We start from the raw sequence: 130,052 nt of genomic DNA on the forward strand, positions 1-130,052 counted from the left end.
ACAATAAAACAGTAGTATTATTACAATTTCAAATATTTTTGTGGAAACCATGCTACACAGCATTGAAAATAAACAACCTTTATTTAACCTTTAGAAATCTAGGGGTTCCAGTATGTGTTTGTGATGAACGTAGCAAAATAAGTGTGGCGTTTTCAGGTTTATGACGACGTTCATATTCCTGAAAACTGTAGTAAATGCTGCTGAATGTCAGGGCAAAAGCATCACTTCAAGCATTGGTGAATGAGAGCAGCATTTGAGAGGGGCTTGTTTTACAACCACTCTTGGGGCTATAAATAAGGGAGAGAGAGATCCAAAACAGACCTGAGAAAAGTGAGTCCATATGGGTGCTGGTGGAATGGACCGTGATGAGCCAAGATCAAAGCCTCCTGCTCTGACTGAGTGCAGCGCAGCATATACCCCGTACTGCACTAAATTCTAGGGAAGAGAGATTCTAGCTGTGTTCTGCTATTGCTTGATTCTGTCCCACGTACTTTATTAGAAAGGAATCGGTTATATTCATATTTCTAGCTTAGTTTAGCAGTCCTAAAATTATGCAAGCATTGCTATAACAATTGCTAATTTACTATTTGAACAATTTTCAAATCTTTTCACCTGAAGGACAATATAACAGGCATAGTTTGTGGGCAAAAAGGACCATTTATGCCAATAGTGTAGATTTGTGACCCTGGACCACAAAACTGGTCATAGTACAGGTATATTTGTAGCAATAGCCAAAAATACATTGTATGGGTCAAAATTATAGATTTTTCTTTTATGCCAAAAATCATTAGGATATTAAGTAAAGATCATGTTCCATTAAGATATTTAGTACATTTTCTACCGTAAATATATCAAAACGTAATTTTTGATTACTAATATGCATAGCTAAAAACTTCATCTGGACAAATTTAAGGGCGATTTTCTCAATATTTTGAAGTGTTGCACCCTTAGATTCTAGATTTTCAAATAGTTGTATCTCAGCCAAATATTGTCCTATTCTAAAAAAAAAAAACATACATCATCAGAAAGCTTATTTTTCAGCTTTCAGATGATGTGTAAACCTCAATTTTAAAAAATGGACCCTTATGACTGGTTCTGTGGTCTAGGTTCACATTTATGAAGTCACTTTCAAACCAAGCAAGTTTCTGTTGTTCAGCACGGTGAACTGAAGTGACCAACTTGAATCTGTACGAAATCTACGTGGGAAAATAATTTGTGCAGAATTCCCGATCACATGGATCATATCCACCTTATTTTTTCAGTAAGCGTGGGCGTGGCCATTTGCTCATTTAATCAGTCTGCCAGTGTCGGTCTGTACAAAACGGTTTGTTTTGCTGCTTATTGCAAAGTGGTGTGTTTTACCATATTTTAATGTATTATTTTAATTAAGCACTGGTTTGTGGTGCAAACAGTTTTACCGTTTACTGCACTTTATTATTATTCGTCTCCTTATATTCCTACAGCAGCTTATGGACCTGATGTCTTGCAGTCTTAACAGAAAATGGCTTACCTCCACGTTGAAAAATAAGGTGGACTGAAATGACAGGATTTTTCCCGCGAAAATTTTTAGAACAACGGTAAATGCACCTTCACACCAAAACAGAGTGTTTTCACGTCACATCTTCAGTCTTCCATATTGGCTGCAATGAATGTCAACAATCCTTGGTGAAAAAACCAGCATATGCTGGTAGGTATGTTTTGATGCTGGAATGCTGGTTAGGTAGGTTTTGATGCTGGTTTAAGCTGGTCCTTTGCTGGTTTTTGCTGGTGATGTTGCTGGTCAAGGACCAGCATGAACCAGCAAAGGACCAGCATAAACCATCAAAGGACCAGCTTAAACCAGCCCCAAAACATACCTAACCAGCATCCCAGCATCAAAACATGCCTACCAGCATATGCTGGTTTTTTCACCAGGGGTGCTACTGAACCCAACAAAACTCGCATATTTTGCTAATTCTTGTCATATTTTGTTCTGTACTAGTTGGTCGGACTGGAAAAAACATTTAAAAGACCGCCAAAAGTTATAACAAATCAAGGAGAAGAGTGCAAAAAACTGTCTGAGGAACAAAAGGCATTTTGATGATTGATTGGCCAGACTTATCCAGGATTTCCAGGGCAAGAATCTTGACAACATTTTGTGTTTGATCTTGTTATTTCCAGTCAGGTAGGTGAAATATTAGGATAATATCTTAATTAATACTGCTCGTATGCATCTTTTCCACCTATTAACTTCAGTCTGTCAAAATATTGCACCCTTTTCTGCTTACTAAGTCCTTCTCTATATGATTAGCAGCTTCCACACATTTTTTCCATGGTTTAGACAGCATAAATTAGCAGAATGTATTCAGTAGTACATTAACCATGCAATCCATGCTATTGTTTACATCCGAGTATCGCATCCGGGTAATTGACCAAATCATGACGTGAGTGCAAACCCTCTGTGTATAGGGACCAGAATACCTTAATTAATAAAATAAAAACAAACACCAAATGACTAAATAGCAGTGCCCTGTTATGGTTTGTAGCAAATCACAACTGATGTTTTGTTTTGAAGATGTATTTTTACTGATTGCTGATTTTAGAACCACATACTAGCATACTCTGAGTATTTCTGCGATAAAAAGATGCTAAAATAGTAAGAGGCCTATACTAGTATGTTCTGCTTGTGAATTAATACACGTTTTGAACAAATCATGTGAATGAATAATTGATTCACTTGTATAGAGGGTTTGCACTTACATCACGATTTGGTCAGTTATCCTAATATTTCACCTACTGTACCTGACCAGAAATGATAAGAACAAATACAAAAGGTGTCAAGATTCTTGCCCTGGAAATCTCGGTTCAGTTTGGCCAACCACAGACAGTTTTTTGCACTCTTCTCTTTGAGTTGTTATAACTTTTGGCGGCCCATAGTACTCCAAATGTTTTTCCCGGTCTGACCAATTAGTATGGTTGAAAACAAAAGAAATCTATCATTATCAGCAGCAATAATCAGCCGAATAAGTTTAGTTTGGTTCAGTGCCATTGTTTATGTTCAGTGCCGCCAATATGGCCAAATGATGACACATCGTGAAAACACGCTATAAAGACAGAGACTTTTCGGTACTTATTGGTGCATTGGTGAAAAATCCCCTCGGAGTGACAGTTTAAATGCAATTATCTATCTATTTATCTATCTATCATCTATCTATCTGCTTTGTTAACATATATTAGTCTGACACATATTTCACATAAAATGGGACAAAATACACATCTGTTGAGCAGAAAATAACCAGCCACTATTAATCAACTTTCATAGCCTTATACTGATTTGCTGGGTGTGAAATGTTCCAGCCATTAGCACATTGCTGTTTGTTTGCATTACAGCCACTTCCCAGAACTGATATAATTTATTCCCTTACATGCTGGATCGGTTCCAGGAGCGCTCTGACTCTGACTCTGACTTCAGATAAAACGAATGACATGTGCCTGACATGTGCTGTGCTCTGTTACATCCACCGAATGTCACTGGATGAAAAGTCTTTGCTGTTGTAGTGAAACATCAGACCACCAAATCTGTGACATGGAACATTAGGAAAACAGGAACACAAGCCACATTTAACATCTGATGTAAAGAGAGCCTGAGCAATGGTGCGTCATTGCTAATTCATCACCAATTAGCTTTGAAAAGGCTCGATTCAAATATGATTTGAGGGAACTGCCTGCTGGTGGACATCTGCATGGTGGCATAAAGCACATTACTAATTCAACACATTACTAATTCAGAGGGAACCAGGGCTAAATGGACATGGAAATGCAGCCAAACATATGCAGACCACATTGAAGTCCTTGGAAAAGATGAGGAATCATCAGCAGATGTGTAGACCGTCGAGGGAAAGTGAGTAAAGGGAAAACAGTGGGGTTAATTGCATCAAGATTCGTAGTATGTCATAATGAACGTCTGATTCAAGCTAAACTTTTGATGTTTATCATTCTAATGTTTAGATAATACATAGACTGATGTTTTAAAATGACGTTCCTTAATTGGGCCTCCCACCTGCCTGGGAGACATTTTTCTTAGTGGTGCATTAGCCAGCTCATGAAAGAGGAGCTACTGTATGTGTAAAGACGGCACAGGCACAGGTTCGCTGCTAGTGCCTGGTGGTTAACGGCGTGTTTGCTCTTCCAGACCAACAGGAATCCCAGATTTCCTTAGTGCTTCCTGCAGGGGAGCCACAAATGCCCGTGAGCAGTCTATACTGGCCACCAGGTCTCTGTCTCTTACAAAAAGAGCAGTGTACATGCATATTTGTGCTTGTGCTTTATGTCCAAAAATCCTCACAAAAACAGGCTTATATGGCTGATACACACATATGAAAAGCCTTTGTGTGGCCAGATTGCTGGATTAAAACCAACAATGTCTTTAAAGCATGTAGAAAGCTATATGCATGTCCTTTTATAATGTGATTTAATATTCCATCTTTGCTTATGGACACAGTGTTTATTTTTGTTTTATGTATTTTATTAAATAAATAGGATGTGAAGGCAGCAGATGAAAAAAAAATGATTAAAAAAAAATTGTGTATTTATTTATTTTTATCATGGGCAAAATAATTAATTTTATTTTCATCACTTGCACAGTAGGTGGGTTGAAAAATAAAAATTAAAAATTAAAAAATATGTATGCATTTAAGAGACCACCAGTGAAATTGTAGCCTAACTGGCTAAACATTTTTATTTTTTTTTTGTGGATTTTTTGCCTTTATTGTGATAGGACAGGAAGCAAAGTGGGAGTGAGAGAGAGGGGTGTGGGATCGGGAAATGTCCTCGAGTCAGGATTTGAACACAGGACACCTGAAGCGCAAACGCGCTGTATGTTGGTGCACTGCCCACAAGGCTATCAGTGCCAACACATTTTTTTATTAATGTTTAGGAAAAAAAATTCTGTGAATATACATTGATAAATGTAAAGCAAATAAATAAATAAATAAATAAAATGGTGTAATTGCAAAAGAATTTTGGCTCAGCAACACAATATGCAGAAAAAAACTGACAATTATTGTAATTTTGTCTCTCTGCGGATGTGTTTGATATAGCATGTGTATTTTAGCCATGACCCTGCTGGCCTGTTCACAGCTGAGGCTGATTTGGGCTTTATCGGTTTGGGATTTCAGCTCAGGTTCATTCTTCCACAGGCACAAATAAAACGAATAACAGACGGACCAGTGATGTCAGCCTTGATTATCTGCAATTGTTCCTTTACACTAGTTTCTGCTCCGCTGTTGTCATTTCCTACTCATTATTAAATGTCATTCTGTCAAATAAAAAACACAGGATGTGACCCCAAGAGCTCAAGTATGAATTTAGATGTACTTATGATAGATTGGTATATTGGCCAGACCAGTTAATCAAAAACATTCTTCGGTCTTGCATCAGTTCTAAAATCCACTGACAGCCTTGTCAACATGTTCTTAATGGTTTTAAATATATATTATGAAAAACTATGTTTTGCTTGAGCTATTTAATTTAATCTAATTTTTATATCTTATTTTAGAGCTAAATATAGGTTTGGAACATCAAAAATGATAGAATATTAATTTTGTTTATTTATTTACATTTTTTTCATTTTATATCTCATTCTCAAAATGCAATTCAAAGGTTTAAAAAGATTGACCTCTCTTCAATCAGCACATTTCACCACTCACAAACTAACCAATATAACCGAATTTTCTAATTTATAATGGCAGGCCTTTCTATTCTAAACCCACAGTAACTGCTGGCCACCCAGACTTTTGTAAGCACCTCTTGTTTTCAGACCAGATCCTGAGGTTTTCGGACAAAATCCTAGTGACCCATCGGAGCGGCTGGAACTCAACCTCTCGGGGTCAGTCTATTGTCTGCTGCACATTTGGTTCTTCATAAAACCTCCACCAGGAGATGTTATCACTCACTTGGGGAGGGTATGTCAGCTATTCCCATTCATAGAGCACAATAGCAGAAGATAACTCACCTGACCGTGCAGACAATGCTACGATTGCTACGGATGGCCGTAAAGCCAGATCTTTCATTGTTCAATAGGAGAGTTAACCAAATGTTTGCTGCCCGGCTTCCTATGCACGGCGCCACATCTGCTGAGCTCCAAGGTCCTCATGAGTGTTTATTTTCTTTACGGATGCTTTCTAGTCCTGTGTTTAGCAAGCTTTTACAGCCTCCAAAGGGCAACCCTTGATCCATGGTGTTTGAGACATGAATGACCACTCAAAAAAGTGTGTGGAGCTCTTGAGAACTGGGAAGAGGGCTTTTTCAATCAACCAGAAAGCTTACTCATGCCAAACAATATTGTGCTGAGTGTGTTTTTGTGCTGGAGACTCTGCTGGTTTAGGCCTGTCATGGATACATAAATATGACAATAAAACCACCAGTAGGTGGCGGCAAGTTCCTGTGAGTGATTCATTTTTGTGCTTTTGCACTGTATAGTTTTAAGAATTCAGTTCTAGGAACTAGCCAGCATGGTGGTTTCTAGAGAACCGATTTCCCTCTCTGGCCATTTTCCTGCTTGCATTTGCAGCAGCAGCAAGAAATCTGAAGCGGCCGACAGTAGCTGCGTTTCCATTACCCTTCAAATTGCGCAAATTCAAATAGCGAATTGAAAATACGCCTAATGGAAACATGTCAATTTTTCAAAAACTCCCATATATCGCATAGAAGTTTTTATGCTTGCATGAGGTGGTTTTTCAGACAATACAAAATACGAGTATTTCGCAAATCTACAAGGGAAGCAGCTTTTTTCATTCAAACTGAAAATTGAAAATAAGCCAAATGGAAACACGTCAATTTCTCAAGAACTCGCATCTATCCCATTAAAGTTTTTACGCTTGCATGAGGTGGTTTTTCAGACAATACAAAATACGAATATTTTCACATTTACAGGTCATCTGTAATATACAGAAGTCACATGATCATTCATTAATGTACTATTACCTCAAAAAAACACCTCATATGTGGCTGCTTACACAAGCATTGATCAAAGCTGTTTTTGTTGTGTGTCGTGGCTTTCGTGTTAACGAAGACAGAATGTAAATGTACAATTTACATGATTAAAAGAGCAAGAAAATCTGACTAAATCTCATATAACAGCTTGCATATAACAGTGTTACATATCATCAAGGTTAAAATAAGAACACAATGCTCGCTGTTTTCCATATTCGTGGAGGAAATATTTTTTACATGACTTTTTTAAAATCCTGGGTAGCCGATGTTTTATATTCGTTTGGCCAATCAGCATACATTTGCATCACTGGTAGTTCCTGTAGAACTGTTTTAGAGTCTACTCTGAAGCAAATTTGGTTCCCCCAAACCGAGTTCCTAGAACTAAATACGTTCCTAATTCCTGCAGTGCGAACATGGCAAAAAGCTATGAACTATGGCCCTGTCCCAAATGAAACACTTAATGTGCACTTTCAGTCTTGCGGATGTGCAATGGCTACCGCAGCACATGTGTGTCTATTAAGTCCACAAGTCCGCAGGGTATCCCATTCGTAATTTTAGCGTTCAAAAGGTTGCACGCAAATGCCCCCTTTGCGGCCACTATGCCCCCTTGATACACACTTCTGTCAAGCCCGCCCCGGGGTGAACTCCACCGCAGACTTGTACCTGACAGTCAAAGCGGCATGATATCATGAAAGTGGAAGAACTAATAGGAAGACCGTGAAGGTTTATGGTGCCATTTGGGACAGGGCCTGTGAAAAGGTTCTTCTGGTGTGAAAGCCCCTACTGAATCATTCATTTAAATGATTCAGTCAGAACAGCTGATTCATTCAGAAATGAACCAAGTGACATGCTGTTCAAAATTGCCCCTGAGAAGTACAAATATTCTGCTCCAGCTTTAAGTGCTATTTTTGTTGGTGGAAAAAAAAAACCTTTGTTTCTAAAACATTACTCAGTCAATATTAACTTGTTTGTTGAACTGTGTATAAAATTTACTTATTTGCGATTGTACTCATGCACTAATATAATATTCAGGAAAATGGCACCCTTGCTTGTATGATGTTACTTAAATATTCACCTTCTTTTTTCCTGTAAGAGCAGCTATTTTTAGCTATACAAAACAGCTTGTTTTGCTGCTTGATATTGCAGTTTGGTGTGTTTTACCTTATTAGTTTAATGTATTGTCTTAAATGAACACACTGATTTATAGTGCTCACAGTTTTACCGTTTACAGCACGTTGTGTATTCTTGTTATTTCCCTGTAGCGGCTAATGAACCGGAAGTCTCGCCTATATGCATCCTTTCGCGTTGAAGAATGTACAGTAAAGGACATTTCCGGGTTTCTCATAAACTCAAAAACTCCACGTTAGTGTTTTTTTTCACAACTTTCAATCAAAGGAAAAAAGTGAGAGAGACTAATATCGGCAGTCAGAAGAGAAAGATGTCAAATTTACCGTCCCTCCCATCAACGCTCCATTAGAAACGCCCTAGATTTCCGGCTTTCTCATAGCGGAAGTCCTCATAGTTGGGTAAAATTCGAGAGCAGTGAATGGGAGTGTACCACAAATATATTGTTTGCATTCCCATTTGCTCAAATAGCAAAAGAAAATGTACACGATAGTGTTTTCACGACTTTCAATAAAAGGAAAAAACTGAGCTAGACTGATATCGGCAGTCAGAAGAGAGAACAATGTCAAATTTACCGTCCCTCCCATAGATACAGCATTAGAAACACCCTCGCATAGTGTTAACTAGTTTTTTGTAACTTGATGGGGGGGTGGGGTTTGGGTCCAAGCCCTAGATTGAGTGTTGGGGCAGTAGCCGCGTTGTCCTCCAGGTCTCTGGAGGGGGCAGGTCCTCAGGAAGGCCCCAAGCTGTGAGTAAACAGCTGTATGTAGGATCGCCTGGCGGTCTGGAGCCAGCCACAGACCCCTACTCCCACTCACTGACCCGTTCGTGTCAGTCACCCCCATCCTAATAATAGACATAACCTGCAGCTATTCACACACACTTCTGAATGGAAAAACGTTAGGCATGACAACAATGGACATTCAACAGATTTGTGTTTCAGTGCTATTCAAAATAGCAGGTAGTGAATGGTAGTGTGAATATATAAAATATATTTTCAGAACATTTGTAGACATGGCCTGATGAATGAATGATGTACAAAGTGATGTGTCACTGTGATGAGCAGTGACACATGTGAGAGAGTAATGCTCCAGTGCCTCTCTAGAACTGCAGGATCTGGGTCTGTGGGGCGGAGATGATCAACCTTTTGATAAGAGAAACGTGACAGGAAATGGGATTTGTTCAGGTTCAGCGCTCCACTTAAAGCTTGCTAGAGGAGAGCACTCACTAGTGTCCCATTAATTGACCATAATTACCAGGAAGACAGGGAGATATGAAATGGGTTCATGCTGGGGTGACGTGGTTGTTCTGATTTGAAATGGCTTGAAACAGCCTACATCCTACAGCCACATGGTCCATCCTTTATAAGGAGGGCAGTAGTCAAACCTTTCAACATTTGCTGATTTTACATCATATGTAATAATCATTGTGTCATCATCTGGAAAATGTATTTCGTACAGAAGGGGGCTCAGTTTTCAGTCATGAAGTTTTCAGCTTCAGATCCCGTTTGATCCAGTGTAATTCATAAGGAAAATAAATTACATTTTAAACGTGACGACAGGATTTTTTTGGAAATGTTCATTCTTAATCTTGATAAAGAGAAGGATGAGCAAAAGCACCATATGGGTGGCAGACTATTATTAATATTTAATTCCCATGAACATTAATGGCATACTCCAATGATATATATTAAATGTATGTACCCAATCAATTTCTTTAGTAAGGGGCAGATCATTCATCTGTACAAATCGCAGTCTAATACATAGTAACTAACTAGGAGTTATATTAAATTAAAATTATTTAAGTGTTATAAGTTAATAACAATTTATAATCATTATATAATATGAATTATATGATAATTATTAGTAAATTATCTTAAATTAGCTTGTATTAAAACCATTCATTGCGGGACTGTTAATTTAATTAATATTATTTTTTTAAATATTTATTATTTAAGGGTTATACATACATTATACAGTTGTTTATTTGCAAACATTAAACAATATACAGTTAAGTTTGTATAATCCATAAATCAAAGAGAAATAGAAGTAGGGTGAAAAAGAAAATTAACTACATTATAAATGAATAAATAAAAGTAAGTATTAAATAATGAAAAATAATTATTGTAGTGCAACACTGCCATCTAATGGCACTAAATGGTTACACTCACTACAAGTCTCTTTTCTTAAATTAATTCACTTATAATGCCAGTAGGTGTCACTATAACACCACATTTAATTCATTTGAAATAAACTGCAGGCCTAGCACTTTTTGGCTAACTTTTCAATAAAAAGCCTTCTCTCTCTTTCTCTCTCTCTATATATTTATGATGACACACCTTTGTTATAATTACCATGATTATATAGTGACTACTTCAGACACTTGCATGTCTAGAGACTAAAATCTAGTAAAATGATATTCATCTCTCCATTGCTTTGTTTAACAGGGAGACCTGCTCTCTAAATGATGTGTTTTGTAGGCGGAGAGCTAAATTACTTTTCAGAGGGATGCCAACTTTGTAAAGGAAGTTGGCAGAGATTAGCTGGCACTACCTACGTGATTGAATGCTCAGCATATCAATGACCTTGTTCAAAGCAGAGCTGGAATTCAGCACACAAAGACACCATTATTGCAATGGGAACAATGTCATCTACCCACATTTGGATAACATCTTATTTAGCTCCTGTTTGGATGTGGATTTCAAGAAGAATACATTAACTACAAGCAAATGCTGTTTTTAAAGACAAAACGTTGATTAAACAACTATTATACTATTAACTATTAAACAAGCTAAAAATATGCTTAAATATCACTTATGAATAGAAAAAAAAAACACTTTGCATCACTATTTTACTTAACATTTCCATAATGTAAAATACACACTGTTGATAGCTTACAGGCTGCTTTAAAATAGTCATATTTTAGCATTCTGCTTTGACCACTTGTATTATTCTGTTGTGTTACTTTGCTGTAAAATTATCTGGTGATTGTAAAGGTGTGGGAAAAGATGAGGCCCCAGCGAGGATCGAACTCGCGACCCCTGGTTTACAAGACCAGTGCTCTAACCACTGAGCTATGGAGCCAAGTTGTTAGCAGCTACCTAGCTAATGGCTAATATATGTAAACATACGTGTCGTCACATACACATCATTAAGAAAGAAGAGATGCTATATTATTCCAGTACGATAAAATATACTATTATTCCAAGATATTTTCCTTGTATTTCATTTTAATGTCGTATTTAGCTACACATGTTTAGCAAAACAAACGAACCCCACGTTACTCGACAAAATGAAACAAAAATATCTAACAACTAACGTTACAGAAAAAAGGTTTTTAAAAGTAAAAGTACAGCAAAACAACTAGAATAGCCAGTTGTTGTGTGCCCTATCACAACACCAGCTAGTTAAGTTGGCTTGAGAAAGCCAACTTACTGATATGCTATTTTCTTCTGAGACTAAATCTGTCGACACTAACTCGTCTTAGAGCTTTAACTCTACAAACTCAGCCCAGATCTTCACACTGATCCGACCGAGTGTGCTATATCTTTTTTTTTTTAACTGATCGGACTTACAGTTTTCCTAAAAATGACGATTAAAATTGGGAAAAATCCCACAGACTTACATTGACGGAATGTTCACATGAGCCAACACTTTTCAAATTCCAACTGTCAAAACTCCCAGAATCCTTTGGGACTCAATCAAGCTTCCCTTCTATGTACTGTATTTCTAATCCATTTAAACTCATTCAAACTCTATCTATGCCTAGCAACCAGAATCATGCTAGTAACTTGCTAATCATGCTAGTAACTTGTTAATCATGCTAGTAACATACTTGTAACATGCTAATCATGCAAACAATATGCTAATAACTTGCTAATCACGCTAGAAACATGCTAGTAACTTGCTAGTCATGCTAGAAACATGCTAGCAACATGCTAGTAACTTGCTAATCGTGCTAGTAACATGCTAGTAACTTGCTAATCATGCTCATAACATGCTAACAACATGCTAATCATGCTACAATCATGCTAGCAACATGCTACTAATTTGCTAATCTTGTTAGAAACATGCTAGTAACTTGCTAATCATGCTAGTAACATGCAAGTAACTTGCTAATCATGCTAATAACATGCTAACGACATGCTAATCATGCTACAATCATGCTAGCAACATACAACTAACTTGCTAATCTTGCTAGAAACATGCTAACAACTTGCTAATCATGCTAGAAACATGCTAGCAACTTGATAATCATGCTAGTAACTTGCTAATCATGGTAACATGATAGTAACTTGTTAGTCATGCTAGAAACATGCTACCAACATGCTAGTAACTTGCTAATCATGCTAGTAACATGCTAGTAACTTGCTAATCATGCTAATAACATGCTAACGACATGCTAATCATGCTACAATCATGCTAGCAACATGCTACTAACTTGCTAATCTTGCTAGAAACATGCTAGCAACTTGCTAATCATGCTAGTAACTTGCTAATCATGCTAACAACATGCTAGTAACTTGCTAATTATGTTAGCACCATGCTAGTAAAATGCTACTAACTTGCTAATAATCCTATAAGCATGCTAACATGCTAGTACCTTGCTAATCATTATAACATCATGCTAGTCACATGTTAATCATGTTAAAAACATGCTAACAACATTCTATCTATCTATGCATCTATCTCTGACAGACTGTATTGCCTTCAAAACATCCAAACGTTAAACTTTTAAAACTACTTTAGAATTCAAACTATTTCAGACTGAAAACCATCAAACTTAAAACTTTTTAAAACTTCTTAAACTTTTAAACTTTAAAAAACTTTATAAACTTTTCAAACTTTTTAAAACTTTCTGTTCCGGCTTTCTCAAGCCAACTTAAAGTTTGTCTTGACAAACTTATTTATCTAGTTGAATTTTTAGTTTTAGTTTTAAAGTGATTGCATAAGACGGTAATACCATGGTACTTTGACAGATCATTTATATACATAATATATGAATACCACATGTGACCCTGGACCACAAAACCAGTTGTAAGTAGCACGGAAATATCTGTAGCAATAGCCAAAAATAAATTGTATTGGTCAAAATGATCGATTTTTCTTTCATGAAAAATCATTACGATATTTAGTAAAGATCATGTTCCATTAAGATAATTTGTAAATTTCCTACTGGAAATATATCAAAATGTAATTTTTGATTAGTAATATGCATTGCTAAGAACTTCATTTGGACAACTTTAACTTTATATTTTGATTTTTTTTTTTTTTTTTTTTTGCACACTCAAATAGATTTTCAAATAGTTGTATCTCGGTCAAATATTGTCCTATTCTAACAAACCATACATCCAAACAATTTCAAATAATTTACCCTTATGACTGGTTTTGCCTGCCGAAACAAACAGCTAAAACCAGCCTAGGCTGGCCTGAGCTGGTTAAAGCTGGAAGTAGCTGGTTTTAGCTGGTCTTCCGGCCCAGCTGAGCTGGTTTTAGTTGGTTGTTCCAGCTGGTTTCCCAGTCTGACCAGCTAAGGAAGTGGCCAAAACCCCTCTAAAACTAGCCTGCTGACCAGCTATGACAAGCCTGGTTTTAGCTGCTTTTTTTTTTGGCAGCGTTGTGATCCATGGTCACATATATATATATGTAATTTATTGTACTCCAAAGTACTTCAAAATATACAAAGTAACCTATCTAATACATATTTTAAGAGATCGTTCACCCAAACATGAAATCTTTGTCATCATTTACTCACCCTCAAGTTGTTCCAAACCTGTATGAGAATGTGGGTAACCAAACAGTTGACGGTAGCCATTTACTTATTTTAATTTTTGGGTGAACTATCGCTTTTGTTGTAAGTGATACATGCTGTTCTTCTCATGATGTTTGAGTTGGTGTAAAACAAATCACAAAAATGTCATCATTCCAAATTTATTTGTGAATGAATGATGGTAAATGAACTAAAAGTTATGCAATGACGTCATTTATTGGATAACAAAACATCATTGACTGAAACAAAATTAAACACCCACATAGGTCTATGAATCTGAGCATCAAACCATGAACATGAATGCTTTGTTATGACAAAAATTAAACTCAAGATCACATTTTATTATAGTCCATATGTCATCTGTATTGCAGTTGGTAAAGATGAGGTAGACCTATGTGCTACAACTAATAACAAAAAGGTTGTTTCGGAACTTTTCCAAATTATTCCAGGCCTGAAACTGAATTTCCACATATTACTCCTGCATCTTCATAGTGAGCGCAGTTGTGTGTGCCAATCCCAGCGTGCTGACAGTCCAAAAGAGTTTCCTCTGTCCCCTCACACTGCACATCATCCAGAATAATCTTCAGGCTTGTCCCCTCTCCAAACTCAGCATGCTTGGCAGCCTTAAGTGCATGGCGGAACCCGAGCTGCCGGCAAACCACTATGGCGTTCTTGGTGTTCCAGAGATCGTCACAAACGGTCCCCCATTCCCCATTAGCATATACTTCCACCCTTCCCCGATCCCTCAGACCCTCTTGATCCCCGACCAATCTCACGGCTCCGTTCTTGTGCTTGCCCTTCCTGCGTCTACCCTTCCTCTGCCTGGATGTCCGGAGGGGCTTGGGTGTAGTTGGGGTGAATGGCGTAGGGGTGACCTGCTCATCCTGCTCTCTGAAGATGTCCAACAGCTCTTGAAGCCAGTCTTTTGAGCCAGTGTCAGGAGGTTCCTCTGGAATTGAGAGTCTGGGATGCTTTGTTGGAACATGGACTCCGATCAGTGCTGTGAAAAAAGGGATTTACTCAAAACTCAATTGCTCAATCAAGTTGTTATAGAATGCCACCCAGAAAAGAGATAGCATTTTTGAAGAATTCATCATCCCTATGGCATTCTATTGCATATTTGGCAAAAAATGAAATATTTTGAGCACGTAGGCACATAGCTTAATAGCAAAAACACCATTTTGGATGTACAGATTTACTAGAACTCTTAAAAAGGCAGCCAACTTACTTTCCATTGGCTCGAATGGTATAAGATTGCTCCTAACACGTACTGAAAGTGGCTCATATTGACATTTTCCTGGGGGTGCACGTCTGTAATAAAGCATGGAATTTTAAATGAATACTCTGGGTTCGGTCGACAGAATTTGTGGCCTAATAATGTTGATTACCACAGAATGTATTTCAGCAATGTCTCTTGTTTTGTTTAACAGAAGGAGCAATCCAGGTTACCTTGAAACTCTTACAGTGGAAGTAAATGGGAGCCAATTTTTGGTAGTTTTATAAACAATTGTGAAGCTTCGCATTTTATAAAAGCACTTGTTCTTTTAAAACTTTGGATTATTTGAGCTGTAAATCAGTTCTTGACATTTTTATAGTTGTTTTAGGGTCTTATGGTCTTAGGTATTATGTTGTCACAATGTAATTGTAAAAGTTTTACACAGAAAAGGTTAGCAAGTACAGTTTCAGACTTAAATCATGTTACTTTGCATATTGTTTATGTCTTGTGGGTATACTTTTAAAATATTTATGGATTGGCCCCTTTCACATTTGTAAGTGTTTCAAGTTACCCAGATGCTTTTTTTTTAAAGAAAGGGAGGGACGAGTTAAAATGCATGCAGTACTTCGCCAGTTTTGATTTAATCTGCGTCAGAGAGAGAGAGAGAGATTACAGCAGAACGTATTGGTGCCAACACAGCTTTTTCAGCTTTTGAGAGTAAAGTCTGTTAAGAGACAACACAAGCTGATCTTTGCACACCATGAAACTACCTCATGAATGATAAAAAATGAATACCTTGAGGGATCAACAATTTTGTATACAACACCTGTGGGAGATGTCGCACTTGGTATTTCAGTAGACATGAAATAGAGTTCACCTGGTCACAGAAAAAAAATAAAGTTACATTAAGTATAGATAAAATTACCATAAAAAGAGGTGCTAGTGACTCATTTTTGCAGGATATAAAGCATAAAAAGCAACATATAGCCTTTTTGCGTACATACCTGCTTCATCCTCTGCAAACGAAATGATGTACGGATAGTAATTGTTGATGAGCCCTGGAAATGAACAAGTCAGACCCACACCCATGCAAATCTCATTGTATTCCCAATTGCGTGTGTTTCTGTTTTCTTTTAAACTCATCAGGCGTCTGCGGAAATTCATATAGTCCACATTAAAAAAAAAAGTTTATCATGAAAAAATGAAATTAGCATCACAACAAAAATTCAGTAAACACAGTAAAACAATAATATTGTGAAATATTACTACAATATAAAATAACTTTTAAACATATTTGACCCTGGACCACAAAACCAATCACAAGTAGCACGAGTATATTTGTAGCAACAGCTAACAATACACTAAATGGTTCAAAATTATCGATTTTTCTTTTATGCAAAAAATTATTAGGATATTAAGTAAAAATCATGTTCCATGAAGATATTTTGTAAATTTCCTACTGTAAATATAAGCATCTGCATTGCTAAGAACTTAATTTGGACAACTTTAAAGGCGATTTTCTCAGTCTTTCCCTCAGATTCAGATTTTCAAATAGTTGTATCTTGGCCAAATATTGTCCTATCCTAACAAACCATACATCAATGGAAAGCCTATTTATTCAGCTTATTCAGATGATGTATAAATCTCAATTTCAAAAAATTGACCCTCATGACTGGTTTTGTGACTGGTTTTCATTTTTTAAAATGTAGTTTATTCCTGTGATGGCAAAGCTGAAATTTAAGCAGCCATTACTTCAGTCTTCAGTGTCACTTGATCCAAAAATCAATCTAATGTTCCTGATTTGATCATAATGACCTTAAACTTTTGAACGTTAGTGCACATACATATATACATATTCTTCATTACTTACCCACTCATGAAGTCTCCAAATATGTACATGCCATTTAAATTTGGATTTTCACAGCCTCTGTAAACATATCCACCTGTGACAGATTTACCCATTTTGTGTGGATATGCATAAATCGGAAGAACATCATCTAGAAGTAAAAAAAAATACATAGTGTAAAAGACTTCATGGGTTGAAAAAGAAACACACTCATACATCCATCCAATCAAAATGAATAAATTCCATTTATTCCAAACATTAAGAATTTGAAGGACTGACGTTAGAAGTAACCGAATTCCCACCTAAAGAGCTGTTGGCGCAGAGTTTTTTTGTCATAACAAGAGAAGCCCTCTTTTGCTCTCCAGCCATAATTCCGTCCCTTCTCCACAATGTCTACTTCCTCATACTTATTCTGGCCCACATCCCCACAGAATATTCGTCCTTTTCCTTCCTTGGTGTTCGGATCTCCTCTGTCTACCGAGCACCTCCACATGTTCCTCACCCCGTAGGCAAACACCTCCGGACGAGCGTTGGGTTCATGCACAAACGGATTGTCTGGTGGGATTCTATACAGCGGCCCCCTCTCGTTGTCATCTACATCAATGCGAAGAACCTTTCCCAAAAGGGCAGATCTAGAAGCAACATCCAGATTAGAGATGGAAAATATAAGCATACCTGTCTTTGTACCAAACTGAATTTAGACTAATCATCTTAACCTACTTGTTCTGTGCATTTCCGAATTTCCCAAACGGATCTCCTGCCATTCCACCATCTCCAGTGAAGATGTATAAGTATCCATCATCAGCAAAGAGAAGCTGCCCACCATTATGATTAGAAGCAGGTTCATCAATCTCCAAAATTATTCTGAAGGGACATGAAGATATGAAGTGTTGGACACTCTGAACTCATTATAAAAGAAAGAAGAAAAACTGCTCACCTCTCCGAACCATGGTCAACCACGTTCATATCCGCAGAAGAGATGCGGAACTCACTGATACGGATTCTCTCGTCAATGCCCACCTCAACCGAGTAGTACACATACAGCTTCCCATTGTATTTAAAGTCAGGGTGAAAGGCGAGTCCCAAAAAGCCTCTTTCATCACCTTCCCATGGAGATGTCAATACAGCCTTTGTGATGTTTAAAAATGGCTTTTCAAGCTTTGATCGATCTGGAAGGTATACCCAGACCAGGCCAACTTGTTCGGCAACGAAAAACCTATGTGTGCCATCATTGGCGTGAACCATGGCAAGAGGATTTCGGAGTCCATTGGCAACCTCCTCCAAACACAGCTGCAAGCAGCCATCAGAATCCTCAACGGTGCGGCCCAGATTTTTGGTCAACCGTTCATTGCTCAGCAGATGAGGATAGCAGTAATCTGGGTCATCCAACTCGAGGTACTGACAAAGCCTGCTTTGGTCATGTTCGAGTTCTGAAAGACGTGGATCGTCAGACAACAAGGTAAGAAAGGATCTGCACTTGGAATGGAATTGAGAGCAGTAGTCCGGGCAAAGTCCGGGTATGGTGCGTAAAGGTGTGCTTGGGTCTTCGGCATCAAAAAGGTGAGCAGCATATGGAGAGCATTCCTAAAGAAGCGAAACAAGAAAAGTGGAGACTGTAACTGAATTTCGATGGCCTCAAGTAATGGATAGGACTAGACATGTATGCTTTCCCACATTCAAAACCACAACCACTTAACCACCTCAGAAGTCCCTACGTGACCCGTGGTTGCCAGAGAGTTTTGATTAGGGTGTTAACCAGTTTGTATGTGGAAAGGTGAGGTATGGTTACATAAAGTTTTAAAATAAAATAAAAATATATATACTTTTATTGATAATGGACGCATTAAATTACTCAACAGTAAAGACATTTTTGTTCATTTTGGCTAAAAGCTATTCTTCGTGATTACTAGTGACGTCATTTGGCCTCTCACCAAAAAAAACGTGTTTTAAGTCAATGGCAACGCTGGCAGACAGACTGCTGGACATGATCGCTTACATTTTATGGCTGCAGACTGCGGTACGTGTTGAGAGGCGAACAAATAATGGTTCGAGTACATTTACAAGCAACAAGCAGAACAAAAAAATCAAATTTGTTCCAAAAAATGTTTCACATTTGTGCATTTAACCAACTTACCTGACAGATCAGATCTTGAACATACGATGCACAGTTGGAATATCCATAATAATCGAAGTTATCCATTACCCGATAGTATTTTGCCATCAGCTCTCGGTCTCTGGCATAGTCACAGCAGCCGAAGTATTTATACATCTGACAGAACTGAAGTTCTTGTTGAGGCTGAAAGGGAGGTTTAAAATCCAAACATTGCGGATGCAGGAACGCAGGTGCGATCCAAAAAGCCAACAAATAAAACAAAATAAACGGCGATTGCCATATACGGCCGAAAACATCGCAGAAATACCACATAGCGCTCAAACCCTGGCGCCCAACTTCAGATACATGGAAGTAGAAGTTATGCAATGGCGAGGATACTCTGCGTGTGTCCTCATTGACTTATGTAGTCGTGCACTTTGCCCTGATTTTAATCATCAACCATTTCCAAACAAATTCGCGTCTTGTTTACTGTGTAGCGACTAAATACGGATCGCAGAAATGTTGGACCCTTATCATACTAAACTATCTCCTCCATATTTGAATTACGAGACGTCTGACATCCTGAGCAGATGTGAGACACACACAGGTCCAAACCGCAATTCTCCGACAGTAACTCATGTCTACCAACAAACGTCTGTTATGCTGGAGTTTACCACAGAAACTCTAAAAACCCTTTAACTCATACTTAACATTTAAGTTAACTCTTGGCTTTTACTGGTTTTAACACAACGTCGGCATATTTCACATGTGTTCTTGCTAGAGTGAAATACAAATAACCTTTCTGAAAATTGTTTGCATATATTTGAATTCTATTTGTCTAATGAGTTTTCATGTCAGGTCATATTAAAACAAGGATAAAAGTGGATTAAAGTGTGAGGTCTATCTTTGAATGTACGGAAACTAAACAATAATCTTTGTTCCATCTGTTCTTGCTGTTACGCAATCGTAATTTACCAGAAATATTTGGATACCCTCACTTTGTACTCTTGTTTTGTTGAAATAAGCTCTACTTCCTTACTGTTTGGTGTATGAAAGTCTCCTATTGTTGTATGTGTAAAAACAAAATAGTAATATCAAAATAAACATGTTAATCTCCCTGCAATTGTTAATTGTTAAAAAAAGATTTTTGTCTGACCTTATTAAAACCCAGTATAGTGAATCTGTATGACTAGTTTTGACCTTTTCAGAAAGGTGATTATTGTTCAGGATAGTAATATTTTTTTTCTGTTTTGAGTCAGTGTGACCCCAAGTATGCAGAGAATATATGAAGAGTTCAGATGCAAAACCAGCTAAATCCATCTGACGTTTTTCTTTAAAATGAGCATTTCTTTCTGGCTACTTTGTATAGGTTTCTATGTAAGTACTGGGAGTTCTGATTGGGCTGAGGCTGGAATTTAGCGAGTTTGAAGTAAAATATTTGATGGACGTATAACTCAGTATCATTATCTCATTTTTGACCAAGATGGCTTTTAGCTGGTTTTGCATCTGAACTCTTCATATAAAGCAAATCCATATAAACAACTGGTATATGTAAATGTGAAACGTAATTTTAATCTTTAATATTTTATATATATATATATATATATATATATATATACATATTTGAATAAACATGCAAACATGAAGCTTTGGTCTTGCTTATAATCAGTTTATGTCATGATGAAAGGTTAGGTTCCTGAATGATTTTCACACCTGTATTGGAAACATTTCAGAAACAAAAATAGCAGTTCAGAAGCTGCATGCTGGTGGCTGTTAATGTGCAGTGTGCCTTTTTCTAGTTTATTTTTGTGATGAGATAATAGATCCAGATTATGTAATTATTATTATTCTCATTTCTAAAGAATAGAGATAGATGGTGACATTATGTGATGGTGTCTACAGTTTATTTGTTGTATAGAATTGTAATCTGTAGGTTTTTGAAATGTTTTATCCAAGCTCCAGCCATTATATTTGTTTTGAGTCTTTCAGCAGTTCTTCTAGCTGATTAATGAATGGCTATAAGTTGACATTCAACAATTACAGATGTGAGCAACGTTGAGTCATTTTAGCCACTAGATGGCGATGTGCTCACACCATAACCAAGTTCATTACCCAAGTGGGATCTGCTTTTTAAAGGCTTGAGTGATCATTTGATATTTAAATTTCCTTATGCCTTCATTCACATGATGTATTAACATATGAATAGGTCATTATCTGATGTTGCTTTAGTCTTTAATATCCATTGGAATGTTCCTGCTATAATGCTTCATTGTTTAAAAATAGGTCAAAAAATGAACAGAAAGTTATTATGAACGAAATTAAGCCTCAATTGAATGCTCACAGAAAGCTTGGTGGCTATTTTTGGCACTACATTCACATGAAAATTATGAAGTACTTATGAACTACTTTTGGGAGCAGACTTTTAATGATTCCCTATTGGCTGAAACATGGCCACCACTCTTTTGCTCGTTTTCAACCCTATCATTTGTCGTTCACACATCTCAAGTGCTGCAATCAAGCACTTGGTAGTGCTATAAATACCACTACATTATTGGTTTTTATACTACTTAATGTGTCACTGATGTTGCCAATGAATAGTGCAATTCTTTTAAGATTACTCAAGTTTTTGTAATCTTATCTGGTAAGTATCTGAGGTAATGTCTATTTATCTTATCTTCAGAAACACCCAAGCATTACGTTCCTCAATGTCAGCTATTTTAGTGCAGTCTTTGTCTGTTATCCCAATGTTTGTGTTCCCTTTCTTTTCACTGTATTTTAAACTAGTCTTTTATAAAATATGTTTAAATATAAAGACTACATATGCCGTATCTAGCAGGACAAAAACGTGACATTTGAATTGGACTGAGTCGTGACGCGCCCCCTACAGGAACAGCTAGTAACGTCAGCAGGTAATGCAGCGAACGCGTCGCGTACAGCACTGACGTCACAGAACGCTGAGCTGAAGCGCAACTACGGGCGCATTTTCTCACCATTCATCTGCCTCAGCGGTTGGATGCGCGACCGGAGAGTCACATCACTGGGCACAGTGTCAGAAAGAGGAGATTCCAGCTGAAATAAATATGAAATAACGACAGAAAGGGAGTTTATATCAAACGCGGCTTAGTGTTTCTTTATCTGGGTCAGTTACGTGAGTTTTTTTCCTTGCGGAGTTCTCCTTTCATCCCTCGAGTAACTGGATTAATTTTAATTATGAGTTTAATATTGCTCGATGCGTTTTCGCAAAGGAATGAGTAAAAAATCGTGACCAGATTTTTCGCATCAGACCACTTTTAACAACAGGAATATGGCAAAAAATATTATAGACGTTCCAAGGGATGATTTAAGTAAGATATCGGATGAAGAACTGCTTAAATGTAGCAAAGAGGAGCTGCTGAGGAGACTCCGAAAAGTGGATAGTGAAAAGATTAACTTAATGGTGGAACATGGGAACATGATGAAGGACGTCAACCGGAGATTACAAGTGCATCTCCATGAAATACGGAGCTTGAAGGAAGTCAACCAGAAACTGCAAGAAGACAACCAGGAGCTTAGAGAACTGTGCTGTTTCTTGGATGATGATCGGCAGAAAGGGAAGAAGCTGTCCAGGGAATGGCAGAGATTTGGGAGGTACACTGCCAGTGTTATGTGGAAGGAAGTTGGTGTATTCCAGCAAAAACTGAAAGACCTAGAGACCAACCAGGAGAGTGTGATGAGAGAAAATGTGGAGCTCAAGGAGATCATCCTCATGTTAGATGATGAGAGGAATGGAGCCGGATCCAGGAGTTCCATAGACAGCCAATCCAGTTTGACCAATCTGAATGGAGGTTCTGCTACTGTTAGGGATGTTGGAGACGGGAGCAGTACTTCCAGCACGGGCAGTGCTGGAAGCCCTGATCACCACCACAATCATATGCACAAACCTTCAGAGGGAAAGATGGTGTCTATCAGGAGGTCTATGGATGATCTATCAGCCAACCATCTTCTCAGAAGCATACCGAATGGGCTCAATGGTGAGTTGGGGCTCTCGGATTAACAGTTTAGTGAAAAGCATCCCACATTTCTCCAAAATTTTGGTGTTTTAGCGGCTCTTGTGTGTTGGGTTGAGTTTTGATAGAGTATGCCATGAACCTGAAATAGTTTAAAGAATGCAGAAGTGTTTTTCCCTGAAAGTAATAACTCTCAAGAATTGAAAATCATGTTAGTAATTCATAGTATTTGATGACTAATTTAAAGCATTTACACATCTTAATATATCTTCTTTCAGTGATCACGTTTGATAGGTGACCAACAAAACATGCCTAAAATATTTTTTTGGTGCATTTTTAACATTGAAAGTTTAATGCAGTTGTGTGCATTGGCGTCCAAATATAGAAAAGGATGCTCACTATTTTATGCCAGTGAGTAATATGCAGTGATTAAGACAGTCATGGTTTTTCAGGGAAACACTTATACAGCCAATTGTGGCTTTAGGTTTACTTTGTATATGCGATGGTGTTAACACATGGCCAGCAACTTATATCGAACAGGCTGGAGCTACAGATGCTATTGCACTAATTGCTTCAGCCCGAGAAGTCTGGTCTAATGAGGATTTAATACTCTCTTGGCCTTGTGACGTTGGTGCATGCTGTCAGTTCTGTCAGTAAGACATCAGGTACTTCATTCAGACAACAGGGATTTCATTCTTACAAATGGCTGAAATGTGCTGATTTGGTGTTTGAGAAATAATATTATCAATGAATACAGTGCTGCTTAGTGTTTTTGGGGAAGCCGTGATTTTTCAGAATTCTTTGATAAAGAAAGTTCTAAAGAGCAGCATTTATTTGAAACGGAAGTCTTGTAGTATAAATGTCCTTTGTGTCACTTACAAACAATTTGATGGATAATTTTTACTGACCCCAGACGGTAGTGTGTAAATCAAATAATATGTAACTTTTTATGGACAAGAAATTCATGCATTGCTATCATTGTCCGGAGATTTTTTTTCTATTTTTTTCTTTCTGTTTTTTATTGCCACTAACCTGTGACCCCATAGAGGGTGTGTATCTATCGTCAGTGCCTGAAGTTGTTATTACATCTTGTACTTTGTGTATTTACTTTTGATTTGCATGGATACCAGATGATCTGACGTCACAGTATAACATTTGGCTGTACGGTTATATAGCTGCTTGTACTGGTTACGTTGTTTTTAGTTCCATTCTTAGATTCACATGTCACTGTGCAGCTTGTTTTACTCCTTTTATTTCACAGCTACTTGTATATTAGCTTCCCCTGTTGTAGACAGAGGAAACAGAAGCTTTAATATTGTTATTTGTGTTACATTTTTTAATTTTGGAAGATGCTTATATCTTAAATGACTTTCTAAAGTGGAATGCTACTGTGCAGTTTAATACAAAGTTTCAAAAACTCTCTAACAGGTGCAAGCTGTGTGTATATTTTTGGGATAAAGGAAGAGTAGAATCTGTGCACTTTGGTGAAGTGCATCTGCTAAGAACATGAATGTATTGTAATAAAAGTGCACATTAGATGCATTCACTCAGCAGGCCAGGCCTATTCCATCAGTAAGATCACTCAAGACTAACAGTAGGGTTCTTAACTTGTTCTCGCCACATGACAGGAGATTGATGACAAGCTTACCTCTAGCACGGCACGTAGCTGTAGCAGAAAAATTTGTGTTATTTACTGCTGATAGTGTCAGCTGGAGGCACCTGGCATTGATAAGAATGTTTATTTTTTGTGTTTTAGACATTCTCAAAAGTGCTTTTGATGCGAGTAGATATTCAGAATGGTTTTTAAAAGTATATAAATGTGATATTTTTATTATTTAGTGTTACAAAACATTGGCTTCCTTGCTTCTGCTGTTTATTTCAGACTTTCAAATACTGTTATATAGACCTTTGCTTGCACTTGTCTTCAGATGCCCATCATCATGACCAACGCCTGCCAGGCTGCTTTCATTTGATTGTTCAGTGATCCTTATTTTGTCTGCTGCGCCACAACTCCACCCCCACCTTTTCCCATCACGACATGCCATAGCATCCATGCTGCCAATCACGTTTATGGTGCACAAGTCATTAAACGAAAACCCAAAAGGCTAATCTGTCTAGCTTTGTACATTGTTTACTTAAGAATTTATGGAAGTCTGTTTCCACCTCAAAAATGCAGCAATTGCATGTGAAAATCAGTCTTCCGTAAGAATGAATTCTTTTTTTCTTGTTTATTTTGGAAAAAATATTTTACCTCTATTATGTTTCGTAGTCATGACTTGCTTTTCCATATAATTTGAGTTTTCATTATTTTTGATTGATTTATGTTATGATTGCACATGCATTCCATAGCTGAGTTTGAAAAGAAAATGTTGGAATCCTGTGTTCTTTTGTAATATTGTCAATGGGAAACTGCAGTGCATTCTCAGAACTATAGTAGCGTTGTGTTTAAGCTTGTGTTCAGTCAGGGAGGGAGATTAGGCTGGCCGGCATTCTCATTCCCAGGCCTCACCCCCTGATGAGTTAATCTGAGCCACAGGTTGCATCTCTCCTTGTTTACAAAACTCAAAACAACCAACTTGGACTACCAACCAACCAGAAGAACATTACTGCTCCCCATACCACATAGACAGAACACGAAGAGTTCCCATTCCTTCTTACGTTACTTAAGAAGGTCTTTTTAAAGTCTTCTTTAAGTCTTTTTTCTTGTCCAATATCTGAGATAATTTACCCAAAAACGAAAATTCTGTCATAATTTACTCACCCTCATGTCGTTCCAAACTTGTATGACTTACTATTTTTAAGTTCACTTCCAGAACAAAAATTTACATATTATTTACTCACCCCCTTGTCATCCAAGATATTCATGTCTTTCTTTCTTCAGTCCTAAAGAAATTATGTTTTTTGATGAAAACATTTCAGGATTTCTCCCCATATAATGGACTTCTATGGTGCCCATGAGTTTGAACTTCCAAAATGCAGTTTAAATGCAGCTTCAAAAGGCTATAAACAATCCCAGCCGAGGAAGAAGGGTCGTATCTAGCGAAACGATCAGTTATTCCTCGTCTTTTGGGTAACACTTTATTTTACGGTTTCTTAACTAGTTGCTTATTAGCATGCATATTACTAGAAAATTAGCCATTTATTAGTACTAACTAAGCATATATTAATGCCTTATTCTACATGACGTTACTCTACATCCCTAATCCTACCCAATACCTAAACTTAACAGCTACCTTACTAACTAATAATAAGGAGCAAATTAGGAATTTATTGAGGGAAAAGTCATAGTTAATAGTGAATTAGTGTTACCTAAAGTGTTACCCATTTTCTTCTCCAACTTCAAAATCATCCTACATTGCCGTTTTAACTTTTTTTGTGTAAAGGACGTTTGATCTTCTTTGCATGTTCACTTTGTAAACACTGGGTCGGTACTTCTGCAGCAATGTAGGATGATTTTGAAGTTGGTGGAGAAATGGGAGTTTTTTGGATAGGAGTTTTTCGACCTACCCTAACTGTCTTGAACCGGAATACATCTAGTTTAAGCAGAGCTAGACAAGATGAGCATTTAAGGGTTAAAAAGTATATAAATTGTCTTTTTAGAAAATAACTGATCATTTCGCTAGTTAATACCATTCATCCTCATCTGGGATCGTTTAGAGCCCTTTGAAGCTGCATTTAGACTGCATTTTGGAAGTTCAGACTTGTGGGAACCATAAAAGTCCACTATATGGAAAGAAATCCCGAAATGTTTTCCTCAAAAAACAAAATTTCTTGGATGACATTTCTCAAATTATCTTTTTTTTATGCTCCATAAAAGAATAAAAGTTACACTGGAGCAACATGAGAGCGAGTAAACTGCACTATTTTAGTGTTATCCACTGTGTTATTTTACTTTTATGTAGGTTAGAATCATTTTATGGTTGCACCATCCTGAGACCTGACTTTGAGGTCATGTATCTGTCTCTTTGAGGGGTAAAAGTGATTCTCTCCTGCTTTGAAAAGCCTCTGGCCCCCCAGCAAGCCACCAATGAACTGAAGGTTTAGTGGATGGGGTCGAGATTCTGTTTCAGAGTTCAGATAACACTCCTCCCTGACTCTTCCCACGGCTAGAGTGAAAAGGCCTTCAGTTGCCCCCATTCAAGACCCTCCGTCAGGCCTTTAGAGCCCTTCTGCGCCACTCAAAGGTACAGATGTCTGGCTTGTCATAAAACAGATCCCAATTTACGAGTGAAGCTTTCAGTGTGGAGGTCACCCTTTTGAAAAAAAGCCCCTGGTTTTCTTGTGTTTGATTAAACTTGAACTAATTAAGTATTTATTGACAATACAAATAAATTCAGTTAGGTGGATAGCTCACAGTTCTTCACCAATGATGGGAACTCATGAATTCCTTCAAGTAATCCGTGAGATAATTAAATTGTTCTCCTGGGAATTCCCAAATTCTGGATTACAAGGCTGCGCCTTTTAATTCGCCGTCAGTTCTTGTTTAGTCATGCTTTCAGGTTGTAACCAAACAGTATAGATCAAAGCCATACTAGTTAAAAGGTGTTTTTGCATCAGACCCAGCGGAAAGTCGAGTGACGCTGCAAGTGTGCATCCTGGTTGGTGTTGTTGCAAGGCATTGTTCTTTTAAAAACAAACAGCGATGGAGAGCACCTCCCCAACTGCTCAGACTTGTCGTAGGGGGTCTTTGGTTGTGCTGAATCTGACGTTTACCGTGTTATTGCTTGTTCCCTGCTGCTTGTCTTTGCCTCATAAAGAAAATAATAATCTTACGAAGCATGCGAGTCCCTCAGAGGCGGTTTTGCCAGAGCAAGCTTTAAGTGGGCTTGTAATTGGGCTGTCCCACTTCAGTCCGCTGACATTTACAAAATGGTCTCCTGGGACCAGCAACTCTGAAGTGCTAGTGATGATTATGGCTGAGGGGAAGATGGTGTTTAGTGCTGTGTTTTAAAAAAATACACTAAGACTGTAGTAAATAAGATTTTTAGTAAACGTTTCGTATTCAGTGTTAATGTGATGGAATTTGCATCCTTTGTCTTGATGGGTTTATTATAGTTTTGACTATTTGTGTTGTTATGATAATGATTTGAAAACCAGGTCTAAGTGTGAATTAGGAGGGTGCATGGTGGAAATGTAAAAATAAGCCTTGTTTTCTCGTTCATTAATGATTTTACGTGTAGAGAATCCTCTCAATAAACTTCTTAATCAGATTCACAAGCTAATGAACATAATCACACCTAACTTCCTGCGGCACTTCAGTCTTTAGCACGTTGCCAATGGTTAAAGCTGACCTGGTCATTCCTGGAAAGAGCCGTCTGCTCTGACTTAAACTGAAAGGGTTATCGATTCATTTTTAAAGACTCTTTTTGTTAACAATCTTTATGCGAAAATAAATCTGAATTTCATAACAGTGGAAGGGCCCAAGACAGAACCTTGAGGGACACCATGCAGTATTGATAGATTTGGTGGATGATTTGTTTCTGGGTAAAGTTTAAGTACTAAATAAAATTAATAAAATAAAAATAAAAATAAATTAAATATAATAAATATTTAAAAACGAATAAAAACTACAAAGCACATAACAATGAAATAAAAATACATTACATTTAAATCACAAATTTAAAAAAAATGAAAAAAACTCACATAACAAAATTACTAAAATAATAATGTTAATAATAGTATATGTGACCCTGGACCACAAAACCTTAGGGAGCACGGGTATGTTTGTAGCAGTAGCCAAAAATACACTGTATGGGTCAAAATTATCGATTTTTCTTTTATGCCAAAAATCATTAGGATATTACGTAAAGATCATGTTCCATTAAGATATTTTGTAAATTTCCTACTGTAAATATATCAAAACGCAATTTTTTTTATTAGTAATATGCATTGCTAAGAACTACATTTAGGCAACTTTAATTGCGATTTTCTCAATATTTTAGATTTTTTTTTACACTCTCAGGTTCCAGATTTTCAGATAGTTGTATCTCCTATCCTAACAAACCATTGAAACCATTACCCAAAAATGGAAAGCTTATTTATTCAGCTTTGACCCTTATGGTTTTGTGGTCCAGGGTCACATATAAATAATACATTTCATACCGTTTCTCATGCAAAGCTATCATATAGCTTTGTAAGAATTAAAATATAGCAAATGAGTCACATGGACTACTTTAATGGTGCTTTTTAATATAATTTTTGTAGCTTAGTGTATTTACTTTTATTGTATGGAAAAAAATATCCCGGGCACCCTGTAAAATATCCCATTTTGTATTCGATGGGGAAAAAACACTAGTTTAAAACATGTAAATCTGAGAGAACTAAATCTTTAATGTTGATTTTTGTTGTTGTTCTTTCATAATGCTTTTGAATGTTTAGCTATTGCGCCCATCCTATAGATGCTTTGCTGTATAAGAATGCAACGTCCCAAATGAGTTTTCTTTCCTGAGATATCTCCACTTGTGTATTTAAAAAGTTGGCTGTCCAGAGTTTCTACATTCCATGACAACAATAGTGGAAGTTTCACATTGTTACTGAGTGAATACTGCTGAAGGGGTGGGGGATCCACGTTTAAACTGTTGGATTCTGTTGTACTCTGGATGCGTGGAAAGCAGAAATGCCGTCAACTGTGGTCGGTGAACTGGTTAACCCTGTCAGAGAGCTGAACAGATGTAAGGTAATGAAGTCACCACTGAATAAATAAATTTACACATGCCTACACGAGCCTGAAATTTCTGCCCACTGAAGCCGAAGAACGTCCAGATTTAATTAATTAACCAGTCAGATGAAAAAAATAGGTTTTGTTTTGTGTAACACTCTACCTCAGTTTCTTCTTTTTTGCTTTCCCTCACTTTCCTGTCCCCTCCTCTTTTTTACCCTGTGGAAAATATGAAAGCAGTAGATGGAAAGGGGGTCACGGGGCGGGTGGCAGCACTGGGTAGGTGGTGAGTTCCATAGCAACAGTAATTATCAGCTGGTTGATTGATCCTGTGGAGCTGGATGGGGGCAGCACTGTTTGTATTCAGAGATAGTGGGTCAGGAGACTGGAGGGCACCTGGGGTGAGATGACTGAGAGGAAGTATGTTTGGGTTTCTGGACCACATGAAGGGAATGTAATCAGCATGTGATGTTTGTGGAGGATTTAGGGAGCTGTTTTCTTATATCTATTGGATTTAGAGGGATAGTTCATGAAAATTTGCTAATCATCTACTTGCCCTCAATCCAGGATGCTCTTTTCCATACAAAAAAGGGTTTTGGCTTGAAGTTAGCTGTCAAGTGTAATTTAAGATGTTTTTATTCATGTTCTGGTGCATGAACTTCTGCTAGATACAAACTTCTGCTAGATTTGTGTTCCACTATAAAAATAATGTGTGATTTGATTGTATTGGGCCGACTGATTATCAGCACCGATATTAAAGGAAAAGTCCAATTCCACAACCAAATTTTACAGATACCGTACTCACCCCCTTTGTCATTCAAGATGTTGATGTCTTTCTTTCTTCAGACGTAAAGAAATTATGTTTTTTTGAGGAAAACATTTCGGGATTTTTCTCCATATAATGGACTATGGTGCCCCGATTTTGAACTTTCAAAATGCAGTTTAAATGCGGCTTCAAACAATCCCAAATGCGGTTGTAAATGATCCCAGCCAAGGAAGAAGGGTCTTATCTAGCGAAACAATCGGTTATTTTAATTTAAAAAATACAATTTAAATACTTTTTGCTCTCAAACGCTTGCCTTGCTATGTCGAAAATCTCCAATCCTATTTTCTCACTCAATTTCAGAAATCATTTCAAAATCATCCTACATTGCTGCAGAAGTACCGACCCAGTCTTTGCAAAGTGAACATGCGAAGAAGATCAAACTCTCTTAACAAAAAAGGTAAAACAGCAATATAGAAAGTTGAGGGAGAACATGAGATTAGAGTTTTTCGACATACCTTAACTGTCATGAACTGGGAAAAAAGTTCAGGCAGAGTAAGACAAGATGAGCGTTTGACATTAAAAAGTATATAAGTTGTATTGTTTTATTTATGAAAATAACCGATCGTTTCGCTAGATAAGACCCTTTTTCCTCGTCTGGGATCGTTTACAACCGCATTTGGGATCGTTTGAAGCCGCATTTAAACTGCATTTTGGAAGTTCAAACTCGGGGCACCATAGCAGTCCATTATATGGAGAAAAATACTGAAATGTTTTCCTCAAAAAACATTATTTCTTTATGACTTAAGAAAGAAAGACATGAACATCTTGGATGACAAGGGGGTGAGCACATTATTAGTAAATGTTTGTTCTGGAAGTGGACTTCTCCTTTAAGCATTTTTAAAGTTATCGGTACCAGTCATTTTCAATTTGCCAATTTGCCGACAAAATAATTTAAAGAGCAGATCATATGGTATTTTAAAGTATCCTAATACTGGGTTGGAGCATAATTCAGTCTATTAAAATGCATTTAGAATGATCACAAAATTCAAGATTTGGGTGCAGAATTGTATATTTTGTATAATTTCATATAGTTAATCAATATCACACATAGAGTTTTAGACAGCATATTTCCTGTTTTTGCTGAATTTTGCCAACAAAAATCATTCCAAACACAGCCACAGCACTATTTTGCATCTCTGAGCAACATGACAGCGTTTTGTTCCTGAATGAATCAACCGTTTAAATGATTCGGTTCAATCGCAATGACTACTGGAGGTTGTAATTTCACTTTAAAAGTATCTTTTCACTTTTAAAATAATTACAAATTATTATTATTTAATGAAGAATATCAAAAACTTTAGGAGTCAGCACAGTAGTCCTTAAGCACAATAACACACACAGCAAAATATGTGACCCTGGACCACAAAACCAGTCTTAAGTCACTGGGGTTTATTTGTAGCAATAACCAAAAATACATTGTATGGGTCAAAATTATTGATTTTTCTTTTATGGCAAAAATCATTAGGAAATTAAGTAAAGATCATGTTCCATTAAGATATTTTGTAAAATTCCTACTGTAAATGTATGAAAACTTAATTTTTGATTAGTAATATACATTGTTAAGAACATTATTTGAAGAACTTTAAAGGTGATTTTCTCAATACTATGATTTTTTTGCACCCTCAGATTCCTGATTTTTAAATTGTTGTATCTCAGCCAAATATTGTCCTATCCTAACAAACTGTACATCAATGAAAAGCTTATTTATTCAGCTTTTATATGATGTATAAATCTCAATTTTGAAAAAATGACCCTTGCGACTGGTTTTGTGATCCAGGGTCACATATAGTCTAATTATAGTTATCGATAAAATCCCAGAAAATATTGAGATATTATTTTTTGTCAATATCGCACACCCTATCTTTGACTCTCTTGCAGCCCTCTAGAACAGTAATTATGTCTTACTTTTACTTTACTTTATTTTATTGTCTTCTACTTTTCATTATCTTTAATTACCTTTTTAATATTTTTTAGTTTTTCTCTGTTTCACTTGCAGGATTTGAAAATCTCTGCATGGTATAAGTACTATTTAGTGCTCGTCTTTGTTAAATTGATGTTTCTTTAATGGGAGCACTTTTTCATGCCAACTCTGAAATGGGTCAGTGTTTTCCAGAGTGCAGCCCTGGTCCTAAAGTATTCGTTGATGTCAAAGGGAAGGTCAGATTTCAGCTCCATTGCACAGATCTTGTTGACTCAGGTTCCTTGTCTTGGCATGCTACCTCTGGAGGAAACTAGCCAAGCATGAATGATTCCGGTCGGATGAGTCTTTTATTGCTGAATTATTTTTCTTTGGATAATGGCCTCCCAATAATTTGATATTCCGATGACTTATGTGGAGTTTCCTTCAAATTGTGTCTCATTGTAGAATACAGGGCTGCAGATGTATTAGCTGTGCTTCATTTATTTTTGACATTCGATAACTTTGTTTGTGCAGAAAAGCAGATGTTTGGCTTTATAGTTGGTCTATACACTCGTAGTTTCTTTCCTGTTTGTTTTAATATCAATATCCGTTACCCTTTCTTTGCTAATACTTTAATTACAGTTGATATCCAGACAGTTTTGCAGATCACGTCACCACTCTGGAAGTGTTTGGATGGATCTTTCTCATTATTGTCCTTCTATGTTGTTCCTTCATTTTAGACTGGGGGAGTGGGGCTGGCGGACCCCTGCCTCTGTCTAGAGGGGGTGTGAGGTTGTGCGCCCTCAGTTCGCTTGAGCCATCTGTCCGACGGTATTGTTTAGCGCACAAAGGCAAAAGAGTCCTTCAAAGACTACAAGTGAATAGAGCCATAACGTCATTCTGCTCAGGCATGAGAGCGTCTTCTAGTTCTGGAGCATCTCTGTTTCCTGTTCTTTACTTCCTACTTTATTTTTTATTCCATTGACATGCTTGCGGTCAACTATCTAAACTGATTCTCAACCCTCTCTGATAGAAGACCTTAGAGACACCGTGTAATCTTTCCTTCCGCTCTTCTGTAAAAACAAACTTGTGAGAACATGAAATCGGGTGATATCAGTGTTATCACTGTATTTGCACTAAGAAGGTTTGTTCATGAATTGTCAAATGGGTTTAATGTGCCATTGTTGTGCAACAAGTGAAGCGAATCTGTACTCAATACTTAATTTCCTGGATTTTGTGAGTCATGCACTTGTCATTAACACTGCATTTGTGGTATTACTTACACTTCAGCGTGTGAACATTATTCCAGAAACTACATTTTTTTAAAGAAAGTCAGAGTGCTGCTTGACTCTGCACAACTTGCCAACATCGTAGTGTGAATAAGTCACACTATTTGAGATTTATTTGATGGAACGAGTTGCATGCTGAAGTTTATTTCTAAGTTTTTATGGTTAGAAAGCACTGTTAAATATGAACTGTAGCTTGAAAAGTCTACTTAATGTACTTTTTTAAAGACTGGGTTTTTTTCGGTGCCCTCAAACTGTCAGGTCTGTCTTGTGAGATGTCTTTGTAGTTTTCCAGGTGAAGTGTATTTGCAAATCATTGTCATCAGCACATTTGTCCTTGAAGAAGCTTTAACAAATGTTGATTTCCATGACTGAACATGGAACAACAGAGTTAAAATAGTGTGAGTTTTTAAAGATTCCTCTATTGGTGAAGAAACTGATTTCTCACATGCCAGCTTAAATTACAGATCATCACCTTGAGGGTGAAACTTTACACTTCATGAGAGAGGAAATAGAACATGTTTACATTGCCTGTATGACATACTTGTCCTTGTTATACATAAACGGGTCATTCTTGTCTCAATAATGTGCAATAGTTTTCCTCTCAAAATATGGTTTAAAATCCTTGATGCCACAGTCAAGCTTTCATCTCAACTGCTTCCTGTATCATTGACCAATTAGATTGAATTTAAAAAGTGTTGCTTGTACTTCTTAAATGAAATGTAAAGGCCCACATTTAGAGATGACTTATATGAATAGTTCATGAAAAATGAACATTTTCTGAACATTTTCCCATTCCATCCGATATGTAGGCCTATATGAGTTTTTTTCTTCATCAGAACAGATTTGGAGAAATTTATCATTACATCACTGCTCTCCAATGGACCATCTGTAGTGAATGGGTGCCGTCAGAGGTAGAGTTCAAACAGCTGGTAAAAACATCACAATAGCCCACAAGTAATCCACACAACTCAAGTCTATCAATTAATGTCTTGTGGAGCGAAAAGTGATGTTTGTAAGAAACAAATCCATCATTTTTTAATCTTTAAACCATTGCATCTGGCCAAAATGCTTCCATAATCCATAATAATGCTTCCTCCGATGAAAAAGTCCATCACTCCTAACATATTTGTTTAGAACTGTTTTGGACCGTTTATGCTTGTAAACAGTGCTTGATCTGTACATATTTCTTTTTTTTTTGATTCAGATAAAACAAATTTTCACTGGAGGTAGCAATATTATGGATAGATGACTTTTATTTTAGCTGCAATAATTTGAAGTGAAATGTGACCCTGGACCACAAAACCAGATATAAGTAGCTTGGGTATATTGTAGCAATAGCCAGCAATACACTGTATGGGTTAAAATGATCAATTTTTCTTTTGTGCCAAAAATCATTAGGATATTAAGTAAAGATCATGTTACGTGAAGATATTTTGTAAATTTTCTACCATAAATATGTCAAAACTTGATTTTTGATTAGTAATATGCATTGCTAAGAACTTAATTCTGACAACTTTAAAGGCGATTTTCTTAGTATTTCGATTTTTTGCACCCTCAGACAGTGTTGCCAAGTCCGCGGTTTTCTTATGGAATTGGGCTACTTTAGAATTGTTGCTGCAGGTTGAAGCAACCCCAAAAAATGTGATATTTATCCCCGCCAAATGCACCCCTCGGAACGCGACTCGTCTAGTTTTGGGCTAGTTTTGAGTAGTAATTGGGCGGGTTGTGTTGTGAAAACCTGGCAACCCTGCCCTCAGATTCCAGATTTTCAAATAGTTATATCTCAGCCAAATATTGTCCTATCCTAACAAACCATACATCAATGGAAAGCTTATTTATTCATGATGTATAAATCTCAATTTCAGAAAATTGACCCTTATGACTGGTTTTGTGGTCCAGGGTCACAAATGGTAACTGATCGACTGGAATCTTGCGGGTTACTTGTGAAATATTGTGATGTTTTTATCAGCTGTTTGAACTCTCATTATGACAGCACCCATTCACTGCAGAGGATCCATCGGTAAGCATGTGACATAATGTCTAAATCTGTTCTGATGAAGAAAAAAAGTACATTTTCAGCAAATTCCATTTTTAGGAACTATTCCTTTAAACATCTTCTCCCAAATTATTCCTTTTCCCATTTAGGATTTTTATAAACACACACCCTACTTCCAATACATTAAATGCTTAATGACATAGAAGTAGGGCAATAAAATCCATATTGTGCAATCTGCAATAGTGTTTTGAGATTCGTCCTTTATTATGGGTGTGATCTGTTTGCCCACTAATCATGTGATTGCTCAGGATAAGATGTGCAATCAAAGAATGAGTCATGTGCGCAGCAAATAGATCATGCATAAAACTGGGAATATTTGAATAAGAAAATACTGGAATAATGCTGTTTCCTCTTCTGGTATGAGTTGCACTGCAGTCTGTGCATGCTGAATTCATGTGTGTGCACTGAGAAAAGCAGAGGGAGAGTGAAAGGAGGAAAGAGAAAGCTCATTTGGCAGAGGCTGGAGGTGTAATACTAAAGCACTGGCAGGCCCTTTAGTCAAACACTGGGGCTTGTTGCTAGGATACATTCTTATCAATACCTTGGTATGCCGTCTATCTTCCCCACACGTTTCTCGGAGCTGCGCTCCGCCACCCGCTTATTCACTGCTCTATTTTTGAATCAAGCCAAGTCTGCAGCAAGCTGGGAGACCCCAAAACCCCCGTGTTGACTTAATGTTGATGATACGCCATGTGCATTCTGAAGAAATGTCCTTGGATCATTCTGGAATGTGTAGTTAATTCAGTTTTTTCTGTTGTTTGTTGCAACAGCTTTTTAGTCTCTCATAATGTGTTTGTAAAATCCTTTTCTCTCTCATTCATGTTTCTTTTTTTTCTGCACTGTAGAGCAGAAACAAAACAGAGTTTCAGTAATTCATTGTTAGTTGGACTGAACTTTGCTCATGTCTGCATATTTTCATAGGGTGTGTGTTCAGTCATTTCAGTCTGTATTAAGATTGTTCTTTTGTCAGACATGAAGTGGATAATAACAGGTTATTCATCAAGTCATTGAATGCACATTTCAAGGTGTGCAGACAAAACAATTGCATAGATGCTTAACTGCACAGCTTCGATATTGCATAGCTATATATGCAAACAAATGGGTTCCTTTATCTTTACCTTTGTGTTGCTTTGCCTTAGTGTGATGATGGACAAGACGAATGAGAACAATGCAATGTTACTGTAAGCAGAAAGCCGATGACATACTACCTCACAAACTCCTTAAGGAATGCAGTGTGCAAATTCTGTATGCATAGAATATCTGCATGACAAACTGCACATGCCAAAATGTGCATCCCATAATGTACAATCCCTCAATGCACTGTTAAAGGAGAAGTCCACTTCCAGAACAAAAATTTACAGATAATGTACTCACCCCCTTGTCATCCAAGATGTTTATGTCTTTCTTCGGTCGTAAAGAAATTGTTTTTTGATGGAAACATTTCAGGATTTTTCTCCATATAATGGACTGGTATGGTGCCCCTAAATCATCCTACATCGCTGCAGAAATACCGACCCAGTCTTTGCAAAGCGAACATGCAAAGAAGATCAAACACTCCTAACAAAAAGGTGAAACAGCGATATAAGATGATTTTGAAGTTGAGGGAGAACATGAGATGGGAATTTTTCGACAACAGCTCAGGCAGAACAAGACAAGATGGGTGTTTGACATTACAAAGTATATACATTTTATTATTTTTATGAAAATAACTGATCGTTTCGCTAGATAAGACCCTTCTTTCTCAGCTGGGATCGTTTACAACTGCATTTGGGATCGTTTGAAGCTGCATTTAAACTGCATTTTGGAAGTTCAAAATCGGGGCACCATAGCATATGGAGAAAAATCCTGAAATGTTTCCCTCAAAAGGCATAATTTCTTTACGGCTGAAGAAAGAAAGACATGAACATGGATGACAAGGGGTGAGTACATTATCTGTCAGTTTTTGTTCTGGAATTGGACTTCTCCTTTAAATTTGACCTTCGGTTTTCAGAGAGACAGATGAACCAAAAGTGTCTTTCACTGACAAAAAGTCAAAAGTATTTTTGTACAAATTTAGGTTAGGTTTTTTTTTAGAGTTTTTTATTGTTAAATAATGGTTATTTAATTGTATGTAGCTGGAAATATATACATTTGTTTACTTTTTATTAGATTTATTATTAGATTAGTATTTTGAAGAACTGTTAAGAAGAAATTGTGAAAAATGTCTGTTAAAGGATTAGTTCACTTCCAGAATAAAAATTTCCTGATAATTTACTCACCCCCATGTCATCCAAGATGTTCATGTCTTTCTTTCATCAGTCGATAAGAAATTAAAGTTTTCAGGAAAAACATTCCAAGATTTTTCTCCATATAGTGGACTTCAATGGTGGTCAGTGGGTTGCAAGTCCAAATTGCAGTTTCAGTGCAGCTTCAAAGGGCTTTACACAGTCCCTGGTAAATAAGGGTCTTATTTAGTGAAATGATCAGTCATTTTCTTAAAAAAAGAAACATTTATATAGTTTTTAACCACAAATGCTCATCTTGCACCAGCTCTGCGATGCACGTCTGTGGACTTCACGCATTACATAATCATGTTGGAAAAGTCGGTTAGTTCTTCATCTGCCTACTTTAGTTCAAAGAGGTAGGGCATGGCAAAAAATCCATCTCATTTTCTTCAACTTCAAAATGGTCCGACATCGTTGTTTTATCTTTTTCTGTAAAGGCCATTTGACTTTCTTTGTATTTTCATTAGTGCATGCTTAAATAATGCGTGAGGTCGAGCTAGTGCGAGATGAGCATTTGTGGTTAAAGTATAGAATTTTTTATACATAGAAAATGCAAATTGTTTTGCTAGATGAGACCCTTATTCTTCAGCTGGGATTGTGTTGAGCCTGTTGAAGCTGCATTGAAACTGCAATTTGGACCTTCAACCCGCTGATCCCGATTAAAGTCCACTATATTGATAAAAATCCTGGAATGTTTTCCTCAAAAACCTTGGCATAAAGAAGAAATGGCATAAAGAAAGACATGAACATCTTGGATGACATGGGCGAGTAAATTATCAGGAAATTTTTATTCTGGAAGTGAACTAAACCTTTAAACCAATTATTCATCTGTCTAACAATGCAGCATACTGCTATTTAAAATACTGTTTCACGTTCTATTTTTAAAACCACTAGGCAGTAAGCAATGCATTAGGTTTGCATTCTGAGCATGGCAGTTGTGATCTTCTCCATTCACATTCATGGTAAGTGAGGTGTCAGCAGATCCTCTGATAGCTCCTCCCCAGAGTGCTGTCTGGAGACATGCTTTGCTTTTCCTTCACCGCCATTAAGTGCTTTACTCCCCGGTGTCGTTTTAAACCCTGTAGATAAGCGATAAAATAACCATATGACCAGATAAGCCCATAATATGGCATTGCCGTGGGCACATTCATTGCTGTGTATTTTTCAAAATCACTCACAAAACTCATGGTGACAATTACCTCGCGGTAAACGCACACTGTGCAATCATTCTTCGCTGAGAGAACACACAGCGTGATTCACTCTTATGAGTTCAGTAAAGCAAACAGATGACCCCTGGGCAATTTACACCTCTTTAAGAAGACAAACATCGAGTTCAAAATGGAGAGAGGGCAAGGGGGGGAAATGCAGTGGGAGAGCGAGCATATGCCCTTCTGCTAATCTACAGATTTCTGCTGTAAGATGATTACAGCTTTCAGAGCCTGCTTGAAAAAACCCAGTCGGCAAAATGGCTATAGTCCTTCCAGAATGACTTAGTAACTGCATTTTAAGCGAATTCTGCATCCCGGCAAAGTGAAACTCATTAATTAGACACTCAGCAGTGGGTTGTTCTGCAGCAAAGGAATCTTTAAAAGGCTATTTTTTATTGTTCCTTGCCTTAATTGTGTTGCTTGCTGTTTTTCATCTGCCTTCTTAATAGACTGTGCAGATTGATTTGCATTTTCTAAAAGTGGGATGCATAAAATACATGCAAATATGAGCATTTTGTTATTATTTACTCACCCATATGCTGTCTTTTTTTTCTAGTCAAAGGAAGTATTTTATGCAGTGATTTCCTAAATAACTGCGTTTTGTGGTGACTAATAAAAGTCATTTGAAGAGAATCGTGACTGATGTGAAGTATATTTTGTACATTTCCTACTGTAAATGTATTAAAACTTGTTTGAATAGTAATATACATTGCTAAAAAATTAATTTGGACAACTTTAAAGGTGATTTTTTGCACCCTCAGATTACAGATTTTCAAATAGCTGTATCTCAGCCAAATATTGTCCTATCCTAACAAACCATACATCAATGGAAAGTTCAGGGTCACATTTCACACAAACTGTCATATGGTTTCTGTAGACTTCCTTAGACACATGGGCTAATCTTATAAGTCTTATAAGGTGTTTTGTCCCTTTTGGAGCTTGATTGCTTTTTAAACTGTTGTTGTATAAAAAATAGCCTCACAAGATTATTAAAATGTAATTTTTTTTGTGTTCAACAGAAACATGAAAACGCATTAGGGCTGCCTTTGACTAAAGATTTTACTGGTCGATTAGTAGTCGAGCATTACTATTAGCCACATGTTTATTAATAAACCATATAAATCATAATGATGAGCCTTTAATTGCCTACATAGCTTAATAAGCAATCAAGCGCATGCAAAAAAAGCTTGCCACAGCAAAGGAAAAACAGCAAGGAGTCTGCACTAATGTTTTAATAATTTATTGATAAACTAGTGCTTTCTTTGTTTTTGGCTTAAGAGATGAAGTTGGTGACACTGACTCATCATCTCCACAGTAGTGATGCACCCGTATGCAAGTTTCATATGAATTCCATTATCTGGGAATGTTTGGTTTCTATTTGAATTGGTTCATTTAAAAGTAGACACTTCATTCTCTATGGATATATTTTTCAAGTCATACATGGAGTTTCGAAGTTTCGCACTCAAGTTCACAGAGACTGAGACGACAAAAAATCGCATCCTGTTTACTTTCATTATTTTACAAAAGCGCAATGTTTTGTTGTTATTCCGAGTGCATATTCGAAAGATGTATTCCTTTAATCTGTATGACAAAAAATGACGGAGTATTTTAAGAGCAAATGATCGCACCGGTGCATCCATCTGTCATGCAGTGGGCACGATAGACACTTGAATAGCACACATTAAGATTAACGTTAGATTGAGCATGTAAAGTTGCTACTACTTACATATTTCAGATGAAAAGCCATATTTGAGGTTGATGAATGATCGGTGAGTGTTTGGATGTCCAGCCTGATGTACTATATTACTATATAGACCAGCCGTTAATGAACTGTCCGTCACAGACTGCATGACTTTGCCACTTTCTGTGGAATTTTTTTTTCTGTGGCTAAGCGACTAATAAAATTTTGGTCGACCAAGCCTCTTCTTGTTGACTAACAGTTAGTCAACTATTAGGGGGCAGCCCTAAAATGCATACAAATGCAAAATGACATAAGAAAAAATGAATAATGACTATATTAATGATAAAACTCTATCTTTAAAGGGACAGTTCACCCAAAAATGAAAATTCTGTCATTAATTACTCATCCTCATGTCGTTCCAAACCCTTAAGACCTTCCTTCGTCTTACATACAAAATACAAATTAAGTTATTTTTGATGAAATCCGAGAGCTTTCTGACCCTGCATAGACAGCGACACAACTGACACATTCAAGGCCCAGAAAGGTAGTAAGAACATTCTTAAAATAGTCCATGTGACATCAATGGTTCAACCTTAATTTTATAAAGCTATGAGAATACTTTTTGTGCGCAAGAATGTAAAAATAATGACTTTATTTTAACAATTTTTTCTCTTCTTCATGCATGAAATTTTTGTTTTCTTTGTGCACAAAAAGTATTCTTGTAGCTTCCTAAAATTACAGTTAAACCACTGATGTTGCATAGACTATTTTAACAATGTCCTTACTACCTTTCTGGGCCTTGAACGTGGTGGTTGCGTTGCTGTCTATGCAGGACAGGGTTGCCAGGTTTTCATAGCAAAACCCATCCACTTGCTACTCAAAAGTAGCCCAATGGCATTTCGGGGGGTCCCCTTGGTAAAAAAACACGTTCTGGGAAGATAAAATACACATTTTTGGTGGGGTTCCCCTGGTAAAATTCACATTCCAGGGGCTAAATATCACGTTATTGGGATCGCTTCAACCCATAGACATGAAACACAACCTGCGGCGACAGTGTTTAAGTAGCCCAGATCCATAGATTCAGGGTCAGAAAGCTCTTGGACTTCATCAAAAATATTTTAATTTGTGCTCCGAAGATGAATGAAGGTCTTACAGGTTTGGAACGGTGTGAGAGTATGTAATTAATGACAGAAATCTTTAAAGTACTAAAATGCACCTTTTAAGGGTAAATATGGCTTTTGTACCTTTCGTTCTAAGAGTGAATGTAGGCTACTTGTACTCGTTCATTAAGAATGCGTGGGCCGTCGTGTGGCACTGGTGCATTCTGGGTCTCAACTGAGCATCGAGGGATGTGTGTTGCTCATGAGGGTCGTGGTGTGGTTGCCAAGCAGCGTGCATGATGTTTGTGTAAGTGGCGGGGGGCACGACTGACTCACGTCCTTGCCGCCTTATTACACCCCTGCTCTCAGTGCCGCAGACAGAGATTGATAGTGACAGTGGCGTTTCTGCACGAGGCTGCGTGCACAAGGGCACATGCACACTCTTCCTCTTTTTCTCTCCCCACTCTTCCTCGGTCTGTCTCCTTCTCTCGCTCTTTTTCTTTTCCTCCCTCTGTCTTTTCTCCGCCTCTGGCTGTTTAGGCTGCAGACCCCGTTGAGGATACAGGAAAAGCATTTGTTGACATTCAGATACGCCCGTGGGCTGCGTCATATAAGCACACGCTCTGTCACTGACACATGCTGCGCTCTGGAGCACATGAAGCCTTCTGGTGTTTCCTTCAGCATGATATGTCATTGTCTGAATGGTATTTTTATATTTGTGGCTTGACATAGAGCTATTGTTTTGAAGACGGTTTATGTGAATGAAGAAAGTATGAATGAATCACAATGGTTTTGTAGTTTACCTTTCCCATTAGTTATTTCCTTCTTCCTGGAATTGTCTTGATAGTGATATGCAACCTGAAATCTTCAGTTACATCGGATTTACTGTTCAGAATCTACTCTGTGGGAATTTTACAAGGAAGAACACTGTTCAAAAACCTAGTAAGCTGCCTAGATAGGCCAAAGAGAGGAAGGTAGTTCAACTAAAGTGAAGTGTTACAAGATAAATATTGTAATATAAAACTGTGAATATAGATAAATAATAGTGATCTTCACATTAAGCAGACTATTAATCCAATAGAAGCTAATGTTAGGATGTTGCCAGGCTAATGTTGTGACACTGATATAGCTAAAGTGTAAAAATGACAGAATATACATAAAAACTGGGTAGAATATGGTCAAATCAAATTTTTTATTAATGTTTTCAATGTAAAAATATGTGTGTATATATATATATATATATATATATAGTAAAATAAAAAAATATTTTTAATTTAAAAACATTAAAAACATTAATAAAAAAATATGTTTTACCATATTTGACCTAGTTTTTATGATATCATAAAAACTGTCAAATGTGGTAAAATATAATTTTTTATTAATGTTTTTAAATTTAAAATATGTTATCATTTTTTAGATCAACTATATATATATATATGTATGTGTGATCGTTTTTTTTTTTATTAAAATGTTTATTAAGTCAGCATTTATTTGATAAAAAATACTATGATATACAATATAATACAAAATAATATATATTTACATTATTTATATAAAAATAATAATAATAATAATTTTAAATAATATATATATATATATAATATTAAATTTTGTAAAATATTTTGATTTCTATTTTTATATAATTTACAATGTAAATATTTTCGTACTGCAAAGCTGTGTATATATATATATATATATATATATATATATATATAGGATTTCTGAAGAATCACAATTAAAAAAAAAATTTAAACAATGTTTAAAACAAATATTGTTTTATAGCTAAACTATATAATGCAAATATACTTATTTAACAATATATATATATATATATATTTAAAAAAATGTAATTTTGTTTTGATTAATTAAAAGTTTAGAAGATCAGCATTTATTTGAAATGGAAAACTTTTGCAACATTATAAATGTCTTTACTGTCACATTTGATCAATTTAATGCATCCTTGCTTAATACATTTATCATTTCTTGAAATAGACAAACATAGTCAAAACCACAGACTATGTTATCATCCGATTATTTGAATATTTATTATCTGCTATTTTAGATGATTTTGTTTTCCCACTTAAACTGAATTTGCCATAATAAGAATTACACCTGTAAATGCTTCTGTCGGCATCTTTGGAACAGATTATTTTAACAACCAGGAAAATGACAGTCTGCATGAGAACTTACATAATATTTGTCTGTGAGTGAGTGATAGGATGTGCTTTGACATTAGTATTAGTCTGGACATGCCTCTACTGTGCATTTAATGCCCTGTAGTTTCATCTCTGTCATTGCAGCTCACATCAGAAGGGTCTCTGTATTTGCCCTGACAGCAGCGCTGCAGACGTGCCCACGGGGCCAGCACAGGAGCCTGTTTCATAACACAGTTAATGAGTGAAATCAGCACATCTCGTGATTGTTAATGTGTGAGCCGCATTCCCTGCTGAGCTTGCGCAATCTGAACTGGATACCTGCGCCAGAGCTTCCTGCCTGTGCCTCTCGGTGCCAAGGTTGTTTTACAGGAAGCAGACTGTTTAATTCTATACTTGTCATTGGCAATTGCTCTGAAGAGGGAGTCGGTCTTGACTTTGGTGTAATTTGGTCTCCCTCATTGATGAGAGGAAGGTTATATTTTCTATTATGAGCTCTTTGAAAGTGTTTTTGCAGAATCTTGTGTCATTTATGGTTGGATAACATCTGATGGAGTGGACATGAGTCATCAGCAGTTTGTAGGACCTGCAGGGAGACTGTATCTCTGAATAATGCTGAACTCTTATCTAGCCACTGTAGGGAACACAAGACAGCAAGATAATGTTATGTAACTGATTCTGAGATGTCTGTAAAGTGTCGATTGCTATCAAAAGTATTTGCACACTCACCTGCAAATCACACTTTAAAATATCTGAATGTCATTGCATATGAAGTTACATTTAGACATTTAATGTTTAAAATATTATATATATTATATATTATGTAATATTTAATATATATATATATATATATATATATATATTTACATATTTTTATTTAAGATTTCTTTTAGTTATTTAAAAATATTCAACAGCATTGATTTTTCTTAGCGCTGCCTACCCTTATTGCTATTTAGAGACATTTTCCTTGTAGCATAAACTAAAACTATAATAATTTTATTCACATTTTAATTTGTTCATTTTTGAGTTATATAAATTATTATGTGTTATTTTTAAATTTCATATTTATAAGTTATTTAAAATACTGTTATATATATATATATATATATATATATATATATATACTATATTTATATTATGATTTTGTACGTATTGTTACTTAAAATAGTGTTATATATATGTGACAAATTCAGAAATAAGAAATAAAATACAAATTCAGAAATAAAAATATTATACATTTATATATATATATATATATAATACATTTATATATATATATATATATATATATAATACATTTATATATATATATATATATATAGTATAACTTTCTGTATATATATATATATATATATATATATATATGTAAACATATATATAGAGAGAGAAATTTATGTATTTAGTTTTACATAAAATTTTATATTTAGAAATATTTATTTATTCATTTTAATTTATAATATTTATTATTTATGAATTTGTTCTTTTATTTTTTTATTTTATATTTAGAAATTGTTACTCAAAATTAATTTTCAAATACATAATTAAATAAACTCAACTTACTGTTCACAATGAAGACAAAAAAAGTGTCTTCATACGTTTGTGCGACTTTAATGTCTAAATATTTAGCTTTTCACTTAACACCTTTTATGCTACAACAACAGTTTTATCATAGAAAATGTAATGATTTTCATCTTCGTAATTATGTCGAATCATCTCTCATGGATCATTTCATATTTTCCATGCTTAACATTGTTATGAGAAGCCTATCTATGAATTGTAGCAATTGTTACCTGAGAAACGTATTTAGTTCCTGGTAACTCTTGCTAGAGGGGATCGATGTTCTAGTTACAGGGTGGACTGTATCCAGTCCCCTTTGAATATCAACCGGCTTCAGGTTTCATGGGGAAATGCTTAACACCAGCGAGACGGACCACAGCGGTGTGGAACAATGCCTCACTGTTTGGCTAGCCCCACTTCCACATCTTGCAGTAATTGAAATCATTCCTGGGCCTCCGTCCTACCAAAGCTTATTTCCCCGTGCTGCACGGGGACTTGTACACCCATGCAAGGTGGGAGGGGTGCAGAGTTGTTTTTGTAGAGTGTTACTTTATGTATGAATCGAATGTGGGGTCAACTGGAAAAGCTAATGAGCTTTTTATTGATTCCAGCAGTCAACCTGCCTGGGTGGCTGTGTGCAAATCAAGAACTGCAAAAGCTGGCACTAAAAACGTCTCGTCCACACCCGTACTGTAATTTCTTCAGTCTTTCCAGACATCACAAGGCAAAGATTACGTAAGTTATGTAACCAATGTGTGGGAGATCAAAGTCCTCAGAGTTATTCGCCTCTGAGGTCCATTCGGTCATTGCATGCTAATGTTTGTCCACCTGTAAAGAACATATGCTGCTTTTGCTTTGTTTGGTATTTTTTATTTCTTGGCCATATAGTAACATTCATTCTGTGGAAACTTGTGTAAGAATATATATTTTGCTAACAAATGAATAGTGTGAGCGTTTGGGCCAAACTGCAAAAGAGTTACTACAGTATCTAACTGTTTTTGGACTGTTATCTTGATTTATTTTTAATTATTTTGATAGGAAGGTGGAGTGTAGACAGGAATGTGACCGAAGTTGGACTTTAACCTGCAGGTTCCTTGACCTGAGCCACAGCTGTTACCATTTTTGTCACTTTTATTGATTTATAGTTGGGAGAGAACAGGAAATTATAGATAAATATTAGGGTTACAGATATATTTCAAGCAAAATTCAAACTCAGATTTTCCATATGTGCATTGGAACGGCTAACCAATATTCCTTGACCTTTTTGTCACATTAATGTGACTCTAGCTGAAACCCGTAACATGGCCAGGGTTATTATTTTTTAATATTAATTTTTAGGGCTGTCACTAATGATTATTTTGGTAATTGAGTAATCTGTTGATTATTCTGATGATTAATCTAGTAATCTGATAATTATATATATATATTTTTTGTAAACAAAATCCTTTAAAATGACTTAAAATACATATATAATAGCAATGAGGGAATAATTATTAGTTCAAATAAAGTATCAAAAGCAAGTAATCCCATGGTTTTACTGAACGAAACTGTTAAAATACGTAATGTATTATAAACAATAGAGCTAACGTACATTACACGTTATAACAAATGACTGCAGAGGGTGATAGTTTTTATGCTTTACTGCACAATCTAATCCTGTTTAATATTGACTCAGTAACATTTCATTCAAATGTACATTTAATCTTTAATATGTGGCAATTTCTTAATGACAGAAATGCTACAGCCGCTGTAATTTCTTGAATATGTGGACATCAAAACGTGTAAACTCAGAGTGAGGGTTTAAACTTTTTTGAACTTTTAGCATATTGAGAAAGATACAGATGTATTCTCCTGTGTTTGTGCAGGTTTATGAATGATTTATCTTACAAATCTGATTAAACAGCGTACGTTGCGTTCCCAGATGAACGTTATGATAAACCCAAACTCACAACAACATGCAGAGATGAAGTTTGAGACGCTCCACACATGTAAATGATAACAGTTTGTGTGGAGCAGCATTTACTGTGAACGGAGCCACTCTGACAAGCACATACATAACCTACATGCATGTAAATATTGAAAGCGCATATATTAAACCTGTATCGCATTTATTTATTTAATTGAATCATAGCGTTTGTGAATTCTTAATAGCATTATGCTTTATTATGATTTTTAAATGGGTTTAATATGTGGAATGTGCCACTTCCGGTATTTTGCCGATTACACAACATGGGCAAAATGCAATTTGATTTTTTAAATCAAATACTCGAATAGAATCAAGGAATCATTGCAGCCTTATTAATTTTTTTTTTGACATTTTTATTTTATTTTATTAGTTTTCATTCTTTCATTTTTCATTGTTAGCTTTAGGTTAGTTTTCCATAGTTTTTTGTTTCAGTGTATATTTCAGTTATTTTAATTAGTATTTTAGGGCTGTGAAAAAAGGAACAAATGACAGATTTTTTTTAAAATTTCAGTTACTATACTATATTTTAGTTCGATGTTTTTTTTTAAATTATTTAATGTTTTTATTTCTAGGGGGCTAGCCAAAAGTAAAAGTAAAAAAGTTATATAAGTTTATGGTTATAAAAAATGCACAAAAATAATATTTTAAAATGTGTTGTGAAATATAGTTATATTTTCCAAAACAAGTTTTGTGAAAAATTGTGTAAAACTGTGAAAAATCACAAAAAAATCACAAAAATTTTGACAAGCTGTGTTTTTTTATTTGTTTGTGTCAAAAAAGTGGCAAAACTATTACCAAGTTTCAAAAAAAAAATATATATATATATATATTATATATTATCAATTATTTCTGAGTTAAGAAAATGTTTTAGTTTGGTTTTTGGATTTCTTTCCCAGCTGTTTACCTTCACAGACATAACTCATGTGTTTTTAACATAAACATGTGTGTAATTGACAGTTTAAGCACAATAAGACATGAAAGAGAACTTAGTTTACTCACATGCCATGTGACAGCCGCTTTCTGTGCGTGTGCTGCGGATATGTGCGGTCAGAAAACCGTATATTAGAATTTTAAACTAATATTGCTTTAAAACACATTATTTCAGTGAGATAGACATGATAATCAAAACCAAACAGTTTTTCAGTATCTGAGGTATGAGCTGTAAAGGCACAGCCCTGTTCTGGAAAAGGGGGCGGTGCTCATTTGCATTTAAAGAGACATGCATGAAAACAGCACGCTTCTGCTTCCACTCAGGCATTTTCAAAATAATATAATAGACTTCACAGACACATTCTGGAGACACCTGAGACTTATATTACATCTTGTAAAAAGGGCATAATGTCATCTTTAACTGAAAATATTTTAATTTACGTAAACGCTAAAAACACTGACCACAGAAACATTCGACAGAAAGAGTAAAAACATGGCACCACAAGTGGGTCACTACTATGACAGGATCAGATAAGACAGAGGGAGACTTTCTCCGAGGCTATTCCACATCACAGTGTCTCTCCAATTAAGTCAAGCGCACCCTGAGATGTTGCCAGCACGATAGCGCATAGATCTGGCATTACCACGAACACGTGTTTCTCTCCGTTTCTGTAAAGACACAGTAGGACAGCTTGTTAGAGTTGAATGTTAAGTTGCGTGCTCAGTTGGAGAGCCTACAGCGCTTGTGCGCATAGAGGCGGACGCTGTGCGGCAGAGAATGTCTAATTGAGCAGAGGTGGGCGACGTTCTCTCACGACAGTCCCTTAAAGCTTACTTCACCGAGGTTGTCTTGTGTCGCCCGTCAAACTCTGTGTGATAACCCGGGGGCGTTTGTTTTTGTCTATTTTGAATGTGTATGTGTGTAAGTTTCATAATACCCTTCGTTTTTTCCACTGTCAACAATTGAAAGCTTGTACAATTGTCCATTATGGTTGTATTCAAATCTGGGCGTATGCCTCATTTCTGTGGGCTACCCAACAAAACATTACGGAGGGGTGTAGAAAACTATTTTCTCGCATGTTCAAAGAGTTCCTGCTGCATTGCAGCCATGCGGAGATAAAAGACTCTCCGGCTGTGAATGGAGCGGGAGGGAGTGGAGCGTTCCGCTCCGTCTTTCTCCGGTCAGAGGTGGGGAACGCCATGGGGTTATGTACGTGGCAGAACCGGTCAGGCTATGTAGACAGCCTCGCTAATCAGCTTGGCTGTGCGTCAGGTGATCAGATGTACTGTAGTTAGATTATAGGGTCACAAGGATTGGCAAAGAGGATTAACGAAGCACTTACCACTACGGTTCTGGTGGGCCCATAAACATGTGTCCATCCCAGAGTTATTTAAATTAAATTACCAATCAAATTGCAAATTTCATGCATGTATTGTTGTCAGAAAGAAAAGATGAATAAAAAACAAACAGTGAATCATTTGGTGCTCCTCATTAGAGGATCATCAGATACTGTATGCAAGTAAGAGGCTGCAGTGACACCTAGTGGTGATAACAGTCTTGATTATTGATTTCACCGTTATGAAATATACAAAATGGCGAGGGAATGCTTAAGATGATTGATTGGAGAATAAGGATTGGCCATGGTTTATTAGTTCTGGGTTTAAAGGGCACAGGAGACAAGCCTTTGAATCTCATTTCAAAGGGTTGGACGGCCCATCCTTGACTGATGTTGTTACCATCTTTCATCTTTCTGAAGAGTGATAGTGTGAAACTAATTTTCAGGAAATGAATTGCTGTTTAGAAGTCTTTACGATCACTTTTGATCAATTTAATGCATCCTTGTTAATTTCTTTAAAATGTCAGACTTCAAACGTTTAATATGTATTGTATGAAATATAAACAAATATAAACTTTAACAAATAGTACATTAGTACATTTTATTATTTTAATTCTTGTGCAATGTAAATAATTTAATATGGTACTATATAAAATATAATTTTAAGGTTCAGTCATTAAAGAGGCACTTGGTCTTTAAGAGAGAAAGAAAGCAAGAAATCCTAATGATGATGACTCATTCTGCTGTCATTGAAGGCCTCTGTTACCTTTATCTGTATAATCACAAAATCCTTACTCAGTTCCTGTGTGACACACACACTCTGTTTGTGTATGTGAGCGTGTGCATACTCTTAAACTAAGTTAATCTCTTCAGTCTTTGCTCCTGAATGATGCCAATGCATGGCACCCACATCACCCTCATGATGATATCTGTCTTCTGGAATTTGCAATACTTATTTTTGTGGTTAAAAAACAGAAGCTGCATTGTTGACATTGTATTATGTAATTCAAATAGAAAGAAACTAGGAATTATAATTATGTAATAAATGACTCTTTGGAACACTTGATTCTGATTGGTCAACTGCTGCATTCGGCAAGCAAATATATTTGCATAATGAGAGCTGAATAAAATTGTTTTGTTTTGTTATTCCCCCATCTGTCTTGTTTTTTTCTACATAAAATATTTGTTTTATTTTATTTTATTTTATTTAGTTATTTTATTTTTTTTTTTTTAAATATTGTTTTATTTAGATTTTATTTTATTTCATTTCATTTTTATTTTATATTTTATTTTGTTTTTTATTTTATTTCATTTTACGTTGTTACTTTATTTGATATTTTATTTTATTATCAGTTATTTTTGTTTATTTTTAATTAAATTTTATTTTCATTTATTTTTATTTAATTTAATTGTATTTTTATTTTATTATTTTATTTTGTTTTAGATTTTTTTTTTCATTTTATTTTATTTTTTTATTTATTTTATTTTATTTATTACACTTTATTTTGTTTCATTTAATTTTTATTTCATTTAATTTTTATTTTATTTTAGAATTAATTTTTTTTTTTCATTTTATTTCATTTTTTTATTTAATTAAATTTTATTTTGGTATTTCGTTTTTTATTTTTGTTTATTTTTTATTGTATTTCATTAAATTTTATTCCATTTAATTTCATTTTTATTTTATTATTTTATTTGACATTTTGTTTTTTGTTTTTTTCCATTTCCATTTCATTTTGTTATTTTATTTCATTTATTACATTTTTTTCATTTTATTTCATTCACTTTTTATTTTATTTTATTATTTCATTTCATTTTTATTATTTTTTTTTTTATATTTTATTGTTTTATTATTGTATTATTATTGTTGTATTTTATTTTATTTTTATTTATTTATTTATTTATTTTTAATAATTTTTTTATTTTATTTTATACCTTAGTATTTTGTGTCTGGGTCTGGATCACCCTGTTTGGGTTTATTTTGCGATTTTGGCCAGATGACTGTATGTATACATTTTAGTATGTTTAGTATATTTAGTATGTTTAAATAACTAAGTACCTCTTAGTCTCTTTTAGGAGGGTTTTGAGTATGTAATACAAATTTAGGGATTTTCAACATAAAATTACGAGACAGACATGCTCCTTTTTGCATCTCCTCAGGCCGGCAGGCCCTCCATCACCGAAAGGTCATAAAAGGCATGCTGGGAATGCAGCATACACGCAAGACCAAACACTTCAAGATCCTCCTCTACCACTACTCCAAATCTGTTTTTTTAAAATCCTGATTCATTGGCTTTCACTTCACAGACATGAGATCAGTTTGTTTACCCTTGCTTCTAGTTTCTTCGACGTCTGATTCGGTTCGAGACGAACGTCAGATGGCTTAAATGAAAGCAGCAGCGTGTGTCAAAGGCTGTGTAGATTTCCTGATTTGAGATTTCTTTGTTGTCTAAATGAGCTCTTGAAAGTATAAGCCTTTATGTGATCATGTAGGATGTGAACTGTGCAAAGCGTTCGTCTTTCAGCATCTTTCTTTTGCTTTGACAGATGTCTTCTATTTAACTCATGTAGCCGCAGTGCATTCTGGGATATGGTATTGTATGTCAGTGCCTAATAGAAAGCAGCACTATTTCAAAATGACTCCGATTCCGGGATGACTAAATCGCTTTTAGGGAGTTTTCACAGTAAAACGGTTTTCATAACATAAGAAATTATGTTTGGAGAAACTCGAGGAGGGCCAAAACAATCACACTGGCTGAAAAATCACGGACCACACAGGACTGCTGATCATCTTGACTCTATTAACTGTCCTGAGCTGAAAGGATTGAACTGCAAATAAGAGGAATCAGGGCTCTATGCTTACTTTTATTTTTAGGAACACTTGCGCTCCTAATTTAGAAAATTCAGGAGTGCATTCTGATCAAAAATTCAGATAAAATTTCAGGATTCAGGTGATATTTGACTCCCTAAAGTGATTTACAGGAGCTTTAACCATTGTAATGTTATTTTTCTAATTTTATTAAAAGTATGTCATCTTTTATGTCAAATTCAAACAGTTATATTTATAAGCTTTTCAAAAATTCAAATTCAGATAACAGAATAAGAACAAGTAGATTAAGAAAGAATAAGTTAATAATCATATGAAATCAGTATTAACAAAATTAATTTGTACTACAGAGGTGGCACAGAAGAAGTGTCTTGTAGGTGTATTTTAAGACGTTTAATGATTCTCAGAGGTGGCATGAGTCCAATTAAAATCATAAATTCATGTTGAGATTAATGTTTTAAAGTCCCCATGAAATCAAAATTCAAGTTTTTTGGCATTTAGTATGAATATGTTAGCCTTAAGGTTATCTGTAAGCTAGTATACTCCAAAACAATGACAGAACACGCATTTAGAAGGAATAAGCATTCAAAACTTACAGTCTCTAACTTCCGCCAATATGGATCAACGATTTTGATGACATCATCCTGCACTTCAGTTTCTCATCAAGCATTCTGTCCAATCAAATGCTCTCTAGAATCCAAAGTGTCCCGCCCCCCCTACACTATAAATAGATGGTCAAGCTGCAGCTGACATCAGTCACTTGTTTACAGAATTTGTATTTTCTGTACAGTAAATGGTTATAGGGGATAGGGAACGATTCAGACAGTGTAAATATGCATTCCGTTGGGGAAAATGAAGTCTGGTTTCGCATTGTGTACCACAGCGCACACACGATAGCACAAAGAGGATCATGTGCGTGAGTTGGCGCAGTCCACAAAATGTATCGGACACATTTGATTTCCACACAAAATGCTATTTTTTATACAGATAATGTGATATAGATGTGATTGTGGCTGTCATATGCTGTCAAATGCAGCTTTACCCAGCCGCTCTGACCAAAGCTGTGATATAAACAAAACACTACTGGCTATTTAAAAAAGGGGGCAGGACTGCTGGATATGTCCCGCCCTGTCTTCCTGTTTCAGTTGAAATTACATCAACACATAGAATAACGCTTCGTGTTTCAAAGCACTCATTTAAATTATATTTTAATTATAGTTTTAAAATGAAATTAAAACTGCCAGTAGGTGGCTGCAAGTCACTGATTTTATCACTGAATCATTCATTCATTTGATTCGCTCAAACAGCTGATTCATTCAGGAATGAAGCAAGTCTTTATGAATGGGTAATTGAATCAGTGACTCGCTAGATTCGTTTAAAAATGCACGTTCATTCATAAATGAAACAGGGCTGTTTTTGCTTGGAGATGTTCATCGGCTTAGCTGTGACTTTGTTTGAAACTATTTCCGTTGACGAAATAGAACAAAATCAGGCAATAGTGTTATAGTCAGACAATTTAAGTCACTTAATATTAACTTCTTGTTTATTGAGCTGTCGTATCAATATCATATTTGCAAACTCCCTTAATATTCATTAAAGTGGTCATCGGATGCCCACTTTCCACAAGTTGATATGATTCTTTAGGGTCTTGATGAAGTCTATAACATACTTTGGTTAAAATTTCTCAATGGTAGTGTTCAACACCTTTTTTACCTTGTCAAAATCAGCTCTTTTTACAGCAGCCCATTTTGTTGCATGTCCCTTTAAATGCTAATGAGCTCTGCCCACCCCTCTCTTTTGTGGGGTGACGAGCTGCCCTGTTTACTTCAGCTGCATTTAACCGTGAAACTTGCTAACTAGCACATTATTAGTTCAGGCGATTTGCAAAGATTCATACAAAACCCTTATACTCACTTCTTCTGTAGGTAAGGCTGGATCACAAATGATTTGCGTGAACATAGACGCATTTATGTAGATCGTGGGGCGCATTCCCTTCAAAAACGAAAGTAATCCTCAGCGTCTTCAACAGCTCAGATGTCAGGAGTAAATGACAACTGCTATGATCATTATTACATCCAACAACAAAACACCTTAATAGTTTAGGAACCATTCTTGTCTACGTCCCTGTTCTGGTGTCGAAACAATGGTGGTCGCACTGTTAACAGCTCACTCAGGGCAGGTCTAAGGTAAAACGTCAGTGTCAATCAACTATTGTGGGAGCGGCCTGTGTTTTTGTGACGTCACACAGCCAAGAAGCGGATATTATTTATAAGGACTAAAACATACCGCTGGGTGGATTTTTATCATTATTGGATGATTGTGTACACACACTACCAACACACATTTATGATCAAACAACATGTAAAAGTGAGTTTTGCATCCGATGACCCCTTTAAAAGCTGTTTGTTATAATGAGAGGATTTGTGAGTTCATGTACTGTAATGTATAAAATTGCCAGTTTCTGAATTTTCTAATTTTCTCTATTTTTTTCCATTTTGTTCTTTGTACAGATTCATCTTCAAACTACATCCGCCAACTTGAGACTAAAGTCCGGATTTTAGAGGATGACAACAAACAATTGTTATCCCAGGTAAGAGTCTAGTCTGTAAATTCTACCGGGAATGTGATAGTAAGGTACGTCATGAAAACGCAAAGCTTCATTCCCAGTTTAGATTCCAAACAGTTAATCAATCATTAAAAGGCTATTTTTTAGTACAGAAACATGTATATTTGACTAATCTGCCAGTATAATTCTAAGGTCAGAGAGAGTGAAAAATGGTCTTGTAGATCTAAATTCAACTGCGAAAAAGCTGACTCATCTGAATCAGGAGAGAAATATGCACAGATCAAGCACTACTTACAAGCAAAAAAAAAAAAAAACAGCCCAAAACTGTTTAAGCAAATATTAATTGTTAGACTAGAGTCGAGTGGATTACTTGTAGATTATTATGATGCTTTTATCAGCTGTTTGAACTTTCATTCTGACGGTACCCATTCACTGCAGAGGATCCATTGGCAAGCAAGTGATGTGATGCTTAATTTAAACTCATTTGCATCTTGGCCTGAGTAAATTTTCAGGAAATTTTCATTTTGTGGGTGAACTGTTTCTTTAATGCATGTCATTGCACTAAGACTTACATGTATAACTGGCTGAATCTCAAAGCTTTGATGCTGAAAGGACTCTACTTTCATATTATGAGCTTTGAACAAAAAGCCCTGGAGCACCGACAGTTATATGAGACAAAGATACAGATCTGTCACTAACAATTTTCTCTTTCAGATGGTCTTCATCTCCCATTTTCCGAGCCCAGATTTATAGTAAAAGATAGCACATCCATCTCAATATATTTAGACGGCACAGGTGACTAGTTGCTGTCAGTTTAATTGCATACGCTCATCTCTGATATTCTAATGCTACTTCTTCATATTTTTCATTCTCTGATGATGGATGAAGCCTCACTTTTCCTTTTATTGCCTCCGTTGATAACTCAATTCTTTGAGGAGAGATATCTCAGAATATGCAAGTATTGTGAACTTTGTGCTGGGTATTATATTGTGCCTGGTACCCTTTAAGAATGGATGATCAAAGGCATTCCTGCTGGTGCTTTAGGAAATATTAGCATTTTATTGCATGATATTTAGCTGACGGAACTCGCAAGTCACTGTATTCCTCAAGCAGGTAGTAAAACACATAGCGAGTTGTGTTTAGCTGTGTAATGTAGGGCTTAAGAGGAGAAGAATGTTGTTACCTGCAGGGTCATCAGTCCATGCCAAAGATCTCATTCATGGGGTCAAACCTGTGTTCAATTATGCATGCTCAGTAAAACACTGTGAGCAGAAGGGAATTCATTTCACTCCAGTGTTTTTTGTCTTTGTTGAATCTAAGTTGTTGAGAAGATTGAGAAGATGCCTTTTATTATTACTTGCGTATGAACAGTTGAGGTCAAAAGTTTGCATATATCTTGCAGAATCTGAAAAATGTTATTTTACCAAAATAAAAGCGATCATGTAAATTACATGTTATTTTTTATTTAGTACTGACTTGAAAAAGATATTTCGCAAAAAAGATGTTTACATAATAGTCCACAAAAGAAAATAATAGTTACATTTATAAAAATTACCCTGTTCAAAAGTTTACATACACTTGATTCTTAATACTGTGTTGATGCCTGAATGATCCACAGCTGTTTTTTTTTTGTTTAGTGGTAGTTGTTCATGAGTCCAATGTTTGTCCTGAACAGTTAAACTGCCTGCTATTATTCAGAAAAATCCTTCAGTTCCCACAAATTCTTTGTTTTTTCAGCATCTTTTGTGTATTTGAACCCTTTCCAACAATGACTGTATGATTTTTAGATTCATCTTTTCACACTGAGGACAACTGAAGGACTCATATGCAACTTTTACAGAAGGTTTAAATACTCACTGATGCTCCAGAAGTAAAAACGATGCATTAATAGCTGGGGGGTGAAAACTTTTGAACAGAATGAAGAATGTGTACATTTTTCTTATTTTGCCTAAATATAATATTTTTTTCATTTAGTACTGCCCTTCAGAAGCTACAGAAGATACTTACATGTTTCCCAGAAGACAAAATAAGTTAAATTTACCCTGATCTTCGAATTCAAAAAGTTTTTACCCCCCGGTTCTTAATGCATCGTGTTTCCTTTTGGAGCATCAGTGAGCATTTGAACCTTCTGTAATAGTTGCATATGAGTCCCTCAGTTGTCCTCAGTGTGAAAAGACAAGGGACTACAAATGTCACTAAAAAAAAAAGATGTGGATCGTTCAGGTAACAACACAATATTAAGAATCAAGCGTATGTAAACTTTTGAACAGGGTAATTTTTATAAATTCAACTTATTTTCTCTTGTGGACTATATGTAAACATCATTTATGTGAAATATCTTATTCGGGTCAGTGCTAAATAAAAAATTCTAACATGCATTTTGCATGATCCCTCTTATTTTGATAAAATAATTAACATTTTGCAGATTCTGTAAGACCTTAACTGTATATGTATTGATTGGGTATAAAGTTTTGAGTTCTTAAAGATGCCTTAGAGTTACATTTTTACACAACATTTATGTAAAAAAAAAAAAAAAATCACAGAAAATGAGATTTCTCATCAAATGAGACCCTTTCAGTAGAAACTCTTTTCTTAGCTTCGTTCATTAGCACATGTAGGACAATTATGCAACTTATACATGTAGACATAGCAGCAAACTTTTGTAACAACCCCTTTTTCCCTGAAAAAGTTCATAACCTCTATTAAGCTCCAGTAATCCCTTTGTGAGCTGTTTGCACACAACAGCCATCAACATACTGGACAAGCCAAAATGGGGATAATCACACACAGATGCTTTTACTATGGAGGAAGTTCATTCATTCTTTACTGTGTAGAGAGATTTTCATTTTTTTGTCTGTTTTACAAAAGAAAGGTCATGACCTTTTACAAGGTTTCTCTTGTTTAGGAGGTATTTCACGGCTGTGACACTCAAATATGCAGCAGTAAGAGTTTTCAGACAGGTGCCTTTAGGCTAAATTTCTCAGGTCGTTATTTATGAAGCGTGACTGACATTACCTCTCAGTTCCAGAGCTTTCTGCTTTGCTTTCTTCTACCTTTTACCCTCTTCTCAGATCACCACTCAGGAAATCATCTCACGTGCCATCCGCTATCCATTTTTCATTCGCAAACATTTTTGCAGGGGTTGTGTTATCATTCTGAAGTCCGATACATTGAAGACAGCACATTCTGTTCTATTATGAATCATAAACATTGTTTTTCTAGTTTTATGCCCGTAGTGATAAAAGAAGTGGAGGTGGTTTCTTTGTGCTTGGATTGCTAGATCTTAATCGTTAAGTCATACTGAGCACATTTTGCAAGCATTTAGATGCTCGATTATTGTTTTGGTTTATGTTCTTCCGATTAAAAACAATGAGATTTGCAGCACTGTCACTTTAAAGTGTTTAAATGTTTTCTTGATCAGTACTGAAGGCCAGAGGAGATGGTAAGACGAGGTCAGGCAGCAGCTGTATTTATAAACACTCTGGCTGTGTTAATGCTGTCTGGGTCCCTCAGCGACCGTCCGGCTCATGCCAAAAATCTGGAGTAAAGCAAGTGGAAGTAAATCTGTCTGGACGCGTTCTGCGTTGGCAGTGTATGACCACTCATTATTACAAATTAAGTCATATTAACAACTCAGAGGCTTATAATAACTAGCTGATGTTTGATGAAGCATCAGCATCAGCAACTGATTATTGATGAGACCACATACTAGGCCATATTGGTTAACCACTAGACATTAATGAGGAACTAACTAGTGGTCAGAGAGACGAGAGCGTTAAACAGTTTGATACTATCTTGTAATCACACACACAGTCTTGGATCTTTCTAGTTGCACGAATGGATTTCTACACTTTTTCCACATGAAGAGACGAACAGATTAAAAAAAACTAATTGCAATGCTCTTTTCCGTTTATATTTTAGTGGATAAATAATCAGTGCTTGTATGCATGATTTATACATCATAGACATTTTTGTTTGCTATGCACATACAAATTCTAATAGGTTTATGACATTTTAGAAAAACACATTCTGGTATTTAATGACATTTCCTTTGGCAATCATCCACACGTCTTTGAAAATACATTTTCTCTGAAGTTTGTCTCTTGTGCTTACATAGGCTGTATTTATTTATCAAAAATACAGTAAAACCAGTAATATTGTGAAATATTATTTTAATTTAAAATAACTGTTTTCTATTTGAATATATTTTAAAATGTAATTTATTCCTGTGATGCAAAACTGAATTTTCAGCATCATCAGTCACATGATCCTTCAGAAATCATTCTAATATGCTGATTTGGTGCTCAAGAAAAGTTTTTAATTATTATTAATGTTGAAAAAAGTTGTACTGCTTAATTTTTTTTAAACATTATTAATTTTATTTTTAGTATTCATTAAAATACAGTTGAGGTCAAAAGTTTACATACACCTTGCAGAATCTGCAAAATGTTAATACTTTTACCAAAATAAGAGGGATCATAAAAAATGCATGTTATTTTTTATTTAGTACTGACCTGAATAAGATATTTCACATAAACAACGTTTTTTAATACGTTGTTGTTACCTGAATGATCCACAGCTGTGTTGATTTTGAGATCCATCTTTTCACACTGAGGACATCTGAGGAGGTCATATGCAACTATTACAGAAGGTTCAAACGCTCACTGATGCTCCGGAAGGAAAAACGATGCATTAAGAGCTGGTGGGTGAAAACTTTTTGAATTTGAAGATCAGGGTAAATTTAACTTACTTTGTCTTTTGGGGACCTTCTGTAACTTCTGAAGGTCAGTATTAAATGAAAACAATATTGTATTTAGGCAGAATAAGAAAAATGTACACATATTCAATCTTCAGCTTCATTCAAAAGTTTTCACCCCCCGGCTCTTAATGCATTGCTTTTCCTTCTGAAGCATCAGTGAGTGTTAGAACCTTCTGTAATAGTTGCATATGAATCCCTCCCCTGCTGAAAGAAACCAGCTAAAACCAGCCTAGGCTGGTCTTAGCTGGTTTAAACTGGAAATAGCTGGTTTTAGCTGGTCTTCCAGCCTGATGATCAGCTAAGACCAGCTAAGACCAGCCTGGCCAGCTAAGGAAGTAGCCAAAGCCCCTCTAAAACTAGCCTGCTGACCAGCTATGACCAGCGAAGACCAGGCTGGATGACCAGCTAAAACCAGCCAACCAGCTTAGGCTGGTTTTAGCTGTTTTTTTTTCCAGCAGGGTCAGCTGTCCTCAGTGTGAAAAGATAGATCTCAAAATCATACAGTCAAGAATTTGTGGGACCTAACGGATTTTTCTGAAGAACAGTGGGCAGTTCAACTGTTCAGGACAAACAAGGGACTCATGAACAACTATCACTAAATAAAAAAAAACAGCTGTGGATCATTCAGGTAACAACACAGTATTAATAATCAAGTGTATGTAAACTTTTGAACAGGATTATTTTTTTTAAATTCAACTATTATTTTCTCTTGTGGATTATATGTGAACGCCTTTTATGTGAAATCTTATTCAGGTCAGTACTAAATAAAAATAACATGCATTTTGTATGATCCCTCTTGTTTTGGTAAAGTGATTAGCATTTTGCAGATTCTACAAGGTGTATGTAAACTTTTGACCTCAAAAATTTGAACGGTAGTATACAGTTACTGTACATTTGGACCCTTTTAGTTCCCACTTTGATTTATCTAGGGAACCAGACCATTTTTTGTGTCTGATATTTCTGTTAATCCTTCTAATTATCTAAAATAATCTGTGTTTGACACATTTCTGCTTCTCTCCACAGCAGGGGAACATGGGGGATCTGAAGACACTTCGGAAGGGGCTGTCCCTGTATCACTCAGAGTCCCAGCTCTCCTCGCTATCCCAGTTTCAGGACACCTTACAGAATGTATGTATCCCGCTGATTAAATCTGACTTGACCCCGTTATTTTGCATCATAGCCAAAACCTAAATCACAGTTGAGCTTAAAAAGATTTGTCGTGTTGAGCCGATTTGGAGATTTGACAACAATTAGCTGTTGCAATTCCAGCTGGTTTAAGGATTCTGCATTGCTCTTTGTTGAAGCAGATGAGAGCTGACCCATGCCAAGGAGCTTAAAACATCAGCCTGAGTGACAGAGTAAAGTCCCGTTGACAACAGTGCCTCATGTTTTTTTTTTTTTTTTTTTTTTTTTTGAAAGAATATGAGCTACTTGTTCAGTGGTTCTTAAACATTTTTAGATAGTGGACAATTCAACATTAAAGGGATAGTTCGCCCAAAAACGGTTCATTCTCATGTCGTTCCCAACCCGCAAGATCTTCGTTCATCTTCGGAGCACAAATTAAGATATTTTTGATGAAATCCGGGAGCTTTCTTTTTGTACTTGGATGACTGTTTGTATTTTAATATGTAGCACAGAAGACAAACAAAAGATGTTGTGCTCATAGATCATTTCCTGTGGATTGCAGGAGGTTTGTTGTGCTCTGATCTCTGCTGGAGACTGTCTCAGTACTGATCCGCTCCTTGTTTTAGATATCCTTTCCAACCTAAAAATGACCTTATAGGAACAATTTAACCAGCTGTGGTTTAATATTTCCAATGACAAAGCTCACAATGCTGCACAGGATGGAACTGAATGCTGTTGCATAAGTTCTGTCCTTAAAGGTTATTTTACTATTCCTCTCTTCTCCTGAGATATCATCATCATCATCGTCATCATTATTCCCCTCCACTCATGTCCTCGAAAAAGGTCATCTGCGAACCTGGTGCTTTAACTAATCAGTGCACTCATCAGCTATGACAGGCCAAAACCGCACAGCTGCTCCACTTTAATATGAGGGACAGCTTCCACAGGAAGGAGAAATCAATTAGAGAGTGGCGTGGGTCTCGTCCTCAGAGGCTGCTGGGCTTATTTTATCCCAGCCCTGTCTACGAGCTCATGGCTTCATTAGCATGGCTTTGAACTTTCGCTTTAATCAGGGGGGGAGATGGCACTAAATAATGCAGCGGTGAGCTGCTGAAACAATAATCAGGTTCGTAGAAGGGAACAGATCAGTTGCTGTTGTTAGCAGTTACCTGAGGAGAGGTAATCAGAGCAGATTGGTGCTTTAGCTGTTTTAGAGATGATTAACACTACTAAAATGTAGTGTGGAAATACTATCAGGGCTGGTTCTTATTTTTACAAAACAATACTGATTCTTAAATCCCAAGAATTGATTAGTCTAGCCTGTTTTCATTTAATTAATGGAACATTGTATTGCACCTCCCATCCAATAAATAGCAATAAGCTTTGTGCTTTGATACTTTTGACACTATATATTTATGTGTGTGGATTTATATTTACATAATACATGCAGTACACACACATATTATGTACGCAAAAACTTTTACTTTGGATGCGCTTAATCACGATTAATCGTTGCTCAGCACTATAAAATTAATAAAACACCTTATATAAACATTTTTCTTACATATATACATGTATGCGTGTGTATTTATATTTATATAATAAATATACACAGTACACACATATATTATGTATGCAAAAACTTTTATTTTGGATGTGATTAATTACGATTAATCGTTACTCAGCACTACAAAATTAATATAACAGCTTATATAAACATTTTTCTTAAATATATACATGCATGTATGTATTTATATTTACATAGTAAATATACACAGTACACACATATATATTATGTATGCAAAAACTTTTATTTTTGGATGTGATTAATCATGATTAATCATTGCTCAGCACTACAAAATTAATATAACAGCTTGTAAACATGTTTTTCTTACATATATACATGCATGTGTGTGTATTTATATTTACATAATAAATATACACAGTACACACATATATTATGTACGCAAAAACTTTTATTTTGGATGAGATTAATCACGATAAATCGTTCCTCAGCACTATAAAATTAATATAACAGCTTATATAAACATTTTTCTTAAATATATACATGCATGTATGTATTTATATTTACATAGTAAATATACACAGTACACGCATATATATTATGTACGCAAAAACTTTTATTTTGGATGAAAATTAATATAATATCTTGTAAACAATATGTCACATAATGTTACATTTACCTCAAAAAAAAAAAAGAAAAAACATTAAAAAACATTTAGCCATATAACTTTATTATAAAAACTTAATTGAGTGTAATTTAAGTGTTTGTTTACAAATCAGCCAATTTTAACCTTCAATATTATGGTGATATAGGACCAAATGACTCTTGAGTATATTTTACAGCATTAGTTGAGAGATTTTTTTTCCTTGAACAAATTTAACATGTACTATACCTGATATATATTCAAAATAATCAATATTGAATCAAATCGAAATTGGAATCGAATCAAATCGCAAGCTTGTGAAGCATAATTGAATCGAATTGTGAAATTTGTGTTAAAACCCAGCCCTAGTTTATATACAATACAGTTTAAAAGTTTGGGGTCAGTACGTGTACAAAAATACAATAAAAACAGTAATTTTAATATATTTTAAAATATATTTTATTCTTTGGATGGTAAAGCTGAATTTTCAGTAGCCCTCATTTTTCAGTGGCTCATGATCCTTCAGAAATGATGTTATTATACGGACTTGGTGCTCAAAAATGTATTATCATCAATGTTGAAAAAATTTGCTGCTTTATATTTTATATGCTTTGATGAATAGTAAGTATGTAGCAAAAGAACAGCAGATATTTGAAATAGCAATCATTTGTAAAATTATAAGTCTTGACTGTCACTTTTGATCAATTTAATGCATTCATGCTGAATAAAAAGATTAACTTATTTCCAAAAAAAAACCCTGATCCCAAACTTTTACACTTTTAAGTGTCTTTTTGATGTCACAAACTTCTTCAAATACTGTTATTTGTAATTCACAAGTGCTTTTTTTTAATCTGCACATATAAACACATTTTTGTTTCCAGAAGGATTGAGAAAAAAGACAGACTGTTTCCAGATTTTGCTAGTTTTTTAATGGCTGGTGGACCTATATCATTAAACCTAAAACATCTGCATTTTCCTGTCTTCTTTAATGAATTGCACTGCACACATCAGAGTAAGTTTGTATGCCCCAGCTGTATTCATGTGCTCTAATTGTTGGATTTGTTTAATCCAGGCTATGGCCTGTTATCTGATTGTGATTTCTAAGTGGTGTTTATGATCAATGCGTTTTGCGGATTAAACAGATGATAGATTAGCAGTGGGAGTTTATAGAGGTATTAGTAAGGCTCTTCAGAATTTCTAATATTGTTGGTCTTGGATTTAATAGGCCTATAGAAATATCTTAATGACTGAATTTGGCTGCATCTGTAGTCAGACCTGCTCTGTTTGTGACAGCACTGGGAACACTAGCCAATCACACAGATGTTCCTCATGGCGGGGTTTCAAAACTGGGCTCCAAACAAATGCGATGATCACTTGTTTTATATTAATGCCTGGAGATGCCACTCGCTTCTTAATGGATTATTTTGAATAATCGATAATCTGATGAAATTGTGTTTTTAGGTCAATATTGTTTATTTTCACGTCAATCTACAGTCTACACAACCAAAATAACTGTGAATTCATTTAATATGTAATAGAATCATATGTTTAAATTATCTAATAATATGTATATATATATATATATTAACATTTTTGTTAGTGCTGGGCAACAATTAATCACAATTAATCCAAAACAAAAGTTTTTGTGTGCATATATGTGTGTGTACTGTGTTTATTTATTATATATATAGAAATATAAATAATATGCATATATTTAAGAAAAATAAGGTATGTTTATATATTAAATATATTTATATATTATCTAAATTATATGAATATAAATATATACATGTAAATATATATATATATATATATATATACACACACACACAATAAATAATAAATATAATAATAAATAATAATAATAATAATAATTTTATGTTATTTAACAATAATAATAAATATACACAGTACACACATATATTACATAAACAAAAACGTTTATTTTGGATGTGATTAATCGCAATTATTTGTTGCCCAGCACTCATTTTTATATTTAATTTATATTACATTTTTTCCATTTAGTTTTTTATACATTTTTGTTTTAATTTAAGTAATTTAGCTATTTTTATATATATACATATATATTTATATTTAGCTTTAATTCAATTTTAAGTTTATTAGGTTTAAATGTTTCATCTAATATTTATACATTTTACGTTTTTTTTTTCAGCTTTATTACAATTAGCGAAAATGAAAGTTGTAGTTTTTAGTGAGAGTTGCATTAAATATTATATATATATATGGGTCTAAAAAATATTTAGACTTTTTTTTTTTACCACACTTTATGTCAGAGCCTTATGCTAATATGCTTTTCAATTATTGTTTATTTTCATATCAATCTACAGTCTACACAAGCAAAATAACTGTGTATAATTTGTAATAACTGTGAATTTATTTATTATGTAATAGAATCATATGTTTGTGTTATTATTATATGTATATCTATATTAACATTTTAATATATTAAATATATTAAACAATTATATTATCGTGACATCTCAGTATGTAGTTGTGCAATTGCATAGAATATTTTTCTTTATCAAAAATTATTACATTTTGAAAATAATTATTTCTATTTTTATATTAATTACATTTTATATATGAATAACAGAATTGTATATATTTACAATAAAATCAAATCAAAATAGTATTCATTAATATATTTCTTTTTCTTACTATTTAATCTTATTAATTTGCATTCTTTTTTATTTTTTTATTGGTATTAAATCGCTTACATTTAATCTTATGTAATTCAATTACAATATAGTTTGTACAACTTTATCATATGAGATTGAATTGTAAAGCCTTAAATAGATACTGGCATTTGCTATTAAAAAATCCATATAAATCGAGTGCTGCTTGGTTTTTACTGGCAAATGAATCCATGCAGAATGAATTGTGGGACTCCTGGGCTTCTCTAATCAGGCTGCAGGGCGATGCATGACAGCGAGCATTGGTTCGGGATGTACTCGGGTCAGTCCGGGGTAAAGTCCCCACGGCTCTAGCCCTTAATAAACCTGCTGGCAACTGCAAGTGAACATCACAGTCCTGTTCTCCCAGGCCAAAAGCGAATCGCAGTTTCCATCCAGGGGTCCTCTCCCGACCCCGGTGCTGAAATGCCAGCTCAATTGTTGTGGATTTAACGCTAGAATGAGACTCAAAGGACTGTGTCTAAACAGGGGCTCACCAGACCCCGTGCACTGAAAGAGTTCTTTGTTGATGTGTACCCATGAAGGGGGTCCAAGCAGAGATGAGTTATAATGAGATGCTTTAACCCATTTCGAGCCTGAGTTGACTCAGAGAAACAGCCATGGGCTCGAATCTCTTCTGGTAATCTGAGAGTGATTTTTGATCGTGACGAATGTGTGTCCATCTGTTTACAGGGGTCTCCGCGGATGCCAGGAGGTGATCTGCCGCCCCCCGTCACAGGATACCTGCCGGCAGCACAGAAACCAGAAGCTGTTGTACATGCCATGAAAGTAAGATTCTGATGCATAAATTGCAAAATCGAGCAATGCTTACAAGCTGTGTTTGAATTTCAGAACTAACCGATGATAAAAATATTATCCTGAGTTATGTTATGCTATATTATTAGGCTTGTTTCATTTCACAGTTCTGTTACCTCATCTCAGTTTCTTGTCCTCTCTTTGTTTTCCCTCAGTGTCTATGAGTAAAAAGTAGAAAAATCATCAAAAAGTTTTAAAATCATTAAAAAGTTTTAAGTTTTAAGATTGTTTTTTATGAGTGTTTCTGTTACTTACTGCCACCTAGAGGATTTTCTGTGATTTGTTGGATCTCTGTTCTTTAAAAGACAACCTACATTTTTGGTAAAAGGAATTAGAGAGAACTTTTCTCACTGCCACAGTGCTTTATATATTTATATTTTAAATAAGCTTTTTTGTAATTTTTGAAATACCTTTTCATTTTAATTTGAGTGATTTAGCTATTTTTATTTAGCTTCAGGTACTGAAATAAGTTGAAATACTAACATTTGTAAAACTGATAAACAAATTAAGATTAGATATTAGATATTTTTTTAAGATATATATTTATATATATGTATATATATATATATATATATATATATATATATATATATATATATATATATCTTTAAAAAATAGCTAAATAACTCAAATTAAAATGAAAATGTATATCTTAATTTGTTTTTTTTTAAAGATATTTTTTATAGATATAAGATTTCTATTTAGCTTTCTTATCTTATTTTAGTTTGTTGCAAAGTTCATTTTTATATATTAAAATGAACTTTGCAAATAACTGAAATAAGATATACATTTTATAGATTTTTTGGAGTAATTTAACTATTTTTATTTTTTAAATATATATTTCCTCTTTGGCCTCAATCCAATTTTATTTCAGTTATTTCAGAAATTTTAGTACATTTACATTTACATTTACATTTATTCATTTAGCAGACGCTTTTATCCAAAGCGACTTACAGTTCAGTTTATCTTAGTTCAGTTCATCTTAGTTATCTTAGTAGTTCAGTTTATTTTCATACTTACTATTCATTTATTTAAAAATATTCTAGTTAGTTGCCAAGTTTTTCATAATTATGTATATATATATATATATATATATATATATATATATATATAATAAATTGAACTAAAATTGAAATTTTACATATACATTTCAATTTTAATTTGAGTAATTTAGCTATTTTAAAAAAATATATATATTTATATTTAGCTTCAATCCCATTTTATTTCAGTAAAAATTTTAGTTTAAGTTTAAATATATTTATTTTAATAATTATTGGCAATTTATTTTACACTTATTTTAGTTAGTTGCCAAGTTTAAACATTTTAATATATATACTTTTTATATTTTAATAAAATATACTGAAGTTATATATATATATATATATATATATATGTGTGTGTGTGTGTACATTTTCATTTTAATTTGAGTAATTTAGGTTTTTTTTTAATATATAGCTTTCTATTCAATCCAATTTCATTTCAATTTTTTTAGCATACAAAAATTTATAAAATTATAGGTTGCACTTTTTTTTATTATTTAAATTGGTGTTCATGTACATGAATGGTCATTCTTATGAGAACTATCTATTTTTTTTAATAATTTAACAATATTTTAACATTTTTAGAAATGTTTTTTTACAATTTGAATTTAATATATACAGTAATAAACAGGCCAATATTCAAAAATTATAAATTTAAAAAAAGAAGCACCATTAATCAAACCTCTGTTCATTTGCCTTGTAGGTATTAGAAGTCCACGAGAACCTAGACAGGAAGATCCCGGAGGACTACGAGGAGGATCTCAGTGAGAAAGAGAAAGCCATTGTCAGAGAGATGTGTAATGTGAGTACCTAGAAACATCTCCCATCTGCTTCCCCCTACCCTGAACCCCAGCTTACTTGCCTCTTGTCCATTAATAAAACCCTGTTAACAGAAAGGGGCTGTAAGTTTGTGCTCCCTTTCCCATGTGTTTGTTGTCCTGTCACTGTGTATAATTACATCGCCTTTGATTGAGGACACTGTTGCAATGTTGCACAACAGAGACCCACTTTCAGACCACTTTAATGAGAGGGCTTGGCAAAAGTCCTCAGAGTGTTTACTGCACAGTTGTCTGTGCAATTAAAATAACTTGATCACTGAAACAATGCAGGTTTATCAGCTCCCTGAAGGGCCCCTGGTATGTAGGACCTGTGCTCTGTTCCTGCACGGAGAACCTCAGCCTGTCAAAAGCAAAATCTCAGATAGCACAAGGGCTTCTTTCTTTTCTGATCGTAATTAGTCCCTAGTCCCACGCAACCAACCAACCAACCAACTCCCCTTTTAGAAGCTCATTCTGCATGATGAGTCATTGCTTAACTCGGGAATTCTTCACTTTATAATATATTAATATAATAGATTATTAAAGAATATATTAATATATATTTGTGGCTTATGTAACTTCCCCTAAGCATGTAAAAAAAAAAATCTTCCAGAATTTTTCATTTTTGTTCTTGTCTCAACTTCCACTCTGATAAATACTATACATAAAAATGGTTAGAAACAGGAAAATCTTTTTTATTATTTAAATTGGTGTTTATGTACATGAATTGTCATTCTTGCAACAACAAAAAATCATTTTAAATTATTTTTAAATATTATATATTTTTTTACAATTTTAATTTAATTTATACATAATTTGATTTTTTCATATAATTTGAGTTGGTTTCTTAGGTGTCATTACTAAACAAGAATTATAGAATTCAAGAATTATACATTTTGGAAAAAAAAAAAAAAAAAAAAAAATAATAATAATAATAATCTAAAAAATGCCATTTGCCAGAATTGTTGTCTTGGGAAATAATACTTTTTTAATTTAAATTGGTGTTTATGTACATGAATGGTCATTTTTATAATAACAATTTTATTATTATTATTATTATTATTTTGAAAATATTTTTACATTTACCAATTTGAGTTGGTTTATTATGTGCCATTACTAGTAGGCCATTATTTAAGGATTATAAATCTTGAAATAAAAAATTACAAATTAAAATAAATAATAATAATAATGATGCCAGAATGATTTGCCAGAATTGTTGTATTTTGGGCTGGTCTCAATTTCCCCTCTAATTAATACACAAAAAGTGTTAAAATCAGGAAAATTATACTTTGCACTTTTGGCTAAGAAGTCTTTTTATTATTTAAATAAATAAATAAATAAATAAATACATAAAATCTAAAAAAAGACATCTGCCAGAATTGTTGTTACAATGTTTACTTAATTTATACATTCATTACATTTATTACGTTTTTATATAATTTAAGTTGGTTTATTAGGCGTCATTGCTAAACAAACCAGTATTTAAGAATTATTAAAAAAATCTATATATAAAATCTATATAAAAAATCTACCAGAATTGTTCTTTTTGTGTTTGTCTTAATTTTCCCCTCTTATAAAAACATAAAAGTGTTACATTCAGGAAAAGTATACTTTGCACCTTTCTGTAAAACTTAAATTTGCATTTATGTGTTTAGATTATAATTTCTATATCAGATCTTTTAAATAGTTTTTAAAAATGTAATTTAAACACATATTTAATTTTAATTAACTTTAAGTATTTAGGAATTTTTCATAATGATTTTAGCTGTTTTTAGGTGTCATAACTAAACAGGTATGTAGAATAAAAAAAACATAATAAATGCTAAATAAATATGAGAGAGAGAAAGAGAGATCATTACATCATCATTATCATCACACACAATATCAAAAATCCACACCATCACACATTTATAATATGACCAGATCTTCATTCCAGGACATACTGTATGCTGAAAAATGAGTTTGAAGGCATTTTTCATTTAACAAGATTTCATATACCCAAAAGATTCACCCAACTGTGTGTTTGTTCTGTGTGTTCAGGTGGTGTGGCGTAAGCTCGGTGATGCAGCAGGATCCAAACCCTCCATCCGCCAGCATCTCTCTGGGAACCAGTTCAAAGGCCCTTTGTAGCTTCCATGTCAATGACCAGCAGGGCCTTGAACAAACAAACAAATCTGTGAATATGACAGGAGGAACAGACAGTCTCAGAACTGGGCAACTTCTGGAAACGACACAAAGATCTTCGCTTCTACTGCCAGCTTCTTTCAGCCCATGGCATTCAGCTGAGACATCTCAAACCTATTGCCTACGACGCCAGGTGGTAGCTTAATATATAATGGACTCACAATTAGCACAAGCTAAATCATAGCTCTATTTATGTGCACACCATCCAAGTATTCACACAAGGCAGCTTAATGGATTCATTTCTTGTTCCAGATAAGAAATGAAAGCGCACAGCTCTTACGCAGATAAATACTCCACAGAGATACTCCTACAAGATCCTTTCTACTCCTAAAAGCTTTTTGATTTTGGCATAAGACCACTCCATATTATTCAACTACTCAAGGATTTTTTGTTGACCTTTTACACTGCAGTTCAAAAGTTTGGGTTGTTTTTGAAAGAAGTCTCTTATGCTCAGCAAGGCTGTGTTTATTTGCTAAAAAATACAGTAATATAGTGAAATATTATTAGAATTGAAAGTAATTAATACCTGTGATGCAAAGCTAATTTTTAGCATCATTACTCCAGTCTTTATTGTCACATGATTCTTCAGAAATCATTTTAATGAGCTGATTTGATGCTATTATCAATGTTGAAACCTTGCTTAATAATTTAATAAAAACCATGATATTTTTTTTTCAGGATTGACTGATGAATAGAAAGTTCCCAAGGACAGTATTTATTTAAAATATACATTATTATTGCATTTTTTTTTGCTAAATTTCATGCATCCTTGCTGAGTAAAAGTCAACTTTCAAACTATATATATATATATATATATTTTTTTTTTTTTTTTTTTTTTTTTTTTTTGAGCCACTCCAATCATGATATGACAGACTGTTATCATTACAATTAAACTTAAACCAAGATTCATGTTACTTATAAAGTTACCAGCTATTGACTATTAATTACCAAGTTATATTCATTCATCAGTGTTAATTTTGGACCGTTAATGTAGCTGAAAAACAAAACATAACAGTAAACTTATTAATTAAAAAGTCTTATTTCAGGTAGTTCATGAATAACACATTTGCTCAGGTTCCCAGAAATACATACTCTAAAATAATACTGTATACTATATGTGAATAAATTCTATAACCTGGAAATATTCAGAGGATATATGCAGGCCAGCTCATGAGTTTAAGCATTTAATTATATTTTTTTCCTTTTCAAACAGTACTTATAAATGCCAGCTCAACTCAAAGTGTATTACCTTAAGTTCCAAATTGACAATCGTGATTAATGAAGCTGCTTTCTATGCCTTCATTTGTGTCTTTGTAATTAAACAAATAAAATCAGATGGAGTCAAAATTCAATTTCAATATATGTCCTAATGCAGTGCTTTTGATTGCATACGAGATCTTAGGGATTTGTGGGGTCATAATAGAATAAAAAGTACTGTTAAAGAAATAGTTCGCTCAAAAATGAAAATTTGTTTAGAATGTACTCACCCTCAAGCTTTCCAAGACGTCTTCATCAGAACAGATTTGGAGAAAAGTAGCATTACGTCATTGCTCACCAATGCATCTTCTGCAGTGAATGGGTGCCGTCAGGTTATTTTCTTACAAACATGCAGCTTTTCATTTCACAAGATTTGAATTGATGCAGTCGTGTGGAATATTATGATGTTTTTATCAGCTGTTTGGACTCTCATTCTGACGGCACCCATTCACTGCAGAGGATCCATTGGTGAGCAAGTGATGTAATGCTAAATTTTTCCAAATCTGTTCTGATGAAGAAACAAACTCATTCACTGTCACCTTGTATGGTCTGAGGGTTAGTTAATTTTCAGGAAATTTTCAGTTATGGGTAAACTATTTATTTTAATCTGTTTTTAGAGTCCTATATGACAAGAACTAGAACTCAGAACCCAAGATTTTAAGAATACTGATATCTAGATACTGAATAGGTGCAATAGAGAAAATTTTTGGTGGATGAATGCAAATATTGAAGTGGTGTGTGCTTTCTGTTTAGTCTGAAATAGCATAACTGAGGTTTCATCAATCAGCTATTTCGAAAAGCATTTAGTATGTGATGAAACTTCAGCATTTTAATGGCGTAATCTGCAGTTGGAGCATGTAAAGTACCTCAGCCAGTCACACTTTCCATTATTCCTTTTACTTTTACAAAGCTTTTAACATTTCTGAGTGTACTAAATCAGTCCATGCAGCATGTGCTGATAAAAACTGGATACGTTTTGCATTATTAATAATAATAAGCTTCTTTTGCTGAATTTTGTGTAAAGCTCCTAATTCTGCTCCATAGGCACAGGCTACATCTTTTATGTGTGTACTATACGATATATAGCGAAGTCTTACGAATGAAAGTAAATGAGAACGCAGTAAATGAGGTGTCTTTTGAGTTTTATGTGTTATAATTGAGATCCATTATCTGTGTACAGAAGAACTGTCTCAAAAGATGCTTGCTGCATTCACACAAAGTTCTTTTTTTTAAAACCAGTGACCCGATAAGCCATAATTTTGTATTGTTTGTTTAAATCGAAGCTATTTTGAGCATTGCCGAAACCCTCTGCCGATCTAGTTATTTTTGTATTAAAGCTGTGTGGATATTTCATTGAATTTGTATATTTATGAAAGCACTTTTACAGTGCTAGACTGAAATCACATTCGTATTGGATGTTTTTTTTTTTTCACACTGGATGCAGCAGGTGGCTTTTTGGCAGTGTGTTACTATTTGTTCGTCTGTGTTTATGAGAACAAAATGAGCAGGAAACATTTGAATAAGCGAAGAAAATAGTTGCATATTTTTCCAAAAGGATACTTTATGAATTTGGGTCAGTAAAGCAGTGCACAGTAAATATTGTCTTGGTTATGCTGTGAAGTGTTTTGTGCAAACACAAGACCTAAATCATTGGTGTTGGGGTACACGCATACATAAAAACTATTTTTGAAATCCGATTAAAAGTGTCCTTTATAAACAGATCTAGAATACACAACTACTGACTCTTTTGTATTTAAGTTTGAAGCACAAAAGAATCTGAAATGCTGATATTTTCCTATTTTCTTTTCAAATGCACTGCTTCTTTTGTGAATCTGTCATGAAATTCAATGTTCTGTGTAGCTCATCTGTATGTGAAACATGAAACACATTAAGTTGTATTCTAGGACATACAATTCAGCGCAATGTAAATAACTACTATTACTGTAGAATACCTGTAACTAGCATGCGTTTATATATTTTTAATAAGCTGTATGTAGCTGAGAATGGACCTGTATTTTAGCTAATAAAAAATTCTAAATAAATTGCAAATAACCCTCTTGTAGATTTGAAATAAAACAGAATCCTTCTCTTTGTATGAAGTCTGATCTCCTTTTTGAATTGTATGAAATGCACAACAGAAAAAGAAAAGGCAGAGTCTGCCATCTACTGGAGATTTGCTGGAGTTGCAGTATGTTAACAGATTGAATGGCTGATTTTTTTGCCCTTGTCAACAAATGATTAGAGAAATGAGGTGTTTAACTTGTGGAATATGTTGTTTCCCAACCTCAGAAGGTCAAAGGTCATATTACATGAGCTGTTTTATTCTTTATTCATTCTGTTTGAGGTTGCTTACAATACCAGTCAAAAGTTTTTGAACAGTAAGATTTATATATATATATTTTTTTATAAAAGTCTCTTTTGCTCACCAAGCCTGCGTTTATTTAATCAAAAGTACACCAAAAACAGTACAATTTTACAATATTTTGACTATATAAAATAACTGTTTTCTATTTTAATATATTTTAAAATCTAATTTATTCCTGTGATTACAAAGCTGAATTTTTAGCATCACTTCTTCCTTCAGAAATCATTCTAATATTCTGATTTGGTGCGCAAAAAACATCTATTATTATTATTATTATTTATTTATTTATTATTATTTTTTTAAAACAGCTGAGTAGAAATTTTTCAGGTTTCCTTGATGAATAGAAAGTTCAGAAGAACAGCATTTATCTGAAATAGAAATCTTTTGTAACATTATAAATGTCTTTATCATCACTTTTGATCAATTTAAAGCATCCTTGCTAAATAATATTAATTTCTATAATTAATCTCTAATGTATAATCTATAATTTCTAAACAAATGTATAAAAAATGTTTCTTGAGCAGCAAAACAGCATATTAGAATGATTTCTACAGGATCACGTGACACTGAAGACTGGAGTAATGATCCATAAAATGTAGCTTTGATCACAGGAATAAATGACATCTTAAAATGTATTAAAATAAAAAGCAGTTATTATAAATAGTAAAACTATTTCAGAATTTTACTGTTTTTGCTGTACTTTGCAATGCAGTGCAATGCAATAAATTACTGTTCAAAAACTTTTGACTGGTAGTGTATATGCTCACAATTTGTAAATAATATATAAAAAATATAAATGTAGGAAGTAAAAAAGAAATAATTATACATTATAAAGTATAAAGTGGTAATATTAAAAAGTCATTGTAATTAAACGCTACTGAAAACACGTTATAAATTATTATGATTTTACTTGGTTATTATAAATGGGTTATAGCTATGTGTTACGTTTTATATGTTGTACCTGTGATTGACGGTTTCCTCCGCGAATCACGTTGCGCAGACTTTATCCTTTTATGGTCACTTTATGAACCCAAAGTAAACTTCCAATCACAAGACACACAAGCCTTTTCTGTTTGTGTAGTCAAACCAACCTTGTAAGTCCGACAGCACAGATCGACTCCTCTCACGACCAGTAAACTCACTGCTAACGGGTACCACCTTAACGCAAACCAATAGTTTATCGACGTGAAATATACTTACGCTTTAACCAATTATCTCAGGCGTATTCAGTTGCGTATGAAACATCCGCCAATTAAAATACGCTTATGCACAAGTTTAGGGCGGGACAGACGCGTCAATGAGCCAATCCGCTTTTTGAAAATCTTATTAGGGCGTGGCTTTGCCACTGAAGAAGTTAGGTTTTACCAGCAGACCGAGCAGAAGAGGATTGAATTCCAGGTTGACAGGAGGATCCCTGCAGTCAATTGGAAGGTAGTTTTGGCGTTCAATACGGTTATATAATCGTTGCAAATGTGCACTAGTTGTTTATGATAGTTCGACAACATATAATAAGCCACAAGCCTGCAAATGCGTCAAAAATGTACGCTATAAAGGGTGTCTAATTCAGCAAATTGCGAAATACAAGCATGCTGGTTATTAACACACTGAATGTGTCTCAAAATATTGTGAGCTGCCTACCTAGGCAGCATATTTGGGCGTCGTAGGCGTGCTTAAAGCGTTTAATACGCTCCCCAAACGTTGTAAATACTGTTTAAACGTTTCAAACGTTTCAAACGTACCTTAAAATAATGTCAACTAACCAGATTTTGAGACTCTTGGGCCATGGACTGACAGATAGCTAACGTTAGGTGAATAGACATAATTATGAATGAATATGTGGGTGATATGTTTCTTGAGGTTTTAATTCATTCATTCATTTGGCTTGTTCATGATCACTGGACCACCCAGTGTTTAAAATGAAGGCTGACATGCAGTGCAATAGTATATAATGTGAAGCAGGTGATCTACTAGTGGGTTTGAATGGATGCATTGGGCCAGGCTGAGTTATTTTAAGGCATCAAGCTGCTTAGGTCATTATCTTGTATTTTGAATTTTGATATGTAGAGTTTATGTTGTTTGTTGCATGTCTTTGCTGTCCAATGCTGTCAGCCAGTGTAGTTGGGTTCTCTTGTGGTTTCAGTCTTAAGTAGCTTACTTTTAAGTATTTCAATCCAATTTGCTGCTCAGTATTGCAATTGGGCCTGTCAATATTTAGTAAACAGTTGGCTTGGGATATTTGATGTATACATGGTTGAAATGTTTGGTTCATGCTTCTTGTATGTTTTTGATTTATGCATGAGTGATTGCTATCATAACAAAAGGAAAAAAAACGTAGAGCACTGAAGATTTAAAGACTTATGGTTTATTATAAAAATGGCCTTGAAGTGGTGTTTTTGTGCTGGTGACCAAATATGTGCTGGTGAAGTGGCTAGATTGTTTTTGAAATATGGGAACAGCTGCCATAGGAGTAATTTATTGAATTTACAACATGGAAGTTTTATGTTAGTGACACATGTTTGTTGTATTTGATGAGTTTCATGTAAGCCACATGTTCAGTGTTTACAATGAAGTACCTGATAAGTGCTGTTTGACTAACTGTAGCCAACCGTAAAATCCCTTACAGAGACCATTAACCTTTCTTGGCATAAATTCTTGGTTTAGAGATTATTTGGATGTGAAACATTCACATGTTTCTACCATTTATTTATGAATATACTGTACCTAGTCCACTGGACCTAAATATTTATAAGAGGTGTAAAGTCAGTACTTCTCAGACTATTGGTGCATTTGTTGTACAGCCTTCTAGGCTGCATGAAGGAGGTATGAAACCTGGTTGTGTTTTACCTTTATGTTTTTACATATATTTTTACTATAATTGAATATAATCCTATTTAATTAGTTTTTATTTACTTTGTTGCTTTCAACTTGCAATTATTACAGCCATCCTCTCTCCCAGACCAGCAAGATGGGTAAAAAGAGCCGAGTGAAGACCCAGAAATCGGGGACCGGGGCCACAGCTGCGGTTTCTCCGAAAGAGATGATGAATTTAATTTCTGAACTGCTGCAGAGTGAGTATAAAGCATTCTTTATGGCTGCATTCCTGTTCTGATATACTGTTGCAATGAATTACTCTCATGAGGAACAACACTGCATGTATGGATCTCTAGTACACAAGAAACTTTTGTGATTATGCTGTAATCGCATTACATGATTGTTATAATATTTATGGCAAAAAAAGATGCAGCTGGATACTGAAAATTCAGTCTCTTTAGTTAGAATAGTTTCTTTATGTTGATGTAAATCTGTTTAGTATTAATTTATCTGAAGCTTTTATCCAAAGGGTGCCACCTGAGGTTAAGTGCTTAACTTTCATGGAATCCTTTGGTTATCAGTCCAAATTTGTAACCAACTTCGGAATTGCCCATTTTGGGGAGAACATGACTTTGTTCATTGTTCATATTAAAGACAATTTGCAGGCTGTGCTTTTGTGTAAGGACTTTTACCAAGCCAGTGAATGCAATGCAGTTTTCACAAAAACAGCTAGTTAAAAACATTAATCAGCAGAATTGGAGAAATTTAGCATTATGCCACTTGCTCACCAATGGATCCTCTGCAGTGAATGGGTGCCGTAAGAATCAAAGTCCAGACAGCTGATAAAACATTATGGTAATCCACAAGTAATCCACACAACTCCAGTCCATTAATTAAAGGAGAAGTCCACTTCCAGAACAACAATTTACAAATAATTTACCCCCTTGTCATGTTTGTCTTTCTTTCTTCAGTCGTAAAGAAACGATGTTTTTCAGGAAAACATTTCAGCTTTTCTCTTCATATAATGGACAGATATGGTGCCCCGATGTTGAACTTCCAAAATGCAGTTTAAATGCGGCTTCAAACGATCCCAAATGCGGTTGTAAACGATCCCAGCCGAGGAACAAGGGTCTTATCTAGCGTAACGATCAGTTATTTTAATAAAAATAATACAATTTATATACTCTTTAATGCCAAACGCTCGTCTTGTCTTACTCTGCTTGGACTGTTATATCGCTGTTTTACCTTTTTTGTTAAGGGTGTTTGATCTTCTTTGCATGTTCACTTTGCAAAGACTGGGTCGGTACTTCTGCAGCGATGTAGGATGATTTTAAAATGATTTTTGAAGTTGGGGGAGAAAATATGATTTGAGTTTTTCGACATACCCTAACTGTTTTGAATCAGAATACACAGTTCAGGCAGAGAAAAAGAAGGCAAGCATTTGAGATTAAAAAGTATTTAAAATGTATTTTTTTATTTTATTTTTTTAAATGAAAATAACCCATCGTTTCGCTAGATAAGACCCTTCTTCCTCGGCTGGGATTGTTTACAACTGCATTTTGGATCGTTTGAAGCCACATTTAAACTGCCTTTTGAAACTTCAAAATTGGGGCAACCTACCAGTCAATTATATGGAGAAAAAATGCAGAAATGTTTTCCTCAAAAAGCATAATTTCTTTATGACTGAAAAAAGAAAAACATATAAACATCTTGGATAACAAGGGGGTGAGTACATCATATGTGAGTCTTTGTTTTGGAAGTGGACTTCTCCTTTAACATCAAAGCACAAAGATGTGTGTTTGTGATATGTAAATCCATCTATGTAATCCATCTATGATATGTAAATCCATAACTGACAGATTGGAGTTATGTGGATTACTTGTGCGTTGTCTTGTTTTTAGCTGTGATGTTTTTTAGCAAGATGTAACTAATCTACATCTCGGATGGCCTGAGGTTGAGTAACTTTTCACCAAATTTTCCATTTTTTTTGAGAACTATTTAATATGGAGCACTAAGCTATTTCCCCTACAGTCACCTGGTGGGTTTTGTTGATCTAAGCATAAGTGATTGTTAAATATAAACTTATTGGAATTTTTTTATTTTCTCTCCTCCATTCAGAGTGTAGCAGCGCTGCTCCCTCTCCTGGGAAGGAGTGGGAGGAATATGTTCAGATCCGAGCTCTGGTGGAAAAGATCCGTAAGAAACAGAAAGGTACACGGTTGTTTCAAATTAATATGATTTAACAGTTCTAAAGCTTTAATGTTTTTGCCTTGTAATTTGCCAATGGCCATTTTTAAACTGTTCTAATTGCAAGAAAACAAATTGCAAGAAAAAAGAGGTCGAAAAACAGATTTTAAGGGAATAGTTCACCAAGATATGAAATGAATTTTGTCGTTTTCATGTGCTTATGACTTCCTTTTTCTGTGTAATTAAGAAATTTTACAGAAGATGTTTTTTTCACACAATGCAAGTAGAGTTGGGTCCTGTAAAGCAGGGGTGCCCAAATTCGGTCCTGGAGGGCCAGTGTCCTGCAGAGTTTAGCTCCAAACCCAATTAGACACACCTGAACCAGCTAACCAAGCTCTTACTAGGCATGCTAGAAACTTCTAGACAGGTGTGTTGAGGAAAGTTAGAGCTAAACTCTGCTAAAACCCTGCTGTAAAGAATAAAAGCTGTCCATATGGCTCATGCACTATTTTTAGACTCCTTTCAAGCCAAATGATAGCTTAGCAATTTGTTTTTGGCCTGTTCCTTGGATTTTGCTATAAAAAAGTTTTGGAACAACATGGGTGAATAATGTCTTCTTTTTGGCTCCATTAAGAAAAATATAAGAGTATGAGAAGTCTCAGTACCGTAAAAGATCTGATTGAGTGACTTCTATAACAATACGCACACATGCAATAAGTTGATGTTGATGTACACATGCAATAAGTTGATGGCAAATGCAGAAATATCTTCTGTTACAGTGATGTGAAGACTTGAGTAGGGTCCTATCACATTACTTAACTCAGTACTCAGTGGGAACCTTAGAAATGTACATTATAACACATAAATATCCATTAGAATAAATGTTAGACAGAAGGATACACAAGAGTAATAGGTAGCACCCTTTAGGTTCCCTTATGTGGTGTTACAGCAACATAATACAGTAGAGTGCCGTAGAATAATGGAAATCATTATGGAGAAAACTTCTCTTGCTGATGTTCAATATACATACAAAAGCTAAATCAGCTTGTGATTGGATTGTATTATTTCCTTAGGGATGTCAGTATTTTTCGAGGGAACTAGGGAGGACTTTTTCTCTGAGCTGATGACCTGGGCTGCAGAATGCGGGGCTTCTTGTGATGGTTTTGAGATTTCCAACTTTGCAGATGAAGGATATGGACTGAAGGCCACCAAAGATATCAAGGTTGGTCTATTTCAGTTTTTATGTTTTTTTTGTAATCTTGGTTTATTGTTTTTACAAATTTAGGTCTTGCAGTGCATTCATCTTTAAATGGGCTGTAAATATAGCCAAAATAAGCTGCTATATGAGCCAAACATGATGCTGGTAGTCTTTTTGGCATCACACACTTGTGTATTATCGAGATTCAGTGCATTGCAAATTGTATGTGTGCAATGTGTTGGCCTTTTCTGCCACCTACAGAGCGTCATATATTGAGTGTTGAAGGCTGAAACGAGTCACTCATTTTATATATTGGTTGTAGATGCAGTAGTTGATAATTATTTGTGTGGTCCTTTTTGGTGGTCAGTGACCAAGTGGTAATTACAAATGTGTATGTATTGATCACAGCTGCTTTCTGCTGTCGTCCTTGTTAATGCTTAGAAGTGAATACTGTATATAGAGGTTATTGATTGTTGCAGATCATATTTGACCTCCAGACTTGACTGAGTTTGATTGAGATGGTTTTAAATGGCTGCTACAGTTAGGCTTATTGATGTTTTTGGTTGCTTTTGTTAATTGCTAGTTGTAAAATGCAGTTTTACGTAATATTTTAGTTTCTATTTAAAAATGGAATTTGAATGTGTCACGACTAGCCTTGTAATTAAACTAAAATTGTATGCAACAGTACATTAGAACAACTGGTGCTTCTGCATGTGTTTTTGAAAATGACTATTTAAATTGTTCTGTGGGTCCATTTTAGGCAGAGGAGCTGTTCCTGTGGATCCCTAGAAAAATGCTGATGACTGTGGAATCTGCCAAGAACTCTGTCCTTGGTGAGTTTGCATAGTTGTAGCAATGTCAATCTTTGACCTCAAACTCTGACAATGACATGTCACATAGAAATGTGCAGATGTTTCTCTCCCCACAGAGAAAATGGAGACCACATTTATATAAATATTACTTTATTCTTTCAACAGCATCTGTGACATGCTGTTGATTACCACAGAAAATCTGAGCAAGTCATGGCAAAACATGCAAGTTTTAGATTTAGGTAACAATAACAACACTGGGTTAGAACACAAATGATGGAGCTATCTGCACAATGGTATATTTTGAAAACGTTACCAACCGTACTATGGTTTACATGACCTCAAATGAACTCCTGAGTGTGGTTCCTTGTTGCGAGTTCTTTTAAACATATCAAGCTTTCTGCTAAATTGCATGGGTCCAAATCAAAACCTAGTGTCAAAGCATAAGTGAAAAGAACCTTAGTGGAGTTTTAAAGGGATAGTTCACCAAAAAATGAATTCGGTTATTAATTACTCACATTTTGGTGCTTCAAACCCGTAAGACCTTTCATCTTCAGAACACAAATTAAGATATTTTTTAAATAATCTTGAGAGCTTTCTGACCCTGCATAGAAAGCAGCGCAACTGACATGTTCAAGGCCTAGAAAGGTAGTTAGGACATAGTTAAAATTGTTCATGTGACATCATGAACAAATTTTATGAAGCTACGAGATTACTTTTTGTGTGCAAAGAACTTTATTCAACAGTTTCTTCTTTTCAGTACTCTCGTGAATGTGCGTCGCCTGACACAGAAGAGAAGAAATTGTTAGATAAAGTTATTTTTGTTTTCTTTGCACACAAAGTATTCTTGTCTTCATAAAATTTCAGTTGAACCACTGATGTCACATGGACTATTTTAATGATGTCCTTACTACTTTCTGGGCCTTCAACGTGTCGGTTGCATTGCCGTCTATGCAGAGTCAGAAAGCTCTTGGGTTTCATCAAAAATATGTTAATTTGTGTTCCGAAGATGAAGGAAGGGCTTTTGGGTTTAAAAAATGTCTTTTTAGGGCAAACTATCTTCTTAATGTCTAGAAAATATTTGCAGAAAGACCCATAAATTCACCTTTATTCACAGGGCCGCTGTATAGTCAGGACCGGATCCTTCAGGCCATGGGCAATGTGACACTGGCTCTACACTTGCTGTGTGAACGGGCCAGTCCCAGCTCGCCCTGGCTGCCCTACATCAAGACCCTGCCTTCTGACTACGACACACCCCTATATTTTGAAGAGGATGAAGTGCGCCACCTGCTGGCCACACAAGCCATACAGGACGTACTCAGTCAATACAAAAACACAGCGCGGCAGTATGCCTACTTCTACAAAGTCATCCACGTAAGTCACACAGCTTTTTTCTTAATTGTCTGTGTATTTGTTTGTGTGTAAATAAATTAATACATTTTTTCCCCTTTCACTCATTCATTTAGCTAGGTTTTTAATTTCGACAGTGACCAATGAAAACAAAGTTGAACTAAATTGATTAATTTTTACTGCCCAAACATTTTTACATCTATAAATGCTTTTAAAAATTTCATTTTAAGCCTTTGTTGATGGAAAATGATCCTGTGATAAGTGTTTTATAGCTTAAATCACTTACTGTTGCATTCTGCATGCTCTTTTACGTACATTTACCCTATTTTTCCAGACAATATAACTTCCAGGTTTGATATAGGTATAACTAGTCTCACTTTTCAGCTTCGGATATTCCTGAATGCACCACAAAAAGTGCACAAAAGTACAAACTTTCTTCAGTTCACTTATAGAGTTGTGCACATACGAATGGCAGTTTTGATGAGTGCGGTGACTGATAGCCCTATCTGTGTCTCATACATGGACTGCCAGCCGTTTGAGTGCAGGGCTCTTTAAGCAATCAGCGCCACAAGTTATTCAGACTCTCTAGCCACATGAATAGCTGTCCTTTACACTGCTGTCTGCTGAGGTGAGGAAATCCAGTTTTAAAAGGATCCCTGCCGTTGAAGGCACATTGGAGATGGGTAAAAGGAGCTTTATAATGCCCTCTTGCACCCAATTTCAGGGGCCCTGATAAGCTGCCATTGACATGGCTCAAAGATGGTGCAGTAGTAGCAAACGTTGGCCAGCAGGGGGAGATGTTTATCCCTTAATGTGGTGTTCAGAGCAAAATATAAATGAGCATGAATTAATTTGATTTTAAATAACATGCATGTCAAAAAGTTGGATTGGCATATGCCAGATGGTATGATATAATAGAAATGTACTTCTAGAGTAGATTTTCTTATCACTTCAGTCATAAAGACGTCTGCTTATTTCCACCATTCAAACTAAATGATAATCAGTAATGATAGAGTTTTGTTTTTTCAAAAGTCCAGTGAAATATTTGTGCTTAATTTTTAATATTTGGAATGTATGTGTTTTCTTATTTGGTTACAAAAAGTCCATTATATTACCGTAAAAGGCAATTTCAGTTATGGATGTGACAAAAGATTACTGTTTTTGAGAGACTATGTACTTTGTAGGATTTCTGCAAATTAAAATGCACAAACCAGACCAATAATGGCCAACAAATAGAGAAGCGATGACTTTTCACAGAACATATAATTGTTACTTTATATTAATTTTGATGTCTATTTATGAGGAATGTATACGGTTATGGATGTGACAAGCATGAAATAGCACCTACCAGTCTATGGAAATCATGCACTTTGAAAAAAATGCTTTAAAAACTTTAAGAGAGACCTCACATGGGTATCTGAACCACCAAATGTTGACATCTGTGCTATCAGTATAGTAAAAACTTTTTCATGGTAAGGTTGACATTTGCATGGAATTATCCATATTATGATTTTTAAATGACGAGATGGCAGTTTGTTTCAATAGGACCGTAGTCTGTCCAATAAATTTTATCTGTTTCTTAGACCTCCTCTTGGCTATTAAGAAAGCAATAATATGCCTTTCCAGTTCTCACCAGTTTTCATTCAAAATCTCTGCTGGTACATTTTGTTTCTTTCATTAGATGACTGTCAATTAGAGAAAAGAAACTAATATTTCACATTACTGTCAAGATAAGGCATCAAATATTCATGCAAATAGTTAATGCATTTGTCATTTTCTCTGCAAATCTGCTGACATTTTCTTTATTAAATGTTTTCTAGTGTATAAAAGAGGGTTGGAGTGTAATTAGGAGCAGTATTATTGTTTCTCGTACTCTGTTAATAACTTTAATCAACTGTATTTATACTGTTTCCTATACAGCGACTGAGACGAATAACAGGAAACACAATAAACTGGAATATATGCATCTGCTACTTTAAGCCGTGGGCATCAGTCATCAAAAAGTTAATCAATTTGCATATGCAGTGAACGTTTCATTGTCCATTAGGTGGCAGAAGTGAGTTAAGCTTCGAAGGAGACTGGTCTAAATGAAACGTTGCTTTCTCCGAAACGAACTTGGTTAAAGTTTCAATTGCTAAAATAAACCTGGAGGACCTTATGACCTACTGGCGTGATGAATTACTCACTGATCACACCGTGTAAATCTTTTAATGAACAGATAGATTCATTCTGTGTGCATTCAAGCAGAAGTGAAACGGGCAAGAAAAAGTTACATGTTCATCTGGGTTTTTTTTTTTTTTTTTTTTCTAGAGAGGTTTAGTTGAGGGGGAGGGTTGTCTTGCTGGCCCTTCGGTGAGTGTCCTGTCCGCTCCTCTCCTCTCGGCTCTTCAGGTTGGGAGCCAGTGTCACTGTAATGACTACTGTCAATGTCAGCCTCTCTTCTGAGGCGGCCGCAGATGACCGGGCTGGAAAATTAGCTTGTCGCATTGGCTTTGAATTGAATTGACCTGATTGTACCTTCCACACATGACTGACAACCCCAGTCCCCCCCCCTTCTTCTACTTCCTCCCACCGCCTGTTTTATCTGGTCCCTGCCTCCCCCCTCCTCCTCCCGGCTTCTCCTCGGGAAGAACTGAGAAAGCAAGGCCCTTCACCTGCTGGAATTGAGGAGCTTTTTATATATATTTGCCTGCGTGAAGAGGGATAGGCTGTTGTCAACGCCGGGTGCCCTCCGAGGAGTATCCAAGCGCCTCCCGTGTCCGCGGGGGACCAATGATAGCCGCGCCGGGCTGGATGCGTTCGTGTGTGGGGGAGGTGAACCTCATAAGGTGACCCCGGTATGCAGCGAATGCAAAGTAACCTTGGTGTGCTGCATCTGCCGCTGTTGATGAGAAATGAACAGGGTCCCAGTGGTATGCTCTCATCCCACCCCCTCTCTCTGCACCTGGGAAGATATCTGTCTGACCTTCCTGATGCGGCTCGGAAAATGAGAGTTTGCGACGTCGTACGACGACGTTCTTTCATTTTTGTGCACAAAGTTGAAACAGTCAACGCAACGGAAGTAGGGTGTAAAATCAATCCCGTTTGAACCTCAGCGTGCGCACGGATGACGAGCTCTCTAATGCCGGCCAGTGCGGCGGATGGGGTGCTTGGGGATCTCGGCTCCAGAAAGACCTCCTGGAGGCCACCGGCCAATTAGCCGCGTTTCCCGCCGTCCTCGTTAAGGAGAGCGGGCGCTCGTGGTGGGAGCTTTTGTTTTCTAATTGATTTACAGGGCCGTTCCCCCCTCGTCTTTCTCTGAGCCGCGGTGCCATTGTGGCACATGATGAATTACCTCTCTCTGGTGATGCTAATGCATCACAAGCTGAACCTGCAGCGGTGCAGCTGCCCTTTATCTCCAAAAACTACACCTCATCAAACGTGCCGTCTAAAACTACCTCCATTTCGTCTGTATGTGCACGCATCCTAGATTTTTCCGGAGTTGAGGCCTTATCCTAACCCGCAGTGCTCTGAGGGATATGGGCAGACCTTTTCATGGCCTTTCTGCAGCCAGGTTTGCTCTTCCCCCTGAGGTTTATCACTCTGTTCAACTAATTATTGCCTTAATTGAATCTATTAAGGTACTCGGGCACTCGAGTATTCAGCTCTCAGAGGGCTGAAAATATCATTAACGGCACTTTAACCCTTTTCAGGTGGCCTATAATGGTTACTGATGCTCAAAGATGTTTTTTTTTTTTTTCCCGTCTTTGTTTAGCTGGCTTCAGCACATCTTCCTGCAGGAAGACTGGAGAATTGCTTCTTAAAGAAGTTCACTTTTAGAACAAAAATGTACAGATAATTTTCTCACCCCTTGTCATCTAAGATGTTCATGCCTTTCTTTCTTCAGTTGTAAAGAAATTGTTTTTTGAGGAAAACATTTAAGGATTTCTCTCCATATAGTAGACTTCAGTGGTGATTGTGATTTTTGAACTTCCAAAATGCAGTTTAAATGCATCTTCAAAATTTTTGTTCTGGAAGTGAACTTCTCCTTAAAGAGAACCTCTCTGGAGATTTGCCCTATTATTTCTGTCAAAACCAGCATTATGCTTTTTTTTTCCCTTCCACCCTCCCATCCTTACATGAACCACTTCATTTCATCTGCAGCGTGAGGAGGCTCAAACCCAGGATGCTGTATTCTCACTCCTTGGCTTTACCCGGCGCTTATCTTTTAATGGTTGTCCATCACCCTACATGAGCTCTGCTACCAGGTTTCCAGAATTGGGGTTAAAATGAAAGGAAGTGGTCAGGTTTTGCTCTGTTATTATATCATGCTTTACCAATTCACACCTGACCTGTAGACCTTCATCCACCTGAGCGTGTTAGACCTTTGCCTGGTTGTTCACAGCAGGGGCAGCCGAAGTACAAGTTCTCACTGTCTTTGCTAAGTGTGTGTGGGTTCTATAGCAGAGAGAGGGAATACAGGGCTCAATTAGTGTCAGGGAAATTGATTAATGGGGAGAGACATGTAAGGTAAAAGTTAGCCACTACTTCTGAGAGCTTGCATTTCATGCTTCTATTCCTCAGTTTGCAAACCTAATGGTGCAACTTGGTTGACAGAAGGAGTTTGCACCCCCTTTCCAGTAAGCGCATGTACGTCTCTGAGACATCTGTGAAGGAGAGCATTACCTGGAAATGTTTGCATTGTATTTGAAAGGGATTTCTTCAACCAAAAAAAAAAAAAACCTTGTCATTCCAAACCCCTATGACTTTCTATTATCCATGGAACTCAAAAGAAGATAGTTTGCTGAGTGTTCATGCTCTTTTTTTTTTTTTTTTTTTTTTTTTTTTTTTTAACAAAACCTTGTAGCATGAATTAAAAGCATCATAAAATATGTCTTATGTCGTGCATTACAATTTATAGCACTATTCACATAATGTTTTGGATTATTCAGATTTAATGAGTCTTGAATGGCTACTGCAAGGAATCCTTTTTTTTCTGGTCAGCTGAACCTTTTTGACTTAGAATATTTACTCAAAGTATAGTTAATATTTTAAAGTTAATATTAGTATAGTTAATATAAAAAAAGTATAGTTAATATTAAAATAATTCAGCAAAATATTCAGATTTTTACGGTATTTAACAACTCTTTTACAATATATGGCTATTACTGTTGTGTTGTTGTTGTTGTTGTTATTGTTATAATTATTATTATTATTATTATTATTATTCTAAGTCTAATTTGTTTGGCTTCCTAAAACACCACTGTGAATGTAATTTAGACTGAGACAGTATATCACAATTAAAAAGAGGGTTGAGTCCCCTTTAAAGTTCAGGTCGATTCACTGACTTTTTTCTGATGTAATTTTTTTTTTTTTTTTTTTTTTTTGTAGCCAAGAATGTGGGTTGGAGCTTTTAATTTTGAACTCTTAAAGTGCATTAGATTAGAATAATTGAACTTTAAAATGTACAAAACTGTAAAAAAAAAAAAAAAAAAAAAAAACAAGTCGTCGTCTTTTTTTTTTTTTTTTTTTTTTTTTTTTCACAATAAATACTGTAGCATAGATTTCATATTGTGATATTATCATATCGTGAGATTTTGATATCATTACATCCCTAGTTTACTGTTTAATGTTTAGTGGTCATGTGACATGCAGGCAAATACATCAAACAAAAAATATTTCATTTTGTTTAGAATGTTTTACTTTAATTTTTTATTTTACTTTTTTAAAAATCATCTAATCCGCTTTTCATCAAGCCTTGGTCAGATGTTTGCCAGATAAAAGGGAATTGCATTTTCAAACGTCACTGAATGTTGATTTTTTTTTTTTTTTTTTTTTTTTTTTTTTAACATTGTGTAGCAGCTTAGCAATGTTGATGAGCAGAACTCTTAAAAAAAAAAATAAAACAACATCATACAGTTGAAATATTTTTATTAAGGAAGTTATTTTGTATTCAGATCTATAAGTGATTTATGTAGTTTGAAGTCTGCCAAGTTCACTTTTTCTTTTGTTTTGTTGTTTTGGTTCCAGCGTCTGTTGGGCAATTTTATCACTCGTTCTGTGTGATGGACTGATCACCTGAGTCGTGATTATGATATTCGAGCACAAGCTTTTTTGATGTATTGCGTTATATACATATCAGCGCCATTACGGTTTGCACGGTGCCTCATTGTGGAGTACAGTGCTTCATTTCACAGGACAAGCGCCACACACACAGCCGTGAGAGCACCTGTGGGGGAAAGGAAGAATATCCTTCACTCTCAGCTTCATACCTACGTCTATTTTTATGGCTCATTTTGCATGTTCAGGAGGGTGCTACGGGCCGGCTGAATTAGACCTCGGCATTCTTTGCTCCCTACTTCTTTTTTTTTTTTTTTTTTTTTCCTTTCTATGGTATCGTAGCTTTTTTTTTTTTTTTTTCCCCCTCTCCATGACACCCGCTGCAAATGAGCCCTTGGAGGGAGCGAGTCTGTGGCTTTAAATGTAGATTTCTGTGGCACCAGTGGCTCTCTGTCACACAAATTGATGAAGCAGATTTATGACGGCTGCTGGGCACAACAAATTAAGTTGACAGTGATGTATGGGGGGCTAATGCCACCATGATCCTTGCATAGCACCACTGGACGCTCTCTGCCTGGCTACACTCTTGTTAGGATCTGTTAGGCAGCCACATAATGAAATTCCACTGACTGATTTGTGTTTTTTTTTTTTTTTTTTTTCTTTTCTTGCTCTCTCTTTCCTCCTTTTCCCCTCTACCTCCACATCTCCTTCTCTCTTGTCCTTTACTCTTGTCTTTTCTCCTTTTTCCTTCCCTCCACTCTCTGTGTTCTTCATCTTCAATTCCCAGACTCATCCGAACGCCAGCAAACTGCCCTTGAAGGATGCTTTTACCTTTGACGACTACAGGTTGGTTGAAATGTCCTACCATGTTAAAAAAAAGTGGAACTTCTCTTCCCTGCTGAGGTTCAAAAAAAGAAAAGAGCAGGAAGACGAGCCATAGGTTGGTTGTAGGGCTACGCGATGGCCTTTAAAAATGAGGCGTTTGTTCTCATTGTTCTTTCATTAGCACCAAATTATCTGTGAAGGAATAATTTATCATTGGTCCCCTTTCATCTTCAGATTGTTGAATATGATGCAAGTCTGTGCTCCCGTTGGGTAATGTGTGAAGAGAATGGAATAGCGTCTTGTCACAGCTAATGTTGTCTTCGGTGGACTTCATGAAGTTTCTTTTAATAAATTACGTCCAGATTATTTAGACTTGATAAGACCTTTTTTTTTTTCTTCTTCAGGACAAATTCAGCTCTAAGGTCATTACAATGCCTAATATGCAGACTATTAAAGCAGCTGTATTCAGTTTTTTTGATTTTTTTTTTTTTTTATTATTATTATTTTTTTTTAAAGATTTCTTTCTTTTAATGTAAGATGATTTCTTGCAGTTGTAAATTAGTTTTATGACCACTTTCCACCCTCGCTTTGGCTTTAAAGGGGTCATATGATGTTGCTAAAAAGAACATTATTTTGTGTATTTGGTGTAATGCAATGTTTACACGGTTTTAAAAAACACATTATTTTTCACATACTGTACATTATTGTTACTACTCTCTGCCCCACCTTTCTGAAAGTGTAGATTTTTACAGATTTTTTTTTCTGAAAAGCGCAGTGTGCTCTGATTAGCCAGCTATTCAGTACGTTGTGATTGGCTGAATACATCAAGCATGTGACGGAAATGTCACGCCCCTTACCATGTTGCGATGACGTTTCCTGGCGCAACAAGACATAAACAATAAAACACATTATAAACAAGGCATTTGTTGCATCCAGTGAGGACATAATTATTGATTATAATGACTCATACCGTTTTTTTTTGTTGTTTTTTTTTTAAACACATTGTGTCGTGGCACCGTGTAAACATAACACCATGTCTGCATTTGTGATCGTAGAAACAAAAAACAAGCACTACTCTACACTGCTCAAAACTTGTGTTTGAATAGCCAGTAGCTAATTCTTTAAATATGAAAATGTACTTGCAGGCTGTGAGTCAGAAGTACCAGACTCTCCTTGCAAAGTTAGAACTGCCCCACTTTATAGTGTGCACAGCCGTAGGCTACTCTCCCAGGTTCAGGAAACAGTCCTCCGTCAAATGCACTGCACATACTCGAATATTTGCATTGTACTGTTGTAAATATAACTTAACCACTGATTTCTAGATGTGTACTCATTTGGAAGGCCAAACTAAGTACTTTTGCTTTCGCAACGAAACACAGTGTCTCCACAACATGGCGGCGACCAGTGTTGGGTGTAACGCATTACAAGTAACGTGAGTTACGTAGTAATATTACTTTTTCAAGTAACTTGTAAAGTAACGCATTACTTTTGAATTTCTAAGAAAGTATCTGAGTTACTTTTTCAAAGAAGTAATGCCAGTTACTTTTCTCCCCATTTATTGATTGACAAGTCTCCTGTCGGGAAATTGGGAGTAAACATGATGTTACTGTATTCTAGACTAAATGTGAACATGCATTAATTCATCTCACTCTCAAAAAACTATTTAGTATTCCTCAAAATGATTAAAAACAGTGAAATGCAAACTCATAATATGGCCCAACCCTGCAATAATTAAATATGTTAAATAAAACAAATATCCTTTATGTATTTAATCCCATTTTATTAACTAGTGTCTTTTGCTGCTGACCTTTGATGCAATTCAACCATACTAATAAGCAAAAAATGACTTTAGATAAACTAACATTTGTGCTTCTTTTTTTTTTTATAGATGAAGAGTGATCTCCTGCATAAATATACTTTTCTTTCATCCTGAGGTGAATTTATTTCACTTTTGGTGTAAAAGGGCTTTTACATTAGAATTGTTTTATATTAAAAACAAAGAAGCAAGCCCTGTCCAGAAAAGATAAGGCAAAAGTAACGTAACACATTACTTTCCATAAAAAGTAACTAAGTAACGTAATTAGTTGTAAAAATGCAAAATGCAATTTTTACATGCATTACTTTTAAAAGTAACTTTCCCCAACACTGGCGGCAACTGCAGCAATACCACAGCGAGAAAAAAAATTGCGCCGCCTTTCTTTGCGTATACATGTGGGCGGTGTTATGCAAATCTTCCCACACCGTGAGGCATTTTAGAAAGGCGTGGCTGAGTCTTAACTTTTATAAAGAATATCTCTTTAGATCTGAGACTTTAAACTTTGCAACTTTACAGAGCTTATATATGCACAAACAGCTTGTAACGCTTCAAAGACAAAGGAAAACATGAAATTGCATCATATGACCCCTTTGAGAATTAAACAGGACATTTTACTCTTGTTACTCCTGTTTTTGCATGTCAAATGAGCATAAAAACTTAATGTTTACTTTGTTAGTAGACATTAAGGGTCTTGTGTTAAATAAATGAATCCACAGTATAAAAAAAGTAGTTATCCGCAGAACATTCTAGTTAGAAATGCTGAGGAGGTGTGCTAAAATAAGTCTCCAGCCTCTGTTTTTCCCAAATTCAATATTACAGTTCACTCCAAAATATGTCACAGTACTGAAGTTGGTCACAAGTATCTGTTCACACTGACTTTAAATGATTAGTTCACTTCCAGAAAGGAAATTTTCTAAAATTTCACCCCATGTCATCCAAGATGTTCATATCTTTCTTTCTTCAGTTGAAAAGAAATTAAGGTTTTTGAAGAAAACATTCCAGGATTTTTATCAATAAACTGTAGTTGACTTCAACAAGAACCAATAGGTTGAAGGTCCAAATTTCAGTTTCAATGCTGCTTCAGTGCTCCTTCAAAGGGCGCTGCGTGGTTCTAGGCGTGGAATAAGGGTCTTATCTTGTGAAACAATTGGTCATTTTCTAAAAATAAATAAAAATTAATATACTTTTTAACCACAAATGCTTGTCCTGCACTAGCTCGACCTCATGCATTACGTAATAACACATGATGTAGGTGGAAGTATCGACCCGGTGTTTACAAAGTGAACATGCAAGGAAAGTCAAACACCCCTTACAACAAAAGGTAAAACAACAATGTCGGACGATTTTGATGTTGGAGGAGAAAATTAGATGTTTTTCACCCTACTCTACCTTTTTGACCTAAAGTACACAGACTAAGAACTTTTTTTTTTTTTTTTTTTTTTTTTTTTTAATGACTGATCGTTTCGCTAGATAAGATCCTTATTCTTCAGCTGGGATCATGTAGAGCCCCCTGAAGCTGCACTGAAACTGCAATTTGGACCTTCAACCCATTGATCCCCATTGAAGTCCACTATATAGAGAAAAGTCCTAGAATGTTTTCCTTACAGTTACCCTTCAGCTGAAAAAAGAAAGACATGAACATCTTGGGTGACGTGGAGGTAAGTAAATTATTATTAAGGAAAATTTTATTCTGAAAGTGAAGTAATGTTGTATGTAAGGTTGAGATGTAAACACCATGAAAATTTGAGTGACTTGGTTTTGCAGCTTCATGTCCATACAGGTTCTGGGTTTACTGGGAAGAATAATTTGTGTTGGGTCTACATTAAACTCCCACGTTAAAAAAAAGCAGTTTTAGTAGATCAGATGCATGGACAATTCTTTGAAGTGGTCCACAAATTACCCATTATTTTTGTGTCTGTAACAAGTATTGAACCAGTTTTGAATATATAATGAAGCAATGCTGTTTGTATATCAGGTGGGCAGTGTCCTCTGTGATGACCCGTCAGAACCAGATTCCTACAGCAGATGGAAGTCGGGTCACACTGGCCCTCATCCCTCTCTGGGACATGTGCAACCACACCAACGGCCTGGTGAGTTTACAGCGCTGCTTCAAAATGAATACACAATCCCCACTGAAAATCATTTATGGGTAGCAAGAAGCTTTCGCAACCAATTCAACTGATGTCCTGCATGACATGAAAAAATGAAAAAATATTTTCTTCTAAGGAATGCGGAAGCATCTAATGTGATTTTTCGGTAGATTATGCCTACATCCCAAGGGATCTTTTATATTTATTTGGATAATTTGTCTTTGATTGCTCTTTGTACCTCTTGCCACAAAGCAATATATCGCCTCTGTTCGTATTATTCTGTAATGCGCTTATATCCTAAAATGAAGTTTTGTTTTAAATTATCATGTGCAATGAAAATCACAGTCATTAAAATGTGTAATGAAATGGTTTACTGGTAATCCCCTGGTTAAGGTTTAATAAAAACATATTGTATGTGTTGTAGCAGTGTTTTTCGGACAATTTACTCAAAGTTCATTTGATTTAGTTGATTTCTGAAGATTTTAATAGTGAAGGATTGTATTTGTTAGGGTGTGTTATTTTAATAGGTTGACTTTATAACTGTTAATAAGTGCCGTTTATTTGTTGGATGTGCACTGTTGTTTTTTTGTTTTTTTTCTCGTCTCAATATTTCATTGCGTAGCTTTGCAGTTGTGGTTCCTAAATGTTTATATTAAGCATTTTAAAGCTTTTATACATGTTAACGTAGCAAAAAAAGTTTTTTGCTGACCATTATGGCATAACTAGCAAATGGACAGTACTGAGGTTACTCATTTTGTAAAATATATCTCTGACTCAAATATTAACAGGACTTGTTCTGTTCTGTTCTGTTGTAGATTACGACCGGCTACAATCTTGAGGATGACCGTTGCGAATGTGTGGCTCTTAAAGATTACAAAGAGGGTGAACAGGTGAGTCTTACAACACTGTCACAGCAGCTCAACTATCTTAAGATCACAATTAGGATGACCATTAGTCTTTTCAACAGAATATACCAGACAGTTTCAAATCTACGCATTTGATTGACAAAATCAGCAGGTCGATTTAATGCACTTGTACATTTTCAATTTCCATTCGCGCACTTTCACCTCGGTGCTGTTACTCTTTGCTTGTGCTTCCATGATGCGTTTATCAGCCAGCGGCCATTATGGAGGCCCGAGGGTAATATCAGAGCGTAGGCATTCAGATCCAGCAATGGGGAGAGCGGATACGCGGGGCACACAGTGACAGGCCAGGTATAAACTCCCCTCTCTGCAGAATGTGAATTATTTGATAAGATTTGCAGAGACAGCCAGTGGAAGAAGAAAGAGAGTGCGGGGGCCGGCGTGTGGGACTCGGACAAGCGTTGGGGGGGAGTAGGAGGGACCGTTTCGGGAGCGTCGCTCCGTACAGAGCCGTTTGATCCCTGATTCCTGCTGCTGATTTCGCACTGGGCCGGAACTCAATGTGGAGAGGCTGAGAACAGAATTGAACTGTGCTTTTCTCTCGCCCCCTCTCTTTCTCTCCAGCACTGTGTTTTATCTCTCTCTTTCACACTCTCTCTGCACAGCACTATCTGTAAATGTTGCGGATGTACTGTTGAGCGGAAGACGTGAGCGGTGTTTGAAAGGACAGTAGTATGGGAAGGAAGTTTTCAGGGCTAAATTGCTACTGGTTAATATCACATCCACTCCCATTGACTTGTCCATGTCTGTTTCCACCATGAAATGTCATGAAAGGCAGTGCTTATACTCTTTTTACTATTTATGCATTGCTGTAGTAACTTGTCATAGTTCTCGCAAAATTACAAAGGTTTTCTGGTTCTGTCCCCCTCAGATCTACATTTTCTATGGTACAAGATCCAATGCAGAGTTTGTGATCCACAATGGTTTCTTCTTTGAGGACAACGCACATGACCGCGTGAAGATTAAGCTGGGTGTGAGCAAGAGCGAACGTTTGTATGCCATGAAGGCCGAGGTTCTGGCTCGTGCTGGGATTCCTGCGTGAGTATCCTGTACAGACACAACATCCTTTAGCTCCAATCCAAATGATCCACATAGAGTCTGTTTTTCTTACTTTAGTGTTTAGTCTAGTTTTAATTCAAATTTTCAATTCAAATTTAATTTTAATTTAATTTAAATTTTTGCTGACAAATTCTGAAAACGAGCTACTCTTCATACCTCTACTTGAGCTGTAATGCCCTCAAGAATTATTTGCTTTAGATGTGTCCTAAGTGTCTCTGTTGGCTATGCCTTTTATAATTTTGCCATTGTGATTATAACCAAGTAAATGGGAAGTTTGAATAGCCACTTAAAGGGATAGTTCACCCAAAAATGATAATTCTGTCATTGATTACTTACCCTTGTCATTGTAAACACCTTCGTTCATCTTCAGAACATAAATTGAGATATCCACACATTAAGATACACACAAATAAAGAATCTAAGTGCCTCCACACAAAAAATATTCTCGTAGCTTCATAAAATTAAGGTTGAACCACTGATGTCACATGGACTATTTTAACAATGTCCTTACTACCTTTCTGGGCCTTAAACACGGTAGTTGCATTGCTGTCTATACAGGGTCGGAAATTTGCGTTCTGAAGATGAACAAATGTCTTACAGGTTTGGAACGACATGAGGGTGAGAAATAAATGACAGAATTTTCATTTTTGGGTCAACTATCCCTTTAAAGGCAAAAATTGGCTAATATTATTATTACTTATTGAGGTGATGGATAATATTAGGAGTTTTAGGGGTTCAAGCGTGTAGCACTGAAACCCTACTGTAATTGTTAGAATGGTCACGGATCTCCACATAAAACTGATGGTGCAGACCAAACTGTAAGTCGTAGAAACTTGAAACTTGGAGGGATGGTAGTGCTCATCCTGTCTATAACGTGACCATGGCTCACCCCAGTCTGCCTGACGGGGGCGCTACAGCGAACAAAAGTATGAAATCGCTCATAACTCTTAAACCCTCAGCCGCAGACTCAAGTGTCTTATGTCGTTCAGAATCATGAACCTTCAGGTATTTCACATTTTTTGAAAAACCTACTTTTGCTAACTAGTCCTAAGTTTTTGGCCTGATCGGAACCAAACCAGTGCAGAAAGATTTTCTGGTGAGTGAATATTAATACTTATCAAAAAGTTGAACTTTCAATGTATGGTCGCAAAGGGACGCCGAAATGGTCAAAAGGGGCAAGACCTATTTTAGTAAAATGCCTGTAACTTCTGTACGGAATGAGATCTATTCGCCAAACTCTGAATACTTTTGTAAGAGCTCAATCTGAGCTCACAGGGGGAAAAAAGTCGCAGAGCTTGGCCACTTGGTTGGTGCTATAAGAGGGGGAAAAATATAATGACTATATTACAGTGCAACCATTTATCCTATCAACATCCGACGTGACACGTGTCTACAAGGACATTTGCGTATCTGAAAAAACTTGGCCGCAATTGGCCGACAAAATTTGAGCACCTGTTAGACAAGGTTAACGGAGGCCAGTTGGAACGAAGCTCGGTGGGCCTGTTCGACTTTGAAATTTGAAAGAAATCGGCCACTGGGGGCGATAACGCATTGTTCGATTGTACGTCACACGGTATTTGTATTATACAATAGAACTTCTCATTCCAGACAACTTTGCCTCTAGAACCACTGCTATCAATGAAATCGTTTGTTAAATGATTGAAAAGATGTCAAAAACCTACTTTTCCGAACTAGTCCTAGGTTTTTTGCCCAATCTGGAAATAAAACATTGCGGTACAATTCTCTGGATTCTCTAGGTCAATAATTATCAAAAAAAATTTGGAAATTTACCCTTTGGGAGGCTATAATTGGGTCGTTTAGAAAAGGGACCTGTCCAGATTTACCCAAAATCCTATAAAGCCTAAAAGAAAACTCAAAACTTCACAAAACCTGGTGAGCACATGAGACCGGTGATTCTAAACATGCATGCAAAGTTTCAAGAAGATCAGACCACAGCTAGTGCTGTGCATAATCGTTATTAAAGCATAATATTTCTACGGTTAATTACCTGGAGGATCAAAAAATGTTTTTTAAAAGTGCTTACAAGCTTGCTAAATGTCTTTTTTCATATGTGCTGAAATGCCTTAATGCGCTTGATCCCCAGTAATCATTGCTATTTTATCAACAAGCTTTTTTTTCCTGTCATATAGTATTTTTTCGATGGTGGCAGTGAGTGTATCTGGACAGCTGTGTGTTTGTTTGTTTGTTTGTTTGTTTGTTTTTTTTTTTCCTTTCTCCAATACGTTAGAAAAGCATTTTCTTTTCTTTTTTTGTAGCTGTAATCTTTAATGTGCAGAGTTTTCTCATGTTAACATCCCTTTCAATCCTCTCCCAGTAGAGATTCATACTTCTGCAAGAATCATCATCCAGGTGTAACAGAATTACAGTGCTGTAAAACCTCTTCTATTGTGGCATAATACTATCAGTGCATTTTCTGTCACGCAGATCAATATCCTTTAAGCCTCCAAAACAAAATCCACACAGGCCCATATGAAATTACCTTTTGATTCAGGTCGGAGTCGAGATGCTTCTTTTCATCCCACTGTAAGTCAGACAGGAAGAGGCCATAGATATGCTCCAGTAATTAAACGGTAAATTATAAATGATTGAGCGTGTTTTTAAAAATGCATCAAGTTCAGTGGCCTCTCATCGCTTCAGATCAATCAGTTGTCATGCGACGGGGAGCAGCGCCGTGGTCTCGTGCAGGCGGGAGGCTTCCATTAGCACCTGCCCGTTCCGCTGGAGTTAATTGGGGTTTAATTTGAGAAAGGTGGGGGGCGAGGCGGTTGGAGTAACACCCTGCTTTGAACTCCGGTTCTTCTCCTCCTCAGGTCCAGTATCTTTGCCCTGCACTGCAGCGAGCCGCCCATATCCGCTCAGCTCCTGGCCTTCCTGCGTGTCTTCTGCATGACTGAAGGTAAGTATCTTTCTTTGTCCTGATACCTTCAAGTCTGGCACTAAAGTTTACCAGTGGGCAATAAAACAGGAAGTGAGATGCCTTATTTCATATCACATGCTTACACTAAACTAGACTGGACAACGAAGCCTAAACAAGTGTCCCTCAGGTGCTTAATTGATCAAGACAGTACGGCATATGTGTGGAAGGACTTATCCAGAGTCAGTGAAATATTTATAAGCATCGATGTAGGAGAACTTTTTGTCATAAATCCCATAAAGCAAGGCCATGTCCTCTGGCAAGACCTCTTAAGTCTGAGCTGATCCATTATTCAGAATTTTATGTTAATTTTTAAACGAAGCGAAGCCCCTGTGCTGGGGGCTTCTATTTTACTGGTGTGACAGGATTCAGCGGTGTGCACGAGCAAAGCACTCGTTCGGCAAGCCCTTTCATCTCGTTAGCAGCCGTGTAATCATACCTTACATAATCGCCGCAGATCAGACCTGCCGGCTCACTAGCACGGCAGATTACTCCCTTAACCAGAGAGGTGTGTGTTTCTGATTGCAGAGGAACTCAGGGACTACCTGGTGGGCGATCACGCCATCAACAAGATCTTCACCCTGGGCAACACCGAATTCCCTGTCAGCTGGGAGAACGAAATCAAGCTGTGGACGTTCCTGGAAACACGGGCTGCACTGCTGCTCAAAACCTACAAGACGACCTCAGAGGTGCTGGAACAGTGGCAAACAATTTCACACAATGTTATGAAACATCTTTTCTGATGTTTATTCAGATTTGCTGCTCAAGAAACAGTTCATGTAGCAAGAATCCATGAGCAAGAATCCATGAAACACATTTTTAGACCGTTTTCCGAGGCAGAATGATACATTAAACCCATTTAAAAATCATCATAAAGCATATTAAGAAAGCATATATCTTTCTTAATATGCTAACTGGTCATCATGATTTTAACATAAAAGCTTATACCCTCACTTTAAGTTTTTGCCGCGGCTGTTTAATTTCTGTCATAAAGATATGGCCCAATATTAAATATTAAGTGGATATTTGAATTAAATGTTATTTAGCCAATATTAAACGAGGATTAGATCGCACAGTAAAGTGTAAAAACAATTGTCAGGCCGTTGGCGCCCTCTGCAGGCATTTGTTATAATGCAAAATGTACATTAGTTCTATTGTTTATAATACATTATGTATTTTAACAGTTTTGTTGAATAAAACCATATTCGTTGCTTTGATACTTTATTTGAACTAATTAATATTGGCCTTATTGATTTTATATATGTATTTAAATAATTTTAAAGTCTATTGTTCACTTAGGTCCATTTTTACTACCACAAAAAATAATAATTATAAGATTACTCAATTAATCGTTAGAATAATCGACCGATTACTTGATTACCATAATAATTGTTACTTAAAAGTTGATACTTTTTATAGATTTTTATAGATTTTTTTTATATAGATAGATATTTTGTAACTTGTAAGAGCATAACCCTAACAGGAAAGTCCTGCATTTTGAATGCAGAATATGCTATATGGTTAATATATATATATATATATATATATATATATATATATATATATATATATATATATATATATATATATATATATATATACATATATATATATATATATATATATATATATATATATATATATACATACACACACACACACACACACACACACACACACACACACACACACACACACACACACACACACACACACACACACACACACGTACATGTCCATGTACATATATAAAGTCCTCAGTGTTTTTGTTTTAATATTATCTAATGTAAATTCATGTCCCAGTCACATTTTCTTGGTTAAATAAACATTACCTACACTAACAGAAAAAGAAAAAAATATTTACATTAACAATGCAGTCGAGTGCAGTCAGTTTATTAAATCCAAGTATGAATCTCATCAAGTTTCTCATCATTTATTCCAAAATAACTCAGGGCAGTAACAATTTAAACTATATATTGTATTTGTGAACTTGTGTTCCGCTATTCTTCTTAATAGTGTTACTGAAGATTTGCTTTTAAATTTCATGCTGATTATTTAAAAAAAAAATTCCCACAAATCATGTTTTTATGCCATTTTAAGTCTTTTGATGTGACAGTGGTTATTTTTAAGAGTGTGAGTTGTTTACCTTTTTTAATTAGTCTTCCCTATTAATGCCATTTTATTGTTCATTCACACCGATTTTTCAAACACTGAGCGCGCATTAACACGAGGCGGGATTTATTGCATGAACCAATCACAGCTGAACATAACCAATCATATCCAATCATATTGCGATGGAGGCATTGCCTCCCCTCATGTGACTTTCCCCCATTCATTCTCAATTACCCCCCACCAAACTCACCGCACGCTTTAGGGGTTCTGTTAAAACTCAGTGGACACAGGGGAGGCAAGAGAGATGCGGACTCCCGCTGTAACTTTACCTGCTGGTGTCACTGTTGGACAATGTTTCTTCAGAAAATAGTGATTTGGACACTTTTTAATGCTATATTTTGTTTTATTTTTGTACAAAAATTTTTTTTCTCATCCAATATTTTGACAATATATTTGACAATATATTGCAGATTTGCCTATTTGGAGTAAATGGCCCTGATGTTTTTATATATATATATATATATATATATATATATATATATATATATGCATGTGTCTGTGTATAAATAGAACTAATACAGCATATTCTGCATTCATGCATATTATGTTTATGCATGCACACTTTTTGTGTGGAAAAAAAAATGTGGAAGGAATCTGAATTTAGACAATCACAATCATCATTAGTTTAAGATCTCTGTTGTTGTCTTGTTCAGGAGGACCGCTCCATGCTGGAGAAGCCCGACCTGTCCCTGCACTCCCGCATCGCTATAAAGCTGCGGCTGGCGGAGAAAGAGATTCTCGAGCGTGCCGTGTCCTGCGGTCAGGCCAAGCGCCTGCACTTCCAGAAGCAGCTGGACGAAGGGGCCCCACTGCCTCTGTATGAAGAAAGCGACATCGCCCTTTTGGAGAATGCAGATGCCAAGCTCCCCATCATCCTGCGCAAACTGGAAGAAGAAGACGAGCGTGTTCAGGAGGAGATGAACCTGGCTCAAATCAAGCCGGACGCTGCCTGCCTGGACTCCTCCAAGACGCCCGTTCTTAACGGGCAGTGTAAAGATCTCAATGGTACTCAGGAGGATCCTCCAGGAAGCAATGCGGCGGTGAAAGAAAGTGAGGTTGAGAAGAGTGACCCGAGTACCAAACGAACTGAAGATGAACCAAAAGATGTCGGCAAATAGTCATAACCAGAGCACGGAGGCAATCTTAGTTCCTGCTATTTATTTATTTTCTTTTGACAGACTCATAATTAGGAGCAAAAGCTTTCTAAACTAAAGCAGTGGATTTGAGTTTAAACTTTTTTTGTTTTTTATTAAATGCAGCTTAGGTATGAGCTAGCTCAAGCTATAAGAAGCCTGTCGTTTTACTTTGTTTTGTTGGAGTTTTTATGAGTGCCACATTTGGTTTCTTTTGTAGTAGCTTCGCTCGTGCTGCCAGTAAGGTTAATGAGATGAAAGAAGTAACCAATCACATGGACTCCTGTCTAGATGAAGGCTTGCTCGGACTTCATGAAATGAATGAAATATATCTATATCGAAGACTTTAACATGGTAACGTTGCCAAGGATGTTTCTGTTTAGTCACCTAATGCGGACTTAGGGAATTTAATCTCTCTAACCAACTGTTTCTGTAAATCATAACAGAAACATGCTTGACGTTTAGTGCTGCTTGACAATCATTACTCTTATGTTCTGACATTGATCTCTAAAGAGATCATCACTGCCTCGCTGCACGCTACTTTACTCGCATAAAAAGTAAGGTTACTGAAAGTCCCAAAAAAGTTTATATTTTCATTTCAGAGAACAGTAAGTGTGCAAAGTGTGCATTAGTTTTGGTTTTGAACGTTGTAACCTGAACCAGGAGATGAGAGGTTTCTCTTTGCAGTGAATGTAATTCAAGGTTTGTGTGTTAAAGCCATTCACTCTTTATTATGCTTTATATTCATTTGAATCCTTCTGTGCTTATGAAACACTTTGCAGTTAATGGACATCAAGACTATGATCTCTAAGGACTAACTTCTAACATACATGATCTTTGGGAAATCGATTTTTATTTTCCTTATTTTTATGTAAGTATTCACTGCAACACCAGAATTCTCTCTCACATTTGTCATGCAACTGTTGTGGTCATCTTTAAGCCTTAACGAATGTCATTTAGTTGGATTTCAGATACAGAAACACTGATCCAGGATGAAGACTGTGTGCAGTTACAAATGTGCATCTCTCAAAAGCCACAACTCTGCTCCTGTCAACTTTCAAATAACAAAACATTGAGGGCTTTTAATTAAAGGAATATTTCACCTAAAAAAATGTTTTCCCATTTTTCAGGTCTAGATTATCCATTACTTACTGATAATCTTCCATCTTTTCCTCAGACGAAGCTATCATATGGCTTCGGAAAACTGATATAGTGTTTTGTTAAATTAAATTAAATCTTAGAGCTTTGTACCTCTACACTGTAAAAAAAAACAAAAAAAAAAAACAATTTGTTGATTTCAACTTAAAATAATTTGTTACTCGGCTGCCTTAAAAAATTAAGTTCAGTCAACTTGAAATGTTAAGTTGTACTAAGTGACAACTTAGATATTTGAGTTCATTCAACTTAACATTTTAAGGCAGCTGGGTAACAAGTCCAGCAAGTTTAACAAACCAAATTTTTTGTTTAGTCATCTTAAATATCTAAGTTTTCAATTAGTACAACTTAAAACTGCAGTGTAACAAATTATTTTAAGTTAAACAAAAAATTTTTAACAGTGTACCCAGTTGAATAATCCATCGGTAGTGACTTGTATTCAAAATATTGAAATATACCCCCAATGTTTTGTTATCCTTTTGAAGTTTGTACATGTATGGAACTGGAAATCACATTTCAGTTCAAGTGTTCTGCCCAACTAAACAGCACTGTTCAATATACTGTTCAGAATGGTTTATGTTGACAGATGTTTGAGTGTATTGAAGCCTGTCACTTGTTCTTGCTGCTTCTGTATATAGATTTATAGCTTTGGAAAGCTAACAGCTTTAATACACTTATTTTCAAATCTTTAATGTGATCTAGCCATAAAGAAAATACACAGTGGATAGCACTGACTCCCAGTGCATCAGTGCAACTGTATAGGTAAGAGCCATTAGAGTCTGTCTACAATGACAAGTCCAAGATTAAAGTTCTGTGCATTTTTCACCTGAATCGAATAAGGTGGAGTGCTTTTCTTCAAATCTGTGACCTGTCTATCTGTCTTTAAGAGGGCCTTTTTTAAAAAAAATTCCCATTAGGAGACGTAAGGGCACTCGTCCATTGTCCTTTCATTCTTCGTTTCATTTGGAGGGGGAAAAAAAGGTTTTATTTAATGTATTTTTTCATTCTTTGCCCCCCAAGCCCCATTACAAATTTATAAAAGAAACATTATCTTGAATCATTTAATTCGGGGCAATTAAATTTTGAAATTCCACATTCATTATTCATGGGCTTCAAGATAAAACCCCTTTAATCCTTGAATAGATTATTATAATGGGCGATAGTGTGGGCAGTGGTAAACTCGGGCAGCCCTGCACATGTCCGGTATTGTTAGTATTTCTCATGTCAGGGCTGAGAGCAGGAGTGCATGGAGCTCCCTTTGGCCTGGGACCATGCCACCAAAGTAATTCTGTCTATGAATAATACACAGCGCTTCTATTAATATAGAATGCCGTCAGACCCCGGGCGGAGGACCCATTGTCATGCAAGTATTTACCAATACATGTGCCGTACTTGAGAGAGGGAGGCGTTTCTTCGAAGGTTGCAGGGTCACATTTACATGCACGTTAAGTGGCCGAGGCCCAACCAGTACTTGCATGGAGGGATTGCACTCTTAATAAAGGGTTTCCATAAAGGGTTTTCAGCTTGCTACCATTCAAGTTCTATGGGTCTTTATAAAACCATTTACAATGGGGTCCAAAATCTGAGACTGCTAGTGTTTCTTTTACATTCTTTAACACAAAATATGTCATTATATTTGCATAGAAATTTGAGTTCAATGAAATAAATGTACGAATGTATTTGGTTTGTCTCGTTGATTTAATGACCGCAACACTCAAGCTGTATGAACTCCACAAGTTTATATAAAACCAGCTGATCATATTCTCCATTATTTAAAAATGGTCCTAAGAGCATCTTGTGCGTCGACGAAAACAAGAATAGTCAAACATTGTCTTATTTGATTAGTGTTGTAGCAATAGTGCAAAATATTTTCTCATTCTATGTGATTTTTGCTTTCTATAAAACAAACTTTCCTTTAAAACATGGCCTCTGACTTTTGGACCCCACTGGTGCTTCTTTTTCCTTGTTTATTCAACAAGACCTAGAAGAACTAAAAATGTGACTACTATAAAAATAAAGAACTTTAAGATCTAAAATAAGATAAAACTTTCAAGATCTCAGAAATATCCATAACGAGGCCATATTGGTGATACTCGGATGTAAACAACAGCATGGAATGCACGGTTAAAGTACTACTGAATATGTTTTTCTGCTCATTTATGCTGCTTAAACCACAGAAAAAAGCGTGGAAGCTGTATATAGAGAAGGACTTGGTAAGCAGGGAAGGGCGCAATATTTTGACAAACTTAAGTTCATATAGGTGGTAAAGATACATACGAGCAGTATTAAGATATTAGCCTAATACTTCACCTACCTGACCGGAAATAAGAACAAACAGAAATGTTGTCAAGATTCCAGGTTTAGTTTGGCCAACCACAAACACCTTTTGTTCCTCAGGCAGTTTTTGCACTCTTCTCCTTGATTTGAACTTTCGCGGAAGACGCGAATATCCCGCGTTCGCGGTAATGGCGTCTCCCGGCGGGAATTCGCATCTACTTGCGTCTTTGCGTTGACTTTATGTCATCTACTCACGCAAATAATTAAATTCGCCTTTGATGTGCACACCGTAACAGTTTTCCAGGTCTTCTGTCATATTTTCATGGTTTTGTTATTGACTAGTAGAGGGTTAAGTCCGACTCAACCTACTCAAGTCTCGGTCTAACAACCAATGAACCTTTTGTTAGAGTGTGGGTAAAAGGTGCCCCCTCATACTTCAAATTGTGTGTTATGCCTCCCAGCACTTAATGCAAAGTGGGAAAGTTGTCTTGTGAAAGCTTTCTCGTGCAGTGAGATATATCTCTTAAGCTATTCAGGTCTTCTAATGCTGAACCAGTGTCTATGATCTTGTTACTTTGTGAACTAGTGTTTTTCTTAAGAGGAGCAGCTCTGCAGTTAGTTTAAACACTGCCAGCCTTACATCGAGGGTTAATGGTATCTTATACGTCTTTACTCGTGGGAAGACCCTCATGTTTGTATTTTAAGCTTAAGCTGTCTCTACAAACAGTTTGGTACATGAAGGTGGTCGGAAACACTCACCAGTTGAGGCAAACGCCACACAGGTGAGAGAAAGCAATTTTGTTCTTGTATGAGAATACTTCAGCATGCATGACTTCCGGTCTGTGGTTTCTCAGCTTGGGCTTAGTTAAAATGACACATGGCTGGAAAGTGTTGACGGTCATATTTATAAAGTGCCCTTGAACAATCACAGAGAAACTGTTTTGTGTTCTCCCACCCTTTAAAGTGGTCACTTTTACGCTTTTTCGTTGTCTTATGAAATGAAGCATAACTTCATGTAGTAACTGTGGCTTCCTCTGACCACGGTACCCTTTGTATGTTAAACAAGTATATATGTGATGGTTCACTGGCTTAGTAATTTTTATAGATGCAGCTCAACTTAAATGGCTAATGTCTGTTGCCTACCAGAAAGACATCTACTTACTTTGAGGTATGACTGTAGAAAAGCTTTGTTTTTCAAGTGTCTGGACTCTTAAAAAATTTTGGATATGAGGGTGACAGCTTTAAAGTCAACATGAAACTGTTCGCAAAAGCAGTTGGGAAAGGACTTAATTTTATCTATTGGTAACTGATTGGATTGTGTGTTGGACACATTGTTGAATAAGAGGACTTGGTGATTTTAACTCCAATTTTTTTCCAAGCAAGTTTTTACATTCTGATAAAAAGTTTATTTTTTGTTTTTTATACTCCAAATGTTTTCCCGGTCTGACCGATTAGTGCAGCCCAAAACATGAAAATAATTTACTATTTTCAGCAGCAATAATAAGCAAAATATGCAAGTTTCGTTTGGTTCAGTGGCATTTTCTATTTTCAGTGCCGCCAATATGGCCGATCCACAACCCAAATGCAGAATAAATTTGTGAGAAGAAGGTTCTTTGCTAACCTGAAGATGCTTCTAACCTTGTGTGCACACCAAAAGCCAAGCGATTATTTGCATTGCGTTACTTACTTGCGGCATATTTTTTAGCTCCAATTTTTGGAGTTTTTACATTCTGATTTATTTTTTTTTTAAATAACTTTAAGCTCTCTAATAAATAATTGACAGTTAGAACTAATCATGTATTAAAGGTTTAGTTCCCTTCCAGAACAAAAATTTACAGATAATGTACTCACTCCCTTGTCATCCAAGTTGTTTGTTTTTCTGTCTTCAATCGTAAAGAAATTACGTTTTTTTGAATAAAACATTTCAGGATTTCTCTTCATATAATGGACTTCTATGGTGCCCCTGAGTTTGAACTTCCAAAATGCAGTTTAAATGCGGCTTCAAAGGGCTCTAAACTAGGGATGCACGATATTATCGGACTGATATCGGAATCGGCCGATAATGGCTTTAAAAGTAAATATCGGCATCGGCCCGATATGAAAAATTATGCCGATATGTCTTGCCGATAAGGGAAATATGTTAACTTGGTGTGCAGGGTGCGCTAGCGATTAGATCAGGTCAGCAGTGTGGCTCATTCTTGAAATAAAGTTTTGCCTGAATGGTAATTGCATTCACTGATTTCAATGGCTGCATTTAAACTGAGAATGGATGTACAGAATGAGGCTTTGGTGTGTGATAACAGAGCAAACAATTATAGCACGTGGCAGGTCCTATAATGCCTGTTCCGCAAGAAGTAGGGATGTCAGTCACGATCGCAATGTTTGCAATTGACATGATCAGCATTTAAAATAAACTGATCCCAAAAGTATTTACGGCGCGCGGCCGGTGAACCTCTTTCACCGACGGCGCTAAGGCAGAACACACCGTTACTCATACGAACATTTTTACGTGAGTATTATGACACAAATGAGGTACAAAGCCTTTTTTTAAATAATTGGTTAGCAGGCAAATGTTATACATAGCGACCATGGTCGGATTCATGCCGTTCGAGCCCATAGATTTAAAGCAATAGGCGGTTGTGTTCTGTTTTGCCCGTAGGTTACACATTTCCACGAACTATAATAAATAATATTTATAGTTTCTTCCAAATCCTCATCATCTCACCCTTTAATTTCGCAGGTTTATTATCTTGTCATTCACTTTTAATCCATGTTTTCATATCTCTTACTGTGGTAAACATGCGGGTGGAAAATAAAAGATTTCGTGGCAGTGAATTAAAAATTCGTTCATACGAATTATTAATTCGTTCCCTTATTTTACAAATGAACGAAAGAATAAATCGTAGGAACGAATGAACCAGTTGTAGTCATGAATTTTGTCCTGTTCGTGTCCCGCAGCCCTGTCAAAGCGCAGTGCAGCATATGAAACAATTAGCCTATTTGTGGAAATTATAATTAAACATGAATTAGTGACTAAATTTCTATTACTTTCCACGTTGATCATGCCAAGAGGTGCTTTTGGTGTGATCGCTTCGTGTATAGATCCTGGTTTGTATTTGCTGCTTTAGCAGGAGCGCGAAAGTGCTCGCAGCGCGCGGCAAAATGAAGCGAATATTGAGGAAACAAAGGCGGACCCAGGATTTGGTTTTCAAGTAAAAGACCGCTTGGTAAACCAGAGAAGATGAACATGTTGGTATTAGTGTGCAAAAAAACAAACAAACAAACAAACAAAAAAACATGCAAGCACTGTCACAGTCAGTCAGTTTAGTTTTACTTTAATTTTGAAAAGCTTGTTATCTTTGCCATTTGTCTCAGGTTATGGAGGCTTTCTTTTTTATGTATTTGATTCCTCAGTGTTTGCTAAACGTTCTGTAATTTATTAGTCGGCATATAATACAACATGTGGTGTATTCCGGGTATGCTTTTTATTGTTTCCAAACAAAAGGATATATCGGTATCGGTATCGGCATCGGCCAAAATGAACCGAAAAATATCGGCATATCGGATATCGGCAAAAATCCAATATCGTGCATCCCTACTCTAAACAATCCCAGATGAGAAAAAAGGGTCTTATGTAGCCTAACGATCCTTTTTTTTTTTTTTTTTTTAAATTGCAGTTTATATACTTTATAACCTCAAACGCTTGTCTCGTCTAGCTCTGTGTGAACTGTTAGGGTATGTCTAAAAACTCCCCATCTCATTTTCTCCTCCAACTTCAAAACCATCCTCCATCGCTGCAGAAGTACCAACCCTGAGTTAACAATGTGAATATGCAAAGAAGATCAAACACCCTTTACAAAAAAAAGGTAAAAACAGCGATGTAGGATGATTTTGAAGTTGGAGGAGAAATTGAGACGGGACTTTTTAGATGTACCCTAGCTCTCATGACCGAAATAAAAAAAAAACAGTTCACACAGAGCTAGACAAGTCAAGTGTTTGAGGTTAAAAAGTATAACAATTGTAATATTTCTTTTAGAAAATGACAGATCGTTTCGCTAGAAAAGATTCCTCGGCTGGGGTCATTTAGAGCCCTTTGAAGCTGCGTTTAAACTGCATTTTGGAAGTTCAAATTTGGGGTGCCATAAAAGTCCATTACATGGAGAGAAATTCTGAAATGTTGTTCTCAAAAAACTTAATTTCTTTATGACTGAAGAAAGAAAGACATGAACATCTTGGATGACAAGGGGGTGAATACATTCTTTGTAAATGTTTGTTCTGGAAGTGAACTAATACTTTAATGTCACATAAAATTGGCATTTTTATGAAATATTGCAGTGTTTATTATGTCAGTGCATTTTTATATCTCTGCATCTACAGAGCCACCAAAACATTTTTATTGGACTTGTCCAATTTTTAGTTTTTATTTTAAAAATTTAGCCACTTTAGTAAGCATTTTTATGGTTAATGGTATCGGTCATTTTAAAAACTGATTTGCAGATTAAAATCATTTAAAAACATTTACAGAAGGTTTTTGTCAGAGCCCCTGTTGTTCTTAAATTTGGCATTAATTTTTGAACCAGACATATATATTGATTCAAAATATCGGGTATCGGTCTACTTTTTCTGTAATACTTGCTATCGGCATTGGTCGACCCCTAATTTTAACTGCTGTATTTTCTGTTTGCTTGGTTTTTATTTTGTTTATTTAACTTTTGTATTATTACAACTCAGTTGAAGATAGACTTCGATGCTGACATGGCAATAAAAAAAATAACTACTACGTTAGAGTGACCAAATGAAATTGCAAAAAACTATTGTAACTGCTTTCAAACAGGTTACAAACAGATACCAACTAGTCTGCCATTGGTAGGATTGTCGTTCTTGACTTGAACCACACCAATTGAACTAATTGCTTTGCTTACTGTACTTAAGTTATCCTTGCACATTAGACTTAGTTTTTAATTGAAAAATGACCTTTAAAGTTAGTATTTGTATGAAAAACTGAGAAATTTATATTTAAGAACACTTAAGTCTAAGATGACTGCCAATGTGTTCTTTCCTTTGAGCCAGTGTGCCCTTAAAGCAGATGTGGCGCTCGTAATGGAAGTAGCTATTCATAATTGATGAGGAAGGACTGAAGGTCTGGGGATGAGCCATCAGGACTGGCCTGGCGTGATCGGCCCACACCACTTTCGACCTCTGCTCTTTATGGAACTGACATGTGGATGGAGGAGTGGTTGAGTCTGAAGAAAAGTGCGAGGAACATTTGGTGGTGGGTATGCACTTTTTTTCTCAAGTGAGGTAGTTTCGATGCTTCCTCCCGCTGTAGTTCTGAATATGCTGTTTAAGATTTTAATGACTGAACTGATACCAATATTAGCGTCTTTTCTTCTGAGTTAACATATGCAATGGTACCCTGTGGTCACACTGAAACTCGGCTATGAGCTGAGTTATGAGCCAGCGCCTGGTTCACCATCTGTTAGGGCTGCTTTAAATCAAACTTTTAAAAGCACTTGTTTGTGAGATGCTTGGGTAAATATTTGCTAGACCAAAAACAGCTAATTAAAAGTCTTTCCTTTTTGCCATCACATGGACAACACACGCATGCGGCTCGCTCCAAAACAGGCCCTTTGCTCTGCACTGGCCCCAAACGTCCTGCTTGAAAGTAGCGGAAGTTCAAGCTGATTTCATATTCCTTTTCAGCAAGCAATATTTAATTTTTAATCCTATTTAAGCCAACTGGAAATAGTATTTTGCAACAGTGAAACCACGGCATGTATAATTGATGTCTTGTCTTAGCTAATGCAGTGGGAATGTTTAGCAGCCGAAGGAGGGAGAGAGTGATGCATTGAGGAGCCCCTGGGCACCGGTGGAGGCCGCTCTGCTATCCAGACGGAGAAAATGGGCCCGTGCTGCAGATCTCCTCGCAAATGCAAATGGCATGCTGATAAGAAGCCATAAATCCATTGTGTGTGACGTTCCCGGTGCCGGCGTGTTCCTGGAGCGCTCGTCTGTGACACGCATACGCGAACTGACCTCTCGCCGACGGAACAGAGCAGGGGCCCCACCAGACACGATGGTTATATATTTGGGTAGGCAGATGACATGACATGCAATTTTACTGTCCTCAATGAAAAAAGGCAAGACCATTTTTTTATTCTCTTAGACAGCAAAGAACATTTATTTAGCCTATAATTATTAATTTATCCAGCCAAATGTGCAAATGTAAAAAATTGTTGTTCATTGTGAGCAGTGATGGGAATAACGGCATTATAAATAAACAGCATTATTTTTTTCAGTAACGAGTAATCAAACGAATTACTTCCCCCGTTACGTGATACTGTTACTGACAATAAAATGCGGCGTTACTATAATTGATAACAATATTATCATAATTTTATTTTTCAGTTCATGTGAATGGATGCGCAGCATACCTGTATTTGACGAACCGTAAACTCTGAAGGTACGCGACTTACGTTAGCCGTCGCTTTGTTTCACAACCCCCGCAAAGAAAAATGCAGAGCTAGAGCGTTATCCACAAGTTTCCTACGCCCCATGAGGCCTTGCGTCAAAAGTGGGAGCGTCTTCCGGTTCAAAGTAAACAAGCAGGACGTGACACTCATTTATTCAACAGTTGACAGGAGTGACGGGCAAATGAAGCCTTGTGAAACTGAAACAGAAACTCTGACTGTTTCAGGAAAAGATTCAAAGCTTCGAGTGTGTCGAAAACAGCACGATCTGGTGGTTAGTAAAAAATAAAGCAGCCAAAAGACTAAAGCTCCGTCGGAAGACGCATTCACCACAATTTCCATAGATCGGTCCATGTTATATGCACAAATAAAAGCCTAACCATGTGTGTGTTTGTTTGTTGAATTTCTGACTCTGATAAATTGATTTACCCATTGAATAGTGCCATTTAAATGTCAGTACGAATATAAATATGATGTAATATAAGAATAGTGTACACATATATTAATTGCATATGACATATATTTAATTTTCCTGAAATAATTTGTATTCTTCATATTACTTGTATGACTGGGTATTTAAAAATGTAATTATTAAATGGGTCCCAATGAAAATGTACTCGCAAAGTAAGATATGGGGGTCGAACATTACGACACGCAAAGTGAATGGCGCACCTATGTTGTCCATAAGAACGTAATGGCATCTCTTATAAAGGTGTGCATCTTTACAAAGTAAACAATGGTCTAAAAAACACTTAGCCTCTTCGCTAATTAGCACACAAAATACCACTGGTATACTACGTCCGCCACCTCGCCGGAAGTTGTACCCACGTTCTTTTTTTTTTTTTTTTTAACAGTAGCGCCGCCCGGAAACCATGCAGAATTGACGCGTGACATTTAAACAATATTCTTTGTTGTATTTTCCTGTCAAAATAACGGAGTTCCTTTGGAATTCTTTTAACAACGGCCGGTTTCTCCAGTAGTAGGTGGAACTAATGCACAAACGGCAATCTCATTGGCTGGCGCTCACCTATTATCCTCCCTGTTTTGATTTCAGCAAATCAGTTTAAGCGAATGCAAACAACGTGATTAATATTCATTAGTCCAGCAGCTCATTAATCATTAGTGTGTTATGTATTGTTATTTATAAGTACAATTTGTAGTACTTTTATGTACCTTATCAGTATTATTTTTAGTTTTTTTTTTTTTTTTTTTTGTTTTTTTATAGAAACACTAAGTGACAAACAATATCTTAAGCTTCAGCACCAGTCCTAAGTTAAGTGAACATGACTAATATATTTCAGATATATTTATAAAAAAAATTGTGCCATTAAGCTTTCTATATATGAAGAGTTCAGATGCAAAACCAGCTAAAAGCCATCTCGGTCAAAAATGAGATAATGATACTGAGTGAATGCTCTCGACACATATTATACGTCCATCAAATACTTTTTCTTCAAACTCGCTAAAATACCAGCCTCAGCCCAATCAGAAGTACCGGTACTTACATAGAAACCTATACATCTGAGCCTGATAAAAATGTGTTTTTTTAAAGAAAGACGTCAGATGGATTTAGCTGGTTTTGCATCTGAACTCTTCATATATATATATATATATACACACACACAGAGATATATTTCTATATGTATGTATGTATCAAATATTTGCTGGTAAGTAAACTAAAATATTTACTAGCCAATGGCGGTTCTATTGCCAAGGTGTCCATACACTGTAAAAAATAAAAAACACAATTTGTTGAGTCATCTTAAAATAATTTGTTACCCTACTGCCTTAAAATTTTAGGTTCAGTTAACTAAAATAAGTTTAGTCAACTTGAATTGTTAAGTTGTACTAAGTAACAAATTAGATATTTGTGTTTGTTAAATTTAACAGATGGGTAAGTAACCCAGCTTAGTATAATTTAACATTTCAAGTTGAATAAACTTTTTTTGAGTTGACTGAACTGAAATTTTAAGGCAGCCAGGTTACAGATTATTTTAAGTTGACTCAACAAATAGTTTTTTACAGTGTAGAGCGTTGATAATATTTACAATAATTTATTGAATTTGATAGGTGTCTCTCACATTGTCCCACAGCAACATTAAAATAGTGTACATTAGTATACAATGTTTTATAATAATCATTTATTCCATTTAGTATACATTTCATTCATTTAACATTTAATATTGGGACAAGTTATTTGACATATCTGAACTTTTTTTAGCACAGTAGTTACTTTTAAAATGATGTTACTCAGTTACTATTTATGAGAAGTAACTAGTAACTATATCTAATTACTTTTGTAAAGTAACATGCCCAACACTGATTGTGAGTGAAAGAACATTCAGGAATGTACCGAAATGAAAAATGTGGAGCTGAAAAATACCATTTGAAGTGGTATAATTAGAATTAAATTTTAATATGAATTAAAAAATACTTAATTGGGCTCAACTTTGCAAATGACCAGTCATTAATTCACACATTACCCTTAAAAAACAATTATGCTTTATGAACTTAGAGTGCTGCAGTGTGTTTAATAAGCATTAAATATGTTGAAGTATTGCATATTTGGGTGAGTGCAGCATGTAGGAGTTGTTCACACAATGACTGAAACCGACTGATGCTGTGCAGCAGGATAAAACCATTGGCAGGTGTTATTTGATGCATTTTAAGCATTTAAAGGGATAGTCCACCCAAAAATGAAAATTCTGTCATTAATTAATCACAGTCATTTCGTTCCAAACCTGTAAGAGCTTCGCTCATCTTTGGAACACAAATTACTATATTTTTGATGAAATCTGAGAGCTTTACCGATGGTCTGAGAGCTTTCTGACCCTGCATAGACAGCAACGCAACTACTACGTTCAAGGCCCAAAAAGGTAGTAAGGACATTGTTAAAACAGTCCATGAAGGTACAAGAATAATTTTTACGCGCAAAGAAAAGAAAAAGATTACCACATTGTATAGTTTGAGTAGTAAGCTAATATATGAATTTCTGAATTGTGTGAAATGCTAAACCCTGTCTAGAATAGTTTTATTTGATTTTTAATGAACTAACTGAAGGCAAATGTTTACAATTACACATTTTCTCTTATAAACATCTAAGACTTAACCTAAAATCTTGATAGTTAGTGTCCATTTGTCTGCACAGGGATATCTGGACTAGATCTCCAACTTGCGGCCTATGGAAGGTCTCCACCTATCTTATCTGTCTTGTTTCTTCCTGCGGCTAGTGAATCTTCGCCTGCCTCCGGTAATAGGGTAGGACTGTGCCCCAGAAACACAAAGAGGGGGAAGAGGGGAGAGCCTGACCGACCGTACCATAGCTCGGCCATCCCCACAGAGTTGTTAATTCTCCTCGCCCTGCACCGGCACGAATGAGGGAAACATCATTCTCTATTCTCCCAGGTCAGAGTGGGAACAATTAAGTGTAGAGGGCGCGGGGGAGTGCGCGGCGAGCCGGCCGACAGTTGATGAATGTGTGGGCAGGCTGCAAGTGACAATATGCAGACAAGCGAGATCATTTGCAAATGGATGCAGGGAGACACAGTGAGGGAGCGAGAGAGACGCAGTGGCACGGGGCAGAACAGGGGGGAGGGTTTAACCCTTTGCGGGTGTCTCTCTCAAGGAGAAAGGAGGCAAAACGGGACCAGGCCAGAAAATATCAATACGGTGGTCCGGCAATTTATTGAGGGTGTGAAATTCAATATGCACACGTAGACTTGTGATGTATCTCTTAAGGTGCAGAGAGCAAGTAAAATAAATGAGGTGGTCATGGACTGGTCAGGTTATTGGGCTTTTTTTTGCACCACAACACGGGTCATGTTCATTTTGCACCTTTCGTGGTCTCTAGCAGTTGTAGTTCACATACAGTAAAAAGTAGTTAATATTAACTACCACTTTGATTAAAAAAATACTAATAATTGTACTAATTTAACTTTACAATAGTAATAACCAAGATTTTTGCATTTTTGAAGTATATATGAGTTCTGACTGGTTTAGCATTTTGCTTTGTGATTTCTAAAGAGAAAGATTTTTACATTCGCATAGACAAGTACTACTCACATTTTTACGAGAAAAAAAGTGGTACTTTGAGTCTTTAAAGATGTTCTGATTGATTAGCATGCTGCTATGTGGTTGTTAATTTGTTTTGGGAGGTGTTCTGCAGTAGGTGGTTGCTAAAATGTTCAGTACTCACAAACTAGATTATTTACATGTTTGCCAGAAAATCATTGCTATGATGGTAGAGTGTTATGAGCGGGAGTTAAATTTTTCTGAATGGTTGGCATGCTGATATGTGCTAGTTAATTTGTTTTGGTAAGTAAGTGTTTGCTAAAATGTTCAGTACTCACAAACTAGATTATTTTACATGTTCATCAGAAAATACGAGTCACAGCTATGATGCTGGAGTGTTATGAGTGGAAGCTGAGTTGTTCTGATTGATTAGCATTCTGATGTGGTAATTAATTTGTTTTGGGAGGTATGCTACAGTAGGTTGTTAAAACATTCAGTACTCACAAACTAGATTATTTTACATGCTAGAAAATACGAGTCACAGCTATGATGCTAGACTGTTATGAGTGGTAGTCAAGATGTTCTGATAGGTTAGCATGCTGCTATGTGGTAGTTAATTTGTTTTGGGAGGTATGCTACAGTAGGTGGTTGCTAAAATGTTCAGTACTCACAAAATAGATTATTTACATCTTTGGCAAAAAATGAGTCGCCGTTGTGATGTTAGTGTTATGAGTGGTAGCTAAGATGTTCTGATTGGTTAGCATGCTACTATGTGGTTAATTTTTTGGGGAGGTATGCTACAGTAGGCGCTTGCTAAAATATTCAGTACTCACAAAATAGATTATTTACATCTTTGGCAAATAATATAAGTCACCGCTATGATGCTAGAGTATTATGAGTGGGAGTTAAATTGTTTTGAATGGTTAACATGCTGATATGTGGTAGTTCATTTGTTTTGGGGGGTGTGCCACAGTAAGTGTTTGCTAAAATGTTCAGTACTCACAAATTAGATTATTTATATGTTCAGCAGAAATAGTGACACCACTATGATGCTAGAGTGTTATGAGTGAAAGCTAAGTTGTTCTGATTGGTTAGCATGCTGATGTGGTAATTAATTTGTTTTGGGGGGTATGCTACAGTAGGTTGTTGTTAAAACGTTCAGTACTCACAAACTAGATTATTTACATGTTCAGCAGAAACAGTGAGTCACCACCATGATGCTAGAGTGAGTGGTAGCTAAGATGTTCTGATTGGTTGCTGCTATGTAGTTGTTAATATGTTTTGGGTGGTTACTAAGGTAAGCTAGGTTAGGACAATCAGTACTCATAAACTACTCATAAACCTTTCTGAATAATGTGAGTAGTACTTGTCTGGGAAAATTTGCTGAAATTTTTCTAAAGTGGACAGTGTTGTTTCTATGTTGTTATTAATGTGCTTTTGAGTAGTTGCTAAGGTATACTACTTGGATGTTATTAGTGTTCTGGGTGTTTGCTTGCTGTTTACTTGCTCTCCAGATATGAGTCCTCCTTTAAAGATAATACTCGTCCAAAAGTTGTTGACATGATTCTGCAGTGGTTAGGCTGTTGCTTTGCTGTTAATGTGTTTTAGGTAATAAATGTATTTTAACATTTTCTGAAGATAATTTAATTTAATTTTGACCGTTCAGAAGTTGTAAACATGATTCTGCAGTGGTTACTATGCTGCTATGTTGTTTTTTAATGTGTTTGGGTGGTTACTAAGGTATAACAGTTGGTTGCTATAATGTCCAGTACTCACAAACTGGATTTTTACATTTGCACTGACAAGTACTACTCACTTTACTTTCTGTAAAAGTCGTTAACAGTGGTTGATGTGTTGCTGATACAGTGTTAAAGGTGTCTTTTAAGTGTTTACAATTCTCTAGATGTGACTCGAGTCTCTCCTTTAATGTAAATTTATGGATTTGTTTTTTTCTTTTTGTTACCTGCCATGTCAAAATCATAGTTAAATCGCTTGGAAAGGTAATGGCACACGCTCTTCAACAAAACAATTGTAGCATAAACAGTAAGGCATATTTTGAGTTTTTAAAGGGCAACAAATGCCAATCTAGACCTGAGGCAAGCAAGAGAAGTTCACGCAAGTTTATTCTCAAACTTACATTTATTATTTGTACATGCGGTCAAAGCAGTCAAGCGATGTCACGTCTCTTTCTTAAGTGCGGCTGCTTATGTTGATGGGCAAAGGATGATTTGAATCAAATCAAAGTCCATTACTCCAACAGTGATGGAAAAAGCAGCAGCGCTATCCAGTGTAATCTCACATTAATCATGCTCTCTCCTGATATGTTAATCCGACTGCATCTATATTTAATGCCGGGAAGACGTTCCCCTTGATACATCACTGAAGAGCTGTGGTAAATAGAGTGCTGTAGGGGTGTCAGAATATCCACACGGTTGACTCCTCGTGTGCTCCGAGCTCCGCTAATGAAAAAGAAAAGCCCTGTGCGTTACAGGGAAATGAGGCAGTACTGAATGACTACAGACAGTCTTCAGCCCAGTCAGAGATGAAGCTCTACCTTTTATTCATCTATCTTTTCATCCACCACCCCCTCCTTTTGTATACCTTCATAGAAAAGACACTCTGTCTATCATGACAGAACCCTTCCCCCATGCAGTGACATTGGGCAATCAAATGAGGCTAGGTTTGTGTATCTATATGCATGCGGTGTGCGTGTTGCGATCTCCATGTTAGGGTCTATGCACTGTGAGGCACCCGTCCTAGCGGTTTCCTCACCTCTCTGCATCTTAATTGACCTCCAGGTGGAAAATGAGCTGTGGACAGCTGACTCCACGCCTTCACTTACCGATCTGACATGTAGATCAATCACGGTGTTGATCCTAATACCCTTAACAAGGTGTGTCTGGGACTCAAAGGACATGTCAGCCCACTATAGTGTCTCTCTCGGTCTCAGTTGTACTCTTTGTGTCCTTTTACTGCAGTGCAGGTCCATGTTCACCTCATTATCTGCTTTGGATAGCGGAAATGTAAGCCAGTATAAGTGGTCCAGCATGGAAAACAACAGACCAGGTCTTGTATGAAGATATGTAAGCAATGTCAGATATTTAAAAGGAAGGAAGTCTGCTTACTGTGTGGTTGCAAAACAGGCAAACAGAAGGAGAATTACAAGCTAAAATAAATTGTCCATGCAAATGTCCTCCAGTACTTTATGCTGATCAGAAAGGTGATGATTCAGACTTCATTTCATCCATACATACCTTGTGGGCACCTCTTGTTCCTGACTGCTGGTAACAAAGTTGAGAAATGTTGCAAATCAGCACTGAATTTATTATGATTATTATTATTATTATTACAAGATGTTTCAAGAAAACCAAGTATCCTTTTAAACAAAGAAGTGCGCTGTTTAAGCTCTGTTTTAGCACTTATTTATTTATTGTTTGGCTCCAAATTTTTGAAAGATGGTGGAGTGTTTTCACGAAATGTCATCATTTGACCACATTGGTGGCACTGAACGTAAACAATTCCACTGAACCTTACGAAACTCTCATATTTTGCTGATTATTGCTGCTTAAAAGGGTCAATTATTGTCATGTTTTGGGATGTATTAATTGGTCAGACCAAGAAAAACATTTGGAGTACTATAGACTGGCAAGTTATATCAAATCAAGAAGAAGAGTGCAAAAAACTGTCTGAGGAACAAAAGGCGTTTGTGGTTGGCCAAACTGAACCAGGATTTCCAGGGCAAGAATCTTGACAACATTCGTGTTTGTTCTTATTTCCGGTCAGGTAGGTGAAATATTAGGCTAATATCTTATTTAATACTGCTTGAGTCATACCTATCTCTACCACCTATTAACTTTAATTAAAACAATTCGCTCTTTCCTGCTTACTATAAGCCCTTCACTATATGATTTAGCAGCTTCCACATGTTTTTTCTGTGGTTTAGACAGCATAAATTAGCATATTCAGTAGTATCCATGCTGTTGTTTACATCCAAGTTTCTCCAGTATGGCCACGCATCCTGGTAACTGACCAAACAGTGACGTAAGTGCAAACCCTCTATTCGGAAAGTCAAGTGTCTCAATCAGCTCCCTTGTTCAGTAGTCAGGGCACTGATCAGGGACTCAGCAATTTTAAGGGCTATCTTAAATTCTCAATCACAAATTCCTTCCAGTGCACTGGAACATTCGCTCCCTGAAAAATCCCACAATGCATCGCAAATTCTAGGGAGCATCGTGCTCACAATGCTCCCTTACCGGAAATAACACATTTCTGAAACGTGAAATATAAACAAGCCAACTCAATAAATATAATGACACACAACAGAAGATTTGAAAAGACAAACCGTTTTTAATATATTTCAACGTAAACACACATCTGTAGACAGGTAATGAACGCATATTATAATTTAATATTTGGCTGAAATGTAACAAAACTATGGCCACGTTCAAACAGCAGAAGAATACGGTTGTCAATACCCTATTTGAGTCCTTAATATGGTTACGTTCACACACAGTACGGTTATTTATGGGTGTGACCCTATAAACACACCCTATGGGTGTGACGTTCATACAGATGTATTCGAAAAGCCACTATGAGCTGCTGTGTGAATGGGACATTTGGAGACTCACACCTCTAAGTAAATGGGGTTGTCATTCCCAAAAACTGACAGTGTGAATGTGGCCTGTTACATTACAGTACATAAAATTGACCACATAAACAGAGTAAGGAGAGATGACTGACAGGACGATGGCGAATGATTTGCAGATCCTGAGCACCAGTGACAAATAATTATAATATATTTTTTCCTTTCATGTCCTATTTATTCCCTTTAGCAATTTATATACAGTATAATTACCCAGCAATTTAATTGAGAGAGAAAGCATTATAATATATTTTTTCCTTTCATGTCCTATTTATTCCCTTTAGGGGTTCCGTAGTACATGTAATTTCCTTTCGAACTCGATATTTGTTTGCTTGTTTGCTTTCTATTATAATATAGTAAAATGCGTGTTTTTACTGCAGAAGTCTTATTAACATTCAAAGGCAAGTACAAACAATGATCTTGCTAGCCAAACAATAAAAGTGTAACTAAGCAATGGTATTTTTCCCCATGGCCTTTGATATACATTTAATGTTAGATTGTTTTGGTTCTTTGTTTGTTTGTAGAATCCTTATTAAGTTAATAATTCTGCCGGATAACATGAAAAACATCCCAAGCTAACATTAGCAAGGCTGCTAGCTACAGTAATGACTGAGGTAATTGACTGAATGAACTAAAAGGGAGTGTGAGAGTGGGACCAAGTACATCAAATATCAAAATGTCAATTTAACTGAAAAATAAAAATGTCACCTTGTTTCATATTCAAGGAAACTATTTTATAGCCAAGAACCATAAACCAATCAGTTTATTTTTGAGTCTTCCAACTAGAAACCATTGAGGAACCTTTTTAGGAGTGTATCAATTCATTAAAATGCAGTTCATATGTTTTTCTAGCGCTTTAATCAGATGCAATAACAGACATAATCGTTAAACATCAGTGATTGGCTCCACAGTTTTAATTACTGTCATTGTTCGGAACTCCTCGTCTGTATATTCAAACAAATGTGTCTTTATTAGAGAAAATGATGTGAGGAGAGCACCACATTTGTCCCACTGAATCCTGTCGAAGCGGAAAAAATTCATCAACGTGAAATCAAATTAGACCGGGACAAACTAATATGACATTTCATTTTTATGAATAATTACTGCTTCAAAAAGTCCCCCGCGGCCTCCCCTGAAGGAGATCAAACTTTTAATGCTCTTAAAATTGTCTGCCATAATTTATTTATGGCATTTTATATACTTTGTTGCCTCAAGATCCCTTGAAAATACTTCATTGTATCTGGTGCAGCTTTCCCATAATAGAATTCTGGCTCGTGTTGCACGGAAAGTGATAGAGAGCGTGTTGTGTTGTTTTCACTCGGTACATTTCAGTAATAAAAGAATTACATTTCTGAGCTGGGGAAAACGAATTTTGTCTTTTGTGAGATCAATATGTGAGTGCACGAAGAAACATAACGAGAAGAGAAAGAGAAAATGGATGTCTTGGTGCTGGTTTGTGGCTTTGAGGACCTTGACTTGTGTTCAAACTCAGGTTCTTTCTCTAGAGAGAATACACACATTAAAAGTCATGCTCTTTTTCAGGTGGACACTGCAACCGCTAGACCAGCATGCCCTCTGAGACCTAACAACATGCAGCCTGGTGAAAGAACTCCTCAAGAGACCAATGTCGCCAATGCCAGTCACTCGGCCTTTGTAAGAACTGTACAGACAGAGAGGTGAGATGTTGTGTTACACTATTTACACTTTGTAAAACAGTCCTGTCATCATTGTTTCTCACTTCCACAATTTTCTTCAGCTGTTTATTCACACACTTGACCCGAAAGAATGTATCATATGACAAAATGGGTGTAGAATGTGTCTGATGCAAACACATTCTAGTCGTGTAAGAATCTTTGCAGTTAAAGCTGGGGTAGTTTCAACCTCAGATCAAATGCTGAGGGTCTGATCTGATTGGCTGGCATGCAGTTTTCAGATTCAAGATTCACAGGTTACACAAGGCTACTGCAATCAGTGCCTCAGAGGAAGAAATAACGCTTTTTTTGAGGTTCATGGCATTGAATTTTTGCATTCCAGACAACTGAGAACTGTTGTATACCTACTTAAACCACTGGAGGCAAGGTCAGATCATGCCTGAAAAGCACTTCAGAAATGTCTTTTGGTGTCAGTTCAATATATATATTATAGCATGGGTATATTTGTAGGATTAGCCAACAATAAAAGGGTATTAATATGGGTAAAAATTATCAATTTTTTTTTATGCCCAAAAATCATTAGGATATTAAATAAAGAGCATGTTCCATGAAGACATTTAGTAAATTTCCTACTTTAAATATGTTAAAACTTTTTTTCATTAGTAATATGCATTGCTAAGAACCTCATTTGGACAACTTTAAAGACAATTTTCTGAATATTTTGATTTTTTTTGTTGTTGTTTTTTTGGCACCCTCAGATTCCAGATTTTCAAATAGTTGTCCTAACAAATATAAATCTCAACTTAAAAAAAATTAAATATTTTGTGGTTTTGTGGTCCAGGGTCTCACAAACAAAATTAAATAAATAAATAAAATAAAAGGTATTTAGATTTTTGTGTTATATATATATATATATATATATATATCTGTACATTATTTATTTATTATTTTATATGTTTGATTTTTACATTTTTATTTATTTTTTTATGATTTAAGATTTATTTGATTTTGTCTGTAATGCAGCATTACTTCCAGTCTATTTGGACAGTTCTTAGCTAGAATATGTTTAAATGTGGACCAGGCTTTATGTTGATGGTCAACAGTCTGGCTAGGCTACAGCTGTGGTATCAGACTCTCCTTCACCTTTTCCTGACCCTTTGTAGTCGAACACTCTGACCCTGCAGAGGAGTGTCAGTCCCTGAGGTGTGACTTCAGCTCCACTGGCCTCTCCTCATCGGGTCTGCCTTTACGCTGAACTCTCTGTCCTCTCTTCCTCTGCACTCCTCTTCCACAGACATTCGTCCTGACAGTGGGACGAGTTGGCCAGCTGGAAAGCCAGCGTGCCACAAGCCATCTCGTCTTCCTCTCCTTGGTACGTCCACCTGAGCGGCCAGCTCATGTCAGCCGGGGCCCCTCGCCCCCTTCACCGGTCAGCCGGCTCACCGGGTCCTCCGTTTCTAGGTCAGGGTGGCGGGAAAGTGGCTGTGATGCAGATATGGTCGGACACTAAAGCATCTCCCGTTTTCCACGAGAGGACTGTGAAAAGTGCAGTTCACCAGTGCGGTGTGAAAAATCATAGTTGATCAAAGGTGAATGTGGCATCACCTCGGCTCTCTTCCTCTCTGCCTCTTCTAGCTCAAGGAGAAGCTGAAGAAGTGGGGCAGGACACAAGATCTTTCTTAATGGATTTTCACAGAAAGACCGCAGACTGGCTGGGCTGCAGAATGTCACACATCTCAAAAGCTCTCAGTACTTTACATTGTTTTTCAATTTATGCCATGAAGGAATAGTTTACTCATAATGTGAAATTTTGTCTAAAATTTATTTGTCTTTATTTCTTCTGAGGAACATGAAAAGATGTTTTGCAGAATGTCTTGGCTTCACATGTCTATACAACAAAAGTGAATGGTAAGTTACATTGTAGAGCCCCACAAAAGACAGAAAACAGACAAAAATGTAATATAAGATGTGCAGTTCATGTCTAAAGCCATACAGTGTAGGAATGCACTAATATAGTGTCAATTTCATTAATGAAAACTATTCCGAAAAACATTCATTGACCTGCTTTTTTCCCTTGACTAAAACAAAACGATGACAAGATGACAATAAGGTCAATAAATGGCAACAAAATATTATTGCGGACTGCTGTACGTGCCCCTCCTATGGTAGCTTTAATGTGTGCGGTTGCCAGATATCAATGTTTTGCTTAATTATTGCAATCTGGCAACCATGCACACGATTTTACAGAATTGACGGCGATGATCTGAAAACACTGACAAACAAGCTGGAGTTTAGAAATCTGTGTGTGTGTGTGTGTTTTAGCAGTTTAACCATTATACAGCATAATGAAAATGTGACAAAATGCTCAGACATTTAGTAAATATGTGACCTTGGACCACAAAATCAGTCACAAGGGTCACTTTTTTGAAATTGAGATTTATACATCATCTGAAAGCTAAATAAATAAGCTTTCCATATGTTTTGGACAGGACAATATTAGCCAGAGATACACCTATTTGAAAATCTTGAATCTGAGGTTGCAAAAAAATCTAAATATTGAGACATATTTACAATATATTTACGGTAGGAAATTCGCCAAATAACTTTATGGAATATGATCTTTACTTAATATCCTAATGATTTTTGTCATTAAAGAAAAATCGATAATTTTGACCCATACTATGTATTGTTGGTTTTTGCAGCATATATACCCATGCTACTTACGACTTTTGTGGTCCAGGGTCACATATGATGACTAAAAAGTACATATGAGACAGAACTAGGACTAAGACTAATTTAACAATGACTGACAAATTTAACACTATACTGATATTGATGGCTATAATAATACTAATTTTCATGCTTATTTCATTTTCGACAATTTTCATGTTATGGCTGATAACCGTCAAATTGGCTATATTTAAAAATTCAGTATAAAAATGGATATTCAAGATTTTCTAAAATTAAAAAAAGGTGAAATGATCACGGACAATTAAATATACAATACAAAGTAAATGTATTTATATCTATCTACTGACACTGACTAAAAAAAATTTACACTGCCGTTCAAAAATCAGGGGGCTGTACATTTATTATTATTAATTAGTACATTTATATAGTTTCAAAAATAATAAGCAGCACAACTTTTTCAACATTGATATTAATAAGAAATGCATATTAGAATTATTTCTAAAGGGTCATGTGCCAGAAGACTGGAGTAATGATGCTGAAAATTGAGCTTTGTCATCACTGGAATAAACTACCTTTTAAAAGAAATTCATGGTTATTGTGATAATATTTTACAATGTTGCTTTTCAGTATTACAGTAAGGTAGTACCAATATATAACGCATCGCTAATACAATAACTTGTTAAACTTTACAATAAGGTGTAATTTGTTAACTCTAACTAGCATGATCAAACAATAAACAATATATTTATTGCAGTATTTATTAATCTTTGTTAACGTTAGTTAATAAAAATACACTTGTTCATTGTTAGTTCATAGTGCATTAACCAATGTTAACAAATACAACTTATGATTGTAATAATGCATTAATAAATGCTGAAATTAATATTAACTAAGATAAATAAATGCTGTAGAAGTATTGTTAATTCTTAGTTCATGTTAACTAAAGTAGTTAACTAATGTTAACTAAGGAAACCTCATTGTAAAGTGTTAGTAACTTTGCGTTGGGACAATGCTGCTTCATTAAGAATATCTTACATTGCTAATTTTTATGAAAAGTTACATTAACTTACTTTTGCATTACTGCTTCTGTTTGACTGAGACTTGCTCTCTTCTCCAGAGTGGAAGGGCACTCAAATCACATGGTCTGCTTTAATGGAAGTGGTTTAATGGCTACTTACTTTTCTTTTTTGGGGTGAACTATTATAATAATTGGTAAAATGCTAGCCGACAGGTCAATCATAGCTCAGCAATCTGCAAAAACCGAAGCCTCTGAGACCGGAGGTTTGCGTCGTCTCTGAACTTGCATATAGTCCTCGCCGTGAAGTACCACACAGCAGGAACAAACCTCTAGAGAATAATCACAATAGAATTGTGCGTGTCTGCTGTTTACAGAATCAATTTCTGCGAGCGCTTGTTATAATGAGTTGAATTGTTATTAGTAAAGCATAATTACATTAAAATTGATACAGGCTCTCGGCAGCATGAGCCTTCGATGGTAATTCTCTCTATTCTTTGCTGATAGGGCACAACGCCTGTTGACATAGCAGTGCTCATTACTGCTTGATTAAAGACTTGTACTTTAACAGGAATTAGGCTCCTGAACTGTACACAGATACTCTTCATCTATTATTCAGTAGGCAATTAATATTTAATTGTGCTTTCATATTGGTGGAATGGCAACCTTTTAAATGCGACTGTGCTACCTCGACTGTTGTTAATTAAAGTGAGTGGTGCTAAGCACACACACCAGCAGGAGTTATGAACAGAACTGGCATTAGACGGGCTGCAGCAATCATACAATGGGCGTGTTAGAGCTCTGTACAGGACCGATTGCTCGTTGCCTTCGCAAATAGCTCTATAATACCTAAACGATACAATGCGGGAGTGACTTTAAAGATTCTTCTTCTTCTTCGACTTCTCACTTATTTGTTTCAAAACAATGGCACAGTGGCTTGTCATTTTCACCATTATGAAGCATTCAACCAGAGGAGGGCAGTAGCGGGTAGTTAATGAGTCAAATCCTGTAATTAATGAAGGTGTCCAGCTCAATTCTGATTTAAAAGCTGGAAAAGTGGAAGAAAATAATGCATGCATTTTGAATATGGACAAATCTAAGCAGGTTTGCAATTCCTTCTTTTTGGACTACTGAAAACTTTGATAGTAATGGATATTCATCTTGTTTATGCTGCTGCTTAACTTGTCATGGACATTTATGGGCCTTTATTTATTTATTTATTTGCCATGGTCAGAACCATTTGTTCTGCTGTTGTGCTTAATTATATTAATTACTGTGCAGCAATTTTCATTTTTTTTAGTGTGTACAATAGGTCCTGATGTCTTTTAATGCTTTTCTTTTCCTTTTAGATTTTTAATATTTTGACGCATGTTTGCTGCGGTAAGTCAACATTGCCAGGCCTCCAAAAAAAAAAAAAAGAGAAAAAAAGTTGCAATTTATTTATTTGTTCTGTAAAATTATATATATGTTTTTTGTTTTTGTTTTTTTTTGCCATGGCCATTTTAGTCCCCACTAATTTTTGAATCCCTTTCTTTCTATATAACTTATTTTTTTATTCTGTAAAATTATATATATATATATATATATATATATATATAATTAAATTATTATTGTGCAGCAATTTGTACCCCTTTTTTGTGCATACAATAGGTCTTTTAATGCTTTTATTTTCCTTTTAGGTTTGTAATATTTTGGTGCATATTTGCTGTGGTAAGTCAACATTGCCAGACCTCAAAAAAAAAAAAATAAAAATAAAAATAAAAATAAAAATAAAAATAAAAAAAAAAAAAATAAATAAATAAAATAAATATATATAAAACTGACAATTTATTTAATTGTTCTGTAAAATTATATATATATTTTTTTGTTTTGTTTTTGCCATGGCCAGTTTAGTCCCCACTAATTTTTGAATCCCTTTCTTTCTATATAATTAAGTTTTTTATTCTGTAAAATTCTAAGTTTATATATTATATAAAAATCAAATTGAAAATGTGTGTTTTTATTTATTTATTTTTTTGCCATGGAAAGTTTAGTCCCCACTAATTAATGAAACCCTTTCTTCTAATATTGTGCTTGATTATATTAATTATTGTGCAGCAATTTTTACCTTTTTTTAGTGCGTACAATATGTGCTGATGTCTTTTAATGCTTTTCTTGTCCTTTTAGGTTTGTAATATTTTGGCGCATATTTGCTGTGGTAAGTCAACATTGCCAGAACTCAAAAAATTACAGTTTAATTTGTTCTGTAAAATTATATATATGTTTTTTTTTTTTTTTTTTTTGTTGTTTTTGGTAAATATTTTAGCGCATATTTGCTGTGGTAAGTCAACATTGCCAGACCTCAACAACAACAGAAAAAGATATATATACAATTTATGTGTTTGTTCTTAAAAATTATATATAATATCTCTTTCTGTTGTTGTTGTTGAGGTCTGGCAATGTTGACTTACCACAGCAAATATGCGCCAAAATATTAAAAACCTAAAAGGAAAAGAAAAGCATTAAAAGACATCAGCACCTGTTGTACGCACAAAAAAGGTGAAGATTGCTGCACAATATATGTATACACACACATATATACATATACACACACATATGTATATATACATATGTGTGTGTATGTATGTATGTACAAAAGCACAAGTGATATTTCCATCAACTAGTCCAACACTCCCTGCTTTTAACGCTCACATTGAGAAATCTTACCTCTAGACCAACAAGTCATTATTTTATTACTCCCTACTACTTTTTAAAACAAAGTGACATCCATTTAACCGATTACATAAATAATCACAAGTAAAATCTGTTTGGAATAAAAAGTGTGTGAGCTGGAGTGTGAAAAGATATCACACAGTTGCAGTGTGTGCTCTGCACTGTATTGTGTATTCCACCTTTTGGGCTAGTGTAGCATGTAGTGTGCTGATGAGCCATTGATTTTAATTCCAGATAGAGGCAGATTGAACTGATAATCACAATTCTGTCTAAACTAATTTATCAGTCACCTCTGCATAATTAAGGGCAAGCACTGTATTGATAAGGGATTAAAGCGTACTCGGATACAAGGCAGTACATTTCCTCTAACGAATGCATCAGATGAGACGCACTCTCTGTGGTCGCCATCAAACGTTATTAGGCTAAAAAGGTCAATTTATCCATTCCAGAAAGATCTTTTCCTGTAACGCTGTGATTTTCTGTGTTTAGAGTTAGAACTGAATGGCTGGAACATTTAATTGACCAATCAGCATCCAGGACCATATGAATTTTTAACTTCTTTTCTCACAGATCTAGTTCCCAAGCAAGCTTGTATGACTTTTCTCTTTTTCTCGTTCTTCCCAGTGCAATGTGGCACAGTCTGGTTGTTGGCTGAAGGGGCTGACATTGAGATGGTAGATAACGCTCAATGACGGAGAGGCCGTTCGCTGCTGATCCTGGGGTGATGAATCGCACGACCGGAAAGAGATGAGCTCGGAGCGCCGAGGAGAGAAATGTGAAACAAGAAGATAGTCGGCGAGAGGCCAAAATTAGGGCCCTGTCGAGACGGCGACGCGGGGCTGGCAGAGGGGGACATGGCCGGCCTGCGAGGACCCCGTGTCGAGCCTGCAGGAGGGAGCGTGGTGTGATAAGGGAAGGTAGGACTTAATCTTCTAAAGTGCTGATGGTGCTGGATGGAGAAGACTACGGCTGGAACTGCCGCTTTCAAAAAAGAACGCCATTATTCACCATCAGAGTGCAGGGCCTGCGAAGATTGTACGGCTGTGTGTGCGTCTAAGAGATAGTGTGTGCGCAAAGACCCATTTGTGTAAAGTATGTATAGTGTCCCTTGAAACGCCGATTCCTGATAACAAGTCACAGCGACAAACAAATACAGCAGGTTCAGCCTGTGGGGTCACTGTGTGTGTGTGACACGTTGATTAACTCTGTCCATCGCTTACAGTTGTGGTGTGAAAGAATCTGCATCGCTGCTCTTAACATTGTGAACGGATCAAAACTTATTTTTCAAAACATGATTTACATTATAAAAGTTACATTTTGATTGGATGAGGCGTACTAAAAGCTGACTGATGTACGCCCACCTGTGACGCAGATTAATTGAATTATATATTAATGTATCTAATTTGCTTCAAAAAAAAAAAAAAAGGTTTTTAAACTTAAAAAAGGGGTGTGATTGGGGGTCTGCACATCATTTGAGGGAAAGAAAAAATTATATTATTTTTTTTTATATTATATTACTTTTGTACAATCT

At 35.8% G+C, this 130,052-nt stretch overlaps 3 protein-coding genes and 1 non-coding gene across 6 annotated transcripts; 2 read left to right on the plus strand and 2 right to left on the minus strand.

The window, feature by feature from the left end:
• Window positions 1-11,107: 11,107 nt before the first annotated feature.
• trnat-ugu (transfer RNA threonine (anticodon UGU)) lies at window positions 11,108-11,180 on the minus strand. The gene has a single exon. It is a non-coding gene; the product is annotated as a tRNA-Thr (tRNA).
• Window positions 11,181-14,011: 2,831 nt separating this feature from the next.
• On the minus strand, window positions 14,012-19,599 carry hhipl1 (HHIP-like 1). Its single transcript, XM_051133750.1, is given in 10 exon segments — window positions 14,012-14,866; window positions 15,095-15,177; window positions 15,878-15,959; window positions 16,087-16,232; window positions 16,953-17,079; window positions 17,231-17,258; window positions 17,260-17,560; window positions 17,649-17,792; window positions 17,866-18,512; window positions 19,063-19,599. Coding segments are annotated over 10 exon segments (2,409 nt in total). The 5' UTR covers window positions 19,354-19,599; the 3' UTR covers window positions 14,012-14,306.
• Window positions 19,600-21,995: 2,396 nt separating this feature from the next.
• Window positions 21,996-74,283, plus strand: ccdc85ca (coiled-coil domain containing 85C, a). Its single transcript, XM_051133578.1, has 6 exons — window positions 21,996-23,030; window positions 55,269-55,348; window positions 61,107-61,211; window positions 66,763-66,858; window positions 68,629-68,727; window positions 70,784-74,283. The coding sequence occupies exons 1-6, from the start codon at window positions 22,325-22,327 to the stop codon at window positions 70,871-70,873; spliced, it is 1,176 nt and encodes a 391-aa protein (XP_050989535.1). The 5' UTR covers window positions 21,996-22,324; the 3' UTR covers window positions 70,874-74,283.
• A 1,609-nt stretch (window positions 74,284-75,892) lies between these two features.
• setd3 (SET domain containing 3, actin histidine methyltransferase) lies at window positions 75,893-103,890 on the plus strand. Of its 3 annotated transcripts, none has more exons than XM_051133492.1 (13): window positions 75,893-75,980; window positions 77,490-77,617; window positions 79,479-79,571; window positions 80,621-80,769; window positions 81,506-81,578; window positions 82,672-82,928; window positions 89,731-89,789; window positions 93,560-93,674; window positions 94,490-94,564; window positions 95,469-95,635; window positions 98,488-98,573; window positions 99,120-99,280; window positions 101,417-103,890. In XM_051133492.1, exons 2-13 carry the CDS (start codon window positions 77,515-77,517, stop codon window positions 101,879-101,881), a joined length of 1,803 nt encoding a protein of 600 aa, XP_050989449.1. In that variant the 5' UTR covers window positions 75,893-75,980; window positions 77,490-77,514; the 3' UTR covers window positions 101,882-103,890. The 3 variants fall into 3 exon arrangements, with proteins under 3 accessions (XP_050989449.1, XP_050989450.1, XP_050989448.1); XM_051133493.1 differs by having other exon boundaries at window positions 75,921-75,980; window positions 77,506-77,617; XM_051133491.1 differs by lacking the exon at window positions 75,893-75,980 and adding an exon at window positions 77,350-77,369 and having other exon boundaries at window positions 77,506-77,617.
• The last annotated feature ends 26,162 nt before the right edge of the window (window positions 103,891-130,052 follow it).

The sequence above is a fragment of the Labeo rohita genome, chromosome 17 (assembly GCF_022985175.1).
Source record: "Labeo rohita strain BAU-BD-2019 chromosome 17, IGBB_LRoh.1.0, whole genome shotgun sequence".
NCBI classification, from domain to species: domain Eukaryota; kingdom Metazoa; phylum Chordata; class Actinopteri; order Cypriniformes; family Cyprinidae; genus Labeo; species Labeo rohita.

What these genes read in the sequence shown, in the direction of transcription:
- setd3 (XM_051133491.1), top strand. An exon ending in ATTACAAAGAGGGTGAACAG is followed by an intron (nt 94,565 to 95,468) that starts GTGAGTCTTACA and finishes TGTCCCCCTCAG; the next exon opens with ATCTACATTTTCTATGGTAC. An exon ending in CCTACAAGACGACCTCAGAG is followed by an intron (nt 99,281 to 101,416) that starts GTGCTGGAACAG and finishes TGTCTTGTTCAG; the next exon opens with GAGGACCGCTCCATGCTGGA.
- ccdc85ca (XM_051133578.1), top strand. Translation starts at nt 22,325, where the DNA reads ATGGCAAAAAATATTATAGACGTTCCAAGGGATGATTTAAGTAAGATA. An exon ending in TTCAGGACACCTTACAGAAT is followed by an intron (nt 61,212 to 66,762) that starts GTATGTATCCCG and finishes ATCTGTTTACAG; the next exon opens with GGGTCTCCGCGGATGCCAGG. An exon ending in TTGTCAGAGAGATGTGTAAT is followed by an intron (nt 68,728 to 70,783) that starts GTGAGTACCTAG and finishes CTGTGTGTTCAG; the next exon opens with GTGGTGTGGCGTAAGCTCGG.